This window comes from Hirundo rustica, chromosome 5 (genome assembly GCF_015227805.2).
Source record: "Hirundo rustica isolate bHirRus1 chromosome 5, bHirRus1.pri.v3, whole genome shotgun sequence".
NCBI classification, from domain to species: Eukaryota; Metazoa; Chordata; class Aves; order Passeriformes; family Hirundinidae; genus Hirundo; species Hirundo rustica.
The window spans coordinates 23,915,213-24,059,391 of record NC_053454.1 but is presented as its reverse complement, the minus strand read 5'-3'; the positions used below and the strand labels follow the sequence as shown (position 1 = coordinate 24,059,391).

The following is a 144,179-nucleotide window of genomic DNA, read 5'->3' as shown; positions in this document are numbered from 1 at the left end:
CAAGTGCTTAAAGATGATGGAAAATTGATAAACCTATAGTGAAGGAGTTGCCAAGTCAGGGGATACAGATGCTGGTCCAGCAGAGAAGGGAGCTGACTCAGCAGGCCTGGCACCAGTAACAGAGAGATTAATCTAGAGCCAGAAGTGAGAAATAGTTCTTTCTCAGCAGCCACCCTGCAACAGTAGTTTCTGGTTTATGAGCCCTCAGGGAGAGCTGGATCGACAGCAGCTGTGAGAGCTATTTGTCAGGAGTACCTGTTCTGATCCTGAGCCTCCCCTTACTTTTTGAAATTTACAATGTGTGCTGGCTTGAAGGCAAAACCAGTGAGAGACTCCAAGTCAGAAAAAACAATTTAATAGGAGAGAAAAAAAATAAAATAAAATAAAACACATGTGATAGTACAAAAGATCACTGACAGAGTCAGAATACAACCTGACACCGTGGTGGTAGCAGTCCAGATGAAGTGGTCTTGTTGAGGCAGTGTTCCTGCAGAAAGGTCTGGTAGCTCTTGTCCTCTGGAAATCCAGTGGGTAAGGCTGCCTGTGCTGTCCCAGATGCCAGATTATATCCAGGTGGGAATGCTTGTCTCCTCCCCCTGGGCAGAGCATCTCACAATGGGCTGATATCATTTTATCAGTCTTGCAATGGGTCCTTGATTGCCTGTTAAACAGAGATAGCTCCCAGAGGGAGTTATCTATGAGTCATGCAGGAAGGCATTGATGGGCCATTAACAGAAGATAGTCTGGAGAGAGGGGACAAGGGAAACAGTGCCCAACCTAGCTTCAACAGCTCATGTAGATGGTGATAGAATACATACTTTGGGTACATCTTACATTGCAACCTAGGGCACAGTGAAAGCTAAATGACATAAATTCTGGGCAAACCTAACTGTCTCAGGGGGAAGTCGGGCTGGAGTGACCTCTCTGGCAAATCCCCCATCTCTCAGGTTCCAAGAAAGAGCCTAAATTAGATTGGAAACTCCTCTAGGGCAGGTGTGTGAGCAGGATTCAGCTGAGCATCCAGCCAGTAGTTGGGATTTGGCATGCTAAGGTTCTCAAGGTATATTCCTACACATTCCTGGGAGGTGCTGGGGTTAATAGTGGTTGTGTGCTTCTTCTGATGAGTATAGTACACAGGAAAAGGAGGCACTTTTGTTCAGTTTGTACTTTTCTGTCCTGCAGAAAATAAGGCTTTTCTTAGTTTTCATCAAGGCACCTGGAGCTTGGATGGCAGGCTGAGCTCCTCCTCAGAAGCCTCTCTGCATCCCACCAACTATGAACACCTTTCTGTGAGCACCCAATACACTTGGGCTTGACCAGCTCAACGAATGGCACCAGACAGTTACAGCTGCCTCATATGGCAAGTATTCGTCAAAATTATATTCTTTGTAGGACTTCACACAATTCAGCACTTAAGGTATCCAAAAGACATGGATAAATTAATTTAAAGATTTTTCCAAAATATCTATTCATGCACTATGTGACAGGACAAAACGCCTACCTGATACTATAGGGCAAAAGGTTTTTTGCTTCCACAGACTGTCTGCATATGGATATTGAAAAGAGCAGAGGCAGAAAGTCTTAGGAAACAAACTAAGAATTCCCAGCACTGCATAAAAGTCTGCATAGTAGATCAGAGAAGTGAGGTTACTAGGATGTAATGGGATCTCCACAGGGATGCCTGCATCTAAGGGGACACTTATAGCACTGTCTTCAGTGAATATAGTGAGATGTCTTTCAGATCTCTGTCTTGTACCTCCAGTGGCTTCCTGGAGGTATAGTGACTTCCTTCCTTATAGCTTTTTTTCTCATGCCTTCAAATAACCCACACAAAGTTTCTCTCAGGCAGGTAGAGAAACCCTTGTTATCATGACCACAGAAACTGGTATACAAATTATCTCAAGTTAAAACTGTGCTGTAGAACATTACTTTATAGTCTAGACTTACCACTTCTTCAACAATTTAATCGAGGTTGTGTATGCTACATAAAGCTCTTCATTATAAGCCTTAACCAGAGTTTTGTAATAAAGCATAATAGCATGTACTGATGGGTGGGAAAAAAACTAAAAACATTTTGTTTCCATAGCAATAGGAAAATTGTGACTAGTTTCCAAGGTCTTTGCTTTCTTTCTTTTATTGTTATTGCTGGTTGTAAAATACCTGAAGGAAGAACAGTGAAAGTGCCTCTACTCTAGAAGGAGATACAAGAATCCATCATTCAAATTACATCATCCATCAAGGATTATTTTCCAAGGAGTCTGGCTTAGTGTTGCTTGAAAAATTACTTCAAGCAATCCACAGGTGGGAATGGACACACAGAAGAATACCAATCTTCCTCCAACCAGCAGCACTGGAGTGATAACATTAGATTGCCAGCTAAATATCATCTTCAAATTGAAATGTTCTCAGGACTCATTCTATTTTACGGATCAATTACACAGAACCTCCACCAGTCAAAAAAAAAAAAAAAAATCCACCTTGAAATTCATCTGAGACTCTTTCAGCTAAGCCTGTTCTGTGTTTGCTAAAAATGGTATGGGACCATTCATCCCCTGTGTACTGGTATGAAAGGAAGATTTATCATAGGCCAAGCAGCCCAGGAAAGGTAGAGATACAGCTGCAGAAGAGCATCTCCCACAGTCTCCACCAAGCAGGGAAGCCTCACTCTTATTCTCCCATTAGGACTCCAGCACCAGTCCAGTTGTTGTATGAAACTGGTAAGTTCCTGAGACTTCTGTTGCTACCTGGCCTCTCTGAGAGCTCTTTTTGGGACTGCCAGCCTTATGTCACTGGGAAAGGTTTATGGAGTCCCAGGTCATTTCTATGATGCTCGTATGAATACTCAACCTACCAGAAGAACAGAGGTAGTACAAGACAAGACAAGCTATATTTCTTCTCTTCGTTGCTGCTATTGTTACAGCTTTTAAGTGCATGTGGATTTTGTGATGGAACTGGCTTCCATCTCTCTTGACCACTATCAAAGAGTGAAGGGTAAAACGCATTCACTCTTAGAGCAATGCACTACTTAGTTGTCTATGCTTATGTACACTTAGTACACAATCTTAGTCTGACATGGCAAAGACTCAAATGGCTGGTAGAGGGCAAGATGGCTGTTCAGTCTCAAGTCAGGAAACAAGTATCATTTTCCTAACTGTGAGTATTTTGCAGGAGAGAAACAAGCGTTCTGGGATAAAACTCCCCTTTAAAAAGGGAGAAAGGCTGAGCTACTAAAATGGAGTAGATTACAAATTGTATTTTTTTGACTAAAAGGTGGGAGAGAATATTTGCCACTTGGTCTGTAAATAAGGCCACTTTTACTTAAGGCTTGGCCATGACAATTTATGTGATTAAACTCTGAAATACTTGTGTAAGATATTTGGAAGAATTTGTGTATCCATCAAATGTTAGAATTTTCTTTTTGGTTTAAACTACAAGGATAGTAATTTTTTAATATCACATACTGATGAATTTTACGTACATTATGCTTCATCAGTATTTTCTAAGTCTAAGCTTGTGCAGGTCATTGGTATGTTTTTTTCTTGTCTTCTTGGGAACTGTCTGTCTTTGTCTACTTTCTCCTATTTCATTTAAGCATTTTACCTTGTTTCTTTGGGTGTTTTAAAATGGCATGTAATTACTTACAGTCTAAGACCCAGCAGAACACTCAATCACTTACTAATGTATGAGGGTTACAGGTTTACTAGAGGGTAATATAAAATCCAAAAATGTCACCTGGCTAATTGTTTAATAATACTCTCGCATTCATTATGCTATATCCTGCCACAGATGCTGATAAATGGAACACAGATGAATAGCTGTAGGCAACTTGCAGAGAAAAACTTCAACCCCCTTGTTCAAATCTTCCTGTCCTCGGAGTTTGCCCTGTGAACACAGTGTGCACTGGAATGCTGGATATACACAGCAGTAGACAAAGCTGGTAATATCACTTACTGTCAGTCTCCTGACATTTCCATTGAAAGACCCTATTTTGGTTGCCTCTGTCTGACTATTTGGACTCAAATTTTCTATACCTGAGGTTCTCTGCCTGAGGCTGAGTTTTATTGGAAGCATTGCAGGGAAAAAATACTCTGCTGTGTCAGAAAGCAGAGTTGGAGGCGGGGAATGCATTGGTTTTTCCACATTACCAAAACAGTTTAATTAACTAAACTGGAATTTGCTTGCCGCTGTTTTTCTCAACCCTTACAAGGTACTGCAGCTGGTCAAGTGGCTGGATCTCTGTGACTATGCAAAAAAAAACACCTGGGTGATGAAAATTGCAGTGGAACAGATGTGTTTGACTAAAACAGGTTTCAGATCTCCATTTCTGTTTCAGTGAGACTATTCCCAGATAGAAAAAGAAGCTAGCTCTAACCTTTTAGAGAGAAATTGGTATCTTACAGTGGAGAAGGAGGACACAGGATTGGGTTGAGATAGAAAGAATATGCACTTGAGGGAGGAAAGGAGAAAGGGAGAAAGGATGGAGAAGGCAAAGGGGAAGTGAGTAACCGAGCCTTGGGCTTCCACCAGATGGCACACTATTTCAGACTCTCATGGAGACAGAGATCACCAGCTTTCCTACCCTTCCCCTGCTAGCAGAAGCTTATATTGTCCTCATCATATGGCTGCTCTGAGAACAGAATAAGTTATTTCACCCAGTGATGGAGATCTGTGTATTGGAACTGAAATACTCAATACTGTTGATTGACCCTGCCATGTTAATATAGTCAATATAATTCTTCTATAGCAGCATTAGTTTCCTCAGTTCTTGGAGTGGTTAGATCTAAAAAAATATGCAGGACAAATACATAAAGATAAATTGCAAAGTCAGATATATAAAACTAGATTAAAGACTGATCCTGTATTTCTCATCACATGCCACATGGGATTGAACCATTTAATTTCTCACAGCAGTTACCTGCCAAATTTTGCTTACATGCTTGATGCAGAGACAAACAGTGACCAAATGGTGTAGAATGGGCAGAAGGGTTGAGGGGAAGAGCCTGGGCATTTCTCAGTTTGCCTGGCTCTTCCTCTCTCTCAAAAGTATGGGGAGAACTGATTTTGCATCTATGATTTAAAATCAGTTTGTAACACTACTGTTAAATGCATGAGTATATATAATTTACCATTTGTCTTAATTTCAAACCCCCACTTTAAGCTCTTTCAATAAAGAACAAAATTCTTTGGACAGACTTTTTTATTTCTACTTCCATACTTGATCAGTGCAGCAGGCAGTGAATGCTAGAGTCCTCTCTCCTCCCTTCCTCACATGGTGGACATATTTACAAATCATGTTTTACAGGAGACTTCCAGACTCTAAACAACCATAAGCAATGCAATGAATCACAAGCACAGACATAATGCTGCATATACAGGAAGCAACTGAAATCACTCAAAGAAGTAACTGAAAAAATAAACGTGTTCTGTGGCGGTGTTGGAAGTGATGGAGACACAGGAAATGCTCATTTCTGAACCTGTTCACTCTGAGTTATTTGAGGCATCGCAGGGAAAACAGCTAGCAATTCTACCTTCCATGTGATGTTTTTCATCAAATGAAGGAAGCTAGCCAGAGACTAACCACTTCATCAGATGTCAGGCTCAATGTGCTCTTCCCCAGCTCTCAAAGAAATGTGCTCCGCACATTGGTTAGGGGGAGGGGGAAAAAAAGGCTTATTTTTAGTGATGCCCATTTGACTCACTCAGCTTTCCGGCAATTCAGAGGCCAGCGGCCAGCCCTCCGGCCGAGCGCGGCAGGTGGGGACTTGGTGCGCCTGGGAGGTGACACGGTGCGGGCAGGGGGAAGGAGCAGATGGCTGCCGCAGAGCCGGCACCAGGGGAGCTGCCTCGGGAGAAGGAGCGGCCGCGGCTCCCGCACCAAGGAGCGGGCGGGGGGAGGGGGAAGAGCGCTCTCGGAGCAGGGACCCGCCAGCCAGCTCCTGTTCCACTGCCTGCTGCCCCCTTTCATTAGAAAGATAACCAGACTGGAAGGCAAAAGCAGTTGTGCTGGATATCTTTATTTCATAACACACCTCGAATTGTAGATTTCGTGATAGCCTGAAGAGATGAAATTTAACAAATCAAACAGGAACGTCCATTTAGGCAGCATTAGTTTCAGCTGTGCACACACCTTTGCAACAGAGCATCTTTGAGACCCGCTCCATCCGTTCCTGCAGCTCCTTACGGGCAGCCGGATCTGCTCTGTTGAAATGCAATGTCATTTGCTCAGCGCAACCTGTGAGGTGACTCAGGTCTAGTGTGCTCATCAAAAAAAATATATGAATATATTAATAGGACACAGATTTCAGGCATATCAACAATTACGTGGAGCACAGTACAAGTCTTGACAGAAATTATGTTCCTACACATTAAAAGATTGAGAGCTAAAAATCAATTAATGGTAAAATGGAAAAATATAAAAGAATACCACAAATAAAACCCATCTCTGCTGTGAGCATATTTCTCTTTAGTGCAGAGATCATTTCCAGAAGCTGCAGGAGGAAATAATTGTGAGTCTGCCAGACAATCTGTGACACCAAAGCCTGGAGTGGAATGATAACCAGAGAAAAGCACTTTATTCCCTTTATGCGATATATTTGTTTTCCCATCAGAAACCACAGAGCCATGATGAGCTGATGTTAGAATTCTCAGCTCTTTTCGTATGATGGATAGTTAAGGAAGTGAATATAGCTATATTAAAAACTTCTGGTGGTGAAGTTTAGCCATCCCTGTCCAGGAAGGGCTCTTTTAACTACTCAGGGAGCATCTTGGGTGTGAGACAGTAAATGGCATACACAGGTCTTGCAGTAGACTAGTGCAGGAAGGTGAGCAATTCTGGTAACTAAGAAAGGGCTTCATGGAACTCATTGCTATTCTGGGACTGCAGTTGTTTGGTAGTTTTATAGGAACATTTCTTCCTCTAATGCAATTTCCAGCAGATGCCCTGCAAACAGCTCATTTCCTTGAACCACGGGTGAGAGAGACATTTCTGACCTAAAAACAATATCTGACCTAAAAACATCTCAGAAAAGAATGGGGAAGTGAATTGGAAAAAGTATTTTTTGTAGAAAATCATTAAATCAATCTTCCTTTCTTTCCATGATGTGTGTGAGTGTCTTGCAGACACTGAAAACCCACAGAAAAAGACAGTCCTCTCTGAAGCAGCAAACAGCAGAAGGTGCTGCTCTGAAGTGTTACTGCGTGCTTAACAGAAGCAGAGAAGTGGTTTATCATGTAAAGCAGCACAGAAAGCTCTCATTTGAATTAGCCATGTAAGTGACAAATATGGTTAGCAGCCCAAATGAACCCACTGAAATTCGAGCAGAATTTAATTAATGACTTATATCAACAATAAAACTACCTATGTTAATCTTTAAAAAACAGTCATTAATTCTTTTCCTAAGCTCAATAAATACAAGGATAAAGAGGCAAAGTCAAAACATTCTTTTCTCCATCAAGTTCCTTAGCACAGAGATTCTCAAGCTGCAGTGAGCTAGCTAATGAGATACTAATTCCGTTTTCTTTTAGCTAAGCATAAGGGGATAAAGCAGAGGAAAAGAGAGATGGAAAGTAATAAGTATGTATCAGTGTAAGTAAACTGAGAAATTTTAATTCCCCCCCAAAAAAAAATTTTTTAAGTAAACACATGCAATTTTTTCTTATGCTATTGCACCTAATTCTATGCCTTGTGCATCAAGGGAATGCACTCAATTACAAATAAAAGTCATTCACTTGAGGCTGGAAATAGAAGAGATTATGAAGTTTCTTTGAATGTAGCCCAGTCTCTGAAATTGCAAGACTTCTTTCTATGTGAATAATCTTTGTCAGTACTGAGTTAATTTTATCCATATTAATATGAGCTGACACCATGAATTCACTTTGAAAGTCAGTGACCAGATTTTTTCTTTGCAGCTACTGAAAATGCATATCATAATGAATTACAGCATTTTTTTTCTTTTCCCCATCCTTTCTTAGTGTGTGTATGTATATATATATATATAGATATATAGATATATAGATATATAAAAGAAAATTTTAGAGAGGAAATAAAAGCTCCTTCAACATTATCCCCATCTACAAAGTAGTGCACACCATATAATGGTTTTGTTTGACACTTTTGCGAACACTTAAGTAGCATTACAATGTAATATTTTCCTCTTTGCCACAGTTTGGTATAAAGCTTTTACCAATTGCCTCACAGTAGCTGATCACTTCACTATCACTTTCACTTTGTCCATCAAGGAGTTCACAACCCTCAGTGATCAAGGATGCTGGGTTTGAACAATTCCCAGTGTGTCTTTTGCTCTGATCTGTGCCAGGAGGCTTGTGCCCAATGCTGAAGCTCAGTTCCTGAGGATACATTCTGAGACGTTCTGTTTTCAAAGCATTTGGGGGAAAAAAAAAAAAAAAAAAGAAAGAAAGGAAAAAAAAAAAAAAAAGGCTAGATTCTCAGAAGACAGTGATAACTATAACTGAAGAGTTAAATCTTTCTCTAAGCTACCTCACCTGCATGTTTCTGAACACCAGCAGAGCAAATGGAGCCTGCCTTGGAAAACATCTACTTTAAACAAGCAGGGCTAGAAATTGCAGAAGCTGATTTGTTGAGAAGCAAACTCAGTTTACAGCAATGCAGTTGTTCAATCTGCTGCACACTAACAGAATACTTGACTGAGGTCAGGTTTCCAGAGTATACAGCAAATGCAGACCTGTAGACCTGACTTTTCAGAAGCCTTGGAATTGTTTACATCTCGTAGTATTTTCTGATTCCTTCTGTTGATCTAGTAAACATAGGAAAAAGAAAAAGCATGATGATTTAAAGTAGTCAGCTTTCTGTCATTGATTAATCTATTTAGACATCTAAAGGAGTTTACACTCTGAAGATGCAAAAGTTTTCAGACTCTGGTCTTTTTTTAGACCCCTGAAAACACTGGTTGCCTCAGTGTGATTAGAGGTATGGAAATAAACTCAGGCAAAAGTGGAAATGTAACTTATAAGTTAAACAGTACACTCATGATATAGCCATGTTTAAAGGTCTAAAATCATTGTTTGACAGTCTGGAAGAGCCTTTAGTCTAAAATCAGACAATTAACCTGGAAATAAAAATCTTATCAATCTAGAGTGGTTCATGTTATTGCACATTGCCTTAGCAAAGTTCCTTCACAGTGACACTCATTGACTGGGACAATTTCTTGCACTTGGCATGCAGGGTACCCAGTTTTCCTCTGGGAAAAACGAGCTGTAGCTCTGTGCTGCCAAACACAAATGAAGAATTGCTGTCCCAAACAGTCTAGTTGAAGGAAAGCATGCCACCTCTTCTGCTCAGGTGTTCCTGCCAAGTTGCATGAAGGGCCACACTTTAATCTGGGTCAGGTCATCCGTGGTACTTCCCCTTGTCCTTTGTCTGGATCAAACCTTCTCCTACATTCAAAGCAATAACAGTGATTTGTTAATCATAAATCATAAATTCTCCTCCCAGAAAATTAACAGGAGGAGAAACATAAGAGTACCCTAAATCTTTACTGTTACTTTTTTGATACCCAAAAGTAAGACAAAGTGAGGTTTTAACACCAGCCAGTATGAAAAAGTACTGTAAATATATGTTTACATGAAATGGTGCAGCAATTCTCCAAGAAGGAAAAAACTATATCTGAATAATGAAATTAAGGTTAGTATGATGTTGCTATAATACAAAAACATATAACACAACTTCTGCAGTAATACAAGGCCTGCTGGATTCTATCCTTCCTTTCCCCTGCTATGGGCAGCTTTGTTTCATATTTGACCTTTCCTCCGGAAATCAGGTCTACAGGTATGAAGTTCACAGTCTGTGAACAAAACAACTACATAAAACCAAACAATATTAGGTCTAAGACTGCATGCTGACTGTGAACGGGAAGAAAAGAGGTAGATGGAATACCACAGACAGTAACAGAAGACTGACCACAGACTCATTTTAGTCTGTCTTTCTGCAGTGTGGAGTACAGTCCCTATGTCATATTCGCTGGGGAGTTGACAGATGAGAAAAGCACTAAGGGGAATTATTGTCTCTCCCATCATCCTGTCTTTAATGATACATTCAAACCAGCAATCTGTGGTAGTGCATGATGTGAGATGGCTCAGAATTGCTTCAAGTAATGTGGGTAATGTCTGACATACAGGGAATAGCTTAGATCAGTGTTTAAAATTTAATTTCCTAGACATTTCAAATTATTCTTCACTTAACACTAATTTAATATTTAGATATAAGTCTCTTCAGGGAAAGGGAGATGGAGGGAAGTGTGACTGTGATACCAATGACTGGGTGGTTAGAATGAAACAGCTAATCTAGCAAGTCAAAGCAATACAGAAGACAGAATTTATAGCAACAGTTCTTACTGGCTCAAGTGGAAAAATTACACAGATGATTCTACTGTTATGAAATATAATTGTTGAATTGAATGTCATAAATCTTATTGCTGTCTCAGAGGATAGAATGGTATCACTCTGGACCCATTTTGTATAACCCAAAATCCTAAATTTCTTAGTCACTGAGATCCTGCTCCTAGGACATCATATCTCTGTTCTTATTAAAGCCTGTAGCAAAATCAGGAGGCAAACAGCAGAGAAAAGGCTCTTCCCAAAAAAAAAAAAAAAGGCCCAAACCCAAAACGTCTTCCAGTCTTTCTAGTTATTGCTTTAGCAGAGATTTATTATTCCCTCAAGAATAATAGGGTTGTAGATGTTCCAGATGTAAAGAACTACTTAAATGAACCAACAGTATTAAATTGTTCTGAAGATAAAAAAAAAATCTGTAATCATGTTGCTGGAGGTAGGATATTGAAGAGAAAAGACTGAAAGGAAGTGGAAGTACAACAGCTTGTACCAGTTTTTCCCCTGTTCCCTATGCAGGACCTATAAGAGAAACAGACTCAGTGAGAGGAGTGATGGGCTGGTCACTAGAGATTGTACATCTGTAGTAGTCCCTTCATCTGGAATGGATACAAAGGCTTAAATAGAATTTTCTTTGTGGATAGTTCCGCCTGTGATGGTTTAACCCAAGAGAACCAATTATCTCCACAGCAGAGATGTCCAGCATTGCATGCGATAGACTCTGGAGGAAGTTTGGACACCAAAGCCAAATTCCACCACTCTCCCTGAGAACAAAATAAGCCCAAAAGAATGAAGAAGGTTCAACACTTCTATAATCAAGCCATAGGAATCTGCTGCTGTGACATTCAATGAAATGTTTCTCTTTCATTCTCAGGGGAGCCTGTGAAATGTACAATGTCTGTTTCTGCTTTCTTCCTGTTCTGCTGGGCATCAACAATCCCACCAGAACACCTTCTGTATTGTACATGCTTACCATGTATCTGTGAAAGCTTTTTAGCAAGACCTTTCCTAATGCAAGAAAGTTAAAAAAAATTTTTTAAAGTCACCACAAAATCAACCCACATATTTTCAACGGTGATATTTAAATGTAACAGCAATTCTTTGTCATATTGTCAAGAGAGTTTTCTGTATTTTTTGAAACTAGGCAGCTAAAAATAGAAGAGTAAGTCTAATATTATTCTGTTTTCTTGACATATAAGCCATTACAAAACCAGTTTGTTCAGACTTTTTAAGCTTATCTAAAATATTTTTTCTTTTCTTATTTTGTAATACTGTTCACCAAATTTAACTATAAATTGAAATGTCTTGATAGAACAATGTACAATAGAATTCAGATTATATCCTACTCCCTTCTGAAATTCATGAATGTGAAATAATCATTTGCTAGACACTCTAAACAGCAGGAGCGCAAAAAAATATTTTAAAAAAAAGGGGGAGGACGCAATCTCAGATATAATTCTTACAATCTCTATTTGTAGTTATGTCAGATGCTCTATGGTTTTTGAATTGCTAAAATAATTTCAAGAGTGGGTAAATCAGGGGCAGGAGGGAAGAGAGAGGTAGGAAGAAGACGAAAATGTTTCAAACTGGAACTGTTGAGTGCAGTTAATTTGGTTAGTTAATTTGACACAGCCATATTCCCACTCCTCCCTGGATATTGCTTTTCTAAGGTCATTTAGCAGCTGGTTTAAAAGAAGAAGTTTAAATTATAATGGAATTTTGTTGCTATGGCTATTACCATTATGTCTGAGAGACAAACATGTACTGTTCTACCATCTTAGCTTCTTGGGTCATAACAGAGCAAGCAAAGCCAGGAGATAAGGCACAATCACTACTTGAATTCAGGTTGATCTTGAATTTCTAGAATGAGGCATACATTTTTCACTTACCACTGTCTCTTTTTTTTTTCTTTCCCTTTCAGTATAATGTGTAATTATGTTTCAAGAAAGCAGAAACCAGAACAATAAAATACTTTTTCAGAGCATAGAAATATTCCCACACAAAATACAGGAAATGAGAAAAAAAAAATATCCAACAGTATATAAATGTCAAATGTGCCCTCCAAAGGAAGTAGAATCAATAGCCCAAGCAAAACAACTGGCTCATTTGACCAGCTTTTGCCCTGTGTTGTAGAAGAAGGGGTTTAATAAAAAAAGTTTTCTTAAGAAAAGAAGATAGAAGTTCTCATTATGTTGGAACATGTGGCCTGGAGTGAAAACAGAAGAAATCATCGTCTTTTACCATTAAGTGAGAAGTAAATATCAGCTTTACTACCTTCTAATTTACAAAAGACAGCTTATCTGGATTAATCATTACCCCCACTAGCAGAAATAATTCAAGAAGTTTTCCAAAAGGTGTTAATTGAACTTTGGCACCACACAACAGCAGATAAAACCAGAAAACAGATAAATAAAAATTCGGCAAAGTTAGAAAATGCAGGATCAACGTCATGTTAAAAATGTTTAACACAAGGGAAGTATATAATATTGCTCAGGGATGGAAGGACAAGACAAAGAAAGGTAACTGAAGCAATGCATTTCTGTAAAAACCATACATTCAACAAGATGTTTTTCTGGTGGGGAAAAATTAATCAAGTAGGAAAAAGCCTAAGAATATTTCAGTCCTCTATAAAAAGTATAGTTTGACCTACATAGAACCTGTGCAGTCTTGCATCCTTCCATTCTTAAAGCAGCTTTGTTAATGTGCCACATAACTTGTAACTCAGATTTTTTTCCAGACAGATCCTACACCGTTCACCATCAGGCCTCACAGCAGAGAATTGCTAGACTAAATGAAATAAAGCATCAGGAAAGTATTAGGACTTCTATGGTTACTTTTTTGCTTTCCCTGTCTCATTTTGCTAAAACAACACAGACTAGATAAGTAATCAGGATGAAAGTAATTCCATTGCCAAATAAACTTATTGCTGTCATAAAATCAAAGTATGCAAGGAAGAGTCAGGTCAAGTAGAATTCTAATGATGTAAACCCCAGGAGTAGAATTCAAGGCCTACTCATGAACACAAAAGGGAAAACTATCACTGTATTAAAGCATCCATCACTCTCTTCCTCTACTCCACAGAAATGAGGATTTACAGAGAATAGCATATAAATATAGCATCACAGATGTAGCTACGCCAATTCCTACAAAATATATTTCTGATAACAGTACTTTACTTGAAGCTGTATTTCTTGTCTTTTACCTCTAGTAATTAACATATCTGAGACCTGGGAACACAAAACCATCTGAAATTATTTCCTTCTTTGTTATCATGAAAAATATGGGCTTGTTTTTCCCATGCGTCTTCCATATATATATGCACATATGCATACACACAGAAGCCATTTTATACCATGCTTTGAGGATTCGGGCTTTGCCCTTTCTCTCCTAGGAATACAGAAGCTCTCAAGAAGAGCAGGGTGAGTTTGGAAATGGGGCTGGGGAGGCCTGGCAGGGCGCTGAGGTGACTGCTGAGGTGTATGTGCAGTGCTTCCCTGGGTGGAGACTTGGCTGCCCTGCAGGAGCACCAAGCAAAGGACTGGGGAGAAACTGCGTTGGTCTGCTATCAATCTAACAGTCACCTCTGTGATTGCTAAAATTTATCTATGCACATATACTTTTTCCAATTCTGTTATTTTCAGGTGGATTTCCAGTTAGGTGCTGAATACTCCTATATAGTTAAATCTGTGGCAGAATTGTCAAGCACTTTCCTGATATGCATGCTCTCCCATACATTCTCAGAATAATCAGGGGCATTCACATTGCGATGCTATCAAAAAACTCTTTTTGACAGGGATTCTTTCAGCCAATTCGCCTTGCTGTTCCAGAGATGGGATTTCTGTCAGGTCAAACAGTCCTCACATTTCTTTTGACAAGAGGACGATGACAGATTAAGTACACACTGAGAATGAGCACTGAGAATGAGGGATGTTTTTTGGGGGGAGAAAAGGCCAGCTTTCTTCTTGGAAGGCAAGTGTTTAGGAAAACTACGGAGGTTTTTGTCAGCAGGCTGACTCTTGATCCCAGCACGCAGCTGGCAACTGTGTGCTTGGCTGGCTGCGGCTGCAGAGGCAGCGCAATCGCGGCGCCGCGCTGGAGCAGGGGAGCTCCCAGCATGGCAGCATGGCAGCATGTCTGCTCAGCTGTCTGCTGCAGAACACAGGACTGCAAAAGAAAAAAAAATCACATCAGGTGAAGGGCATCTCTCATTTCAATTGTATAATAAAAGTTCTTCACTGCAACACTTTTGTCCCCACTGTAATCAAGGCACTCAACAGAGCAGCAACAGCTTCACTTTAACATATAAATAGTGGCTTTGAAGTAATATAATATGCATTTCATGGTGAAATAAGAACTGAAGTGGGTATTCTGTAAAATACTTGGATTGTTTTAAAAGAATGCCCAATGCACTGAGTCTCAGGACTGCAGCCCCAAGACAAAGAACAAGGTAGCAGTAACCTGTGCCATAAGTCACTGCCTGGTAATCTAGCAAACACTTTAAAAACAGCCAAATTTTCTTTACGCAAACAAATAATGAGTATTTATTTTGCCAAACTGTTCAACAAATTGTATTGGTTTTTATCAGTTCATAAACATATCTCAGTTTGAATTTTACTTCACTCTTGACATAACACCTAGATTAAAAATGTTTGAAATCTAATGAAAATGTTCCAAGGCCCGGAAAAAGTCCAGATAAGATGTGTTTATCTGGTGACTGAAAAATACTCTTAATATCTGAGACAGAATGGCTACAGCAGCTTTTTAAAGTATCAAACCTTTTTTAATTGATTCATTTCAGAAGTCTTGTCAAGTAGAAACACATATGGGAGTTCTTGGAAACTCAGTGGTAAGAAGCAAAATACAGGAACTAAAGCAATAATATTTGGCATTCTGGAAAAGCAAAGACTGGCAAAGACTTACAGATGTAAAAATTAATTTAAAAATATCATAGCATATGCTTCTATAGCATGCAACATTTATCTTTTCAAATAGTATTAACTGAATAATTCATAAGTGCTGCAGATGGGGAATGAATGAGTTTCCTACACTAATCTTTGTGAAAGTCATTACCAGCATTGCATGGGGCTTCCAGTACTCCCTTTTACACTATGAATGGATGTTTTACTTCAGTTTCATAAATGACCACTCACGAGGGCTTTTTTCCTTCTGTGCCATCACTATGTTACTCTTGCCAGCTTTTCTTTTTTTTCTTTCTTTTTTTTTGGTCTTGCAGTTTGTATTATTTTCAAAAATAGTGCGTGGAAGCAGAAAATTTTCATGCATAGGACTGAAACTAGACTCTCATTTTACAGAAAAAAGAGCATGCTAAAGCTGTTGATAGGGTTAGAGATTGTGTTTAAGCTCAGAACTGCTTCTTTTACTCTCAACTGTGTGTACAAAGGCAGAGACTTCAACTGATAGCATCAATTTTATTACCTGTCAAATGTAGTTTATAGCAGGCGCTTTTTTCAGTGACAGCATCCCCATCCCCATAATGATTTAATCTCAAAGCCAAGTAAAGATAATGTTCTTGTTCAATCAACAAGAATCCAATTAGTGCATGTGTCTCCTTGGCTTTATCTCCACTCTTCAGGCATTACTATGGGGATCCAGTTCTCACAGCCTCTTTCAGCCTTGTGCAAGCAAACATTTCTTGTAGCAGAGGAGCTTTGTACTGGCCAACACACTTGTACCATGCAGTGCTTTTGCACATCTCTTCTGCTTCCCCTTCAGATGGGTCCTGCTTCTAACTTTGCCTTCCATGAGTGGCCTGCGATCATTGACACCCTCTGTGGCCATTATTAGTAGGGGCTCCAGTTTTCTTTCCAGGCGGCAACAGCTAGCTCCCATTGGGAAGAGGAACACACTAAGAGAGAAAGTTCTGGGAATGAAACTGCTGGCCGCTCACACAAGAACTGAGAACAGGGTAGAACACCTGCAGGAACCTGAACAGCTTTCTGTTCCTCTTCTTTCCCATGAGAGAAAGGAATCAATTTCTTTTCACTGTCACATTTCCTTTAGGAAACTAAGGCAAAGGTCATGTGCTGAGTGCTGAGTCACTGCTTTGATTTATGCACCCGTTGCAGTTTGTGTTTTATCCCTGCATGTTGAGTAATCATGTGACACTGCCAACCATTAGAGTCAACTTATCTCCACAATTAAAGTAATTCTCCATAAATATACAGGAAATGTTTAGCATGACTGTAAAATAACACATAATTTAATGGATTGTTATTTTTAAAACTCCTTTTATTTAGTTTTCTATATTTGATCCTTTACAAGAGAAGAACAAAAAGTAAGCAATACTGTTCATTTTTTTCTAAACTAAGAATTTCATAATTGTTTCCAAAAGCTTCTATCGGCTACAGTTTACTGGTAAAGGGACAATTGTGGAAATCACTGCAGGATACAAGAGGACCTATCTGGAACTAAATTAATGCTTGCCTTCTAGCTCACTGAGGAAACAATTAATAAAACAGAGATCCTGTCAACTGGACACATGCTGCTCTTCCACAAAGGAGGATGAAGCACCTTTATTTTTCTCTCTTTCTTGTCCCAGAGAAGCATCTGGTTTACCAAAACCACAGGTTTTTTCCCTGTTTTTCTTGTATTTTGCTTTGGCAAACTACACTTTCCCCTTAAATCAGCTTAAATCAGAGTTTCACTTGGGTTCAAGACCACTCCGTTCTGAGTCCAAAGTACACTGCAGCTGTGTGCGGTACTGCTGAGATATAAATAGATCACCATCTCAGCAGGTTTTAAAGCTACAAATAAGCTTATTAAAATTGAGACATTGCACAAACTGCATTCAGTTCTATTAATGATTTTCCTTCCATTCAGGAACACTGAATTCAGTTATTCCATAACATTGCATGGAAAGGTGACAGTCAAAGTGATGTCTCTGGTTCTAAGTTTACAGTACGGTACGTATTTCTCTGAGTAGGAACAGCTACTTTTCAGCAGGCTAATGTTTGAGAATTAAATGAATGTGTAAAGAATTTTTTTTGGCTTAGAGGAAGCTTATATTTATATCCTCACACACATTAAATTCAGCTTGGTAAGAGAGAGACAATGTACAACAGGTATTGCTGGTGCTGGTGGAGGTTTAGCAACCAGGTGAACCAGTTAAACTCCCACCATGGTAAATACTGTTCTGTGTTTCAAAACCTGTATAATCATCTGTTTTAATTTCCAAACATCTGATATAATAGTGATTTCACTTGATAGTCTAACTTTTATGATCCTTTTCTCTCAGATAAACATAAGATTAGTCTCCTGGTGTCTAAATAGATGCTAATATCTCTAAAAATCTAGAAGAGAAATTGAAATAAAAGACTTAGAGAAAACTTTCTTTTAATTTCTCCTTCAATTTCCCTTTTCTGGGATAACAGAGCTTTTCAACTTCATTGAAATCTTACCAACCTTCCACTACATTTGCATTCTATAACAGATTTATTTATATTTAGCATTTTTCTTTGGCTAGCAGAAGAGGTTATGATGCTGGATTAGTGCTTTATTCATAGTAGGATTTCAGATGAGTCACGGATATATCTCTGCAGCAGCTGTTGCAGACCTTGTAATGCCATTATGCCCTGACTCTGAGTGAGATGTAGCACCGATGGCTACCCTCACAGTGATTTCTACAACACAGAAGCCCTTCAATGCAGCTGATGGGAGGCTATCAAAGAAATTTTGATATAGAGCATATCCTGCAGGCATAATGCACACAACATGCACTTTACAAGTTTTGTAACCTTTTCAGATCTTTTATGGAAAAACACTGCAGGAAATTAAGAACATGTACTTGCAGGAGTTTGTAGCTGTGAGCTGTCAAAAAAGATTAACTTCCTACATCATGGTAAAAACAAAACAAAACATTTCCTAACTCAATAAAAGAAAAACCGAAACCCAAAACTCCCAGCTAGACAGTGAAACAAACAAGGAAAAACAAAACAACAAACCCAACAACAAAAAACAACCAAAAGAAATGCTTCCTCACTCATAGTTAAAAAAAAAAAAAAAAAATCCACAAAACAAAAAAGTAAAATAAATACCTCTTTGCTGATGATTTTTAAAACTCCTGTTTCCTTGCTCATGGTAAAATGCCTCTGCAGACTCACTAAAGACCATTCATAAATGTCTATAAGAACTTTTAGAGGTCCTGCTGAAAAAGTACACAATTATTACAGAAGGAAAGAGATCTCATTTAATACCAGAAATATAGTCAGGAATTCGGCTGAATGTCTGCAGAGGATTAGAAAGCATCTTATATATTCCCAATAACATCATAAAATTCTAAGTTCTGGGGAAGAGTTATCATAAGCATAGACACAGATAATGCTTGATATTTTAAGTTTCAATGCCAAGAACTCTGCCAAGCTTCCACCCTTGAGTGATGCCATCTGCACAGGAATATTAATCCCATATTTACCTCTAAGGCCTCTTATGTTAAAATTGTCTTTAACACTCAGCTAAAATCAGATTTAGAGCAGATAACCTGCTATACCTGGGGAGAGGTACATAAAGTACAGCCACTTGTCCCAAGGACTCAGTACATAACAGCTGTGATTACTTTTTTCTGTCAAGTCATCCAGTCAGGTAACAGGCATTGCATTGGACTAATGGAAGATATATACCTCCTTGAATACATTTCTAACATTACTCTTGCTAGCCAGTGCTCATTGATTTCATTCCACTGCCTTTATCTGAGTATACCCAGAGTTAATCTGATTTATGAAGATATAAATAAAGTAATAGAAGACATGCATATAGAGATTTAATAGTAATAAGTTCTATTTCTGAAAATCAGAATAGAACTGTGCAAAATTGCTACGGTGTGAAGATACACAAATAAAAAGAGATAGAAGAATGAGCTAAATTAGTTTTTACACTGCTGATTACCCAAAAAAGATATTTTTTGACATGTCAAACATCTCAAAGATAAAACATGAATTCTCACTGCCTAATAAAAAGGAAGGGGCATCTGTCATGTTACGCATTCACTCACTCTCTATCAGAACCTCCTGCAAAGCTTTTAAGAGACTCCTATCATGCTGCATGTTTTCATTTTACAATGAACTCAGCACAAGGACATTATTTTGTTTAAAGGTCATGCAAACGTTGGCTGAGTACACTCTTACACAAAACTATTTCATAAATACACATGGCTAGAATATTTCATAAGGGCCCAGTGTTGCAAGGTTTTGAGTACATGATCAATGACCTCATTCTCCAGATTTGTCTATATTTATCACCTACATAACAAACAGGAATTTACATTGTAAATGCTTACAAATACATCAACACAGATCAAAATAATCTTGTTCTATAATGGTAAATATTACCTCTGGGCAACTAGGTATAAGATAGATATAGTGTGTGTGACCAATTAGGTACTGTTCAGCTGAAAGTTGGATAGATTTGTTCCTTACATTGGCTGGTCTAAAGTTACTGAAACAAGACACAACGGAATCTTCTTTTTTGAATGTATTGCAGCTGCCTTTCTATCTAGGTAGTTTTATATCTCTCTTCATTGTGATATTGCAGAGCGAAATGAATGACAGACCTTATTAGAAAGTAAAACACCATGCCTTGAGCATCTAACATAGACTAGGCATAATTATATTCTTCATTTAAGAGTGCCATTCTCTTAAAGATTACATGAGAATGTCCTTCTGCTCTTCATCTTTTTTAAATTGTGCCACACTACCTTACTCTAGAGAAGATAGAAAGAAAATGGGTAGTGCAATAGATCACATCATTGAGGAATAATACTGATTTATAGCATAGTACTATTTGGCACTATGGGTTTTTTAGGCAGAAGGTCTTTAGTTTGTTCTACCAATTAGACAGTAACATGATGGGTTTAAAATTACTGAAAAAAAAAAAACAAAACCCCCCACATCCGGGCAGTGTCCTTGTGCCCTTGTGCATTTAAAGTTAAAAGCAAAAAGGACTGTCAAGTTTAGAATGTCCAGGATTTAATTCTGAGATTTTCTTTTTACTGAAGAACATGGAATATATCAAAAGAAACTTTTCACAAAAGCAAATGAAAACAAAACTTCTTTGGGAAGTTGAGAAAAGTGGTTTGTGACCAAAGTCTAAACTGAGCAGGGCTTCATGTGTGCATTGAAGCCTATGAGGTTGAAAAGGCAGCCAGGATACTGTGACTTTCCACTCAGGGCAAACTGACTCTGTAACCCTTACAGTAAAACTTCCTAGACTTTTAAAGGCATTCTAGAGCCAAAGATAAAAAAATCATCATGCAGGTTATTTTCAGTTTTCATTAAAATTATTAGATCTCAGTCTAAACCATCTGACATCATTAATGTCAAAGTTATTCTTTTACAGGCAGACTAACATTCTCCTGGAATTGCTTGATGAAGTGTACCATAAACATCATGAGTATACTGGCACTCGTGAGTTTCAAATCTTACCTGTCATAGGACTTGGACATTTGGTTATTACCCACAGCCCCAGAGCTAAAGCTCTTAACCAAGGACTAGAACAAGTAGCCAGCCCAATGTCAAAAACCAGATGTTTGCCCACGTGTGTAAAAAGCATGAGCTTCTTGACATCCTAAAAGAGGCGGACTTGGGTAGCTCAAGACACTTTATCCATTATTGTAACTCCTCTCTCTTCCTTTGCCTTGTACAATGTTCCATTACTCCTACCCTCCCTATCTACAACTATTTCCTGACTCCAGTCCTCAGTCTCCTTGGCATGCAATTGTCTCCAAAAGTGACACTGAAAAACACAGGAAGTTTAATTTTTTTAGTTGTTCAATGTTAATCTAGTACGTTCCCTCCTGATCTGGGAAAAGACACTGTGAAAAGATAGTACAGAGGGGAATCCTGCTCTGTCCTTCAAGTCCCAGCAAGCGGTGTAACCTCCAGAGTTTTGGCTGTAAAATACTGCCTGCACTGAGAATCTGCAAGCTCAGATGTTTGGAGTCATGACTTGCCCAATTTCAAGTTGACTTTATTCTCAGCCTCTTTTGAGCAATGTTATAAAACGTTCCTCTGACAATTAGGCAAACCAGCTGCATGTCTGCAAAGGTTCTGCAGTTTCTCAATTAAACGATCAGTTGATTTTTAACACAGGAGTCCCTCACAACACTATTTTCTCTCTCCCAAAAGGCTGGCTGCTCATATTTGGATGCAGTGAAATCAGGAAGAGACAAGAAGGCACAGATACCAGTTTCCAATCTGAAATCTGCTACACTACAGGAGGGCACTACAGGCAGTGCCCATTGTACTGCCCTACTACTACAGGGACTGACACCTGCTTATTCTCCTCAAAACATGAAGCTGACTCATGCACTATATTGCTTTGTTTAACAGATTTTTTTATGAGTGATTTTAGGTTAATAATGAATTTTTGGTTTATGATTTCCTTCTCTTTACTCATATTTGAATATGCCTGCTCTATCATAGCTCTTAGCTATCTCTAGCTAGATACTAGGATAGATACTTAAATCTCTTATTAGTGCTTTCTGTAACTGATTGCCTGTAAAATTGAAAGCATTTATTTTGATAGAGGTTCTCCGTATTGCCCCTTGTTGTTCTCCCGAAAACGTGTCCAATTGGATATGAGGATTTCAACAGTGTTTTTTGGAAAAGTATCCCAGGTGTTTTCAATTTAAACTTCAGCAGTCTTCCTCACTATCCAATAATTCCATATGCAGTGTCATAACATCTTTAAAATTGGAAGCGTTAAAACCAGCATAAAATGGAGGAAAACAGCAGTGAATTCTACTATTTTTATCAATGTAAAATTATATAACTTTAATTTGCACTGATTTCTTAAAGTGGAAGTAATCACTGAACAGCAAAATTAAATGGTCATGGTGTGTAATTAAGATCTGTGTGTGCCACCATTCATTATCCTTTTAACGTTCTCTTATACAATTTGCCCATAAAGAAGAAACCAATCTAGTATAAACATCTGCATTTTGTTTCTCTTCTGTGGTTTTAATCTAGCATTTGCATAAGCATGTGATCAGCCACAAAGAGGCCATCTGGCTGGCCACGCTCTCCCTGAACCATTTTCTTTATGTGCCAACACTGCTTGCTCCTGTGCCATCTTCCTTGTGGATAAATCTGCTCACCACAACACTATACCCAAACTATCAGCATGACTGTTTCAGTTTCTGTCTGCTGAGCAATGAGTATTTGTGTTTACCACAGCTTCACAAACGGCAAGGAATGCCTGCAGAATGCTACAATAGCCTTGAACCCACTGTTAAGGCCAAGTAGTCTGGCAAGAGTTTGAACGTTTGCATGGTTGGTTGGTTGGTTGGTTTTTTTCCAGGCATGATGAATTTCCTCTTATTTTCTACAACTCTGAGTGATTATCAAGAGTCACACACAGACCTCGACTTTCATATTCCCCTTTAACTGTCTGCTTTTGTATGACTATTCTTCCTGTTTATCCAGTAATAAACAGTTATAGAATGACAAAGTCCTGTGGGTCCGGCAGATAGGAACTTGTAGTCCTGTAAGAAACTGTCTCTACTGTGGACTTATGTTTTCAGCCCATGGAAACACAAGATTAAAATCGTTTCATCCCAGCCCTGCATGGTCTTCAACACCTGCAGAGAGACCTTGACAAATTCTGAAGTATTGACAGGGTTACCACCAGCCAAATGAAGTTCAACACGGAAAGTGTCAGACTCTGCCACTGGAATGGACCAATCCTGGACGTACAAACATGCACAGATGCTGGAAAGCAGTGCCACAGAAAGGGACCTGGGGGTCCTGGTCAACAGAAAGTCGAACATGAGTCAGCAGCGCCCTGGCAGCCAGGACGGACAACCCTGTCCTGGGGTGCATCAGGCACAGCATCACCAGCTGGGCAAGGGAGGGGATTGTCCTGATCTGCTCTGCAGTGGGGAAGCCTCACCTCAAGTCCTGCATGCAGTTTTGGTCAAAGCACAATAAGAAAGATATTAAAATATTAGGGAGCATCCGAAAGAGGACAACAAAGATGTTGAGGGGCCTTGACCAGAAGCCACGTGAGGAGCAGCTGAGGTCACTTGGTCTGTTCAGCCTGGAAAAGAGGAGACTGAGGGGAGACCTCATTGCAGTTATAACTTCCTTTTGAAGGGAAGAGGAAGGGCAGACACTGATGTCTTCCCTGTGGTGCCCAGCGGCAGGACCCAAGGGCATGGCCTGAAGCTGTGTCAGGGGATATTTAGGTTGGATATTAGGAAAACGGGTTTTTTGGTTGGGCACTGGAATGGGCTTCCCACAAAAGTGGTCACAGCACCAAGCCTGACAAAGTTCAAGAAGTGTTTCAACAATGCTCTCTGGCACATGGTGTGACTCTTGCGGGAGGAGGGTCAGAAACTGGACTCAATGACCCTTGTGGGTCTGTTCCTACTCAACTTACTCTCTGATTCTGTGATTCTATGACTTCTTTTGAATGTCTAACCTTCCTCCGAAAAGCTAAGCACTGTTCTTAGCCTTACTGAGGTCAGGACCTCACTGTAACAGGGCTGGCATTATTCAAGTTCATATCAAAAGAGAACAGTAAGGGACCTTAAGGATATTGCTGTTCCAAACCCCCTGCCATGGGCAGGGACCCTTCCACTAAACCAACTTGTTCAGAGCCTAATCCAGCTTGGTCTTGACCACCTCTAGAGATAATAAGTCCACAACCTCCCTGGGCAACTTATTCCAATGCCTTACCATCCTTACAGAAAATTATTTCTTCCTCATATCTAATCTAAACCTGCCCTCTTGATTAAGGCCATTTCCCCTTGTCCTATCACTACATGCCTTTGCGGGGGGGGAGGAAATATACACACACACACATACACATATGCACATATATATGCATACACATATATGTATAGACGTATACATACATACATTCATACATACATACATATATATATAAAGCTTGTGTGTGACAACTCCTAAAGAATACAGTACAATGAAGACAGCAGGTCTCAAATATCTCTCCCTACATAGCCTCCCTCTCTGTCTATATCCATCCCTCATTCTTGAGTTCTAGTAAAGCCTATTTTGTGAAAAGATAAAGAGTAACTTCCCTTCCCTCCACATGTGAAAAAGAAGATACAAAAGAAAAGGATAATGAGGTAGATTTAAAGAATTACTGGTACACTCACTTTATCGATGCAAAGGAATGCTCCTGATGGCACATTTAATAGTATCTGTACTGTCTTTTCAAGGCCAAGCTACAAAACAGACTAAGAACTGACCACAGCTCTATTGCACCATTGTGAACATCTGTAGGTTGACTGCTTCCAACTACCACAATTCCTTTTAGCATGTGAAATCTTAACTTTTCAGGAAATTGCATGTCTGATGTGGGCCAAATGATGCTGCCACACAGTGTTACAGGATGCACACCAGAGAAGATATTTTTGCAGATTTCCATTACAAGCAACCATAAGATTGGTTTTATGCTATGGAATTATATATTCATAAGTATTTTTCTCCTTCAGTGCCCTGAATGTGAATATAAAAGAGTATAAAGAAAATTTGAGTGAAGGATCTTTAGGCTCAGGTATGGAGTTTACTCTACAAAGAACAAGATATACAGATGTAGCATCTATTTTTATTTGTTACACTCTGGATCTGCTTTCTGTTTGTCTGGGGTTTTCTCAGTTTCCTGTGATTTGTTTATGTACTCAGGCACTGCTACAGCAGCTGAGAGAGAACCCAACAGGAAAGCCTTCACAGGTTTCTACAAATCAGCCGAGAAATTGAATTATTTAATATGTTTTGTGGAATGTTTTATATGTCTAAATATCCACCTCAGGGGGCTGAGGTTTCTTTTATTAACATGTCTTGCCTCAGGGAAGGAGAAGTTTTGTATTTCATAATCATAAAGGATACGCTCAATATAAATTTACACTGGCTTGTACAAAACAAGCACATTCTATAATAAAAATTTCACAGATGTAACACGTGGGCAAACAGAAGATTTGCTGTTTTCTGTTAAATCATCAAAATAAATGTCAGGAAATTCTCTAGAAATATTTGAAATATCAGCAAAGAAAAGTCAAGTATTTTTAAGAAACCTGCTTTGGAGATATATTTATCTGAGAAGATTAAAAACCTAACATGAGAATTTCCAAAGTTTAGAAAATAATGAGTTAACAAGTAATTTTGTAAATAAAACTTACTACCATTTTAATGGTTTCGGGAAGAATTTTAAAGCACTTAATCCAATCTGCTTAGAAAATAGTTAGCAGAAGTTTATGCTTAGACATATGCACAATGGATTTAAAAATCAGTACACAAAGTCTGAAAGTATTACCCATTCAAAGGACCAAAAAAACCAAACAAAGAAAAAATATGCTATTGCTGTATTGAGCACAGAATTAGTTGTCTTCAGCAATACTATACATAGCCTTCTAGTAAATTACAGACTCAGCTAAAATGGTTGCTTCCCCACACTTTTTTTGAATGTTAGATGATGTTATTTATAAAATTTCATTAGACATTTCCCATGCTATGGGAGTATCTTGTATAGTCAATTACAAAAGTAATGGTTCAAAATTAAGAGAGTTTGAAGTTAATTGCACAGCCACCAGTTGCTGCACTATCCTATTAAGCAGAAAAAGGCATATACCATAAATCCTTTCCACAAAGCTCTGGAAAAGAAGCAAAAGTTATAGTATTAATTTTCCCTTCTACTACTGTATGAAACTTGGCCACTTGTTTTCTGTCAGTATATCATAAAGGGAGATTGCACCCTGAAAATTCATTCATATGAATTAATAACATTACTGGGAAAACCTAGACTAAAATTTTCTATGTGTCAAGTTTGTGAAAACTTCAAGCCTGCAGACCTCATTTATCCTGCTTTATATATGCAGTCATTTTATATAGTAAGTAAAAGTATAGAGTAATATCCTGGTAGGCTACTACAGTGCATAGTTAGTATACCTGAAAGAATGGAAACTTCTGTATTTTCTAATAAAGGGTTTATACCATTTTCAAGAACAGTTCTGAGTTGAGTTAAGTAGTCTATACCCCTGGAAGCCACTAGAGATGAAATGGGGATATAAGACTGGATCATAATAGCTCAGTCAAATCATCAAACTGTGGAATAGTGGAGGTGATATTTTTGTCTTATGTGTATCCTTTCACAATTTTCCTGTACTAGCTCAACATTTCAGCTGTCATTGCAAGATATTTCATGTCTGAAATAACCTATTCTACTCAATTAAAATGCATTTTTTTCTGCATATATTTTTAAAATTAGGTTTCTGTTGTCTTTTGTTCCAAAAGGTAGCATGAGGTGATAAATTAATGCAAATAAATTGGTCTGTTCCACCAGAGCTTCTACATATTTCAAAATACACAGTGAAATTGAAGAGAAAAGTCAATTAAGAGTGTCACCTAATCTTTAAAGCAGAATATAGAAATACTGTTTAATTTATAGCCGTGTTGGAAAGCACACTGGGATGCTTCTGTTTTGCAGTCCTGTCATGTGCATTCCAAACAAGTGATGATCCAGAGCTAAATATTGGATTCCTTAAATATAGAGCACATTTTCAAGTGCATAAACTAAGCATACTCTCAGCTTAAAAAGCTGCAGAAGCCTTTTCTGACCTCTTTGTATCAAAATGAGAAGAGTGGGGTATGGAGGTGGAAACTTCTTGAGTAACATAGGTTCCAGTTATACAGAAGAGGTGAAAGGATGGAGCTCATACAGTTGTCTTCCAAAGGAAAGAAATAAATACAAAGGCCAGTTGGTTCTGCTGGGAGGTCTTCTGAGGGAAATATAGAAGAAATAGACACTACTGTGCTTCTACTGGAGTAATGTTGCAAGTGGATGGGGACTGTTAGGAAATATAGTGGCTGAGTTTCATTCATCTGGATGACAGCTGGATGAACTGTGTGTTGTCTAACTAAATGGTTAAACATGTTTATCTTACCATTGAGACTTTGTAGAATAAAAACTGGCAAAATGGAGAATTTCTTATCTCATGGCAAGTTTTAAAAACCTTACTCATTCTTTCAAATATTAGTCATGCTATAATTTCAAAAAGGCTTTTTCTTTAAAATAAAAAGAACTATTAAGCTTTCATAATAACTCAGAATACACAAAAGTATACCAAGAATAAAGCTAGTAATTTTGTTGCTGTGCTGTTTTGTGAGGTGGATAGTGGCCTTATTTGTAAAATACCTACTCACAATTTTAAATAACACTTGGCAGCATTGTTATACTGTCTTCTGTTCTCAAGAGGGTACACTTCCAGCTACCCAAAGGTATCAGTAATAAGCATCACTTGCCAGGGATATTACAGCCAAAAAACCACAGTTTAGACATAAACTAACATCCAAATGTGGATTTAAGTGTCAATCCTATTTGCCAGCACCACTGTAGTAATTTGGGGAGAAATGCATGTTGACTGGCATGTATATTGATTTACGGTGAATGTCACAATTTTGTTGCAGCCTTTTAACAATAGTGAAGCTGCTAGGAATTGCAAACCACCACTTCCACCCCCTCAAGATCCTCTTTCACAAAAGGGTCCTATTTATGCTGGGAGGTTTGTATATACATATATATATATATATATTGAGTTCCCTACATGATTGCTTCAGTCAGGCTTCAATGGAATCTCACAGAAAACTAGAAGCTGTTTCTTGCCTAAAGCAATTTGCACTAGCCAAGACTGCCCACAGCTGAGTGACCCACACTGAATACTACTTAAAACTGGATGAGCAATGCATGTTGTTTCCAGGCATTTTGTTTTACCAGAAATATGCACGAAGAGACATCTTTCTACAATCCTTTCTGTAGTTCAGAAAAGGAAAAATGAAACTCAAAACCCACAAAAACACAAACAACCCACACAGATTGCTGCATAGGATGATGCAGAAGAGCATTCTCTTTTGAAGGACACTCTTGAGCAGGTTTTCTGGCCTGTGACTTGAAAGAAATCCACAGTATTTATTTCCCAATGCAGTTTTCTCTGAAGCAAATTATTCCCCTTCCTTGATATCTGAGCTCACCATTTAAAAAAAACAAATTCTTGGTTCACTTTCCTCCATGAATGAAGCACTACTTCATAGAATCATAAAATTATTAATACTGAAAAAGACCTCTAAGACAATTGAGTCCAACCATTAACACTGCCAGGTCCATAACTAAACCCTAAGCCCCAACCATATTTACATGTTTTGCTTGATCCACTTACAGAGATTAAATGTATACAATTTTATCAAAGATTCATTCCGTTGCTGTCAAGACTATATCTCATTTTCTTATAGTGGGTGTGTATGCTCTATACTGAAAAGAGCAGCAATCCCACATCTGTAATCTGTGTTATGTACTTTCTGGAGGACACAATGGTAGCCTTTAATGGACACGTCAGCCTCAAATCCTCTCAAGATTTATGAGACAATAGCAGCTTTATTCCATTTCATAAGTTCCATCATCCTCTAGGCAGTCAGTATGCCTTATGCCTGAGTGAAACAGATGCAAGACATAATTATGCCAAGTAGACCTGCCTCCAAATCCCGTCATCTTTCCTATTTTCTTCTGCAGCCTGTTTTTACTGTGGCTGTTTTTCACCGCGGCATAGGGACAGCATGAGGCAGGCGCACTGCTCAGCCTGTTGCAGTCACCCCAGGGTTACGCTCACAGTCCTGAAGTGAAAGTGCCGCTGCTGCTTCCGCCCGAGGCATCTGCAGCGGGGACCTCCTTTCCACCAGCCCGCACAGGAGCAGCGCTCGCATTCACACTGACTCACGGCTGTCAAACTGCGGCATCCTGACTGAGATTAAAAATAAAAAGCCGGGCGAGAGTTTGAAGGCTGCCTGTCAAACAGAGCGTGGCACGAACACTCTACCCGCCTGAATGAGGGCTACGGAACACCGTTTCAAATTCCCTCTTCGGATGAACGCCTCCCAGCCCCCACCGCGCCCCTCGCTCCATTTACATCTCCCTCAGCAGCGTACGAGACCGAGGGAGGCAGGAAGGGAGGGAGTCAGCTCTGCATATAATCACGGCTGAGCAGCTCTACCGGCGCGCCGCCGGGCCCGCTGCCCTCCGCCCCCTGGCCCGCCTGGCAAGGCCACCGGGCCGCTCACGCCTTGCGGGGCCCCGCCTGGCCCCCGGCACTCCCCGCCTCGGCCAAGGGTCCCGCCCGCCGCGGCTGCCGGAGACGCGGGGCGACCTTGCCCGGGGCTTCCCCCGCCCGCCCCCAGTGCCGGGCAGCGGCCCAGGGCTCGGCGCGTTCCATTCCCCCGCGTCACGGGGTGGGGGGGCGCACGGGAAGCCCTTCGCTCGCTCCAGAGGCGGGACACAGACCGCCGTAGTGCCGGTGCCCGGTTAGGAGCAGTGACCCCACAAGCCCGAGCCCGGGGGGACGGGGAGATGGCGGCGGGACGCTTCGGGACAGGGAGGCGCGGAGGGCGGGGGCGGAGTTGGTAGGTTCCGGAGGGGGCCGGCGAGTGCGGAGCGCGGGCGCCGCGGCTGTCAGTGAGCAGCGGCGGCGCCAGCGGGAAGAGGCGCAGCCGGGGAGAGGCGCTGCCGGGGAGAGGCGCTGCCTCGGGCTGCCGGAGCCGCCGCCTCGGGCTGCCGGAGGAGCCGCCGCCGCCGTCGGGACCCGCCGCTCTCGCCCCGGGCCTCGCGGCGGCGCAGGGCGCGCTCCGCCGCGCGGCAGGTGCAGGGCGCGCCGTTGGAGGGAGGCGGCCGCGCCACCGCCCCGGCGATGCCGGCCGTGCAGAAAACGGTGTCCGAGATCCGCTCCCGCGCAGAGGGTAAGAGCCGCACGCCTCTCCGCGCCGGCAGGGAGGGACGGGGGAGCACGGCCGCCGTTCCGGCGCGGAGCCGCGGCGGGGTCTGCGCCGCCTAGGCGGGAGGGGGCTGTGGGAGCCGGTGTCGCGCCGCCGCCGCGCTCCTCACCCCCGTCTCCTGTCGTGCCGTCCGGCCCCGGTGGGGCTGCGGCGGCGCCGACCCTAGCCTGGGGCGTGAGCGGTGCCGGTGTTCTCGGGGAGGCCTCGTATTTATGGTTGTCGATGTCCGGCGAGCCCCAGGCAGCATTTTGCCCCTCAGCGATGGCAGCGCAGGTTTCAGGGCGAGCGGTGGTTTCGTTTTCCCCGCGGTGTTTGGTGCTCAGTCCGCCGGCCCCAAGCGGCAGCGGGGGCTCATGGCCTGGGGTCCTCGGCCCGGCAGGAAGCCGGAATCCCTCTTCAGTGTGTGTAACATGTACGTGTGTGCCGATGATCAGAAAGAAGCCTTTCTGACATAGGGCTTGTGCCGGGAAGACAGTGCTAAGGTCTCGTGCCTAAGTGGATTTGTTTAACCTCAGGTAAGGTGTCAGCAGCTGCCTTGTGAAAAGAATCACTGCAGTGCAATTGCATTACTCGTAAGATTTATTGCATGCAAAGGTAAAATTTGAAATCGTGAACCCCAAAGCAGCGGTATGTTGGGACAGCCTGTGATTTTTGGTTGCTGTAGGTAACAATAACAGTATCCTGGTAATGGCATAAGAAGTATTGAAGCAAGTATGCCAGATTTAGCTCCTTGTCTGAAAGTGTCCTTGCTTAAACCATATATCCAGTTGACTTTTTGATTTTTTTTTTTTTCGGGGGGGGGCGGGGAGGGGGGCTTTGTTTTGCTTTGCTTGGTATAGGGAGGCAGAAACTTCCTCCCTGTGTCTTTCTTCCTTTTTTCCAAACAAAGAATATTTTGATTTTTGGACAAAGAAACATAGATTAGAAGTGGGATGTTAGATTGATGTTATCTTCCAGTTTTACCATGTTATATGTCTTCCTCCACCAAAAGTAGGTTTGTAGGAGGTCTGGCTCTGCCTAAGAAATGTTAGTGGCAAAGAAATAGAAGAGTGAGTCTTTCTAAGAAAGGGAGAAAGTGCATCCTTTCAGAAATGTTTCTGACGTGTTTACAACCACAGCAGCAGTTCTATATACTCACAGTGATTAGTAGATGCATATAACAAGACTAGTTAAATGTCCAATTTTTCAGTGGTTAATTTCAGTTCTTTTCCACTTAGCCTTGTTCCAGGCAATGGGCTTTCACTGCAAGCTGAGCATTGAATAAAGAAATTGGGAAAATTGATGCTCTCTTTAAAATTATCTAGTTACAGAACTCTTAATGGTTATTAACTGAATAAATGTGGTGTTCCCTAAAGGTAACTGGCTATCTAAGATTTGCAATTGCAGTAAAAGGAAAAAAAAGAGTCTGGTTTATTTTTCAAGGTTGAATGACTGTGAAGCAGTTAATACTGGGTTTAAGAAGCTTAGCAAAACCACTTTCTTTAGGACTGACAGTAGGTATAAAACGTCTTTTAAGAAACTTAACTTTTGCAAAATTACATGATAGGTTTTTTGTGACATCAATCGAGTTGATTCTATATGACTCATATTGTACTTTGATATATATGTAGTACTACTCAAAAAAAATTTAAATCTGTTACTGTTTTTTTAGGCTTACATTAATGTGACACTAGCTAATTAATTTGATCTACATTTAATCTTTGTTTAGATTTAGTTCACAATGAAACCAACATCAGTTAGTCTCTTTTTCTTTTTGAGATGAGTGCTTCCAAGTTCTGTTAGTCCATACATTTAGACTACATAGTGGGCATTTCTAAACAGCTCTTTGTAAATGCTACTGTTTTCTAAAAGAGAGAACTCCAGCACCCTGCTGGGTGGGTCTCAGTATTTGACAGGGGCATAAAGGAACTGTCAAACCCTTGTTCTGACAATCACCCAAGTCTCTTTAGATAAGCACTATGCCAAGTGATGATAAGGCTTCTTTCAGGGAACTCCACCAAAGTCTTGCCCCCAATGCAGAGTTGTTACTGGCGGGGTCCTTCTGTGTTCTTGGAACACTAGTAATACTGTAATCACCAACAACGGCTTCCATGACTTCTGTCATGGTGTGGACCATTCCTTAGCCTTGTAGGGGTCTGACAGACAGTATTACTTTCCTTATTTTAGAATTTTTATATTGTATCTTTGGGCTTAAAAACTCACTTTTCTCTCCTGTCACTGCAGCAACTAATTTCTGCTTCAGAGACCTTTTCCATGGATCATGAACTTCCTTACCAGGCTGAAATGTCTTGGACACCATCTCAGAAAGAACTAAGCTCTCTCTCACAAGAAGCGATAATGATAATGTTATTAGAAAAAAAAAAAATCAACTGTTGTGCTCAGATAAAACAAACTGAATCAGAACTGTCAGAATGATGTGCACATGTATCATTCCCAAGAAGTGGTCAACAGCTGCGCAGAAGAATTGACACTACAGTCTGTAAATTATTGCAAAATAAAAATTGTAAACCAACATGTTACCTGCATAGAAAAAAGAATTTGAGCAAAAAGGAACTAATGATTTTGTGCCATTCTTCCAAACCTCTGCAAGTTCCTCATGGCTGATGAAGGATAACCAGGCAGGCTTATAACCATGTTTTAATAGATTTTTGTGTCCGTTATCCTGTTGAAAGGGACAGGTGCTGCTTACCATTCTGAAGTGGTATGAGTATCAATAAAGTCGCTCACAGCACAGAAGATCTGGCCCTCTTAAACAAATTTAGGAAATTGGCGTCATGTATTCTGCAATTGCAAGACACATGGGGAATCTGATCTCTGAGTAGTGTGGCCTACAGCTTTATTAAATACAGTAACTAACTGTGGTTATTTTAGCTATATATAGTTTCACAGTTAATATATGCATCTATTAAATAATATGAAATTGAATTATTCAAATAATTCTGTTTCTTTTGAGAGGTTCTGGGAGAGTGGAATTGTTCTTTGCAGGTCTTAATAGGGGTCTCTGAAGATTGAAGCATTAATCCTTTTCCTCTGTGTGTTGGTGGAGTTCAGTGAACTATAATACATCACTGAGAAAGGGTAAAGAGTTGAGATACCATGATGCTGCCTACCAAAACTAGTAGGTAATAACTAGTTCTTGTTGGTGAAGGTAAATACTTGTACAAAAATCTAGGTGAAGCTAAACTTGGGTAAGATGAGGTGGCTTTCACGTGAAGAAAGAAGGTATTTTGAAATTCTGTAGGGGTCATCCGATTGTCTTCAGCAGACTATTGATTTTTGTAGTGCCTAATATATCCTTAGGTATTTCTAATTACAGTCTTTAGGACTATATAACATTTTACCAGATTGTTAGAGTGACTTGTGTCGGTTGTTTATTTCTGGCCAGTGTGTTTCAATCCCAGTGCTTCACAACAGGGAAAAAACTTGGTTTAATTCTAGACAGGTTTGATCATCTCAGTGGTGCCAGCAGGTTCAAGCAGGTCGTTTAAATTCGCTCCTCAGAAGGACAGACTGATGAATCACGTTCCCAGTGCCTGTTCTGTCACGAAAGGTCTGTCATGGCTTTACAATAAATAATTCTGAAGACATTTTCTTTTTCATAGTGATTCTGTCTTTGAACTATGCCACGTGCTTCAGAAATATGAGCTAGCAAACAGACTGTTCTGACTTTGGCTGGGATAGAGTTAGTTTTCTTCTTAGCAGCTGATGAAGTGCTGTGTTTTGGGTCTAGGATGAGAATAATATTGATAGCACACTGATGTTGATAGCACACTCAGTTGTTTCTGAGCAGCACTTACACTAAATAAAGGACTTGTCAGCATACTCATACTTGGATGTTTGCAAGAATTAGGGAGGAGACACAGCCCAGGGTAGCTGCCTCACAGCTGACCAAGGGGATATCCCAGACCTTTTGGCATTATGCTGAACAACAGAACCACGGGAGAGTTGGCAGAGGGCTGGCGGCCTGTGTCTCAGGGACTGGATGGACATTGGTCAGTGGTTGGTGGGCAATTGTGCATTACTTGCTTTGTATATTATTTTATCATTACTTTCACTTCTTTTTGTGTCCTGTTAAGCTGTTTTTATCTCAGCCCATGAATTTTTCCTTTTTTCTGATTCTCTGCCCCAGCACTTGGGGTAGGCGAGTGAGTGATTGTGTGGTATTTAGCTGCCTGCCAGGTTAAACCATAGCACTTAGTTATATAAGAGCTTCTTGGCTGCAGCATCAGCTTTCAAAGGTTTTGAAAGCTCTACTTAGAGAATAAAAAATATTTTTTTAATGATTAAGAGGGGTTTATTAAAATCTTTTTGGCAATTTGGTTGAGGGTTTTCTTCCCTTTATTTCCATATTGCAGTATATGCATATGTAACACTGTCCCATTCCTGTAATGAAAATGAGACTGTTTCATGGAAAGAAAACTGAAAGTCTTAAACTACCCTTCCTAAAGGAAAAATTAGGGGTGTGGAATTTACTGTTGTTGTTTTACTAATGTAGAAACTTTTTAATCAAGAATGGTCTAGGGAGAGTCCCTGCAAATACTGTGTGTTTGAAGAGAGATACTTTTTGCAAATTTATTGTTGGAATCAAAATACGGTCTTCAGTGGGTGTCTTGTTGAAAGAAGCTCTAATTGGTTTGGGGGCTGTGTTTGTTTGTTTCATTGGTTTCTTATTTATTTGCAATTTGTTGTTATTGAAGTTTTATGGGAGCTGTTCGTTGTTTGGGGTTCTTTGTTGGTTTGGTTTGGTTTGGTTGTTTGTTTGTTTTGCTGGGTTAGACTCCCAAATGAGCCTGTGTGGTTCCTTGAGGAGTATTTTGCCAGCCCCTGTTAAGGTGGGCCAGCCAGTTAGGCTGGCTGCCCTTCCTCTGAAGAGACTTCTTGAGATAAATTCTGATGTTTGAATGCACATGTCTTTCATTGTGCAAGGAAAGAAATAGAGAAATTGCAGAGAGTGAATATAGTAGTGGGGATTTCCTGTATCATAATAGAGTCTGTGAATTACGAATGCAAATGGGATGAAATTAAAAGCTACTGCTGAGCCTTTACTCAATGTGTGGAGACTTGACCTTGCAAAGTTGTGTCCAAAATGTATTTTGAATAGGTAAGAGGCAATATATTGGGCCAGTAGACTGAAGAATGGCTTGGATTTTGCCTAACATGTTTGCAGACATTTAGAAAATGTACAAGCATTAAGTTTTCATGTACAGCCCTAATTATCCTTGACATGCTATACATTCTGATGTATTCAGTTGCATTATAACATAGGAGTTCTCAGTGTCTTATTCTCATACAGAATGAACAATGAATATTTAACAAGCAGCTATATACCCACAGATTATTGATATCATGTGAAAACTTTATGGTGATTGATTTGTGCTATACTTGTTGGTACTTTACAGGCTCCTGCCTGAAGATTGCTTAGGCCTGTTGTCAGCAATGTAGTTACTGACTGGTTGACAAAACATTAGTGAAAAGCCTTGGGAAAGAAGAATACTTCGGTCTCCCCTTTTACAGATGAAAGTTGGGATGCAGGCTGGCGCAAGATTCCTCAAAGTCCATTGAAGAGTGTACAGAAAGCTCAACTTTCATTGGCTAGTGGAGGCAGGTATTGGGAAATGTCAGTGAGTCTAATAAAACTATTTCAAAATAAGCACACACAGAATGAAGAATATACTTATACCACTTCTCTGGGAATAATCTGGCTAGTGTCACAAAGAAAATCCAGAGCAAGTGAAGGAATGGTATCTCATTGACCAACGAAACTAACCAGCGGAGATTAACCAGCTTAATGGCCTTGGCTTCCAATGATCATGCCCTTCCAGCTCAAGACTGGTCCATCATGATGAGCAAGAAATCAAGCCAAGGTGGCAGAAGGACTGGGTGAAGTAAGGCATTTGACAGTGTCCCACACAACATCCTTGTCTCTAGAGACACATGGATTTGGTGGATGGACCACACAGTGGATAAAAAAGTGTCTGAATGGATGCATTCCAAGAATTGCAGTCGCTAGCTCAGTGGAACATCCTCAGGGGTCAGTATGGGAACTGACACTTTTTTAACATCTTTGTCAGTGATTTGGACAGTGGGACTGAGTGACCCCTCAGCGAGTTCGCTAACAATGCCAAGCTGTGTGATGCGATTGACATGCTGGAGGGAAGTGATATCACCCAGAGACACCTTGACAGTCTTTTGAGGTGGGCTTGTGTGAACCTCATGAAGTTCAACAAGGCCGAGTGCAAGGTCCTGCACCTGGGTCAGGGCAATCCCAAGCACATATACAGATTGAATGGAGAGTGGACTGGCAGCAGCCCTGAGGACTTGGGGGTGTTGGTGTACAAGAAGCTCAGCAGGATTTGACATTGTACATTTGGAGCCCTGAAGGCCAACCACATGGGCTGCATCAAAAGAGGCATGACCAGCAGGTCAAGAGAGGTGCTTCTGTCCATCTTCTCTGCTCTTGTGATACCCCACCTGGAGTACTGAATCCAGCTCTGGGGTCCCCAGCATAAGAAAGACATGGACTTGTTGGAACAAGTCCAGAGGAGGGCTACTGAGTTAATAACAGGACTGGAACAGATGTATGGAGACAGGCTGAGAGAGTTCAGCCTGAAGACGAGAAGGCTTGGGGGGGGCCTTCTAGCAGCATTCCAGTGTCTAAGAGGCCTGCAAGGAGGTTACAGAGGAACTTTTCACAAGGGTCTGTAGTGATAGGACAAGGGGGAATGACCTTAAGCTGAAGGAGGTTAGGTTTAGATTGCGTATTAGGAAGGGAATCTTTAAGGATGATAAGGCATTGAACAGGTTGCCTGGAGAGATTGTGGACTCCCTATCCCTGGAAATGTTCAAGACCAGGCTTGATGATGTTCTGAATAATCTGATTGACTGGAAGGTTCACTGCCCATGACAGGGGGGTTGGAACTACATGAATTCTAAGGTTCCTTGTAACCCAAACAATTCTACGAATTATCAAGGAGTCACTGACAAAGCTTACATGTAAAAAAAGGAACCTACAAGAGCTCAAAGCAGCAATAGGTGGCTATAGAGGAGTGGAGAGAGATGGGTTTAGCTGGCAAAGTCACAGCCTACCTGGGTTTTAACCCGGTGAGTGGCTTGTAGACACAATTCTTGTTCTTCAGATGTAACAGCAGGAAGATGATGACTGTGGGAAAGGTGATGCCTCTAGACTGCATACCGCAGTGAACCTGGAAACAAAGGACAGAATAGGATGCAGTAAACACTGTCTTCTCCCCTTCAGTCTCGACAGATAAGATCAGCCTTCAGGAACCTGTGGTTCCTGATACCAGTTGGAAAGTCCAAAACAAAAAAGACTTACCTTGGTGGAGAAGGATCAGTTTAGGGAACAGTTAAACAAACTGGCAGTACAAGAGTCCATGGGATCTAATAAGATGCAATCAGGAGTGCAGAGGGAGCTGGCAGGTCTCACCATTAGGCCATTCTCAGTGATCTTTGCAAGGTAATGATGGTCTGTAGGGCGTGTAGATTTTTACTGAGCATCTTGATTATATAAAAAAGACAGTTTTGTTTTTTCAGGGGTCATTACTTGTGAGAAATGCAAATACATTGAGTTCATATTCACAAGAAATGTCTTTCTTGTCTCAAGAAGTGTCTCCAATCTTGTGTAAGTAAATGTATTTATATGGAAAATCATGCTGTGTTTTTACAGGCTATGAGAAGACGGAGGATGTTTCAGAGAAAACCTCCCTAGCTGATCAAGAGGAAGTGAGAACTATATTCATCAATCAGCCCCAGCTAACCAAATTCTGCAATAATCATGTCAGGTATTAACAAAAACAATATTGCATGCTGAATAGCAAAATTGAAATGGTTTCATTTATTCTTTTTCTGTCATTTCTACTGGCCACCAATGACAGTCTTAGATACTGGAGGGAAGAATGAAGTGAAATGAAGAGACAAGCTGTTTCAGTTACAAACCTTACCTGAATTTTTAAGAATGGAGTGGGGAAGGTATAGCTGCTTTACACCTGTATCCATCAATATGTTCCTAGAGGATGGATTTGTTCTTCAGGTTTCAGTTCAGCTCGTCTTTGAACCTATTCCTATTAGCTGAATAGTGATGCAGATGTACTGCACTTGAGCACAGCATTGTTTGTGCTTTGGAAACACATGGCTTTTTCAGTCAGCCAGTTACAAAGATGCTGTGGTTGCATAAGAGACTAGTTTTCTGGTTCAGGCTTAGAGACTTTGCTGATGGTTTATGCTGGGGTTTTTTGTTTGCTTTTGATTCATTTTAAGTCATACAGTAAATACTCCTAAGTAATGCGTGTTTACGTCTGATAGCATCCTCACTTCTGTTGTTAAAATTCAAAGGAAATGAACCTCAAAGATACCTCTGTCCCAGGTAGGTGTGTTTTCTGAAGGTACCTTTGATAATGTGCAGAAATTTTGTAGACATTGAGAATAATGTGAGATTTTCCGTGACATTGAAGAACTCAATATGCTATTTCTTGGTGTATTCAACTTTTCCTGTCTTTTGCTTGGTTACAGAGTAGAGGTCTTTTGCAGGATACATTCATTCCCCCTTCTATTGACTGTTTTGTGCAAGGTCAAAGTAAATATGACTTAAAAAGAAGTTAAAATATTCTTACAAGTCTTTTGCTTAAAAGTTTTTGGCATGATTGTTTTAGCATGTATTGTTTTAGAACCTTAGGTGGTGGTGGTCTGTTCTTAAACAGATGTAAAAGGCTGACAGAGAGCTGGGGGCTCAAACGTTTTGTGATAATGGCTTAGCAGAGGTTGTTTTGCTAGGATAAATTTTATTCTCTTCTTCCAGCCTAGCAAAAGCACACTTAATATCCAGTGTTTATCAGTTAAGAATCAAAAAGCGAACGGTTTAATTTGAAAGCTTGAATAACTGAGAGGGAAAGAATACATTTGAAGAATTTTTTGTAGTTATAATAGTATGTGTTTTTGTCTCTTCCTTTCAGCACTGCAAAGTACAACATAATCACATTCCTGCCAAGGTTCCTTTATTCCCAGTTCAGAAGAGCTGCTAATGCATTTTTTCTTTTTATTGCATTGCTTCAGGTAAGATCAACAATAAGATGTTTTAAACTTGCTAAGAAACCATTTGTATTATAGACAGAGATACTGAGCTACTTGAGGTTGCTGAACTGTTCTTTCCAAGCTAGCTGGCTTATCAGAACAGCTGTATGATGTGGACATATCTTTAATAAAATGCTTGGGTTTGTGGTTTTCTTGCTCCTAGGAGATAACAAAATGCACACAAAGATTTTCCTATAAAAAGCTAAGTATAGCTGAAATTCTGTTGGATCAAAAAGAGTTGTAAAAAGTAAATTCCATTTAAAAATATCTGGCATATACAGAAAACTGTCACCTGTAGTTGGCATTTCTTCTAGAGGGTACTGTCTTAAAACCTGAACTCTGTGAACTTTATTCCTGTAAGTTCTATCAAGGGACAGGAATTGCAGCTGAGGGGAAGTGATTTTATTCTTAGCGATAAAGATTGAAATTGAGCCTGGACAAACAAAAACAGTTATGGAGTTCAATACTACAGCAACTATTTCCTGTAAACCAGCTAATCATTGTATTGGTTAGGAAGGAAGCACTCAGTCTGTTTATATCACCACTGTAGCTTCATTAGATAGGTTTGTAAAGTGAAATCCCTGATCCAGCTTACTGAGACTTTTTTGAAGAAGTACATAATATTCTGCACATCTGTATTTTAGTTTTGTGATAGTTCAAGTTGAAAACAGTGTAGGATTTTTGTATACTATTCTTTCAATGCATTAGCTGATGATAAATGAAAAATTGAACTGTGTTCAGGTGCAGTTGTAATTACCATTGACTAGTTCTGCATTTCAGACATATTTGATAAAAACACATTTTCTGCATGATTTCATATGCATTGTATACGATGTGTTGATTTGTCTGTTGAGGTGGTCATTGTGTTAGGGATTGACATACCAAGCAAAAACTACTGAAAAATGGCATATAAACAATGTGTACTTTTTCCTTCCTCCCTTCAAATGTTTCTTCAAGTCAAAGTTTATTGCTGTGTCCTAACTGCAATGTCTTTGCTTCTACTCTAAGTGCTTCAGACAGTTTTTTATGATGCATCTGCATAAGTAGCTTACAGCTGTTTTCTAAGGGGGGCAAAAGTTCAAGGTTTCATTAGATTTTCTGACTACAAGCCTGTGACTTCTAAATAAACATCCTGCTAACCCCAACTAACATCTCAGGTTAATCCAGTGGTCCAGCAGTGTTCCCTGTGCTGCCACTGGGCACCTCAAGCTAGAGAGAATACGAGGTTTCAGAAGTGTTAGCAAGTGGAACATTAGGACTTTAAAGCCCAGTGTCAGGGTATCAGTGAAATGAAGACTATAAAGGTGTCTTAGAATAATTAACACCATGTCTAAAAAATTATTTCACTTGTCTTTATTTGCACAGAAAGTACTGTTTCTTGTATTAAAAATGTTTTCAACCAGCAAGGCAAAATATTTTTTCTCCTTTTCTTTTTAATAGCAAATACCAGATGTGTCACCAACAGGCCGCTACACAACATTGGTTCCTCTCTTATTTATTTTAGCTGTAGCTGCGGTGAAGGAGATAATAGAGGATATTGTAAGTATTTAATAGCAATATTTTGTAAATAGCTGTCATATTTTTCATTTATAATATTACAAAAGTGTTTCTCAGTTGTCAAATCCAGGTCCAAGCATTTGATGTACCTCTTTATTTTTAATGTCATATATATAAAATCCTTAGTTTCACTGTTGTGACTTTTCATGGGTTTTTAGAGGGCACGGGGAGTAGGCCTTTTCAGTTTTTTTCCTGTTGCTCCAATCCAGTGCAATTTACTGTTAGCATTTCCTAAAAGCATTTTCTTGGTGCTAAGTGTGATCTGCTGACTCCTGATGGCCAGGAACAGACATAGAATTGGTCCTTGTTAGGCAGTGCCTTCATGTTTGCCAGGCTTTCCTAGGCTCTTTCCAGTCACTGTCTGTGGTAGTGGTTGTTTGGCTTTCTTCTTTCATTGAAAGAAAACTTCAAAAGAGCTGTGACATTGTCAATACAGAAGTTTTCCTTCTGATTTATTTTATTTTATTTTGAGGGAGAGAAGGGCATTTCAGTCTGTTTCACTTCATACAAAAGATGTTGGAGTTTTCCAGGTTTCTTCTTGCCCTCTCTTCACTAAGTGTATGATAGAAACCTGTCTCTAACTTGCTTAAAATAATTGAGTCTTTTAAGTGATACCTATTGTATCTAAGGAATTAAATTAATCTTAATTATTTACCAAATAACTCTAGATGCTAAGAATTTCTTTATCTGCTTTTGTTTTATTTCAGTTCTGCAGGTATGTTATGAGAAGGACAAGACATTATATATGTCATAATAAAGCAGAATGTCTTGTCTACTAGAGTAGGATTCCTGTTTGTGAGCTCTTCTCATTGAGTTTTGGAAGGGGTTGCAGATAGTATAGTCTTTCCTTGCACACCAATAGTAAGGTACCTGGGAAAATCAGATTTATTGTGTTTGAGCAGAATTACAACATACATGCAGAAACATGACCAAGAGGAGGAGTGTTGAGCTGCAAAGGAGGTTTAGAATGGGGAGTGGTTGGTGACATGCTGCCTTTATTGATACAGTCAACTTGGTTTTCTGCTCAGTTACCTCTGTGAATGGATGGTAGGCAAAGATAGAGACTCCCCAGGTTGTATGAAGCTCCTGGGTCACAGAGTTAAGAGGTCCTGCAACACGCAATGAGGTTTCCATTAAATATTTTGCTTCTATTTGGCATTTCTAGTTTTTCCTGCCTTACAGTCAACTTCCCCTTAAATGCCTTTGTTGCTTTCTCTTTACATAAACAAAACCCCTTTTGAAAAAAAGCCATAAAATCAATTCATGTTCTTTTAGATATTTTTAACCATTCTGCTGTTAATGCTTACAGACTTACACCATCTGTCAGTGTCTAGGCAAATATAAAACTGAGGCTTCTGCTACTGTACAAAGTGTCCTTTTTAAAATTATCTCATTCAGTTGCTTTTGTTATTTATTTCTACCATTTGCTCTTTGTAACTTGAAGTGTACATGTTGGTGTGGTAGGGGAGAAAAACAGAGATCAGATGTAGTGGGTTTTGCATATAGCAGCTAAATAAAGTTCTCATTACAAAATGCTACAGAGATAACCTAAAACCAATAGAGCTGTATTTGTTTTTGCTGAGAAAGCTGACCACTTTCTGCATGGTAAAATATTCAAGTGTATTCTCTTAACCATTAATTTCCACTGTGTCGCGGTTTTTTCACGTAGTGAAATATCTAGGATCTCCAGGAATGGTAATCTTCATTTAATATTACAGCTTTTGGATGGGAACCTTGTATGTGGCTATCAAGAAATACACTTGTCAAAATACTACATCTCTTTCAAGAATCAAATGTTTCTTTTTTTGGAGTGAAAAACCAAGAAGAGAAAGATGTTAGCAGAAGATATTCATGAACAGCATGTGTTTTCCAAATACGCTTCAAAGGTGCTGGCAGGATTTGTGACATGCAGTGTTAGATTGTCAGCTGTTTTCCAGTGATTTTTCACCCATCATTCCTCAGATAGCACTGGACATTAACCTTTTCAAAATGGAGGAGATTCACGCTGTGGGCAAATGGCCATCTGCTTTGGTCAAGTTATGCTTTCCCTTTGATCAAAGGTTATTTTTCCGTACAGTCAGCCATTTTTTTGAGAGGAGAATCTCCTGGTAATCTCTGAAAATCTAGTAAAAAATAATATTTCAATTTTGGCAGAGTTATAAGGTAGCATTTTAAGAGCTGCTAGCTCAGAATCAAATCAGCATTTTATTGGCAATAAATCACTCAGGTATCTTGACCTAATTTTCTTTCATTGTACAAGATGGCTTCTGATTTTGTTTGCGTCACAAAGGCATGAGTTCTGAACATCTGTTTAAAAAGTGTACCTGAACTGGTTATTACTATTTAAATTAATTTTCTAAAACATGTTCCTGCTCAGTAAAAACTGAGTTCATGAGTGCTAAGTAGTGTGTTTAAACTAGTACTCTCCTAAGCTTTTTGTATCTCAGTTTGGTCATACCTTGAAAATGCTGGTTGTTAATAGCTGTATCAAAAGATGTCTCCCAGCTGTATTAAAACTGGGGGGCATCATCGCCTTTGTAGGGGGATGTGCTGTTGATTGTTTGCTTGTCTGTTACTGCTGTTGAAGTCTGGAGAAGCTTTGTAGAAGTAGTCATTACGTTTACACAGTCATTGCCTGACTTCAGATGTCTGTGTGAGACACTTAGATGAAGAATTGTTCCACGATCTTTGCTGTAGTAGAATCATCTCGCAGTTCCAGGAAAGGGCAAAGTTACAGTACTGAAGTGCACCAGTTCCTTCTGTAAGGAACGTGTCCAGATAGAGATTGCCCACAAGAAAGGATATTTTAGTACAATGCAATTAGCCTAGAACGGGATGTGACTTTCCTGGTGTTCGTAACTATGCGAGTAATTAATAATCCTGTTTAAATTTTTACCTGGTTTATTGACTAGATGAGTAGGAGGGGCTGATAGATGGGGTTTTTATTAGCAGTATGAAAGCTTTATCTTCTCAACAGATGTCTTTAACCACTCTGCATTTTTAATTTAGAAAAGGCATAAAGCGGATAATGCGGTGAACAAGAAACAAACTCAAGGTAGGAAATTTTGTTAATGGTTGGGGGGGGGCGGGGCGTTGAATTTTTGCACATGGTAGTATATACAACTTGAACTACTGACGTAATTGAGTGGGAAATTGCATGTGCAGATTACCTCAAAATTTGTAATGTAAACAGTTGAAATAATAATTTGCAGTGACGTTAGCCCCACAAAACAGAATATGTTCTAGATTAAAGTTGCGAGATTCCTAAGAAACTTGAGCATTTACTCATTTAGCATAGGTGATGCTGTCACTGTTAGAAGATCGTAATCACCTGTATATTTAATGGGCCTACTTTATAATTAAGTCTGCATTTCTGAGTCCACATAATTTTTTTGAGCCAGCAATAGGAGGGAAGCATCCAAAAAACTGTCTTTCTATGCTGCTTCAAAACTGTGGATAAAGACTAATGGGGTTCTTTTGGGTTTGATTTGTTCGGGGTTTTTTTATTAAATCAATGTAACACTTTGATTAGAAATTATGAGATACTTAGCCAGTGTACCATAACCAAAACATTGGCATGTGGGTTTTTTTAATAGATACTGATTAAAAAAAAGTGGTATAAAACTGGTGTTATTTTAGCTCAGAAAGTGAGGGAGATATATTAATATATCCTAAACGTGCTTGTCAGGTAGGATGTCAAAATTTAGGTTCCTGCTTTACTGTTCTTCAACTTTTCATGCTGTTTGTTCTGAGGTAGAGCTCTCTTGATGGAAATAGTCCTGTTTTTATAAACAGGAGAAGGAATGAGTGTCATATGAATTTGATTGCAGAAAATATGAAAAATACCACAGAGAAAAATACTACATGTAATCCTTTTAAATATATAATAAAAATAGCCATAATTTTTTTAGAGAGAAATGTAGTAATCAGTTAAACAATTGTGTAGCACTGCTAAATACTGGAAACATAAATTTTAAGGACTACCTAAATTGTATGTACATCTTGTAAAATTTATGGGTCTGGGAGGGCAAGGTAGCTTAGGAAACTACTGAGCATGTAGAAACTACTGAGCTTAGTAGCAGGTATGGAGAGATTATGGGAAGACAAAACTATTGACTGAAGTCACAGAAATAGAAGTCTCCAGAGGGCAGGTCTGGAGAAACAGATAACCTCTTAGCAATACATAAAAAGCAAAGAAAACTTAATATCGACATCCAAAATTCTTTAATTAACCACTCATAGCTTTTGAGATTGCAAGCAACAGTTTTGGTGGCAGTGAAATCTTAAAATGTCTTTTCAATTTTTCTTTTTGTCCAGAGTGTACAAAGTTTTAATAAAGACTTGTTTTACTCTCTTTTCTGCCTCGTCTTCTTGGTTACCTCTCATCAGAGTCTTTGATAACTGTTCGTAAGATTCCTGAAAGTTCCATGCATGCAGAAGAGTATCTTGGAAGTTAAATGTGTGATGAGGATAAATAAAATATTGCTAGCACTGAGAAACACGTTTCTTAAGCTAAGTCAGGATTAACATATGTGAAGCATTGATCATCATCCTGACAAAGCAATTTTTAAATGTATTGTCAAATACAATCTATTGTCAAAACAATAATTAAAAAGTTAATCAGTACAGTACTCTCTTACTTTGTTTTCATGTATTCAGCAGTTCTGTGACTCTGAAAAGCAGCAATGTGTGTAGTGTGTTGTATATGTGGCTCCACCTTTGGTTGCCTTTTAAACACACAAAATTGTTAGTGACATGTGCATGTGTAGATTCTGTATATGGGTCCCCATGCAACTTTCTGTTCCTTAATGATGGTCTGTATCTCAGTTAGCCTTAAGTAAATTAACTTTCCAAAGTTTACTATAAAAAACCCTTTCACAAAGGATTTGGATATATTCGGCGGCATTGTGGATGATTTTTGTTGCCTCAGGCTGCATGCATGTATGATACAGCAGGACACCATCAGACATTCTGACAGGATGAAATCTGCACTTCTGTACTGTGGTGAAGTAGCCTTCTGTAGTCCAGATGGAAAATGCTTTTGAAAATTAGCTGTTAGAGACAGCTGAAAAGTGGGAGATACAAATGCGAAAGGCTGCAGAGGGCTTGATGGTACAAGTTCTCTAACCATTATATAAAAGGTGCATAGCAATACCACTTCTTTCTTTGTTCTCATAAGAAAGTGGATTTAACTGAATGTTAGTGTGTGTCAATTGTCCTTAAAAACTTACCAGATCAAGCTAAGGTTAGAATACTCTTGAGATTTCAGGTGGCTCAGCATGTTTTCATGAGTCTGACTCGTCCATTTGTGAGCTGATTTTAACCAGTTAAACCAGCCAGAAACAAATCCAGAACGAAAAAATGATAGTGTCCTTCCATGGAGTAGATTAAACTGGCTTATCAAAGGGTCCAGCAAACCTTGGAATAGTGAATATATTCCTCTTGCTGTGCCCTCCCCCCCCCCCAATAATTTCAAAACTTTTTAACTTTGGAACTTTTTATTCCAGTTACTGATTTATTTTCGAAGACACATTATCATAAAAATCTATATCAGATTTATTTGATTCTCAAGGCCTGTAAATGTTCTAATTGACTTTGTAATAAGATTCAATGGTACAAAAACTGTTATAAAGAACACATGCTATATATTGAAATGATTGATCCAAATTCATAGAAACAAGGCATGCTCTAAAATATTATGTAAATGAGATTTGTCTGTATGGCTTTTCATAAAGGATCTAGCACATACCTGTATACTGCAGTTAGATTGTACGACTGGAAAATTCTTTATTTTTTTCTTTTTTTTTTTTTTTTAGTACTAAGAAATGGTGCATGGGAGATTGTCCACTGGGAGAAGGTGTGTGTCTTTATTGGTCACTTTTAGAACATAATGCATATTCAATATTTGTTTTATTTCTCCATGTTATTGTTAATGATAAAAAAATAACCGGTATTATGGGAAATGTATAATCTCTTTTATTTTATTTTTTCTTTGTCTCTCAAAACATACTTTGAAGTCAAGTCTGTTTTGATGGCATGCATCCAAACTGGTTCAGTGGAAATAAGCTGAATAATATGATGGCTGTGACAAAATTAGTCACTTCCTTACTATCAGGTGGTTTGCCAAAGCAGAAACTTCTTTATGGAAACTACTTACTTTGTGTATTTTTTGAACTTCATTGGCTTAAATCATGAGAACTTTAAAGACTTCGATGCAGCGATTAGGAAGGGACTCTTAAAGGTATTTTTCAAGAACTAAATGTTATGCTACCATCTAGTCACTTAGTTTTGATGTTGTTTCCATACCTGAAAACTTGAAGAAAACTTGATTCACTGTAATTTGGAGGCAAGGTTCCGATTAAATTGGCTTATAACTTTGGAAAAGCAAGGATGTAGTATGATGCAAAAAAACTGCAGTCTTAGGTGAGATTAATTTCTTCTTTAACTCGTCTTTCAGTAAAGTATTTTACAAAACCAGCAAATTAAAGAACTGCATAGAGAAGGCTATTAAAAATTAGGCTTATTTGGCTAATTAGGCTTAAAAGATTAGATTTCCAAAGAATTCCAGTAACTCCAATTGTACAGTCTAGCTTCTCTAAGTGTGAGTTTCTAACCATCTTGCTAGCAAATTCAGCAGGTAAATATTTACTGTGTTTAAAACAAGGGTATAATACATTTTGTTTGAGACCATTAACCAATTCCCAGTTTTCTTTCAGGTAGATGTTGGAGATATAGTTATAATAAAAGGCAAAGAGTATATACCTGCTGACACTGTACTGCTCTCATCAAGGTAGAGATGCCCACTGATGCTTATAGTGTAGAGGCTGGTTTCTCTACCCTGCATTTATTTATTTATTTGTGATTGCTCCAAGGAAATAAACAATAAACAAAAGTGCTGCTGTTCTGAAGTGTAGTCTTGTGTTCATTTGGTCATTTTTCATTTAAGGCAATGCTTTTTTTTTTTTTAAACTGTGACAGTTGCAGTTTTGCCATTACACTGGCATTCAATTTACCCATAAGAAAAATGTATTATGTTAATTTTGTTGTTGGATATAATACAAAAAAGTCTGGTTCTCTGTCTAAAAATTGGACCTCAACTGCCATATTTAACAAACTGGCTTTTTGATATGTATGCGAAAAATTTCATCCATAAGTAAATCAAAATGGATATATTACAGGGAACAGAAATGGTGTTTAAATTACATAGTCTCCATTTTGATAATTGAATCAGGGGAAAAAAGTGAACATGAGATGTGAATCATCAAATTAGCACTGTTAGAACACTCACTTTATTATCTAATATATGTATTATGGATAATTTCATCAGTTGAAAGCAAGACAATTTTTAGCATGTCATGCTGTGACCCTTTTTACATGGACAATCGAAGTTGTTTATCATCATTTCCTTGGACAGTTTTATTTAAGAAATCCACATTTTAAGTGGGAGATGCACATTTTTCAACATCTATTTGATCAGGTCAACAGACAACATATTCTAAGAATCCTTTTTAATGATTATCTAAATGTGAATGTATTGTAACTTTTTTTTTCCTGGCACAAGCAGAAGTGTTACATGTATGACTATGATTTAGGTGTGAACCCTCGATGACCCCACTGAGGTTAATTAATCTTCTCATGCTTTGAATTAATAAAGTTAGGACCCTGTGCATTTCTGTTGACAGACTGTGTATATTCTCTGTATTCCATTATATCTCAAAATTAAGTGTAGCTGTTTCTAAAGCAGTTCTAATAAATTATTATCAAGTGTAAAGTTGTTCCCAGAATATACTGTAAATTTCCTCCACAGTCTGGGGGGAATTAGTGCCCTTCAGTGCTACTGTTAGTCATAACTTAGCTTGTGTTGAGTGTCCTCTGTAAACCTTTTACTTCTGTACTTTGAGAAGCATTTATAAATTCCCCACCAAGATCTTTGCAGGCAATACGCCATGCAGCAAGGACGCTTTTTCTGTTGGCCTGATGATAGCTTCTGTCATGCTAACTGTAGTGTCTTGCAGGTTGAAGAGATTACGTCCTCTCAGAGAAGCTTCTTCATAATCTTTCTGAGTAATTCCCTAAATTTCAGTCTATTCCTAGCTGTCTTCACAGTTTTGCCCTTTCAAATTTGGAGGACACTTGCATCACACTTGTGGTTTACACACAGGAAAATACCAACTGCCTGAAAAGCCTACTTTGCAATCCTTGTAACCCTGAAGGAATCTTGTATCGTGAGCTGACAGTGAAAATAATACCTGCTGCAGGACTTGGTCAGAATTGTTTGCGCTTTGTTTAACCCCTCTTTAGTGCCCTTACTAGAGCACACTGTGTGTGTCCAACTGTGACCATTGCTCACACTGAATTTTCCTGTTAGCTTTTCTTCTAGGATCCAGTTTGTAATGGGGACTCTTTGATTAACAATTGCTTTTCTAGGCCCAGTTCAGGCATTTCTTGCAGCGAAAACTTCTTCCCTAGTGATATGACTAGGATCCTGTTTCAGCCTTTCTTCCAGGAGAGAAGTCTGTACTACTACATGACCTCTAATTTTGCCTGCATACTGGCAGGTGCTCTCCTCCATCTCTCATCTCCATATGGCCATGTTTTTTTCAGGAGGACTGTCATCAATTTTGCTTTCAGGACTTTATTGATGCCCAGTTACATTTTAGGTTCCCAAAGTAATGTGAGTCTTTGGGCCTGGTTTTAATTCAAACTAATAATATATTCTTTTTACCAGCAATAGCATTTTCTGGAGAACAAGAGGATCTTAAATATTTTAGGAAACTATAATCTCTTACAGTGAGGGACATAAACCTTTGAAATTTAATTCTGTATGGTAGATAGTTCAGTGTAAACTGAAATTTACAAAACTGGAAAAAATACAAAATAATTTTTGGCATGTCTACATAGAAAAGGTACTTGTTACCTGGATCTTCAGAAAAGTTGGTGGAAAATCTATGGTTGTGGCTGTTATTTTTTAATTGATGTATGGAGTGGCTAGAAACTTGGTCAATTGAGAAATAAACGTAACACGGTTTTTTATTTACATATATTGTCAGTGTGTTCTGCAGCTTAAAATTTGTGCCTAACAGTAATATAAACCACTTGAGTAAAAATGAAGGTGTTCTAGCTCCTTTCTTTCTGACCTGATTAAAATAGATTTTGAAAAAAATGTCATCAGCATTTTAATTAACATGTATTGTTTGAATAATAATTTCAAACTCTGTCTTTTTGTCTTTGTTCATTTGTTTTGTTTTGTTTGTTGGGTTTGGTTTTTTTTCCCTGTCACTTATTTTTCTGTTCTAATCATTTCAAACTGGGATGTGTAGGTGGCAGTAGGGGAAGTAGTGAAAGTGACCAATGGGGAACATCTCCCAGCTGATCTCATCAGTCTGTCATCAAGGTTAGAATAAAGTAGTTGCACAGGATACGTGTATGTGGGTCCTCATATACCAAATACGAATAACACTGCCATGTTGATTATCTTTGCTATTCACCTTTCTCCAACAAAACCTACATACTTATAAAATTAGAAAGGGTTCTTTTATCAAGTACAGATCATTAAAGCAAAAATACACAATAACACTTCAAGAAGTTAAAATTGTTTCACTCCTCTTGGTTTTTACACTACCCCCATAAAATTTCATCAAACAAGTTGTTGAATAAACCCAGTTAAACACCAGGTTAAATATATGTTTTAAAAGGAATATATGTTTCTACCAGCTCGCTGTTTTCAGCAAAGAATATAGTTTAACATTGGTAGGACTGGTAGAGGACCCTCTGCACAAACTTGGATGTTGCACAATCTCTGCTGCATGTGGTGGCAAAAGCAGCATTGTTCTTGTGTATTGTGACAAACTGCATGTTTCTTAGACATGTCAGCTTAATGCTATTGTCTGCACTCTTTCCACACTTTGTTTTTTCCCTAACCAATCAATGGGCCTGCCTTGATCTAACTGTAACTTACTTTGGAGGTCACTGTAATCTGCTGCAGTTATTGCAATTAAGCATGTGTCTCACTTGAAATGTCTTTGCTGCCTTAGTTTGTTTTAAAAGTGCTTTACAAAAATATTGGTTGGTTTTTACTGTTAACTACTAAAAATGTTAGAATTGTGAAAGTGGCTTACACAGGTGGTTCCATACAAACAGGCTAAATAAAGGTTATTTATATTTTTAGAGAAGTTTGCCAAGAACAAACTCATTCAGTAGCTTGAATGTACCTTATGAAAAATTTTCACATTTTAATGCTTGTACTTTACAAAATTGTGTTAAAAATAGCCTACTTAAAATTATCCTGTAAATAATCTAAAATTTAGTCACTTAACTGTAGCCACTGTTGCATTAATAAAGGAAATTTTAAAAATAATTGATGCTTGAATTTCATACTGGAAGTAATGAAAACACCAGAAGCATTAAAGTGGTGTAGAGAGTAAACCTTTATTCTTTTATTTGATCCTTTCCAGAATCAAAACTTCTTTCTGTCTTAGATTTAAACAGTAGGTGTTCTGTTCTCACACCCAAAAAATGGGAGCTGACTGGGGTAATTTAGAAATTTCTTGGTGTCTGTCAAATAAATAATGAATTCAAGTAGCAATATTCTGCATGAATTTAAAGCTTCTAATTTCTAAAAAAACTTTTGTAATGGCAAAAGAAGGATATATTTCCAGAACTGTATTATGTTGTCCATAATTTAGACTTCTTTTGTAAGAAAACCTTTTGCAAGGAAACTTTTGTATCTTAAACTCCTGCTGCCTGCACTAGTAAGCACTACAAATGCATTACGTTGTGTCCGTATCGTGATGTCATGTGTAAAGATAGAACACTTTTGCTTGGGTACAGGGCTTTTATCAACGTTTCATTTAAGAAAGTAGGCTTCGGCAAACTTCTCTGAAAATGTAAAGTACTGTTAGTTTTTATAGATTTGGCTGTAAATTATTCTGGTTTTGAAGACTTGATAAGACAAACCTGTTTCCATAAATAAGTGTTACAACATTAGAGGAAGCTTATGGATTGTGCCATTATAATTTTGAATTCAGGACTTTTTTTCTCTTAATAGTGAACCACAGGCCATGTGCTACATTGAAACATCTAACTTAGATGGTGAGACAAACCTAAAAATTCGACAGGTAAGAACTTAATTTTTGAGAATATTGCTAATATTATTATTGTCTATTAATGCTTATAAAAACATTTTATTACACTAATGGATGTTTTAGATGAACCTGAAATTTTCATTATTTGAATAAAAAGCTGTAAATTACTGGCATCATAAAAGTGGGGGAATGAGTGGTTACTCCTAAGTCATTCTTTGTTTTAGGGTTTCTCTTTGAGCGTATAGGTAGAAATGTAAGTAGTTTGGTTACTGGCTTTATTTCTAGAGAAATGATGGAGGCAGAGGCACTGCAGTAAGCAGTTGATGGGGGCCAGTAATGTCCTTCAGGGACGGGTAGGGAATTGCACATTTTGACTGAGTGTGCTGTCACTATCCAGGGACACTCTTGCTGAGCTCTGTGATGTATTACAACCCTGTCTTGGTCATGGTATTTTCAGATGCCAAGGTGACTTTTTCACTGTAGCACCCAGTTGCGACAGTAAAGTGTAGCTGGTCCATTTTGCTCCCATAGGGATGATTGTTTTCTGGTCTTGCTATTAGATTTATAATACGTATATTTGTTATTGGATAGTGGTTTTTAATGTCATGACAAATTAATTTTGTTTACAGGGTTTGCCACTAACATCAGACATCAAGGACACAGAAAGCTTGATGCAACTCTCTGGCAGAATTGAGTGTGAGAGCCCAAACCGACATCTTTATGACTTTGTTGGAAACATCAGACTGGAAGGGCATGGGTACGTAAGTACAAGGAAGAAGATCTTGGGAGATTCAGTCTTAGAGTAGACGGCCATGTGTTCTTAAACTACTGAAGTAAAAATATGAATAGTAAATCTTTTTTTATGTATTCTCTGCTAGACTTTACTCTTTTGAAAAGAAACCTAGAAGCATAAAACCTTACTTCTACTGTCTACAACTTGAGTTGTTTTACTAGATATGCTTCAGAAAGCATTAGATATTAATAATAGAAGAGACTGCTAATCATCTTCTGACAGTTCAGGAATATATACCTAGTGACTCACATTTTAAGCATATCATCTGTTATAGAAGCGGAATAGAAATAATTTCTTGTCTTCTTTTTTTCTTTCTTTTTTTTTTTTTTTTTTTTTTTTTTAATCTTCTGTTTGTCTAAGTGTGGAGAGAGTCCATTGCTATATACCCCAAATTCTTGAATTTGGTAGCTGAGAAACATTTAATACCTTAGTTTACTTAAAGTATGTTCCTTAAAAATAGAAAATATGCACTTAAAATACACATGCTTGTATAACTGTTTAAAAATTCTTAAAATACTGAAATGCTTATCAGATAGTGATATCAGAATCCTCTGTGGATTCACAGAAGATTAATTGCTAGTTCCAGAATTGCTGTATCCTTCATTCTCAAAGATTTACAGTATTTCTTTCTTATTTTGTAGGTATTTATTTCTCTATATCCAATATTGTACATGCTAGTGGTTTTAGACTGATACATATATTGCTAACTAATTACTAAATGCCTCTCTTTTTTCGCCCTTAATATTCCATTTTTTATCTAATGATTTCTTACAGATGCATTCCAGGATTTTTCAGTTGCAAGAGTGTGGATCTATTATAATTCCACTGTATTTGTCATTAAGAAGAGAAAAACATTTACCTGTAATTCTTCTCTGAAGGTAATAGTTATAGCAGATCCACACATTCATTCTTCCTCCCTGGCTAGAAGGAAAAAATATTTTCATTTTTAATCTAATAATTAATTTTAAAATTTAGATTAAAAAATAAACATTGAATATGCTGATGGCTATTATGCCTTAAGAATGTGTAGGAGGACGCCATCTGCTGGTCAAGGAATTTTTCATTTGAGAAATTCTATTTTGGAATATTTTGCCTATAGTTCCTATGCAGTAGGATAGTTCCAGAAGTGTGGCTCTGATATAATATTTGCCTTCAGTGAGAAAGAATTGCAGGTAAGTGAGTCTTTTTGGATCTTAGCCTTACTTCAGCCTGAAAAATCCGGGATAGGTTCTTTTTCTGCCCATAATAGAGGGAGTGCAGATTCATCGACTTGATATTTATTTGTACAGATCTTTAGACCTTCCTACCACATTATGTAGGTCCAGCAGTTGTTATTTACACTTTATGCATTACCATCTTAACATACTTGCAAAAGTGATAGAGGATACTGAAAATGTGTCTCTCTCTTCTTTCAATTAATGTAAGTCATTGGAGTGCTATAAATGTTGTATCTTGTTGACCTTTTCAGTTTCTCTTTCCCTTCATGGGAGAGCAACTCAAAAAAAAAAAAAAAAAGTTTTATTTCTTTTGGATACACAGTATTCAAGGAGACAGAACATCGTTACAGGTATTTTGCCTTTTGGCTAAATCTGTGAACTAAGAGGCAAAAGTTTTCCTGCTATCTTTAGCCTTTGAGTGAGCTAACCCTTATCACCAAAGTATGCAGCTTATTATGCTTATGGCTATACAGAAACATGTCAGCTTGGTTTTAGTCCATTAAATTAAATTAGCTAGAGAAAGGAGAAAAATTCTTTAGCCTGTTTTTTTTGAACCTATGACTAGACAGTGGCTTGGTGAGTGGTGAGGGGATTGTGCAAAACAAGGTCATATTCTGGTTATCCAGGCCTAAAATACATGTTTTCATGAGAACATTATTAAAATTTTGGATCAGAGTGAAGTATACTTGTAAATAACAACATTTTTTTGTGTAAGTTTCACACGTGTCTCAGGAATTACTAGCTCCTAATTTACCCTCTGCTAGGAAAGTATTCTAAAAGCATCTTTCCTCATTGAGAACATCCCTTACTGAATACAACCCTAGCATGTTGCTGACATGTCAAAAGTTATGTAAAATGCAAGAGAAATGAGATGTGCTGGATCAGTTTTAAGAAGGCTGAGGCTGGAAAATAAGACACTTGAGATCTCTGTCAAGTCGTTGCACCGTCACTTTAATACAGTGGAGTGTGATCACATTGTTGAGTATCTGTCACATGCCACCTGGTAGATCTGAGCTTTCCATACCCTGACTCTTTGAGCTGCCCAAAATGTTACTAAATATCATGCCTTTTTCAGATGCCTTGTATTTTACATATCAGAGATACAGCTGCTGTCCTTAATCAGTTAATTTTTGATCTTAATAATGTGTTGCTTTCAAACAAGGAGAGATAGTAGTTTTGGGTAAGAATTCCAAACACTAGAGCACTTTTGACAAATGTGAACTGCCAGTTGGTGTTTATAGAAAGAAAAATACCAAAATAGGGCATGTTTGTCTGTGGCAAAGAGTAATCTAAAATTTTTGTATTTTGAGAAAGACAGCTGTCAGAATTTAAGACAATTAAGTGTTTCCCATGTCTTTTGAGGAAATGTTGCTCCTTTATTACACAGTTTTAAAAGAATAGCAGAACAAAATATACCTGGTTTTGCAGTTTAAAGAAGGCACATGAAATATTACTGTGAATGTTAAATAAATGTGTTCATAAAGGATGATAATTTTATTAGAAGAGTGGACTAAGTTGAGAGTTCACAAAATTATTTCATTTGAAAATTGATTTAAAAATCAAATTTTTAAGAGATCATTTAGGAGAAAAATTATAATCATAAATCACAGGAGAATTAGACATTTTTACTTTCAGTATGCTTGGTTAGTAGTACCATTTCAAAATAAATGATAACAATTAAGTGGTAAGTAAAATTTTGAAAATATAATTTCGGCCTGGCTTTTATCTGTCAAGTTTTCTCTTTCAAAACTCCTAAAAAGTTAACTCTGAAAATTTGGTTCTTTTGGTTCTATTAACAACAACCGTGTAATTTTTAAGATATTAGTTTTAACAACTGCTGATTATTCATTGACATTGACTGGTTTAGTATTAAAATGTAAAACTTTTACTTCTAGTACTGTTCCATTGGGATCTGATCAGATTCTTCTGCGAGGAGCTCAGTTGAGAAATACTCAGTGGGTTCACGGGATAGTTGTCTATACTGGACATGACACAAAACTCATGCAGGTTTGTCACTTGGATTTTGTCTGACCTGTCTGTTTTTTACCTTAATTTACCATTCTGTAGTACAGGTACATGTCTTAATTCAATATAGTACTAAAATGTCAGTAATAGAGCATCTTTCCTGTGAATTAAAAGTAATAAAAATAAAGCAATTTCTTGTTATTTTAGTCACTTAGTCTCAAAGTAGTTTTTCCACTAGTAAGCATAGCCATTGAATCTGTGTTGTGCTTTGAAAACTCTTTATTAGCAAGTTCTGTTATCATAGTTTGTCTTTTTTAGTTTTTGACTGTTCCTAAAACTATCCTCTTCTGGGCCTTTCTTTCAAGTACAAAGGTAATCATTCTTGTCAGAAAACAAAATGAGGAGGGAAGAGACTGAAATTACTTTGCCTAATATGTTTTGAAATATCAGAATTGAAATGCGCCTGTTGAGAAGAAAGAATTTCAGATTGGTCATTCATGCCTTACTTATTGCTTTTCTAATTTGTAAAATAGTTACTTGAAAAAGTGTCTCTGTATTAGCATCTATCTTCTATTGCACTGACAAGGTAGATGTACATTAATTTTTAATGTTTACTGTTAACTATTGGTGTTAACTTCTTGTGACACAATTCTAAAGCTCCAATTTATGCATTTATAAGCTGCTTGTTCTGGGCTTTTTTAAGTAAAAGAGCTAGGGCATTTATGATGATGATGTATCTTAGGGAATATTTAGAAAAGGATACGGTAACAAGTAACTTGAAAAGCAAGAACTGTGTTAACTCATCTAATATTTAATAGCCGCTGTTGGTTTTTGTCTTCTACAGAATTCAACCAGTCCACCTCTTAAAATGTCTAATGTGGAACGAATTACGAATATTCAAATTTTGATTTTGTTCTGCATCCTTATTGCCATGTCTTTGATCTGCTCTATTGGTTCAGCTATATGGAACCGAAGACATACTGGAAGAGACTGGTATCTTGATCTAAAATGTAAGATTTAAAATATTACATTAATATTTTAGTATTCCGTTGCCTTTTGTATGTGGAAAGTAGGATGATTAACTTCCTTGCACAGTGTGGTTTTGTTTTTTTTATCAATCTCTCTTCTTTGTTTGTTGACTAAAGTCATTAGGCTAGATATATTGCAGCAAGTATAAAATTTGCCTTACTGTGCTATTTGAGCTCTTGCTGAGTACAGGAAGGGTGAGATGATTTGTTTGTCTCTACTAGTTTCAGGCATTCCATCTCTGCAGCTCAGCAAGGTCTGCATCAGCATTCCACTGGCATAAACAGCTTCCTAGACATCAGACTGAAGCCTCTTTGAGCTATACCATTAGATTACATTTAAAGCTGCAGTGACTTTTCTGAAATTTTAAACTTGCTTGTCTTAGGAAGTGATGCTGTAGCTTTATAATTTTTACTGCATAGGGCTTTAACTAGTTAATATCAGAACTTAATCAACTCCTCCTAAAAAAGATAAAAGAAGCACAAGAGGTCTCATCCGCCATACTCAACTGGGCAGCTGTACGTAAGGGGGATGCAGGGCAGTGTGATGTAACATACTGACAGAGTCTGACCCTCTGTGCAGAAACGAGACCTAAGAGAGGTTTTCATGAATATACTTTGTGGTCAATTATTCATGTTTTCAGAATTTCTTAGGGCCTTTTTCACTTAGGAAGAACCAAAATTGAAACAAAGCTCCTGAGTATAAAGCTTCTGAATGTAGTCAGTAAAGAGGGGTTTTTTGGGGTTTTGATAAGTTCTAAAAGGAAAATCTTGAAGTTCGGATTTGAAGGCACTCCTAAAGTTTCTGTGTCTGCATTTATGACGAACTTTGCTTCCCTTCTTTTTGATGCTGAGAAGGAAACTTTTTTTTTAATTAAGACAATTAACTTTCATGTTTTCCAAGTGAGGTAAGAAAAAGTGAACTAGTTCATAGAATATTGACAATTTTCAGTAATGTCGAAGGAGGGCATTAGATGTGCTTCATCTGTGCATTTTTTTTTCTTTTCTGAGAAATAGAAAAGTTTTAAGAATATCATGGCTATTCTATGGTTAGCACAGTAGTGAAGCAGTTCATAAATTGTTATTATTCCTGAAAAAAGAGAATGAAATAGTGGCCATTGATATTTTGGTTTGTGTGTTCTCAACTGATTATCCAAGTCAGTTTATTGTCTGATATATGTCCCATGACTAAATTAAATTGGTTTGGGTTTTGTAAAATATGTCCTTCAAAGCTGTATTCAGCATATAGTTGTTCTGATGCCAGATGCTTTTAATATGTAAGAAGCGTTTTATTGCCCTTTCCCCTTAGTTAGTTATTTTTTTAGCTCCCTGGTCTTTTAGACAAGTACTTCATTTGATGCTGGAATTGATATTAATGAAAGTCTCCAAAACCTTCTTTCCTGGATCTTAGAGTAATAACCAAATCCACATTGGACAGACAGTGAAGACCTATCTGAGACTGTTTTTCTTTGAGATACCTTGAATACAGCTAGGCAGGCTCCATCTTTTACCCTTTTGCTGTACTGCACAGCAGACTTTTCCATTCTCATCTTCTCTGAGGTGCAACTATTTGTTATCTTTAAAGGAACTTAAAACTTCAAAGCAAAAAGTAGTATAAAAATACTTGTTTTATATGTTAATATTCACATTTCCATTTTTTTAGGACTTTCATTAAACTCTGTAATTTCATATCTTCCTTCCATGGGGTGTGAATTTACCTCTTTCATAGCATTTTGCTCTGTTGAGGGAGAGTATATGATTGTGTGAAGGTGGATGGAGAAAAAATTCATTCCACTATATTTTTCCCCTTTCAAAATATAAGACTGTAATATTTTGAGTTTAGAACTGGGTTGTTTATATAGATATTCCCAGATTTTGATCTTAAAATGTAGCAAAAGAGGGAATGGCTGGTAAGTTTGCTCTTCAGAAATTGGAGATGATTGCAAAGGTCACCGAATTTGAACTCTGCGGTTACAATAGAGATCCTTAACTCTGAGGAAGTTCTTGTATGTAGGCAAGTGATACTGTAACTCCAGAGATTCTTCTTAGAAGACTTCAGAAATCAGCTATTAATGCAATATTTTGAATATGCTGCATATATATACTTCTAACTACAGTCTCAAATATTTATTTGATTACTTTGGTTTTTTGGCAGATGGTGGAGCAAGCAACTTTGGATTGAATTTCTTGACTTTTATCATTCTCTTCAATAATCTTATTCCAATCAGCTTGTTGGTTACACTTGAAGTTGTTAAATTTATCCAGGCGTATTTCATAAATTGGGTAAATATTATTTTTCTAATATGCATTGATTTCTAAAATCAAGTGGTTCACAAGTCAGTGAAATGATGGATTGCTTGTCTACGTATATGTACATTTTTTTGTCAGACTTTTTCTAATGTGTTCATTTATTATTAGTGGAATATGAGGAGGTAATAATAAATTATTTCATTTAGTTATGAATAAGTAACTCCTATAGCTGCACCAGATAGATTTTTATAGCATATTTGTTGTGATCCACTAGTTGTGGAGGAGGAAAGTGAACTGTCTGTGGATTGCAGATAGAAACTTCAGGTTCGAATATTCCCCAAAACATGATTAAAAGGAAACAAGTTTGAATGTTGATGCCAAAAAATTGATACATTTTATTTAACAGTAAATGAAAGAGAAAGAAGGAAATAGTAAAAGGGAGTGGGGGCGACAGGAAGAGTGAGAGAGACAGATTAAGTGGAAATATATCACCCCTCTGTGGGTCCCAATGGCGTGTTGTTGGTCCTCTCCATCTGGTCTTCTTGGTGGTGAGGTTCCCCCTCCAAAAAGCATAGAATTCAAAGGATTAATATTTAATTAACCAGGCTATTTTGGTCCACGTGGAAATGTCCAGGGCAAGTTGGACACTGTTTCTGGCAAGACTGTGGATCGGTTGCTTCGTTTTGCATCACATGTAGTGCTCTGAGGCAAGGCCGTAAGAGTGATATGGGGAGCACTTTGGGGGTCTTTGGTGAGTGTGACACCCCCTCGGCTGCACCTCTCATGAACATCCTGTGGATTTGGCTTTCCTGGGGTGGTGGGAGGTTGTTTCACAGTTGAGCCAGTTTGTGTGACAGAAGATGGGTGTTCCCTACCTCTGACCAGAGGTTGCACGACACACCCAGGGCCCTCCTACTTCCCTTGGTTGGGGGGCGATTCTGTGAAAACGTGGCAGAAGGAGATAAGATTGAGAGCTAAGGCCTCCCCCAGCCCAAAGCTGATGATTTTTGGGACAGCTGCTGGGCTTGGCCCTCCTGTGGATGCTTTCCCAGCCTTATCTGTTTCTTCCCAGACCTGAGATGATTGAACAAAAGTGTCACTTTATCTTACCTCGAGTTCTCTTAGGCAGCTTAACTCACAGACCAAGGTTTCACTCAGAGGGCCCACTCAAGGTGGGCTTTGGTGGTGCAGCTTTTCACAACAATGTTTAAGCCATGAACTATACCATTTCAGTCTCTGACAGTGTTTTTGTGCTTTTTACTTTCTCATTATTGATATTCAGGTATCATTTTCATTCAGAATGATCAGAAGAACGTGTTTTGCAGTGTTGGGGAGTTTTGTCCAGTTTCATATTTTCTTTCCAGACTTTGGCATTTTGCTTTGGTATTTTGCTTATTATTTTTTTTTCAAGCATAACCCTAGTTTAATGGAGTGGGATTATTGTAAAAAGGCAGTGTCTGCTAGTATTACCACTTATGAAATATATAAATATCAAATATATAAAGAACATTTTGGCATTCTTTAATTATTTTCTCCATAATTTATAAATGGAGAATTCAGAGGGGTTTAATCTGATGAAACGGAGATAGGAGTGAGCTGTTTTCCTTAAAGCCGTGTAAGCATGCCTTCCATTTTTCCATTTTTTCCGAAAGTAAATTTATCATAGCATTCTGAACACTTTAATCCGATTCCTTGACCAAATGTGTGAAATAGATTTGTGACATATTTCATGGAGATATAGATAAGAATGCATGTGAAGTAGCAGGTGAAGCATATGGGTTTTTTTAAAAGTTAAATACTTTTGTGAGCAGTCAGCTGGTTTCAATTTCTTAATTTTTTTTCGTGCTGTAAAACAAACTGTTAACAAATTGGAGAATGCAATGAAATTCTTCCTTAATTGTCTGTATTTTAAAATAAATATTCAACAAAGACCCGTCTTGAATGTGTAGATTGCCATTGTTAATACAAGAAATCAGAAAGGCAGTTTTACCTTAACTTCCTGCCCCAGTTTCTCATTATGAGGGATTATTTGCCTTTAATTTATCCTAGTCTGGGACTCTGGACATTTATCTTAAGTAATATTTCTCTTTATGTGTAGATTATATTTGTATGGAGAAGTTGGTCATCTGCAATCTGTTGCGCTATATTACAATGTTTGACAATGTTTTAAACTTCTACAGTGTTTAAAAACAAACTCTGATGTTTATTTAACAAGTAAGAGGAAAAGAACTCACAGCATGTGAATTGTATCTTACATTTATTGTGTATTCTCAAATTTGTCTTCATGTTTTTATCTCAAGATATGTTTATCTTGCTATTTAGAAATGACTGGTTGTGCATACGAGTAGGTTAAGACTGACTTCTCCCTAAGAGTTACAGTGTAGTGTTTCTGCTTGTTGCTAAAGTCATTTTTAATACATGGGTCAGCAGTTTTTCAGTAATACTGATCACTAGAAGTAATCATAGCAGAGTCGCCCATGAGAAAATCTTTTTTTCCTCTGGGGACTCTTGGAAGTGATCTGATAGTATCTGTGACCTTACCATGTTGAAACAATCTTAGGTAGATCTATTCATGTTTGGTCTTTCCTTCTACACTTAACTTTTCTATTTATGTGGGAGATCTTCTGTAAGAAGCTTTCAAGACTGATTTTTAGATATATGTACTTTTTTTTATCTCTAGGACATAGACATGCACTATGAACCTACAGATACTGCTGCGATGGCTCGTACTTCCAATCTTAATGAAGAGCTTGGCCAGGTAGATAAGAGTTACTGATTCTAACTCTGTACTGAAATTATTCATGTGAGGATTTATTTCTAAAAAAATATATTCTTGCTTTATTATTTGCTTATTTCTATTCTTTGTTTTGTCAGATGTTTTTAATAATACTGTGCATTGTGAGCGATTTAAAACCACTATTACATTAACAATCTCTATCAGTGTGTATGTGGTAATCACAGAAGGTTGAACTGTATCAATTAAGTTACAAAATCCAAGGAATTTTGAGCATTAAGGCTGTCTGTCACACAAAATTTAGTCTCAGTGTATACACTTACTATAATACGTGTCTTCAGCATGTCATTTTTTTTTACATGCTCTGTATTGCTCAGAAGAGACAGTGAGTATCTTAGCCAGTTGAATCACAGTTCTATACATGTCCTCTTTTCTTGCCACTAAGGACTTGAAGACGTGAGTGGGGTCTCATAGCTCAATTAAACTCTGGAAATTTGGGCTTAATTCTTCTATGTGCTCTGAAGTTCTCTTTTAATACTGTAAAATAAGTTTGATTTGTCGCAAGACATCACTTGCTATATGTTGTTCATAATTAGGAAGTATGACTTAGTACAAATGTGCCAGGGCAGAGGGTGTGCTTCGGGAAGAACTACACATGGTATTTGCTCTTTCAGTCAATTGTATTTGCAGTCTGGCTTTAAAAACATGCTCAGCTTTCTGGTACACTTGTGGTGAGCAACTCTTGCTGTGGAAAATAAATTACATGTTCATTTAATGGAGTTGTATTATGAACACAAGTATATATAGTCTTGCATTTCCCAACCTAGAAGTTTTCATAACTAATTCTTTGTTTTGCATGGGAATGTAAAAGTTGTCTCTAGCTTCCCAAAACAAATAAATAATAACTTGGGTTTAGCCATATAGCAAAGCAGTCTTAGGGACTAATACTTAAGAGATGTCCCTTTTGGAAACACTGGTTGAAAGATAACATGTTCTATGACTGTTCTACACAGCCTTTGCCTGCTGGGTTTAACATGTATGTGCAGAAGAATTTCTTTTCCTGACTTTGAAGGGGAGTACAAGCTCCTATAGTGGAGAAGAGTCTTTGTTGAATCTTAGCTTTCCTTCTGTTTCATTTCACACTATCTGTTTTTTCTATCTGTGCAGCCTAGTTTGTTATTCACATTCTCAGACACATTCTTTCCTTTAGACTTCAGTAGTTTTTGTCTTCATTTCTTAGGATTCTCATCAAATTCTCCTTCACCATCAAGAGCTAGTCAGGTTTGGGATCTCCACTTTCTTTTTTTTTTGACAGATTCTTAATTTGTGCAGATTTTTGTAGGGGGACCAAAGGACTCTACTAAAAAGAGCAGGTTTCTTCTTTGAAGTACATGAGGGTTTCACATAATAAAGAGATTTCCCCCAAGAGATCTTCAGGTTTTAAGAAAGGCAAAACTTTGGTGTTGGGAAGAAAAGGTTGAATTTTCCTAGCTGCAATTCCCACTTTGCCACTGTGCCCACACACAAAAAAAAAAAAAAAATACACAGTTTGCAGCATAAACCTGACACAGAAAGATTTCTTCTAACTGCTGGTTTGGCTGAGACATAATTCCTCAGAAATATTTTTACTAATACATAGCTTTATTAGTCCCAGGTATAATGCAGTTAATTCCTAATTAAGGATCCTTGGATTTTTTTTTTTTTTTTAATTAAAAGCAAGTTTGAATTTTAATTGAAGTTTAACTGTGACTCACATAATTTGTGCTTCATCACAGACGACCTCATTTCTTCATATATTAACTTTTTTCGTAAGGTTAGGTTTAAACAAAATGTAAAAATATCATAGGTACTTCAGCTTTGAATTTTAAAATGCTTTACCTTGTAGTTTCTGGAACAGAAGGGTTTATAATGCTAGGGAAATAGGAGATCTAGAGTAAGCAGAAAGGAATGTATTTCTCCTTTTCCTGTAATTTGGCATTTCTGAACCGTTGTGCTTTTACTAACATTTTGGCTTTAAGAAGATATTTCTATGTCAAAAAGATTGGTTTAGAAATGCATATAAATACTTTTCTTACCATATTGCTTTCTGTCCAAAGTTTAATGTTTTACCGGCAGTCATTGATCTTCACCAGTTTCTTGGGCTTCAACAAAATACAGAGTTAGGGATGGCTAAGTACACCACCGAGCACTGAAGAAAGCTTAAGTGTCCTGACATCTCAGTTGATTGATTTCTTTGGAAATGGGTACAAAGGCTGTGCATCTGCCAGGCTTATGTATTGGTTTTGTTGTTGGCTTTTTTTCTATAAACTGTGAAAATTACAGGTAAAAATATTTCATGTATTGGTAGTCATGAAATGTACTAGATATGTCACTAACTGCTGAATGTTAATGTATCATGGATTTTATCATTTGTTTAGGTCAAATACATATTTTCTGACAAAACGGGTACCCTGACATGCAATGTCATGCAATTTAAGAAGTGTACGGTCGCAGGAATTGCATATGGGTAGGTATTTTTATATCCTTCTTCATCTATGTGCCTCTGCCTATCATATGTACCTGTGCATTAATACTGTTGTTAAAAATAAACTTACACCTGAAAATATCTACAACTCAGTCAGTTTTTTGTGACTAAAAAAGGTCACTTGTAAGAGACAGGATCACTTCTGTCACGACATCTCTTTTTGCAAAGATGAACAGAAACAAAGTTGAGATACCACAGGCTTTCTGCTGTAAAGGAACTTCAATATGCATGTTTTTGCCATCATTTACCCTGTTTAATGTTGTTACAAACAAAAGCCTGAGGGAGACTTCCAAAAACTTGGTTTGTTATGGTTTATGAAGTCTCAGTAGAAAGACCGTATTTTTTCAATTTTCACTGCAATCTAGGCACTAGCAAAACAGTTGCAAAACGGGGTCTTTTTGGTAATTTTGTTTTATTAACTAACTACTTTTTTTAACACGGGATCCATTTTTTTAGCATTTGTGATTCTTTCTACTCTTCCTGTTCTATTTTTCCCTTGCTTCTTGTGCAGCCATTGCCCTGAGCCTGAGGATTGTAGTGTTGCTTCAGATGATTGGTAAGCTCTCAAAAATCATTTAGCTTCTGTTGTTTCTTGAAGATTCAGGTTTAAAAATACTGAGCAATATATTTAGAGATGGAGCTAAATGTGAGATATTTTACTGCTTGGAAGTTATTTCAGCATTGAATTCACGCAGACTGATCATCTTACACAGTTATGCTGTCCAAATTCTATGGCATTAGGTTGCATACTCTGGAATAGAATCTCTAATAAGAGCCCTGAAATAATACTGCAGTCATTCTACTGACAGTCTGGTGCAATTCAAAATTACTTATTGGAGAGAAAGTTTTTGTCATTTATTGCAGGAGAGAAAGTTTTGTCTTTTATTACATATCTGGTACTATGGTAACTTTAATCACACTTCTCTACTGTTAGTCAGTAATATGGTAGTAATAATCAAAAATAAGTTTAGAAAAAAAATCCATATTTGAGACTGAAAAATATGTAATGTTATTGCTTCTATTTTACTTCCTACAGATAGTTTTAGAATATTAGCACTAAGTAGTTCTTAACTGCAACGGAGATAAGAGCACCCAAATACACTTGGGCCTAACATTAATGTCTTAATGGGAACTTCAGGAAAGAAAAGTTCTGGCTTACTTTCTGCTGTCATCTACATGAAGTCTTGTGCTTCTTCATCATACTTTTCTTAAACTAAATATTTGCAATACCAAATAAATACCAAATTGTAAGCTGGGATACATTACAGAAAAAGATGTCATTTACAGTCTTTAAATTATCACTATTTTATTTGTTGAAAGTGACAGTAAGACAATGGCACACAAAATTGGAATGTTGTCATGTTTTGTAAACATATGAAGAAAAAAAAATCTTTGCTAAATTAGCATTAATAATTCTTCATTTAGATTGGAAAAAAAAGAAAAAACAAACCTTGCAAAATTCCTCCTGCAGCACAGAAAATGTAGTACACATGCATTCCCCAAAATCTTACCTTATCTGAATATCATCATTTGATGTAGAAGGAAAATGTTTCCTAAAGATGCATAAATGTGCTTAGCTGCATACAAGTAATTAAAACAATTACATGAAATTAAGCGTGCTTGCCTATAAGCCATTAACGAAAAAAGACTGGGTTTGGCTAACTCACATAAATATCTTTACAAGCACATCTGAAATGGATAAACTGATATCTGAACAGTAGTTAAAAAAAAAAAAAAAACAACCTCTTATAGGCAAAGAATATATTAGAAACACTTATAAAATATGATACTTGAAATTTCTTGGTATATAAATCTATTGCAATTAATAAAATCTGTTTGTGCCAGTAACATTTCTAGCCCTAACATGACTAATATACTAAATCCCAAATCTTTTTATATCTTTTATATCTTTTATTTTGTATTACAAAAAAATGTTTTCCACTTTGTTACAACTTACACCTGCAAATGTTTTTCCGTATTTTAGCACTGAGAATCTGGAAAACTTACATCAGAAAGCTTTAAGCAAATAAAGCTTAAAGCTTAGGCTCTAAACAAATAATGTGTCTGAAGGTCTTAATATGTGGCACTTCAAGATCTATTTGCTTTGCATTAAAAAAAAGTCTTGGTGAAAAGGAATGCTTCAAATTTTTCACTTTAATTATACTTAGAAAAAGTAGCTAGCCCTTCTTGCATGGCTGTGCAGAGGTGGTTCTGCATTTTATATTCCTCTATGGTAGTTACTGCAGGACTAAAAGAGCTCACTTTTGGTTTTCATAGAGAATCTTTAGACTGCCTTTTATGTATATGGCTTATTCTTCAACTTAAATCACCAAATGTATTTATTCTTTTGTAAGATTATGTAATCCAAAGCAAGACCCAAAGTAAATTTAAAAAAAAAAAAAAAATCCTTCAATTGGATTCACTTTTCAACACTGTTTTGTTTCACTGAGATTCAAAATCATCTAGACTGTCTTAACACTTAGTTGTAGTGTCAAGACTGTAGCTGTAGTCAGCTGCAGTAACAAATCTTCCTAGAAGTATCTACGTTTTTAAGCTCTCAGATTCAGCCAGAATATTTGTGCAATTTGGGAGATGCTAGTGTATTACTTTATTTCTCCAGAACCATTGCATTTCTTAAGTCTGTACTTCACCATTATCATTGTGTCTTATCTTTCAATTTCATATGTTCCTTTTGAACACCATTATTATTGTGTCTTATCTTTCAATTTCATATGTTCCTTTTTGATCATGAGTAATAGAAAGCAAACCTTCTGCATGCAGACCTCTCTGATGTCTGAACTCATTTATTTACCTTTTTCTAGACTGGCTTTTCTGCAAAGATTTAGAAACTCATCCCAAAACTGCTAATTTCTTGATGAAATGTGATCTCTTCGGACATACATATTTTTTGTGTCCCTTCTATAATCTCATTCTAGAGGTCAGAAGACAAGACGCCTTAGTCTTACATTGTGGTTATATTTTTACTTCTTCCTTCATTGGTTGAATTCAACAGGGAGGCTTTGCTGGATTTAAGTGTATATAAACAAAGGTTTCTTTAAATAAAATAAACTTGGGAAATGTGAAACAAGTACCATTTCAATTCTTTTTCTCACAATACATGATTGCACCTTTTATTTTAGCAGCTATAGCCCAAAACTTCTGTTTCGATGATTTGTATATAAACTGTTAAAATCATGCTAACAGTCATCTCCTTTTTACTCAATTATTTCCAGGCAAGGCCCACAAAATGGAGATGAAAAAACATTTAGTGATGTATCATTATTGGAGAATCTTCAAAACAACCATGTAAGTTATGCAGAAACAATTATCATTGTTTTGTGAGATGAAACCTTTGCTCTCAGTAATTCAAAAGATTATGTCCTTTGAGGGAAAATAAGTAAATTGTGTATTTATACAAAATCAGCGTGACCTCATGAATATTTTTGTAATTGTTGCTGATATATGTTCATCCAACCCCTTTTTTCTCCTCTCCTTTTTTGTTTTGATGCTATAGTTCAGATGTTATGAGTTTGAAGTAGTCTTGTGTTGTTCTTCTTTCTCTGGGTGTTTTATGGGTACTCCTGCTGTTCAGGTGATGTCATGACATGCATTAAAGCTTTCAGGATAAGCCAAGTTAATTTACATCCTGATATAACTTACCTGGCCTTGGACAGGGGTCAGGAATTAACCGTATGCATTGGGTTTATGTTCATGCTTCCATGAGGTTAGATCTTCAAATTATGAGATGCAAGAGGCATTTTGAAGGCTGATATTTGCCCCAAAGAGACAATACATATCTCAGGAAATTACAAGTTACTTATGATCTGATTAAGAAACAGTATACCTCATTACCACTTTCTGCTTTTTGTTTGTACAAGATATTTTTTTACCTAGTCATAACCAACACCTACTTTAAACAGTGTAACTGTTGTTCTATTTTTGAAGGGTGTAATTAAATTGCTGTTTTCTTTTCTTTTGTTTTGTCCTACTAGTGGCTAGTTCCAGTTTAACTGACAGACATTGGGGCATCTTGTTCTTACAAGTGGGGCAGTCTTTAGTGTTAGACATCTGAGAGCAGTTCTCAAGTGTATCTAAAGCAAAGGGGACTCTTATACTTACCTGCACAGGCCATTTATATTTACAATGCTAATAACAGGGAGTGTGGCATAGTTGGAAGGAGGGATAAACCGCTACTGCTGTTGTTGAAGTGTCCTTGGTATGCAATTGTTGAATCTTCAAAGTTTTCTGGTAGATGTGTAGTATTAAATACATATAATATGAGCATGGAAGCTATAAAAATGCATTTGTATGCATCTTAAAAATTCAGGTACACATTCAAAGAAAGGTTTCACCACTGTATTTTAAATGTATTCAGAAGTGCTTTGGAAAAGAATTTGTAATTCAGCTTTCTGAATACATCGTAGAGGATCTGGTGGCCCTCAGTGGAAAAGAATAAGAACTTGCTCCCATTAGTGATTCTGCACTACTGAATTAAATTAGGTTTTGAGAAATTATTGTATTTTATAGAGTAATTGTAATGTTATTCTTAGTCTACTACAAATCTGAAATACCATAAATATGCTACAAGAAACCCTCAGTTGAGGTGGCAGCTGCTTTGAGCTCAGGTTATGCTGGGGTTTCTTTTAAACAGCCGTTCAAGAGTGAGTTCATTCTGCAAAAGCCTGCTGTAATAATAAGGGTCTTAGCTGTATTTGTCAAGTCCAGTCAACTATTCTACTTAGATGTTTCTTTTCCCCTCTTTTGGCTAAATAATTTCAATTTTTTTCCACTTTATACACTTTGAAGTACTTGATTTATTGATTTAAATGTCTTCTTTGAAAGCAGTCTGCTCTTCAACATTTTACATGTGATTTTTATTTGCTACATCTTTCTAAACGTTCTCAAAAAATGTTGTCAAAACTAGACAAAAATAAAAGAGTTACTTTTTTAGTAAAAAAGACAACATCCATAAACACTTCTGTTAATAAAATATTATTCTTTCAATATATCATTCATACTTACCTTCCCTAAAAATAATTACTTGAAATGTTCTACATTTCTGGGTATCTAATTTTGATTGTTGTGATAGCAAATGCCAGTAAATTACATTTATATAACCAATATGTAAGTACCAGAAAGAAGTTATCCTACATGCTGAAATTAGTGTACAGATAATTTTTAAAGAAAAGAGGTACCTTTCATTAAATTTTTGTGGGCTATTATTTGTCTGTATCTGTTATTACATTTTGGTTGTTTATTGCTGAAATGAGTAATCACATTCCAACCTCTTTCTTTTCTCAGCCAACTGCACCTATAATATGTGAGTTCTTGACAATGATGGCAGTGTGTCATACAGCAGTTCCAGAAAGAGAAGGTGATAAAATTATATATCAAGCAGCATCTCCAGGTGAGACTCAAATAACTCAGTGAACATATTCTATCAACTCAACAAGCAAATTTTATTCAGTTTATTGTTTCTGAAGAATCTTCCAAAATAAAAAAAAAAAAAAAAAAAATCCCTCAAAAACTAATTGGTATCAGCTAGAATCAGTTCTGTAAAAAGGATTAAGACTTTTAAAATTTTTGTTAGAAAATACCTTTGAATGTCCCGTGGATTATGTAAGGGCAAAGAATCAGTAACCATGCAGCACTACTGAGGTGTCAGATTGCTGTGGAATTCTAAAGGAGGTGCTCAGAAGTAGCTAAAAATCAAATCAGGAAACAAATTGATGTCCTTGCTTATTCTATAAGCCTATTCTGTACTTGGTAACCATTTTACTGTTTTAAAACAGAGACTGTGTAAGCAAAACAGAAATGTTTTTAATAGAAGTCGTGATAAATTCTGTTAAAGATTGAGAAAGTATCATCATGCAAAAGGTCTGTTTCAAGCCTTTTGTGGTTCATAGACAGTTTTTGAATTTAGAAAATTATTAAGGCAGAATGAAGAAAATATGCTCAGCTCTGCTGAGCTAATATGTTACAATTTATGATGGGAAAAATTACCTAAAGTGAAGAGGTTCTTCCTTGGCTCCCCAGATTCTAGGTGGCTACCTTGCTGAATCCTGTCCTAAAACAGCTGAAAGACAAGGGCAGAGGTAGTGCCATAAATAAAATTGACTAAGTCATGGCAGTGTTTTACTGGGCACTGCAAGCAAACTTTGTTTTGACATTCTGGGGCATTTGGAGAGAACTGATGGCTTTTGGAAATGTGATTGCTGGTTTCCTGAATGTAGATGTTGAAGTTACTGTTATTTACAGGAATGACTTACCACTCTTCTATTCCAAATGAGAACTTAAAGAAAGAATATTGTACATTGTCCAGTGACCTACTGAAGAAGGTGCTAACCTAGGTGCTTTGAGTAGGGTGCTCTCGTTACTGAGCTGAGAGGTGTGCTCCTTTCAGGGCTTGTATTCTCAGAACTGTAAATTCATTTCATCAGTTTTCACAGGAGAAACAAAGAGCTTGTTCTAGCACAACATTTAGTCTTGAAATCCATAGAGGAAAAAGGAAGCGAAAAGTAGAAAAGCCTGGACTATATTTATTAAATCATGGTTAACAGTTTTCTGGTGCATTTGTTAAATAACTATTTGACTTGCTGCAGATGAAGGAGCATTGGTCAGAGCAGCCAGGAATCTTCGTTTTGTGTTCACTGGAAGGACGCCGGACTCAGTAATCATTGAGTCTGTAAGTACATTGGAGTAACATTTTAATTTACTGTACTTGCTTCTACTTTACTTTAAATAATCTGAATAACTGCATTATGATACATTTGTTTTGACATATTGTTTGGTTGGTTTTGGTTCTTTTGCTTGGGATTTTTTTTAATTCTTACCCTTCTGGTTTTGTTTTTTTTTTTATTATTCTTCAGTTGGGACAGGAAGAGAGATATGAACTGCTAAATGTCCTGGAATTTACAAGGTAAATTTGTACTTGGTGTCTTTTTTTTTGAAAATACTTAGACACTTCTCTCATGGATAAAAATGCTTGCATTTTTTATATTTTTACAGTCAAAGTATGCAGGTTGTGTAGCGTGTATCTGTGTAATATGTAAACACACTATAGACAAAGCAGAGTACATAATTAAGATTACACTTGCTGGTTTATTGTAAAACATTTTCTGAGGCCTTTTTTTTTCTTGTTGTCTACATTGTGACTAATATTTTTCACTTTTGCCTTTGCTTAAAGATTAAAAAATTCTTTGATCTCAAAAATTAAAAAAAAAAAAAAAAGAAAAATAATATAGGAAAGTATTCAAACTTCTAAATGTATTTCTGAAAGCTTTGGCACCATATGATTTATTTAAAAGTAAATGTATTTATCATGATTGATAAAACAAATTTTGCACTTGACCTTAGATACACTTGTATAATTATGGCTTGTTTAAACACTTTAGACTGAGACTCATTATCTTCTGAGCCACATCACTACAGTGTTGACCCTTTGGTTTACTTGGGATATCAGTATGATATATTTTGCTTTCAGGAAAAATTTTGAGTTAAAGTTCTTGGAGTTATAAATGTACCCATAAGAAATATTGATGCAGTTTCAATTCTTATGTAGAGCTGTTTATATTGTATCTGTGTGTGCTGCCTGTGTTCTAATTGTTTGTGTAGGTCTGTTGCTTACTTTGGCACAGGATAAGGAAGAGAATTGCATGTAGAGGAAGTTCCTTTTTTTCTTAAAATTATTACTCATAATTGTGCCTGTGGAAAGTGATTGTTGTTTTCCTTCCTGTCATATATTTCCCTTGAGCTTAGCTAAAAATGAAACCAAAGAAAAGCAACAAAAAAAGAAAAAACAATAAATAAAACAATCCAGTGCATGAGAGACAGACTGAAGATCTATAAGTCGTGTGAAATCAGAGTAGTTGCCTATAGTTATAGTAATAGCAATAATAATATGAAGCAATGAAAGATGCAACAGAATGTAATTTTAATAGTTTTGAATGTCTTATAATGTCTGCTTGCAATTAATGTTCATTTTATATATTGTGGAGGACATGCATGTATTTTTTAGATATATGTCATGGTTGGTTTTTTTTTGCAGGCATTGCTTGCATTTTGTTTTCTTGTAAGTTAGCAAGTATGCAGTGCAAAGTGCATTGCTGTTAATTCTACTTCTGTGAAAGTTCATACTGTGTTTCTGGAGTAGCAGTGAATGATTGCTACTTTGTTTCTGGTTTTGATCTTTGTCTTGATTCCATAGATTTTTTTTAAAAACTTCTGCTTAGGTCTAAAATTGTAATTTAAGCAGAGATAATTTATGGAGATGGGAGAATTGCTTTTAAATCTCAGCCTTTGGAGATACAAGTTTTTTGGTGGATACTGATCCCAGAATTTTATTAAGTATTCAGTTTTTATAGGTGTTTTAGTTCTTATTCTCCAATATTTAACCGTGCTTGGACTTGACTTGTTGGAAGCACTAGAGGTCACCCGTGTTCCACAGCAAGAGAAAGTTTGGCTCCAAGACAACACTATTTGTATGAGTAGGAGCATGTACCTTCAGAGAAGTAGTCTGTTTTGAATAAACTGTTGAGTTAAGAGTTTCCAGGTGTTCCAAGTTTTTCCCAGAAGAAATGCAAATGAATTCCTTGCCACTTTCCAGTGAGGCTAGGTTAGGACTCTTCTGCAAGTAGAGCACAACATTTGCTAGGACAGTCTTCTGGAGAAGCGTGTTACAGAAGTAAAACTTGTAGGAATACTTGCTAGACTTGTCACTTCTGGTATTCTCTTTTTTCAGTGATTACACTTGTGCCTGTGAAAGGAGAGGTAGACTTTATACAACATAGTAATTATACTTTGTTCATGGCAAGGAGGTAGTTGTCAGTCTAACTGGCAGGTGAGCATACTGAAAGCAGCTGGAAGTACTATACTGATAATTCTTAAAATTAGCAAATAGTGTCTTAATAATTTGTGCTCAGTTTACATAGCCTCCAGTAGATAGTCTGCTCAATTGCCACAACTGCTGTGGTGCCTTTGCTTCTAGGAAGTGAAGGGTTGTTCAGATTCCCTGCTGTTCAGGCCTTCCTGTACTGTTAATTGTGCAGTGTGTTTGCCTGTACTTGTATTCTGTCACCTGGTGCTGTAACAAACAGAAAAACTGCAGCTGTCTCTTGGCAGTCCAAACCAACTCGTAGGATATGTGTCTGCAGGGCAGGGGAAAGCAAGGCTCAGTGTCAGAGATCCACAGGCATAGAAAGTCTTATCTTTGGTTTCATCTCTGTGCCAACTACGTGCACTGTGTTTTCACCTGGGCCAGTTGCGAAATTGAGTAAGATTTTGAGTGTGTGATTCCTGGCGTCATTAACCATAAGCACTGTCCACTATCAGTGCACAATTTGCACATCAGTCCTTGCATCAACGTGTCACTTCTAGCAGTGCTACTGAATGAGGTTTTGTTTTGTATCTGCTTGTTTTCCTAGAGGAAAGATTTGCATTTTTAGCACCAGAATTAATTTCACTGGCAAGTATTTAGTGCATATATTGTAATAATATCTCAATATCTGGAGTATGTACTGTCTATTGATTTAATGACTGATTTTCATCTATATCCCGAGGGCATACCTCCATAGTCTATCAGAAATCATCTGTGATAGTTACAGTTTAAACCTTCTTGCCTGAATTGCTATATTTTTGATTTATGATGCCAGTGTATTTACCCATAATTCATACCTTGATTAGTCGTCTCTCCTGTGTGTTTGGTTTCATGAGTAATTTACATTTGTCTTAGCTGTTGTAATGGGCAGACAGAAGACATCCTAGAGCATTTGAGGCCTTACCTCCTCTCAATCATTCAGAATGCTCCAGAATACACTGATTTTGTGACTGAGCACCTGATACTTGTAAAAGTAAAAGAAAGAATGAGTGGCTGACAGAGGAGGTACCGAAACCTCTGTAGCAGTGTTTGTTTTCTGTGGTTATTTATTCTTAAATCAAGTCAGATTGCAGAGTACCTGGACCTATCAAGAGCTGCTTCTGAAAGTGGCGAATCTTGTGACTGAGGGAAGTATTTCTGTCCCTTTAATATGCTTCTGTCTCTTTATAATCCCTTTGCAACTCCGTGGGAATTACCAGCTATTCTTCCTCTTTGTAACAGCCTGAGGGGTTACCCAGCCTGCAGGTACATAGAGATCACAGCAGAGGGTCTGCAGGGCTCCATAGCACATAAGGACATGGGGGCTTTTTTCTTACTCTTTTTTTTTAAATTACAGATTATTAAAAATGACTATTATCAAAGGAATGTATGCAAACACACCTTGAGGATGATTTGCTTGGGGCTGACTCATAGAGAGGCTCCATGTTGGGTAGAAGTAAGTCATTTTGTGTGGGGCACAGACATAAGGGAATGCAGGACACCACCACATTCAGCAGTCAGTAGATGCTGCTAATTTCTGTATTTCACTTAGGACAGTAGATGATGGTGTCTTCTTTTCTCCCAGACGAATTTTTATTTTTCCAGATTTTTGTCAATTCCTAATTTCTTGTGATATTTTCTCCCTTTTCTAGACAAAAAGTTCTTGTTTTGTGCATATTGATGGTATCTCAGATGTCTCAAATTTGTAGGCTTGCCGTCATTTTCTCTGTCACTATTTCAGCAAATATTTTCTGTTCAGTATTGTAACCAGGTCATCTTTATGGCTGTTCACATCGCTTCTATGGAGAACAAGCAGAACAAAACAGTGGTCTCACACTGACAGCTATTTGTGGTAGTGCAATTTAGTGGCTTACTGTAGTTCACCAGGAAAAGGAGCTAAAACTGTCACTGCCATAAAAAAGCTCATAAAAAGTTAGAAGTCCTTGACAGTAACTATTTGTCATTAACTTTATTGTAGTTTTACTAAGAAAGTGCATGTCAGTCAAGATTCAATATCTGTCTTTATAGATAAAGTTTCAGAATTCTATAGGAAAATTATTGGTTATTCTTTGAGACATCTTCAGTACAATAATATGCAGCATAATCAAAGGACTTCAAAGTTGCAATCTTCTGGTATTGCAAGACAAGTACAAAACTGCTGAGTTTTTACCTGTCAAGGGCAAATATATCGAATTATTGTTTATGCGCCCCCTAACCTACTGTAATTCCTCCACTATTTCTGATCTGAACATTCAAGCAAGTGTAATGAATTGAAGTAGCAGTAGGCTAGATAGCCTTGGCCAGAATCAGTGTGGATCTGAGCCTTGATTTATTTTATGCAGCTTAACTGTAGTTTGGATGATCCTAATTTCTCCAGTGTTGTCTAAGTAGATTCCCAACTGGACACTGTCTAAAGCTTTTTGGAATTCTACTTACCTGAGGTTTAGAGGTGAAATGGAAAAGAAGTTGCAGTAGTTAATGGCTTTGTACTGGCTTTTGTGCAATATCCACGGTAACAATGTAATTCAATATTGCTGTTTAGAAATTTTTACTTGAAGCAAAGAGCACACCCAGGTGGAATTAGAAAATGTTTTCCTGAACATGCTCTTCAAGCTGTTATTTCACCTATAATTATAAATTTATTTCCTTCATCTATGTCCACATTCCATTTTCAGGTTGTTTTCCATGGCAGTCTGAACTTAGGAACCATTCATGTAATAATGCTCTTTGATGATGTATGAATGGGATCCAATTCCAACAGGAACCAAAATTGTTAAAAGACCATTTATTTCCATCTCTGTTTTACTCTGAACTGTTTTATGAGAAATGTTTTGTTCCCTGAATAGTTTCTGTAGATTTATTTATAAAGTTTAAATTTGAAAGACTTGTGATATAAATACACATCTTGACAGGACGTGATCTTGCACTTAAAGAATGCTTGTTGGCGAACCTCAAAGGGAGGAAGACAGTAAGCAGATCAAGTGTCTTCTCTATGCTTTCCTCCAATTTCTACCTCAGTTACAAGGGCAAAAAGAAAAAATAACTTGGATTTTATTAAGAACTGAAAGCCAGAGAGTAGTTAAATTTTTTGAAGTTAAAGTCCCTTTCCAGTTCTTAGCATACTGAAAACTTTGCATGATAAATGAAACTCTGGGATATCAGTAATAGGATTGCATCACAGTACAGTGTATGTGCAACTCTGGCTGGCTGGGAAGGAAGGAAGGAAGGAAGGACTGAAACAGTCCATGGTACACTACCTCTTTATGGTATTGATGATGATTGTGCTTTAAGGTGCTTTTTTGTCATCAGTACACAGTATTTAGATGAAGATATAAAAATACAGTTTTGATGCGAAAAGGGCTACAGAAGTATGCACAGAAAAATAGCATTCGTTTTAATTGTTGGATACTAAAACTGTTTCCCCTCCCAGCCAGCTGATAACATAATTCAGAGTAGATAGGACTGACTTTTTATCCTGTGTGTAATACAAGATATATATTGATATTATTAGGTAAAATATTGGTAAATGCTTGTATTTATGAACCACCTTATATAGAGAATTTTTCTCTTTCAGCACTAGGAAGAGAATGTCAGTGATTGTTCGCACACCATCAGGGAAGTTAAGACTCTACTGCAAAGGAGCTGTGAGTTTTGTTCTCTTTTCACTGTAACAAAGAATACATGCTACCAATACAAATACGAAAGCGAAAGATTGTAATAACTGCAGTCAAAACACTGAAAATGTGGGGGAAGGAATGTCAATGTACCTCTTTCCATTTACATTGTTTAGCTATGTAGCTGTTCAGTGTGATGAACTGGTTAATGTCTTTTTCTACTGACTGCCTATGAAAGTATGACAGGCCTGTTCATCCTATTCTTTGTACTGTATTAATACCTTTATGCTTCCTATTAATTGCTTCCTTCTGTACTCCAAGAAAATGGATGAACATGTATTAATTATACTTGCTGGAATAGCTGAGCATGGATCACTAGATAGAGATAATAATCTAGCATAACTGACTAGATGGAAATTTTAACCAACCACTGATATTACACAGAAGTAAATTTTCCCTAAAGCAGGACCCGTGGAAAGGTATCCTTATCATAATGCATATGGGAATGGCAGAATTGCTCATTAGCTCTCGGTCTGTATGTCAAGTCAGGTTTAATGGGGAAGGAGATGAAATCCAGTTAGAGAATGTTTTAATGTTGAATATAAATGTCCATTTTTTATCACCTCAAGTGAAGAAAAAAACCTGTTGTTAATATTCTGTGTGTTAAGCTGGCTACAGAAAGCAGTTTTGAAGCACTAATTTTACTTTGTGGGCTTAATATTAAGAAAAAGACAACATTTTGGCACTTTTCAAAGTAAGGGGAAATAACATCAAATATGTAGAAGAAATAAACTGCATTATAGCAGAATTCATAAATTTAGAAAATCTAAGGATTTGAATGTCCTTTTTTAACTTCTGAAATAAGATTATGTCTATTTTTGATGCTTAAATAATACAGTTCTATTTTTCTGCCATTTTCCTACATGATTTATATTGTCTACCCAATAAACAAATAATTTTTCTATTAAAGTGTTCCGAGATGTATTTATTTGTTTTGTAGGATACTGTAATTTATGACCGTCTTGCTGAAAGTTCAAAATACAAAGAAATCACCTTAAAACATCTAGAGCAGTTTGCTACAGAAGGTGGGTGATATTATTCAGTATAAATATGGAATTCAGTTGCTGCTCAACTTTCCAGGTTTTCAGTTTTGTCTTGCTGTAGTGTTTTGCTCATGTTATGTTTGAAAATTACATTTTAGCAATGTCTCCTTAAGAAAAGTCTTCCTCTTCCTAAGAAATTTCACTAATAACTTCATGCTTAAAAAAACCCTGAAAAACAACCCACACACCCACAGAGTACACAGTAGAATCTTCTAGCCAAAACATATTTTTCCAGAGAGCAAACACATAGCACATTGTTTCTGTGAAGATCTCATTTCCCATGGTCACTTTCATGTCCCATACCCGGTGAATGCTGTAGGGATGGCACAGAGGAAGCAGCAGCCAAAGTAGAGATGGTTGGAAATCATTAGTGTAGTGCTTTTAAGGTAACTTTTAGCTGTATTGTTTCTGTCACCAATCCCAGTAAGGGAGATTGCCAGCACTGATATGGTTTGTTTTGGTGTCTGCAGTTTTAATAATCACTTTTACAAAACAGTTGCCAAAGGTGGGTAACCTCTCTGTGAGGGTTTGTGAAGTAGGAATGGTAAGTAAAATTTATAAGACTGCAAAATTAAGATGATTGATAGAAGCAGCCAGTTAGTTAGTTAGTTAATTATAGTGGATTTCACAGTACAGATGTGATGAGAAAAGCAGACTGTAGAAAGGTTTCTGCACAGTTCTAGATGTTCTGTGCCATACCCCCATAGTATCGCAGGAAAGGATTATAGTGTTGTACTGTGCAGTATCATAGTGTTAAAATTTATCAATGAGTTGGTAGAGAGAAGTTGGAAGCACAATTGTAAGAGTTATGGGAATCTGAACTGCAGAGTTTTTACCTCTTTATTTTTCTAATACACTACTACTAGAACATTAAAATTATCTTTAATGTGTCTTCAGAAATAAACTTACACTAGAAAGCAAACTAAAAGACAATGCTTACATTTTGTTAACTGATCTCAGGCCAGATATTCTTGTTATCATGAAAGGTCATTTTTTTGTCATGCGTATGACTTCTCTAGATTTTGTCCTTTGGTTTGTCATGGAATTTAGAGTTTTGACTAGTGGATTAAGCAGCTTCAGTCTCTTGGTTCCATCACTGACAGCAGAAGCAAGTCACAGATCTGTTTCTTTTGTTATTTTTTCATATCAAGATCGGTGCAGGAAATATTTGGTTAGTCTTAAAGAATCTTAAAGTAATAAAGTTAGAATAAATTATACAATGAAGTTAAAAGCTGAACTATACCCAAACAAATTGGACTGATGGTATAGTCCAAAGCCTCCAATACACACTGGGGTTCTAGAAAGGCTTAACTAAATTTGTCAAGAAAAAGTTACTTAGGTGTGAAGTTTGTTTGAATCATAAGGTATATATTTGGTTACAGAAAAGACAAAATTATATCACTATTGTCCTGTGTGAATTTATGTGAAAATTTCAATCCAGTTCTTAATTACCATTCTCATTAAATCAGTAGTGCAATTCCTTAGCAGTCAGGTTGCACTAAATAAATCAACATAAAACATGAAAAATTCCACCTGTCTTTAGAACCACTATACATATGATAGGATTGAGAAGTTTGTTCAGATATTTCTTGTATCCTTCTTTTAAACAGATTAAAAGATCTACTGTTCAGAAGAGTGAATTTCTAACCTTTTAAAAAGCATAAAATCCAATCTTTAAAAAAGCACATATCTCTGGAATTGATTAAAAATTTGATATTTATTTTTACTTCAGATTTAAATTGCAGCCAGCTATGTTGCAAAGTTTCTCATGTGTATCCTTTCATGTGGCAGGACAGTATGTCCTTGGCATTTGCCGCCTGCTCTTGGTGTGTTGTTCAAAAATGAAGTGGTTAGCATGGCTGGCATTTATGTGTAAGCATTTATTAAGCTTGAGTGTTAATGCCTGCTTGGATAAATAGAAAAATCCTCTGTAATTTTCCTGTCTTGTTCCAGTCTGTTAAGAACCAGGCTTGATGATATTTTGTTTTCCACATTTTATTTGGAAGATTCTTTTAAATCACAATGAAAAGAAGCATATTAAAAAGTTTTAAAAAACAATTAGGCAGTAATTTAAAAAGAGAAAGCAAATACCTTGAAAAAACTATTTGCTGTCATTCCATACACTTTGATTTCTTTTCTTCATTTTATTGTCTGCAGAAAATATTTTGCAAGCATTCTGGAAATACTATCACTGTTAGTCAGACATGGATTCCTTTCTTCCCCTTCACCTATATTCATTGCTTTGGACCTTGTTAGCATATCCTTATTATGCAGAGAAAAAAAATCAATTGAGTTGTCAGCCTTGAGTTTATTCTTCTAAGTCTAGATGGTGAGATACCGTGTTCCTAATGCTGTTTAGTTCTTAGAATACCCACATTACACATGGTTTTTATCCTGAAGATACTAAATTACTCTTACATCTAAGATGCATGTATTATTTCATGCCCAACCTTCTGTAATTTCAAAATTGCCACCGGTGCTGAGCTGTGTGCTCCAGGAACCTGTGAGCAAATAAAGGTTACATTTAACAATTCCTGTTTGTAGTGATGTCAAGCGACCAAAGGGTAACTACATTAATCCTGCCTGCCCCACTTGGAAATCTCCTGGCCTGCCAACTGTGGCTAGTATATAAAGAGTTATGTCAACTTCATTCCCTAGAAATCTGGTAATGTGTGAAAATGAGCTGTTAGAGAATTCACACCAAGCTACTTAAATGGAGTGTAAAATGTAGAAAGGTTTCTGCACAGTTCCTAGATGTTCTGTGCCATACCCCCGTAGTATCACAGGGAAAGATTACAGTGTTTTCAAGAAACAGATTTCTTAAAATCATGCAGTCTCAAATTCTTGCTGTAATGGCTTAAATCAGATTTCTGCTGAAGGAAAATATCTGTTAATAATATCAACCAGCTCAAAGGTTGGTGTTGGTAAGTAAAATTGCCAAATGGTACATAATGATTTTATTTTAAGAATTTGGAAAGCTGAAACAATCTGTGAGATGGGAAAGTTAAATGAGGGGATTCAAAGTTGGCTTCTAGATTATAAACTTGAAACTAGAATTTTCTGAGAATATTGAGGAGGGGTGAAGAGGGCAGTTGTAATATTATGCTGATATATTTTAACTTTACTTTTTTCCAGCATAGCAACATTTAAGTTCATAAATCTTTTTCTCAGAAATGCAATTCAGTTTTAGTTTTAGTGTTTCAATGTACTTGCTCAGCAAGTGTTGGGATTTCTTCATGTCTTTTTTCCAGTTTAAGTCAAATATTACATTAAAATTTATTAATTTTTTCTGGTGAAATATATTACATGTATTACATTCAGCTACTTTGAAACTGTTACTCTTGAATAAATTTCTGTTTATAGAAATTTATTTTCATTTTTATGTATATTTAAAAAGTTCCTCAAGATGTGCAGCAGTAGTTTGAAAATCAGGCATAAGCATACATAAAGTACAGAATAATTTCGGTTTTCAAAAACTGAATTTGAAGGCATATCAGAGAGGTGACTGACAAATACTGAATCATTATCTGCTTTCTCTCTAGGCTTAAGAACTCTATGTTTTGCCGTGGCTGAGATTTCAGAAAGTGATTATCAAGAATGGTTAGATGTCTATCACCGTGCTTCTACAGCTATACAAAACAGAGTACTCAAACTTGAGGAGAGCTATGAACTAATTGAAAAAGTATGTGGAGCTTCATGTAGCTCCTGGGGTTTGGGTTGCTTGTGGGGAGGATGGGGTGCTCAGAGGGATGGGCAGAAGAGTGGGCTCTTAATTGTTGTCCTTATTTTCTATACCGTGAAAAGTGAATCACTACTGAGGAATAGCTCTTAGTTATTAAAAAAAAAATCTAGCAATATACTGACGGTTGTGTCATGTAGTCCTTGCAGTTTAAATAATCAAAATGAAAGAACAATTAATCTGACAGAGTTTTTGCTCCAAGTAGCTACCGTGCTGGAAAGTGTCAATTATGGGTTGAACTACTGGAAAGCTTTTTTTCAGAGTTTTTCTAGTGTGTAAAAAAACATAATCACAGATAAACAACATCTGCTTCATTATATAATGATCTTGGAGCAATGGAGTAGTCAAGATTGGAAGGGACTTCAGGAGGTCATCTAGATACAAACCCCTGCTCAAAGCAGGGCTAGTTTTGCTTGCCCAACACTTTGACGAAGTTTTAAGTATCCACAAGGAGGGAGTTTTCCCAGCTGCAGCAGTTAATTATTTTTGATGCTCAACTTAGTCTTTTTTCCTTCTTCTGAATTAAATTTTTATTGCTGCAGAATGTGACTGATGCCTCTTTTTCTTTAACTATGCAGCATGCATTTTGGAGAAGGATGGCTGCTCCGCAAGCTTCAGTTAGCAGAAGGAATGCCTCCCTTAGTCTTACATTTTTCCCACATTAAACTCATCCTACTTCTTCAGATACTCTTTGTATAGTGTGCTCTGGGCCCTAAGCTATTTTTGTGTCCCTCTGTTGGTGTTGCTCCACTTTGTCAGCCTCTGTTTTACTGAAGGCCCATAAAGTGAGCCCAGATACAGCATCACAAGAGCAGAGCCTTAAGTTTCTGGCAACACTGCTTCTGGAGCAGCCAAGCGTGAGGTTAAGACTTCACTGCCTCAACAAAAAAATTACTATTTTGACTGTTAAATTTATGAGAAAAAGGAGTGCATGAGACCAAGAGTGTTTGAAGTTTTGATACTTAAATTTTGGGGGGTTATTTATGGGGTTTTTTTCCAAGGAAAGTATAAGAGAGATTAGATTGATGAAACTGCTTAGAATTCAGAGCCTCATGAATCTGTGGTGTTTAATACATGGAAAAGGGTCAGGGTATATTACTTCAGTCACTAATGAGCATTACTGAGTAGTTTATCTGGATGTGACAGAACAGTCTTGAAACTTTACTTTTTAATGCCATAACAACCCTGCTGCCTTTACAAATTCGTGTATGAGCTGAACAAGTTACTTCCTCAGGATGGATTATGCAGGCCATGCTGCTACCAGGATTGCACACTATTACATGTATAATGGTGTCTTTAATATTTAGCTAGTTTTAAAGCTATAGAAATAGGAAATACAAAAATGGCTGTATTCACAAAAACTATGTATATTTGCTCCATAGGAAGCTAAAACCCAACACAAAATACTAAGAGAAAATGACAGGTGTTTTGGATTTTTTTTACAATGTGATATCATTAAAAAAGAGAAGGTGTGGTATTAGTACTCCTGAAGTCTTCAAATCAGAGAGGTACTCCTCAGGAAATGGTAGCTGTGGCTGAGCAAGCTACTGAGCTATTGAGTGAATAATTGAACTTTGAGTGGCCACGCTGTGCAGTTTTGTCATGCCACACAGGTGTCTAAGTTAAAGCTCATGGAATAAAGTGGAAGTCCTTTATTTGTTGGTACCAAATCTGATTAATGAGTTTAGAGAGCATTAATCTTGTCATAAATACAGAGAATTAAATAAATAAATGGAACATTGAAATTGTTATAATAACAATTGTTATTATATTATTGTTAAAATAACAATATAGTAAATAAACAGAAAAGAAAAACTTATATGTGTGTAATATTTTATGTTCACAGAATCTTCAGCTGCTTGGAGCAACAGCAATTGAAGATAAACTACAAGACAAAGTGCCTGAAACCATAGAGACACTCATGAAAGCAGACATAAAAATTTGGATACTTACTGGGGACAAACAAGAGACTGCCATTAATATTGGTATTATATTTGCATTTATTTGATGTCTTTGTTACAGGCTTGAAAATAATAGCAGTTGATGAAGTAAAATTTCTTTCAGAATGGAAAGTTGTCTTGTAAAAATAATAGTATTATATGTCACTCCAGAACCTGAATGTGAATTTATTTTTTAGTCAGTGATAGGGGGAAGGTAGGGAATGGTGAATTCTGTCTCTTTTAAAATACTAAGAGCAAGAAAACGTTACGTTAGAGAGGAGGTAAAAAAATAGGAAGTTGTACTTTTTTATAGCATATGAAATTAATTAAAAATAATATATTGGTTTTTGACAGTGAGAAGGAATAATATTAGGAGAATGTAAGTATTCTTAGTTTCCCTTCTCTATTTTTCTTTCTTCCCAAGAAAAGTGAATTAAAGTACTATAATCTCTTAACAAAGGTTTATTTTTATTTTTTCCTTTTATTTTGAAGGATGGTAAAAAAAGAGTAATTTCAACAATGATAAATCTGTATCATTAAATAGTTATACATGAAAGCTGCTTTTAACATATAGTATTCTTTGTGTGACCATATCAGCACTTACTGCCGTAGTGTAGATACATGTCCAAAATAAAGCCTTACTTTAGCCATATGGATCCTTTTTATTGGATGTTATTATTTCTAATCTTAAAGAACTCTACATATGCACGTGATACAGTTGATCTAAGGTTATTTTCCTTAGTACTTTCACGTTTGAGGCAATACACGTATGTAGTGGTTTCACGTTCACTAAATTTTGGTCTTGGTACTTACTCTTTTTGTGGGAGAGAGACTAGGAGAAAAACAAAGCAGGCTCAACTTTAAAATTAACAAATCGTTTATTAACATACACTAAAAGAATAGAAAAAAAAGAAAGTTGGAAGAAAACCTAAAATGGAATCAAACTTCAAAACCACTTTTCCCTCCCTTTACAAACTGTTTACTTTCTTAAAAACCAACATAAAGAGACAAAACTTGTAATTTTCAGTCAGTTTCACTATCTGACAATAGTCTTTCATCAATTCATTAGGGGAAGAGTATCTTCTAGAGTCATGGATCCCACTGACGACTTAGAACAGTTCGCTTGTGGGTTTTAAACTGTCACAAAAACAACCACCCAGAGAAACCTGCCTTTGTGACCCTCCCAGGAGCAGTTTCCCAAGCTGCTTATGGGTCATGGGTCTTAGACTTTTGCATACTGGGGTGTCACCTTTTAAAGATGAATAACTCCAAAGCAAAGGATTCTTCGCCTCAAGGTACAGAGATATCTTCTCACTTCTTCACTGGCGCAGAGGGCTTCTCATCTTTATCTCTGTTCAAGCATCTTATAGGATATTACTTAGTTCATCACAAACACCTTTGCTTAAATCTACACACAAATTAAAACAATCATCTCCTTAAATGCACATCTTTCCTGTGATTTAAAGGAATTACCTAAATATAGGGTTCATTTCTATGGCTTAAGTAAGAATAGAACAAGTAACTCTTCAACTTTCTGTCTTAATAGTGTTTTTTACGTTTACTCTGTCTTTCTTTACTTTCTCAGAGAAGGGCTAAGCTCTGGAAGCTTCATGTTGCTAAGAAAGAGTTAAGTCTGCTCTGAGTCTTTGTCTCTCTCTCTGTAGCTCGTGGTGTTAGATGTTCAGGGCCGAGTTGATGAGTGAGGAAGAACTCAATGAAATATCAGAGACTGGAGCACTCAGGCAGTCCAGAATCACAAAAAAACACAGGCAGGATCATAAATGCCTTCTCAGCCCACCCCTCGGTGCAAATCGGGGCAGCTTCGGCCGAAATGGTGCCCATAGCTCTTATCAGGGGTGTGGCAGAGATCTCTCTGCTCCAGAGAAGTCTGAAGAAAGTAGCTGTTACAAAACAGCAACCTCTCCTTCCCACCCTTTTACTTGGGAGCCGATGGAATCTGGCCAGGCCCAAGGCTAGCTCCCCCCCCAAAAAGGGGGAGCAGCAGGCCTAACTCGATGCCATCTGTCTCTTCTCCAGCCAAAAGAAGAAAAAAGACCCACCTACAAAAAATCAAGGAGTTTTATATGGTACTTCCCAAAGTCGCAGCTAACAACTTCAGTAGTCAGAATAGAGGCCAATATTCTAACTAACTCTCTGATAGGACCCTGTCTCTTCCAAAGCAATTCCCAGGTCCTGACCTGGAGAATTATTTTACATTCTTTTATAACTAAAAAACTAAACTGTACTAACCCATGACAGCATAATACCAATATTTCCACTTTTTAAAGAATGGTGATAGATACATACTTTTGACTAGGCAGCCTACAGCATTAGCACAGAAAATGCATCCTGTTTAGTTCATCAAAGAATAAAATAAAAGAATGAAAAGGTGTATATATGCAAGTTTTGAAGGAAATGCAAGTTGTAGTCTAAAAATTTACAAGGCTCTGGGGGATCTGTTGTTTTCTATAACTCTGTTTAGAGCACCTCTGAACAAGGCAGAACACTTGCAAGTTGCAGCAAGGGAAATTCTAGCTGTTCTTTGTACCTGTATGTACTTTTATGAAATGCAATATAATTTTTATCATTTATTTCAGCTAGGGAAATCTTATTTTTAATTCTGTCTATAGTTCTCTTACAGGAAAAAGAATGCTGTATTATATTAAAATGGATTTTGCGAAACCGATTTTTAAAAACAAAGTCTTTCCTAACAGGTCACTCTTGTAAACTTTTGAGGAAGAACATGGGACTAATTGTTATAAATGAAGGCTCTCTTGATGTAAGTAAAATCTTCAAAGTCCTCAGTTAATGAAACATAATTTTATTGCTTAAAATGTCCAGATATCGTGGTGAAGGTGATGTAAAAAATAAGTTGGAGTGTCTATTTATCTGGACAAACATAGAAAATGTTTGTCCCCCCATTGTTTGGGGGGATGTTGTTAATGTTTGTTCTGGGGGACTGCTTTCTTAATTTTAGTAATCCATGCTTGGAAGACTGTATGGTCTTTGTGACAAAATGTTACTGAATAACTGGAAAACAATCTACGCCTTCTGAAATTACGGTGTAGCTACTACACAAAAGAACTTCACAATTATGAGCAAAGAAATTCCCTGTAGTAGATTTCATCCATGCAGGCTCAAAGCCAGAAGCTTCACTTAATACAAGCGTTACAAATTAACCACTTCTAGTGTAATGATTCAAAAGTTCAATAAATATCTATCAGGCAATATCTTTCTATAGTAAATTTATATCAATATATTTTAAGAATAAGAGGTAGTAGCTGCAATGACTGTATTGTAGCTACACTGTACTCCCTATTTCAAACTGGAGTGTCTAGATTGAGATCTGTTTCATGACCTTCCCTGGCTGACAGCCCTGTAGTTCTCCCAAATCCTCCTTCTGACCCTCTTGTAGATGGACATCACATTGGCAAACCTCTGGCTGTGTGGGACTTCCAAGGTTAACCAGGACTAATGAAAAATGTTGGATGTGGCAGAGCCTGGTGAGCTCTTCCACCAGCTCCCCCAGAACCCTCAGGTGGATCTCACTGGGGTCTGTACACTTGCATATCTAAATGGAAGAGACCATTTACTCCTGGATTATAGGGATTTCATTACATAGAGGAAACAGTAGATGGGAGGAATATGACTTTTCATGTGTTTTCATGTGTTGTTTAAATTTTATTAGAAATTAAACAGTCCACAGAGATGAGAAAAATTGATACTTCCTTTATGTTGCAATATTTCTTAATTAGAGAAGATACTCTGGAAAATAGTTACAGAAATTGTTGTCATTTTAAAGACTTTTTAATGTGTAATTTTAAACAGTGGAACTTCATTTCTGTCAGTTTCTAGTGAGAGAGAGCCTGGAAATGAGTGCAGAATTCTCCAACAGCCTGATCTCATTTTAGATGAAACAATGAATCTTTAGAAGGCCAATAGAAGCAAAATAGTTAAAAACCATTGACAACAATCTGTGGAACTGGGAGGAGTAATTTGAGTTGAAAAGGCAAAGCAGCATCTTTAATTTCATTTCAGAGGGTTTTGAGATTTTTAGTAAGTTCAGTGTTTCATTTTTATGTGGTTACACCAAATTTTGTTTATGTATGCCTGACATCATTGAAGTAGCACAATTATTTCTTCGGTAAACTTGTAAAAAACTATGGGAACATGTTGTCATAGGATGTCATTAGCTTCCAAAGTCAATATTTTACAAGCAGAAGAGGTTTTTTTCATTTTCCTTTCACCTCTAAAATACTTTCTACTTCTGGGCTGTGAAGCAGGAAACAGAAGAAAATTGTATTGTAGCTCTCCAAAGGTCTTTCAAAAAGAACAAAGCAATCAAGCAGTATTTTTTGTTCTTCATGGCACTCTATGGTAGAGCTGCACTGTAGCTAATAGATGTCAGGGACCTTCCCAAAGCAGGCTGCTGCATAAATAAATACATATGGGTGTATTGTCTCCTGAATGAAATCTGAAGTTCTCAGTACTAGATCACAAAATAGTGACTTCTGTAGGTGTGATTCAAACTGTCATTGTTAGCAACTGAAAAATACAAAGTATATTCCTTTGTATAACATGTACTTGATGTTATAATTGTTAAATTATGTTAAAATACTAATTTAATGTGATAGAATTATCAGTTATAATGCCTGTACTTATATAATGAATTACCTGTGTTTCGTTTTTTCTAAACTTTCAGGAACATTTTGTATAATAGCAGATTCTAGTATCTCTACGTACGTGAATCATCTTTTGTATTATTATATTAGTTTTCTGTATACCTGTGTCTTTTGGCAACTATTTATGCAACTATTGTTGCCGTTCAAAAGCATTAAAACTTCCACTGTAACTTAGACCCTTTGTTTTTTGGCAGAGTGCAAGAGCAATCCTACACAATATTTCTGCTGTGTTTCTAATAGTGCAGCTATTGCAAATATTCTTTTCACTTTATAATATTTGATAGCAGGATCAAAAGGCAACTTCCTCAAAAACCAAAATGCCAGTGTTTCTGATCACACTGAAAATTTTGGATTTAAGAATATTAAGAATTGAAAATAATGGGACACTTTTTTTTTGTGCAACAGGGAACAAGAGAGACACTTAGCCATCATTGCAGTACTCTTGGTGATGCTTTAAGGAAGGAAAATGATTTTGCTCTCATCATTGATGGTAAATCTCTGAAGTATGCTTTGACATTTGGAGTAAGACAGTATTTCCTGGATTTGGCTTTGTCATGTAAAGCTGTTATTTGTTGCAGGTAAGGTTTACATTATTCTCCATGCTATTTTTATTGACATATAAAAATTAAGAATCTGAAGTTATGAAATACAGTCATTCAAGTGAAATATCACTGTAGAGCCATCTGCAACAGAGCGTACCTGTCAAAGTCGCTCAGATTGCATATTTCCAGAAACATATTTTGTAATCCATTGAGAGTAGTCTCAATGGGTTGGGACTCTAATCTTGTCCTTGAATTGATCTTACAGTTAACGGCAGGTTTGAGCATATCTAGAGTCATCTGTAGGTCTTTCTCCACAGGCTACTTTTCTGTAAGACGTAGATGACACTGTATAAGAAGTGCACAAAAATGTTAAAGGTACAACTCAGGGTGTTTTTTTTTACCGTAAGCTGGTGGAAATGCCGCATTTAGTCATTATTATGCCTGATTATTATACGGTTCTTTTATACCATGAACCCTTCCATCCTTTTCTGTAAATATCAACTATTTCAGCTATAAACTTCCATTGTTCCATTAAAATAAATCAGATTCATCTGAAAAATCTGTTCAAAATAGAACTATTTTTCTGCTTTGCAAAAGGACACAGAACAGGAAGTAATATTATAGTAGCCAAATAATCACCAGGTTTCTAGTCTTTATATCCCTTTTGGAAAGCAATGTCATGCCACCAAGGGATATTTCAATTCATGTTTTTGTGATTAAGCTTTGTAGCCATGCTTCAGCCTGAAACAATTTGAATTCCAAACTAAGGTTTTACTGTCTTTTAAACTGAGAAATTACTCTGATGAACAGTTTATACTGTGAATAAACACTTTCTTAATTGCAGTACTCTTTCAGTAGGAGTATTGTGCTTGTTCTATTAGGTTGAGTTTGCTTAGTACAGTAACAAGCAGGAGATGCACATAGAATGATCTTTTAAAGCTATATTTCTTTTTTTTCTCTTTCCTTGATTACAAAATATGTTTTATGCCGTTTGAAGAGATAAATTTTCTGTTGAACTGTGGGACCATTGAGGGGTTTTCTGTACATAAAGCTTGCATTCTTGTAAAGAAAGAACAAAGTGCAAAATGAAAGTTTCTGTTCTAGTAGTATTCTCTCTGTCATTTCTTCATTTTACACTTCCATAATTACTTAGGTCAGTTGGTTTCGATGCAGATCTAGATATATGTCAGACATATTTTTTGGTTTAGAAACTGAAATACTTGCTCGTAACACTCACTGTTTTAATGTGAACTTTTTTAATAGCCCATGTTTCCCAAAAGTCAGAATTCTGCCAAAATGTTTGTTTGTGTTAAATGCTTTGTCTTTAGTAACAAAAATTTCATCTCCTTGTTTATGAGCTTGAAAACAAAAAGTTTAAAATGGTAGTTTTTAATTAAGGTAGATCACTTTAAAAAAAATTTTATATATATATAAAATATATATTTTATATATTTTATATATTATATATATTATCCAGACTAAACAAAAATGTAAACTGTTTCTTCATCCATATAAAGGCTCTTAAGCTCTCCTTCTCTCTAAAAGTGCGAATTATATCACTTTCTTTTAAGTTTGCAGGCTGCATTGACTTGGGCAGAAGCATTTATTGCCAATGGATCCTTCGTAAGACTAGCTGTAGCGCAGATGATGCTGACAAATATTCAGAAGACATTTCTCTTAAAAAATAAAAACTGTATATGTTATTAATTCCAAGCAGATGTTTGGCTTAAAGACTTTAGGAAACTGAATTCCAACTCGATATTGGTTTCAGAGTAATGTATGCAAGAAGAATGTTAAATGGGTTATTCTGGAGTAAAAAGTATAGCTAAGAGTGAGCAAAATGAATGCAAAATATATTTTACTGGTTTCACCATGAACTTGAGGCAGTGACAGTGCCGTCTTCCAGCTGCCCCTATCACATTGTCTAATAGGGAATGAAGGCACTGTTCCTGAAAAGTTAAAAACATGAAAAATAAGTACTCAGGTCAGTAATCTTCTGTAGAAGCTGGCTGCAGCAAGTCTTGGTACAATTCTCAACAGCAGAGTTCAAATAAAACGTGTACCAAAAGATCATAGAAACATTTTTCTTGTATAGGTGGACCACAGAATTTTTCAGAAGCGCTGTTGCCCAGAAACTTTGATCCCAGGTTCTCCACAAGACTGTACTCATCCCACACAACTTTTTTAGAAGCCCAGTAGTTGTGCTGGCCAATGAATAATGTGATTACGTAGCCACCTTCAATTTGAAGGCTGTACTATTTTTCAATCCTTTATTTTTTTTAAATATATTTTAAAACAGTTCTCTCTAACACACTTGGTAAGCTGACTTCCTCAACATAGAATACACTTTCAGGTTTTAAGTAGTCCAAAGTTCAGAAATGTTGTTTTTTATGAATTTTGCTGTGAATGTGCTTTTAGCATATACCCTTGAAGGGCAATAACAAGACCACATCGCTGACTAGGATGTTAATTGGCCTGGGTTTATTATCTTTTCACAGAATATAAAGTATGTTTTAAAAGTATATTCATTTGAAAGTCTTATATTAAATCTGTCTCTTTTTTTTTAATCCCTTAGGGTATCACCACTTCAAAAATCTGAAGTTGTAGAAATGGTTAAAAAACAAGTTAAAGTTGTAACTCTAGCAATTGGTGATGGAGCAAATGATGTTAGTATGATACAAACAGCACATGTTGGTGTTGGTATCAGTGGGAATGAAGGTCTGCAAGCTGCTAATTCTTCAGACTACTCAATTGCTCAGGCAAGTCATTACACTGCAAAACACCACAATAAAATATTCTAAAGTGTTATTAATATAAATAGTATGCTTTAATTGTATGTTTGTTCATTTTTCATGCTTTTTGCAGTTCAAGTATTTGAAGAACTTGCTGTTGGTTCATGGAGCCTGGAATTATAACAGAGTAGCTAAATGCATCCTGTACTGTTTCTACAAGAATATAGTCCTTTATATTATTGAGGTAATTTACAGTACATGAAATGCTACTTCTTGAAAGTAAAATTTTGATTTTGAGCTTTTGGTTATTATATATGATTTTACAGAAATATTTTAACTGTAAGTACATTCCTACTAGTGCTGAATCTTGAAAACTTTAATAAACTGATTTTTTTTTTTTTTTTTTTACTTTAAACAAACCTGTTGTTTTAAAAATGCATAGTAAATCTTAGTACTGAATGTGCTTATAATATTGCTAGCTTATGAAAATGCTTTGCATTTGACATCATTGCAGTAATCAAGGAATCCAGGTAGAAGTTTGTCTTAAATTTACCCGGAGATGCGTGTGCTTCCTTTCTCTGCGCTGGTGTCGGGGACTGTCAGGCTCACAATCTGAAGCCCTTTTGAAGGTCTCTCATGCACTGCAGGGTGGTTGCTGTTCAGAGCAGTGCCCAGGATTTTTACAGACAGATTTAGTTCCACTCTTGGGTAACTTTCACTTGCTGAATGGGGTGACCGTGCATCCTCAGGCTCCTGTTCAAGAGCAGGCATACTTTCCTGAGAGCAGCTGACCTAGTTTTTTCACCTGGGATTTTAAGGAGTGAAATCTTATGAAAAATACAGTGGTATAAGAGGATTGTGTTGTAATAAATGTACATTTATTGGTAGGTATGGTTAGAACAGAATATAAAATTACAGTTTTCACTACCTTCATGACCACACAGCAACCATAAAATTTTGAACATATTTTTAAATAAAGCTTATTAAAGCTTCTCTCTCCCCTCCCTTCCTTTTCTTCCTTTTCTTCCAATTGCTGCATCTTTAGTAATCATATATATGTGTGTATATATACATATGATTACTAAAGATAGATATATATATATATAGATATATAGAGATATAGATATAGATATATATATAGTAATTATATTAATAATGGATTCAAACTTTTTATTCACAATTAAACTTTGGGTTAAAATGTGGAAAAATACTTAATTTTTGAAAATCTTGACAATGAAATAAATTTTATAGATAGTCTTAGGTATTTTTACATTAATGGGGTTAACAGATGCTCTTTAAATTTTCATAGGTCTTTTTTTATTTATTTTCAAATAAGTATCTTAAACTTGCAAAGTATTCCATTTTACTGGAAGAAAATGCCTTATTTCTGTTAAACCTGTTGTAAACAATAGATTGATATTTCCAATTTTTATACTTATTTATTTGACCTTACTCATTGCAATATTTGAAAATGCTTTAATTGTTTTTTTATGTACAAAAGTTGTAGCCAAAAGAGCGTGTTTTTCTTACCGTATTTTTACATTTTCTAAATTTCCTTTTTTCTCTCCTTACTGTGTTATTACTGCAAATAGATTTCTATCTCAGTAGCAGCAAGGTTCTAGCCTGTTTAGAAAAACATAAAGTAGGAAGCTATAGAAAAAGCAAGTTCACTAAAGATCCTTTCTCGCTTAGAAGTGGCAGACTTTAGATCCTGTATTTCAAAGGCTGGATATCTACTTACATGATTAGACTTCCAGAAGTACTGATTAGCAGTAGCTCTAGAAGTATTTAAAAAAAACCCAGTATTAATGTATACTTTGCTTATAGAAAGCATACAAAGGTTGGCTTTAGGACACATTAAGATTTTTCTTAGATTCTGTCACTGTCACCTATAAACATATTGTATAAATTTCTAACTTAAATCAGATATAAGTATCCCACTCCTTGTATTTTTTGAGAAAGAAAGTTAAATGCAGGGTAGAGAGATCATAGTCAAAAGATCAAAAGGCTTTGATTTTATGAACAGGTAGTCTTTTCCTCCTGAACAGATGGAAAGGCAAAGAGATCACTTTGATATGGATTATTATGACCCTTTATATATAATGCATGCTAGCATTTTGCCATATACACCTTCTCTGGAAAACAAAATGAATTCTACTTGAATTCCTGTATACCGATGTTCGTCAGCTCGAAAAACTTTTCAGTGATGTTAATAGCTCATGTCAATACTATGAGTGAATGGGCAGAAATTCATCATTGAATGTCTCCAGAAAGGACAACTGCCAGTCTTGAATCTCTCTTTTCAGTTTTTTTGTACGGATCAGGCGTGGGAGCAGAGAGCTCAATGAGTATTTGTAAGCTGCTGCTTAATATGCAGAAATGCTACATCAGGAAGACTTCTGTGAGGCTTTTGTGGCCACACCTCCTCAGTCTTGGAGTTTAGAAAATAGTACTGTGAAAGGCACGTCTAGAAGTTACTTCAAATAAGTTTTCCTTTTATTCTGACAATGACTAAAAGTACCTACCTTTACTTAATAGATGTGTTTCCTATTTTTAATGTCTGCTCAGTACTAATCAAGAAAGTAATGGAAAATATTCCATTTAATTTAAAATACAGCCTTTATTCTGGGTATTCATGGGCTGATATGAAGTTGATGTCAATTGGTTTCTTAGTTCAGAAAATGGTAAAGGTCTACAGTAATATTCAGGCACAGTGATCAGTTCTTACTGACATTTAGACTCCTATTCATAAGAAACTAGAAGTCATCTGTAATAACGTTTTTCTACTGTGTGTCTTGATGCATTAGCTATTTAACTATGGGCTCATCTTTTGTATAGGACTAGTCACAAAGAGTGCATATATTCTGATATATTAGTCTAAATTGAGAGTGAAAACTGAATCTTTAATAGACCACTAATGGGCTTCATTAAGGCTGTACAGGGCATCACACTCATGTAGGATAAGCCTATGCGAAGTCTCATACTTACTTTGGAGGGGCTGTCACTACTTTATAATGATGGTTGAGACTGAGATTGATCTTATGATTGAGAACTCCTTTCTGGATTGATTTTAGTTTTATAATTATCATTACTGTATACACTCTGTTGTTGAACTACTCATTTTATGAAGTTATGTAAATCACCCTTTGACATCAGAGGAACAAAATTTTCCTGTTACTACTTCTCATTTTGCTACCTAGTAATAGCTAGTAATAATGTAAAATAATTGGTTCATATTAAATAAAAAGGATTTACAATTTTAAAAAATAGGATTTGATTTTTACCCAACCTGAAACATCAAATGAACGAGTAAAAGACCAAGACAAGCCGAAGAAACAGATGTGTGGAGTTGAGATTTAAATTTCAGTCACAGATGTTTAAACATGGCTGTTTGTAGCAATTTAGGTGATACTATGAAAAGAATTAATTTATTAAGTAATTAGAGCCGTAATGACATTTTAGTTCCATAAATTCTGGATGATGGGGAGGTTATTTTCCCCCTCCCCCAAGGTCTTCCTGCTAATGAATTACCCACTTTCTACTGTTCATGTCCATAACTGGAATTAACCATTTTCTTCCTGATTTCCTTTGCCTGATATATCAGATGAATAGCCATGATCTTAGTGAGACTCATATAATGCATAATCCCAAACATGAGCAGGCTTCGTGCATATACTCACACTGGGTCTGAGCTGCACCGTTCTGCTGTGGTTCTCTGTGCCATGGCTTCCTTCACGTGTGCAAACAGCAAGTTCAGTTTGAAACACACACAGCAGAAAGTGACTGGGCTCATGCCCACATTTCTGCATTGTGTGGTTGGAAAACTTAGAAATACAAGGATCTGTGTTGAGGTCCATCTCCTTTTAGACAGTCTGGGGATGTAAATCTTCCCTTTTCTATGGAAAATTTTGAAGCCTTGTACTACAGAATGGTCTGAATTTTCACTGCCTGTTCACATATATAGTCTAAAATACTTTTTAAGAAAACCAGTCAACTGTCCTTCTGTAAAGGGGAGCTGGATAAGTAATTTGAGTTGTTAGAGTAGGACTTATACCCTAAGAGAGAAGTGTTTGAGTCTGCTCCTAAATTAGTGTCATGTACAGCATCCTAAAAACTTATTTTGCAGGTACAGCTGCCTTCATTGTCCATCATAACTACAATAAAACACACTCATGTCTAAATAAATTGCCCTCTGCAGAGCAAGTATCTTTTCATTCTCACTATTAATAATATACTGAGCTCCATATTACTTTTTTCAAATAGGGTTAAAGGTGTAAATTTCTAGGGCCCAAGACTCAGAAGTTAAGGCAAATAGGTGGGTTATTTTCTTCCACTCTTACAGTTTGAGATGGGGCTGTATTTGTCCTTTGTCTTTTCCACCTTTTAGATATTTTAATTTTGAGCCGCTGTTGTTTGAGCCAATTGTTCTTAATGTAAACATTCAAATACTATCTTGTAAATAGTATAAAATTAATGTTTCTGCTTAGGTACTAAAGATGTTTTGTCTCTTAAAGTTATATATCTGGTATTCCACTAAACAGTAGTGTTTCTACTAGAGGTCACTGCTTTTAGCCACATTGAAAGATTTCTTCTTCATGGACTTTTTTTGATAGATTACATAAGAACTTCAAAACTTAGGGATGCTACCAAATTTCATCTCTCTTTAGTTTGCATTTAGACCTCTGACCAAGATATATTCCAGTCCCTTCTTACACTAAAATGAGCTAAAATGCCTATAAACTTGCATGCTTTCTTTAGAAGAAAGTAAACACTAGTATTTCAGAAAGTCAATATTAAAGGATTTCTTTATAATTTTAGAGTAAAACTTTTTTCAATTTAGATGCCTTGAAAATTCTAACTTAAATTCTGTACAAATTAAGCTGAAAGTGACATTCCATTGTAAGTTAAAATTTTATCCTAAATACTTGCATTGCTTTTTAAAAGTCACTCCAGAACATTTCCAAGCATTGATTAGCATCATTTCCCTTTAAGAACAGTCAACATGTGGAATAGATTATGGAATAGTATATGTATTGAGGCCTTTCAGTTAAAATTTGCATTTTATAACGCTTTGCCTACTAGTTATATCACAGTGGAAAGTTAATGTCTTTTGCATATACTCCTTGGTTGTGAAGGGTCAAGTCTATGTGTACTTGTGATCTTTTATTTTCTTCCTAGAGAATGATATTTTTCTTAACTATCTGAAATTACCAGCAATGAGATGTACACATATTTATGACCAGCTACTGAGTCACATATTTTCCACCACCCTAACCCTTCCAAATCAATATTTCTAAATTTACTCCAATATTTGATAAAAACAAGGGGAAAAAAAGCATTATATTCAGTGCATAATTACTCTATAATGCACAATTGATTATGTAGTCATCTTGCACCCTTACACTCAGCTACTGAGAAACTGCTGCCAACAAATGTCTGCTAAATACATCACAATTAAATCATAATTTGTATTTTGAAAGTCAAAAATCAAAATACAAAAGAGCTGATAAAAATCTGATTCAGCTGAAATAAAGTAATTCCATTGTCTTTTCAGTGTATAGTCTGAAAGGTTAGAAAACTGTGCTTGTTGCGCTTAAATCTACCAAACTAAGCAAATTTAGCATTATAAGATTTTGGAAAATTCAGAGTATTCTCTCTTTCTCTATTGCAGCCTTGAACAGTCATGACTTTGTATCCAATCTTGTTTTAATAAGTGGCCACCAAAAAATTTACTCTTATGTGTTGAACAGATAGCAATTTTGGCTGGATTTTACCTCCCACTTTTAGTGTTAATAGCTGCCAAAGTCAGGTGGTTTTCCATCTCAAAGTAGTCACAAACATGTTCAGGCATTGGACCACATAATTTAAAAAAAATATATCTGAGTTTGGTCATAGAATCCAGTCACCTGGAGGCCAGCCTGGGTACATGCTGATAAACATATTGATTGTAACAATTCATGCTTCCTTAATGAAGTTCAATGAATTTGAACTGTAAGAAAGCAGCATCTAAAAATTCACTTGAAAAACATGACTCTTAAATGGAATAGGATGTTAAGAGGATTTTGACTTGTCTGACCTAGGAGCTTACATTTGTCCTAGACTATATAGTTCCAGTGTAACTTGTTAGTAAAGATTCATCAGATGTTCTGCTTCTCCACTTCATCATTGAACAAATACAAGGATGAGGAAATAGGAGAAAGTAGATGCGCTGCATGCTATGCTGAGAAACATTAGAAAATATCACACCTTTCAAATTAAATATGTTTTCTTTTAACCTTTTAGAAAAAAAAAAAAAATATGCAATTAAAGAGATGTCCACTTCCCTCTCTAAGGTATCGTGTAGTTGAGTTAGTGCTTCTTAACTAAGTAGTTCTATTTCAGTGCTCTAGTAAAGCCTAATCCTTTCATGAGTAGGGATTATTCGTAGTTTTAAGTTCCAAACAGCAGCTTAATCTATCAATTCTGTTAGTCAAATTAGCTAACAATGGGAAGATGATGACTACTAATCTGTAGGTTACCCCTCCACCAGCCCATATTTCTCAGAATTTTTATTTCATTAAGAATTAAGTGGGCTTAAATCACTCTGAAAACCTTAGAGAACCTGACATTTCTTCTGAAAATAGCTACCTCATTTGAATGTTTTCCTATTTACATAGAATTGCTCATATATCTGACTAGATTGCCCACTATCTGTTCTTGGTTGAAAGTTGGGTTTATCAGTAATTTTTTCATGTGGGTTTAAACCAAAACATTTTCAACTGTGTTGTAAATTTGTTGTAGGGGTATCCTTGTTTGTGAAGCTGAGGAAAAATCTGTTTATTGTACCTTGCAAGACATTTGAGTAATAAACGGTTCTAATCTTTTGCAGGTCTGGTTTGCATTTGTCAATGGCTTTTCTGGACAAATTCTTTTTGAAAGATGGTGTATAGGTCTTTACAATGTGGTAAGATAATTTATGTGAGTTTAGTTATGTTTAACCAAGAGTGTTTCTTGAGTATGCAATCTTTAAGGAAATCCTCACCTCTAAAGTTTTGCATTTTTTTCTTTTTAAACCATCTACTAGATGTTTACAGCAATGCCTCCTCTAACTCTTGGAATATTTGAGCGATCCTGCCGAAAAGAAAACATGCTGAAATACCCTGAGTTATACAAGACTTCCCAAAATGCACTGGACTTTAACACTAAGGTAGATCTTTGTAAAAATCAAACATCATAAAGCAAAACTTTGTAGGAATTCAGTATAGTTATCCTTCTTGCTCTATGCTGCTCATAATTAAAAATGGAGGGGATTTTTATTACTGCTGTTTCCAGGTGTACACTTGTCAGTGAATGGTACAAATCATATCTATATATATGTGTGTGTGTATATATATATATATATTCACTTTTACCAGGTATGGAAATGGACAACAAGGATTTCATTTTTTCAATCCCCCCCCCAACACTTTTTTTTTTTTTTCCCTGCTGGTAATAAAGCTGTCTTCTGTAGGCAGAAGTGATTAGACCTCACTGTCGCTGGGCTGTATGGATTTGTACTGTTATATGGAAATGGATTACTGAAGCCTGTGGAGAAGTATTGCAGAGGACAATAAGAACTGTCACTAGATTTGTAGAGGGAGGGACGTGGTACTATTCTTTGTCAATTTGGAGTTGTGATTTTATGGTTTAATTTTGAGTTTTGGGAAAAAATAGTTTGAGTCTGGAATGTGTCAGTGTGGATCAAAAGGAATCTGAGGCTTCATTTGGTGGGAAATGGGTGATATTCATCTCAGAGAGACAGAAATGTAGGACTCTAATACATAAAATGTAAAACATTTCTACAGCATTGCCCATAAATAATCTCTTTAAAAAAACTAAATTAAACTTGTACCTGAATCTGTGATTTCATGAGTATTTGATTTTTGTAAGAGTTCCTTCTGATTTTATTTTTTGTAAACATAATTGTGACATTTCAAGTAATGTCATTTTATGTTGAACTTGGGGACATTTTCAATATATCATTGAAATAATAATGCCTACGTTTGATGGTCTGTAGTAGATGTGCAGAGCTGATACATCTGTGCCACTTGTGCTGTATAACTGGAGTTACCCCAATATATATATAATTATTTGTCTAAATTGCCTTTGTTCACTGAAGCAGACGAGATTTTTCTCCTTCGTTCTCATTTCATCCCTTCACCTACAAAAGCCAACCTGAGTTGTAAAGACGCTAGGTAACAGTCTCTTGTGTCCCTGTCAATGCTTTACAAATATGAGGCTTTTCATGATCCCAGAAATACAGACACTTCAGTGCTGTGATAGTTTTAATAAACAGTGTAACTATAAGTTGTAACACTTGTTTTTTCTGTTTTAAAATAAGCTTTTAATATTTTTTTTATTGCACAGATGTATTGTTGTCTTGTGGCTGTTCCCATACACTTGCTATGAGTAAACATCTACAAACTCAGCAGCTACAAAATTCCCACCTATATAAGCTGAATAGTTGGTGTTGAAGATTTGGAAACATTACTGCCTTGAATGTTGATGCAAATATTTGTTATGGTAAAAGGGATCAAAGGTTATGAGGTCATGACAGAGGTTAAAGGATTAGCATGGGACAAAAAGAATTGGTCAGGAAAATGGAAAAGTAGAACTAATTTTTCTTGCACCCACCTGTACTTTCTGTCAAATAAAAACTTCTGGTACTGACATAGCAAGAAGGAGAGACAAAGGTTAATGAGTAGCACAAGTTTAAATGTGCAAAGTACTGGAGTGTAAATTGGACCATGCAACATAGGGTAGCTGTAGACATTGTGGAAAAAGTGAGACAGGCAACTTAAATTCAGTTGTTTGAACCCCTTAACCCTCAAGATACACATCAGTCATTTACAATAAAAGCCATAACGGTCAAAAGCATTGTTAGTGAAAAAAACCATAATTCCCAAACTGATGGAAATGGGCTACATTTTTTTTATTAAGTTTTTTTATGTAATTATGCAATGTATTGTGAAAAGCATTAATAGAGTGTTTATTCTGAAACTAATTCTAACACAATTCTTTGCACAATGCATCTTTTACAAATGAAAATAAGTTTGAAAGTAAAACTTCAATTATTTAGCAAATACATTAAAGGAATTATGATCAATAATCATAATATATATTACCAAATTGTGCTTCTCAAGAATGGAGTATGGAGGGAGAAATTTAAAGAAGAAACTGATTTTTTTTTTTTAATCCTTTTTAAATTCCTTTCTGTGTGGGAATATATAGGTTAGGTATATGCATAGCTCAGGTTTTAATTTTTCTACTATCTAAATTTATTCTAATTCTGAATGCAAATTATAGAAGCTAGAGTCCTTTTTAATTCTCCACTTAGAATGTAGCAATCGTTCAAGCTGTCTGGTTTAGTTTAATTTTTCTGATGATATTCCCATATGTTTATATTTTAATTTCCCTTCTGAACTGAAATTAAAAGGAGGAGATAATACACACTTTTTTTTTCAAAGCATAAAAATAAACAAATGACCCATGAAGAGCTAAGAGGCAGAAAGTGCCTGTCAGTTGTATTACTTCACAGTGGTGGCCTAACAAAAACACATTTTGTGAATCTAACACACACATGAAAAGAAAGGTCAGGGTTCACAGAGCTAGTTTATTGCAAATGGTTCTCATGGATTTTCTGTTTTCTCTTTCTTAGGTTTTCTGGGTTCATTGTTTAAATGGCCTATTCCACTCATTCATTCTCTTTTGGTTTCCACTAAAAGCCCTCCAGCATGGTAAGTATTACGAAAAATAAAAATATAAATGTTGAGTAGTACAAAATTTCTAAATATTATCTTTTTTTCTGATGGAAGCTTTATAAATACTAACAGTTCAGGGTGATTAAATTTCAATATACCATTTCTAGAACTAAACCCGATGCCATATACATGAAATGTTTTATTTAAGATCTCTGTAAAAGTAGGAATAATATTATGTACATATACATTTAACTATCTCAGTAGTGTTTATGTAAACGGAAACAAAATGAAGAAAAAGAGATTGCTATTTAATTATTCTAATGTTTATAAAATACGCTACCATGGTAAATGCCTACAAGATCCTAAAATGCTACTATCCCTTGTATTGTCTCTTATATTTTGTCAGCATTTATTTTTATTTTGTATACATTCCATCCTGTTACTTCAAGGCCATACTAACCTGCTAGTTTTTATTTCTATGAGTACGATTGGGGCAGAGGAAAAGTAACATCTTGGACTGCTCAGTCTTGTCCATCTTCTAGTTCAGCTGTTGTATATGCACTTGAGCTGCAGAAGGAAGTGGGGTGGAAAGTGTTGTTACGTAAAGGAAACTTGAAAGCACTGCTTCCATTTTATGGGAATGTTTGGGGCTGGAAGAGCTCTCTTAAAGGTGGCGTTTTGTTTTATTTTGTTTCCAGTTTGTGGGGAGGGAAAAAACAAGTGTGTACCTTGCAGCTTTCCTGAAAATTAGTCTCTTCTCAGTTTTGGTGATGTAGCCAAGCAGTCTGCCCTGCATAGAGAACAGAAATGTTCTCATGGACATTTTGAAACTACTGAGACTAGACAGGGAGACAGTCATAGATGCTTGTGCCCGAAAGGTTAGGGGAAAAACACTCAGCGACTCCTAGTGGGTAAAGGGTGGTATGTGGTAGCCTGTTTTCTCTGAAAGGCCACTCATATCACACTGAATGTGAGTTCAGTGGCAACAGTTTGCATCGGAGAGGTTTAGACAGCCCAGGATAATGAGATTCCCAAAATGGCAGTACATATTCTAAAACCATCATCTCAAATTCAAACTGAAATTCCTGTTCAAAGCTGTAGCCAATCCATGTGTGAGATTTATGCATTGCACAAAGGATAAGTGTTTAATGAGTGTGTTGATGCAGAGTAGACTTCATGTGTGTGAATGGCAGAGCTTGTGAATGGCAGAGATACCTGTACAAGCACTTGTGAGAGCTCAGCCTTCTTGGCCTGCAAACTCTGGGCTAGAGCTGTCTTGCTGGCAAGTGGCCTCTATGAGTCTGAACAAATTGCTGGCTGTCTTTCCCTTTCATTGCTAGAGAAAGAATGGATAAGGGAGCAGAATTGGGACCTGGGGGAATTGTGTACATTGTGTACATATAATCAGTACCTGGCATGGGTCTGATGGTGCTCAGAGTTTTGCATGAAGGAGATATGAGTCCAAAATAAGATATGCTATTAATGAAATTACTCGTGTCTGTGTATATAAAGAGGAAAGGGAAATAATGCTCTTAGTTTCCTGTGGTGGTGTGAGAATTGTTTTTATTAAGTTATTAAGTTATTTTTGTAAGATTTTTAAGTTAGTTTTTATAATGGTTGAGTTCACTGTATACCCCTGTGTTCTGCATTGGTTGTTTTGTCTACTGTAAAACCAGACGTTTTCTGTCATTCATCCCTTCCCTGCACCTGTCGCTGTCAATCCCCCCCTCTCTCCTCGTGGTCGCCCTGTCTGTCACTCAGAGACCCTTCCCTGGCTTCTAGAAAACTCCTGGAGGGGTGTCGAGTGATAGGCTGGGGCCCTGGAGACCCCCTCCCATCATTTTGTGGTTGGTCCCCAGTTCTATGGTTCACACCCCCGGTTAACCCCCCGATTCCTGTGACTGGCTGACCGGTTGTCGCCACCCCCGTTTCCACCCCCCCTTAAAAACTGCCGCGCGCCTGCCATCAGGGTCTCTCCTGGGCAGCAGGTGCAGCGTGCAGAGCCCCGCGCTCCCCCTGCCTCAATAAACCTACGTTACATCCTGCTCGGGAGAGTCCGCCTTTCACTTAGCTGCCGAGGTTGCTTACGTCATCTGTGTGCCCGTCGCTGGCGGTGGGATCCGAGTTCCCACAGGAAGGAAGCGGCACGCTCTGCCTGCCGCTCCGATCTTACCACGCTGCCGCAGTGAGACACTGAGCTAGCCTGTGGCTGCACTGGTCAGCGCGAATTGGACACTGTGACAGTTTCCTAAGGAGTACAAGACGCAGGAACTTCTGAGAACAGATACCTGCTTCCACCTTCTCTTAGCAGAGAACAGGTGCAGGTAGATTCTGAAATACGAAAGGTACAGCTCAGCTTTGTGCATTAGAGTGCAGCACTCTGTCTGGTGGAAATACACTTAGCTGCCTGCCTATTTCTCTGTCTTATTCTCATTATGCTCTTTACTGCTAGGTATATATTTGAATGTTGGAAACCAACTCTTGAAGATTATTAAAATCTCTTGGATTTTAATCTTCCCTTGGTCAGATTCTCCTGTTCAGTCTTTGTCTTGCTTGTCTACCTGTTCATTATCTGTAAACAGAAAATTTCAAACTGCATATGTCATAGTAGAGTCTATCAAGAAAGATGTGATCAGAGAATAAGTATAGATTTGTAAGAATTATTTGTCTGAATTGGCTCCATGGGACTTTACCATTGTACAGTACACAAAATTTACACTCCATGTACTATCATGTGGATACAAAAAGTGACACATAAATCTTGCCAGAAGCTTCTTCGGATGCAACTTTGTCAACATAAATGGCAGAAGCCAAACTTATATGTACTAGTAAATTCACCAGATGCTTCCTCTTTTGTATAATCTTTAAAATAAGCTATGGTCTCAGCTTTTTTTTTTTCAGGCTTCAGCTCCTGCAGTCCTTGGTGTGCTAGTCTGTCCAGGGAGAAAGTTAAATAGGGAAAATGTCAGAAATGCAACCAGTATCACTAGAGCTAAGGATGCAGCCATTGTGAGCTCCTCATCATGGAATGGGAGACAGCTAGGTTAAGGAGGACTTCTATCCTAAGATTTCTGTGTAAAGTTGTCCCCTGCTGTCTATTCCAGAATATCAGTTAATAGATAATTTTTTTCTCTGTTAAACTGTCTTCACAAGTCCTGAAAAGCTTTTAGAGAGGAGCATTCTTCATCCACAACCAAAATGGATTTAATTTCAAGCATATATAAAGATGTTATGAAGGGTGGAAAAACATTCAACACAAATCTGAAAACATACTTAATTAGCAGTGTTTAATATACCACATGCCAGCTGAGGTACTGAAAAATAAGTGTTTTTCCAACTACAGGCCATTTTTATCAGCATTTATCACCATTTCTGTCACGTTCCTCTTTCCAGCCTAATCAGAACAGTTATAAATTCATCCCTCAATGCCCCCCACAGAAAAATACCTTTATCCTTCTCTTTCCCCAATACAGTTTTTTTAAAAATCCTTCTTTATTATTATTTTCTTTTTTTATTGTTCTTTACTTTTATCCTTACTTGCTACATACACAGCATTTTAATTACTCTTGTATAATGCAGTAAAAAAGGGATATCCCAGTGTTTAGAATCTCTGCAGCAGAGTGCTATAGTTGAATTACAGTATATGAACAACCTTGAATGCTAAAAGCATTTCCAAACTGAACATGTGAAAATGTACCCACCTCAGTACTTTTAATTGAGAATGAGGAATTTCCTCACAATAATTCAGTTGTCGGTTATCCCATGTCTAAAAAGAAATTTGACAGAATTTGGTATCAGAAATGAGATCAGAATAGCCTGTGCTGTAAAAACAAGTCATGAGCTTCTGATAAATAATGGAAAATTCACTACTTTTAGAACCCTAAACTTAGGAAACACGAGTGGTTTTCATGAAAATATGATATTTAATGAAAATGCGTCTCTTGAGAGCTCTGACTCTGCATAACTGATGTGTGTGTATGTTTCCATATGTGCCAAATGGATATGTACTTATATGAATCCACATATTTGAGTTGGGTAAATTTTAAAAATTTTATGAATGATAAACATCTCAAGAATTTAAACTGAGTGTATTTTGTATTTTTACTGAAGTTGAATTCAAAAATATGGATAAGAGCAAAGATAAGTTTCCATACCATAAATAACAGAATTCATGAAAATCTGACTCTAAGCTTTCTGCTTACTTATACGTTATAATCAATATATACTATAACCATTGTATCTCACATCTTTCTGATGACAAGATTCTCTATCTCTGTTATTGAAAGAAACTCTTAATTGCACTGCAACTGAATACAAAGCTGGTCTTATTGGTGTGTGGTGTCACAAAAAGTTCCTGTTTCCTGCATAATCTCTGACGTCACTGAGAGTGTTAGAGCACTAAACATGATAGAAGTCATAGTTCTCTAGTGTTTAGTGCAGTTCAAGATGGAATCTATTTGTACCCTGTAGAAATTGCTACCATCTCTTTTGTATCAAAATTAAGATTATATATGGTCTTTGTGATGTTTAAATGTTTTTATTTTAATCCCTGTTTCCTTTTCCAGGTACTGTATTTGGCAATGGCAAAACTTCTGATTACTTGCTCCTGGGTAACACTGTATACACTGTAAGTCTATATTGGCTCTAACTGTTTTAAAGATATCATGCTGTTATAACTAATAATTCTCTTCATAGACTGAATTCAGTGCAGTGCCTTAAGAAGTGCCTTAAGATTAAGAAATGGCTCTTGAATGACTCCTTGAGAAGTTTTGAAGTACAATTTGTGTTCTAATTCTCATTTTTAAAACAAAGCAGTTCACTAAAGATGCAGAAGATACATTTGTGGTTTACTGTAAATTGTCTGGTTTTTAAATAATGGGAATTATAATTTCCTAATTATCATGTTTATTAATTTAGTTTAAGTTCTTGCATTGGAGAAGTCTCAGATTAATGATTATAGAAGTGGTTTGTGGACTTCTGAAGATAGAATCCTGTTCTCTCTCTCTCTTAATTTATCATGAGGCCTTAAAAGAGTCATTAAGCCATATTGAGCAAAAGTTGTGAGAAGCCTTTTCAGAGGCAGTCAAACTACCAGAAGTACACCTGATCCATACCTAACAGTAAACTTCCATTGCTCTCATAGATACTAGTCATTATTGGGTTTTTTTTCCTTTGAATCTTTTATCTCCTAGAATAAATTAGTAAAGGTAAATATGTGCTTTTTACTTACTCGATATGGATGTTACTCAGTAGTGGCCTTTCCAAGATCTCTTAGAAGCAAAATTAGGTTTATGCTTACTGTTCTCTGTTCTTCAATGTTAAAAGTTAATTAATTTTTCACGTTCCTCACTGTTGGCAGGTAGAAAAAAGAGATTAATTATTTCATTATAGTAAGGGGGATGTAATATGAATTCACATCAAAGTCACTTCTTTGGGGAATAAGGAAACATCACAACTGAAATAAAAGGAAAATATTCTAGACACATGCTAAAACAGAGGTCACAATGCTGCTCATATATGTCACATTCTGCAACTGGTTTTCAACTACGAGAGCTGAAAGTTGACCATCTTAAGAGGTTAATTTCTTGCTAGTAGTCTGCAGAGTAGTCAAGAATTCCCCAAAAAGCTATTTTCCTTGACTTCAGGTTAAAGGTCTGGGGAAATAGAGAATTTGCAATTGAAGTTTTCATGCTCTTGCACAGGAATTCAAGGAAATCTGGAACATACATGAATTTTGAGAGATTTTCAAAATGAGGGTGGAGAGTTTTATTCTCTTTTAAATCTGTTCATGTGAAGTATATGAGCAGTAGCAGTGTTACTCTGGTTTTCTGAGTTTCTTTATTAGCTTTTTGATTTTCATAAATGGAGTGAGATCTTTTAGTTACTGTACAATATTAGAGCAGTTTTCTACCTTTCCCACAGATGTAATATAAACAAATCCTTTGTTTTTCATTCTCTGTCCTTTGTTTGCATATTGTAACTGACAATTAGTCTGGCCACTGAGGCTGAGGGGTGGAAACCCCAAAAAGCCAATCTTCTGCTAGACCCAGAAATGTATAAAAAGTAAAAACATAAAAATAAACAAAGAGGTCTCTTCTTCTCTCGGCTCTCTCAGCTGTGAGCTGGGATCGGAAGGACCTCTGCGAAAATCTCTTGCCTGTGTGTGACTGCTTTGTGTGTCTCGGTGACATAGCAGTTGTCATTCATGTTAAAATTATGCGGCTTAGGTAATTCTCATTTCTCATACTGTTTTCAGTTTGGTTTTCAGAAGTCTGCAGTCATCAATTCTGCAAAAGTCAATAAGAAAGGAATTCAGAAGTTTATATAGTTTTGTTTCTTTGGATCCACAGATAAAGTCAGAAATATGCAATGATTCATAATATGCCCTGGATTTATTTCTTTAAATGTAAATTTCAAATAGGAATAGACTGCTGTGAAAATATCTGTATGACCATTTTAGAGAGGGGTTTTTTTAAAAAAAAAGCTCAGGCTTTATATAGAATACCAGTTTGAGTTCTTGCTTCCTGGGTAGGATTTAGTACACTATTGTAAGTTTGGATGAAGCAGAGGAGGGAGCAATAAACCCCATATTCCTGAGGGAGTGGCTATGCGTAGCTGGTGATTTTTGTTGGAGGTATCAGACGTGTTCCCATCACAGGTCAGTAAAGGCTCTATACTCACACTGTGTGTCTCCTTTTGTAGAGATCTGCAGTATTTGTTTTGTGTACACATTTTGTCTGTGCAGCAGGAATGTTTGATCTCAATCTGAAGGATGTTTACTTCTCTTACCAGTGACCTAAGCAGCGAACAAGTGTATCAAATGAGTTTGTTTAGGTTATTTTTACATAATTCTTCTTTTTTGTGCTTCCAAATACAGAACTCAAACTGGATAGACCAAATTACAATATTCATAGTTGTCCTCAATTTTCTTTTGTATCCTTCTGTGCACCAGACATAGTGAAAGATTTGCCCTATGTATTTAACTAGTTGTTTCCGTACTGACTGAAGTACATTTCTTCTGAATTTCTGAGGCTGCCTAAAGTTCAGTACAAACTCACTGACAATCTGTTCTGCCAACTTGTCCAACAAACTAGAATTTAAACTATAGGTGTTGGAGTTGGAGCTTGGTCTTTGTGACTCCTTTTTTCAGCCTCATATTATTCAGATTGCACGTAAAGCAGAACTTGTGATACACATTCACGAGTGAGTTACAAAGTGTAATAAACTATTTCCTTGGTAAACAGAAAACTTGCTTGAGTGAACTTCAAAGGAAGGAGATAAATAATTTTCTTGGATCAACTAGTCCTGGCTGTGGGATTATAAACTTTCTCCTACTGCTCATCTGTAAGCTAAAATGGAGCATGTCCTACAAACGTGACGTTTCCAGAGAGCGCTCTGTGAAAAGTGTAAAGATAAGAAAAGACTAAAGATCAGAGGAAATAATGGAAATGACATAATAGACCTACTCAACATGTTATTTGTATACAGAACATAAGCCTTACATTACCAACATTGAACTCTTGGGCTTTCCAGGATTTGGTACAGATGACTTATTTACTAATGAAGTGAACAGAACTTTTGGTTGTTTTTTAAGTTTAGACTAATGTAAGCTTGAGCAATTGCAGGCTTTCAATCCATCATCTATGTCTTCTAAGTCTGGCTTGGTGTTGAAATTTGTAGTCATCCTGTCTGTAACTAGAGGGTCTTTAGTCTCTACTGAAGAGGACTACTACGCTTTTCACAAGCCTTTCCTAGTAACCAAAATACCCTCAATAAAGATGCTAACACCTTAGTAAGAGCCAGACTTACAGAGTTCTAAGAAGCAAGGATAAAATTTCTAATGCAAAAGAAGGGTTTTCCAAATCAAGTTGAGTGGTCATTATCAATCAAAGCTAGTACTTCTTAATGTTCTATTATAAGGTCATTACTGAGCTGTATCCTTAAATCTTCTAGTGGCAATTTACTTTTTCTTGTCTTCTCCTGAAAGTTTAGCCAAACTATTAATTTCTGTATGTTAAGATTCCCATATTAAGACTTCTCTCTTGGTCTTTCTCTCCTTAAGTTTGTGGTTCTGACTGTGTGTTTGAAGGCTGGATTAGAGACCTCATATTGGACTTTGGTAAGCAAGTGTCTTTACCATATTCTCAAATGTTCTGTGAAGTATGAATGAATAATTGTATTGTTTTCTTCTTATTTGTTATATTGCACCCTTTAACAGTTTGTCTGTAGCAACCTCTGGTGACTGTGTGGAAGGGTAGAATATCCACATAAAAAAATAATGCTCAATATTGAAAATTATGACAAATGTAATACTTAAACTAGAAAAATAGAATTACTCTGGACTTACTGTAACTGAATTTAAATTGTCTTAAAGTGCAGTAATATTGCTGCTGATAGTACAATTTTCCTTTAAGAAATAGCTAACTGAAATAGTAGAGTTATTTAGTTAGTTAGAATTAGAGCATGGAAATTTGATCCAATATATCAAAATAGCACTGTAAATACTAAGTAGCAAAGATGTTATTTTATGTATAATGCATCTGTGATAATAGTTCTTTTTTTTTGTTTCAACAGTTCAGCCATATAGCAATCTGGGGAAGCATTGCACTTTGGGTAGTGTTTTTTGGCATCTATTCTTCTTTGTGGCCAGTCATTCCTATGGCACCTGATATGTCAGGAGAGGTAAAAATACGTTTTAACTAACATCCAAATGTGTGAAAAAAAATATTATTTCAGTCTGTAGTACAGACCTTATCTTTATTGGATCCTTCTGCTAACTAGAGGTGCATATGTCATTCTGTCTTTTATACCTTCAATATGATAACCATGTTTATTTAAAATATACTTAAATTTTTTACTTTTGTGAAAATGGAGCTCAGCTAACAGGGTGTGAGTATGTGGTCTAATGAGAAAGAATAGACAGGTAAGCTGCTTTGCAGTTCTTAGGTAAGCTTTAATTTTCTAAAGAAAAGAAATACCAAATGCAGTACCCAGACTTAAACTGCTTATTTTTCTGGAGCATTTTTTATAATGAAGTAATCAGTAGCAGCCTGATGAAGGTTGGTTTTAATCTTGAATTTTACAAATTTGCCAAGTACTTGAAACTGTAAAATGCCTCAAAAAAATCTGAGGTTCCATAACATTGCGTGAACTGCTTGTCATGCACACTTCCTTTTCTATTAATGTGCTGTTTGGAGTGCATTATTGTAACGTATCTTTAACCTTGTGCAGTAATTAGTGTCAGAAAGATATTTTCTAATGGTTCTCAAAGCATATCAACTAAATCAAGCCTTACACGAGTAAAAGATTGACTCCCTTTAACGCCCTTTGACCACCACTCTGTTATAATTCAGCAATTGAAAAATTTATGCAGGATGTGGAAAATGTAGGTGCATATCTCTCCCTCACTTGAAAGTAATTAAAACTCATAAATCCAACCTCCTATTTAAATGGTTACAGGAAAAAATAGTATATAGGCATTACTGTAAGTACTACATTTTAGTGGAAAGCACAAGGTGTTACCTTAAATACTTGTACACCTAAGGAAAAGAATTTGAAATTACACAATTTCTAGCAGATTTTTTCTCTCTATCATAGTGTCTTACCTATATTTATATGCAGATTTTGTACATTACCACATTGCCTCCACTACTCAAAACTAATTCTGTTCACTATTGTAAATTAAAGTAATTGAAGCTATCATACTTTAGCATTTTTTCTTCATATATACTATATTTTATAGAAGAAACAGAATGTTTTTGGAATTTGGGGGTTTTAGAGATTTTGTAAAAACTTTTTTGTTTTTAAGACAGCAGAACTTTCATGGTGAGAAGCACGGTGGAAATGGTGTGTTATACCTGGTATGACATAAGGGTGGCTGCTTCACTATTGAAACAACAATGTTTTAGTTAGAACATTTTTGGACTCTGAAGTTACTGTGACAACACTTGTTTCTGAGGGAATGGAGTTCCTGTGATCTTCTAGAAATGTTTCTTCATTAAAGAGATCTAGATGTCAACAAAAATAATACTGTTGGGGTTTGAATTCAATATTGTGCCAAAGTAGTCTGACTTATGAACCTAAAATAATTTATTTGTTGCGATAAAACTTTACCTGTACTTGAAATGGGTAGTCTTATTTTGTTAGTGGGTTTGCTGATGCATATATGGGTATGTAGTAGTTTTGAAGTGTGTATGTGCATGAAGTGGTTTGAAGGGGGGTGTTGTTGACTGAGATTAGTTTTGTTTTCTTTCTAAGAGTATATTTCAATCTGTGATGTCAGAATAAAGTCTTCTAAAAGCATCATAGGCCATTAAAGTTTATGTTCAAAACTCTGGTCTAGCTTTTTGCACTCCGTGTGGCTAAAAGTCCTGTTGATGCATACTGCAGCTCAGACTGGAAGCCGGTTTTTTGTATGCTTTCCTGGAAGCCTCTCTACTTACTGAGTGGTCTCTGGCAGGGCAGAATTCACTGAGTTTCTCTGTAGCAAGTCAGGCCTTACATAAGTATTGAAACTAAAAGGTTCACAAGATTTATCTGTGCAAAAGACTGTGATGTGATAGAAACAAATCCATATAAGCAACTCTGCACGCATGTGCAAATACTTGCTTCATTTTTTCAAATATGTGGGTCAGACTTGAAAATTCATCCAGCTGTACCTGGCAAAAGTTGGTGTGTCAAAAACTGATGTCTGCTTTTTAGGTTTTTGTCTATTTTGGCTGGTATGCTCTGAAAAATTATGCTGAAGGGGACTTTCATGCCTTTTTTTTTTTTTCCCAAATGTGTTCATTAAAAATGCCCCCCTTTTAATAAACTTCAGATTTATAAGGATATATAGTTGTAGGTTATGTAACTATAGTATTTAGAAAGTTTAAAACTATTCTCTTTCTTCCTCTTGGAGCTGGAAACAATTCTGTCTTAGTAGCTTTATAGTCTTTCCAGTCTGTATTCTTGACACTATATTCATCCCACAATTAAGTCCCAGTTAGATTATATCTTTTACAAAGGTATTTTTCATATCTTCTTCAAGATAGAAAAGAACTTAATGAAACATTCTCATAAGGATTCAGTCTTTCTTCATATTAATGTCATGAAAATAGTAAGATTCTTCCTGCTTATTCCTGGTTTTGTTCCAAGAAAATAAAATTCTTATGGTCTTGAAGGGGAGAGAAAAAGCACATGGAGATGATGGAAAATTCATTCATTGGGTGCAGAAAAAGGTTTTAATCTAAATATTTTGAAACTCATTTTTGTATCCATTCCTATAAAATATTCAACTCTGATAAATATATTTCAATGGAGAATACTGCAAGGAAGTGACTTGAGAAAAAAATGAGTTGTAACAGAAGAAAAGTCAGTTCATGCTGCTAATACTCATGTTTGAGCACTAAAGCCAGTGGCCCAAAGTTAAAGCGTGATTGTTCGTTTGTGTTCATCCTTTACTATCCAAGCATCATCCAATCACTTACTGAAGAAGGAAGCAAATATGTCACATATTTTTGCAAGTTGTTCTGAGTTTTAACACTAATTGTTTCCGTCATTATGTTTATTGTTTCAGTTATTCAGAAGATAATAAAGCTTTGACATACAGATCGCTGTATGTTGGTATCACAGAAGGAAAGATAGTAGAATTCTGTGCTCTAAAAGAAAATAGAGCGGAACAAAAAATTATGACAGTTACAGTATTTTTTCTCTGTTGTCTAGGCCACTAGACCCCCTTTACATGTTCCTAATAGTATAATCAAGTGTATTTTTCTGTCTCTCTCGTTTGCCGAGTTTTCTCAGAACAAAAATACACAGGACCCCCCTTGATCCAAAATGTCCAGTTGATATAGAATGCTGAGACAATTCCGGCATCAAGACCTTTGTTTTCTGGTTTTTCAAGACTTTTCAATCTGCACTAGGCCAACTCATCCACCTGTACAGTACTATTTCTCACAGTGTGGGAACTACATGGCTCTCCATGGTACAGTAATCCTAAGTCCTGTAAGGAGTGGTATCTTGTTGCCAAATAGCGCACCAGAATAGTTGAAATTTGACTTTTGGCTCATATTAGTAAGGTATCCTGGCACAAGTGTTCTGATATGAGTAACTGGTAGTTCTGTTCTGGTTGTCTGTTAAAGGTTGATAGTAGGCATCAAGGTTATAGTAGCTGAAACGTTTCCATATTAAAATTCTGAAGCCATTTACATCTTATCAACCTTAAAACAATTTCTGTTCCAGTTGTGGGGTATTTTTCTTAAAGAAATAAAGTTCCAAGTGAAGAAAACTTCATTCATTTTCCCTGATTGATGATGTTCAGATGAAAACTGTCAGTTCACCATTGTCTTTTGACAGACACAGGCTAGAAGGAAAAATGGATGAAAACTACAAAAGAAGCAATGGGCTTTATGAAGCTGCAGAAAATGGAAAAATAGGCCATTAAACTGAAGACAGATATCTGATAAAAAGGGTTGATAACCCAAGTAATTAACTGTGTAGTAGAGTATCTGTTGCTAGCTCAGGTGCTGTAGCAAATCAGCTTCATGAGTCTTTTAGTAGAAAAAAGACATAAATATTTTATAGTTAATTAAGTGAAACTTAGTGTTCACTTCCATATTATTTTGCTGGTACTTTAAAATCTCTCATTTATTAATTACTTTCCTTGAGTTTATTCTACAAATTAGGGATTATAGTCTTCTATTCTTAGACACAGATCCTAAAAGACTAGGAATTCAACTTCTATCTACTTATAATAAAATATTAAAATACCATTTCTGCAGGGAGGATTTTGGTAGTAGTAGCAAAACATTATTTCTAGGAGAAGGAATGGGGATGCACAGCTTATAAGAAATACTAAAAATATTTCAAAAGCTTTCAGTGATTTTATAACAATTTTGCAGCCTCTATAACTTAGTCTTTATTATATTACAATTTGCATTACATCTGCGGAAATGTTTATTCATGCATTTGTTTTCTGTCAAGTATGGAAGCCTGTGAACAAGGAACTTTCTGGGTTATTTTCTTTATATTTTACTAGTAAAGACTGTGCTTTTAAATACAGATGCACAGGAAAGAAAGGGGAGGAAAAAAAAAAAACACATAAAATGCTTTGTAGACATTTTTTTGTTAGGTTTAACATTGTATGTTTTGACCCATTACATTAAGCAAGTTGTATTTTAATTTTGAGAAAAGGGGTCATTGCAGACTAGAAGAAAATTTTTATTCTGGACTTGAAAAATCAGCTACCTGGGTCTATCTTTCTACTGCATTGATATAAACCAGGTTGATACTTCTGTGTATAATATTAACAAATACATAATTGAAATATACTTTCAGAATATTTTTTAAAACTTACAGTATTTTCTGTTTGAGCCAGATGAAGTTTGCATAAGTTTTGAAAAGTAAATGCCAAGTCTGTTCATATTTGATAAGGTATTTGCTTTGTAGGTGTATTTTCTTTTTTCATTGAAACTCTTCAATACACAGAAAACTGTTCTGTGATTCTGAACAAAATGCATTTTTAATCTGTGATTCAGGGAATTGCCAGTCCAGTTGTCCATGTTTTGTCATATTGTGTATAATGACTGCACAAATGAAGCTGTGGTTAAATTGTTCTATGTTTTTATATCTGTGTAGTCCTTTTGCAGTAATTGCATTAACTAATGAAATTTCTGTAACTTAAATCACCTAGTAAGAGCAGCCTCCATTCATGTGTCAGTAGGCTGTAAAGCTGCTAGAACCTTCCATAAGTGCATCAATCCTTGCAATTAATGGGTCTACTTTTCCTTTAAGTCCTCCTAAAAAAAAAGACCGATTTTTAAATTACAAAAATAGATACATTTCAAACTGGTGTGGTTCTCTTTCTTGAAAAATTTTGGAGGGGTGAAAAACAAATCAATCTGTTGTATATTTCATACTAATAAAGCTCCTTGTTACTGTTAGGTGCTCTGAATGGTTAGGCCTCTTTTTTTACACCTATATGATTAATAAGATAGTTTAGAATAATAATACTTTACTTGAATAAAAAGTATGACATTGGTACTAAAGCAAAAGTTCAGTATCCACAAAACCTTTTAATTTATTGAGGTACTGTAGACAATGCACTGTAAAGTTCTCCAGAGCACCATCTGTTTCTGCTCTGTCTGACCCAGGGGATTTATAAAACTACTGACGGAAATTGGAGTTAAGATACAAGCATGTATTTCACAGAATTTTAGATCATTTGATTGATGTTTGCAGAGGTCTTGTGAAAAACAGTAATATTTCTTGTGTGAAGATTTAGCTGCACTGTGTAGAAACTGTATTAGAATATACTATATTGACAGCATTGGTTTTTTAACAATTACTTCACTCTGTATTATGCCAAGTATCCTGCTTATATGGAATCGTGCTTATTAAAATATTAGGTATTCATCCTTTAATGCCTTTGAGGCATTGGGGGCTTTTTACACAAAAACACCAGATAATTTTTTTTTAAAATGTAGTCTTCCAGATACCTCAGTCTCCAATGAACAGGTCTTCTCTAGTAAGATGCTTTCTAAAGTTTGATCCAAAAGTGGGAATCAGTTTTATTCTAATGTAGAACAAAGCATACAAAGCAAAGTATTTAGGATAGAATACAATCACAGAACAGGTTGAACGAGTCTCTGGAGGTCATGTGGTCTAATGCTTCTTGCACTACACCAAGTTGCCCTGTACCGCATCCAGACGGCTTTTGAATATTACCAATATTACAACATTTCTGAGCAGCCTGTATCCCTGCTCAGTCATGCTCACAGTAAGAAAGATTTTCTTGATGTTCAGATTCAAGTTTTAGTTTGCTCTCCTTGCCTCCTGTGCTGTGACAGGGCTCCACTGGAAATAGCCTAGCCCTATCTTTGCACCCTCCACTCAGGAGTCAATCTTCATCAATAAGATCTCCCTAAGCCTTCTCCTTGGCTCTAGTCCCAGCTGTCTCAGGTTTCTCTCTTGTATGAGAGATGCTTCAGGAAATTGGACTAATTTCAAGGTGTCTGTGTTTCTTGTACTGGGGAGCCCAGAACTGGAGACTTCCCTAGGTGTGACCCCATCAGGGCTGAGTAGAGGGGACCTGCCTTCCCATCTGCTGGCAATACTTTGTCTAATAAAGCCAGAAGATGCCATTCACTTTCTTTGCTGCAAGGAGGGCCCATTGCTGGCTCATTTCCAACTTGGTGTCCATTGGGACCGAGTCCTTTTCTGCCAAGCTGCTTTCCAGCTGGGTGGCCCCCAGGAAATACTGCTGCCTGGGGTTGTTCCTTCCCATGTGCAGGATTTTGCATTCCACCTTGTTGAACTGCACGAGGTTCCTCTCAGCCCATTTCTTCAGCCTTTTGAGGTTTTGCCGGATGGCAGCACAATCCTATACTGCATCTGCCACTCCTCCTCCCATTTTGTGTCGTTAGCAGATTTCCTGGGGGTACACTTTGCCTCTTATCCGGATCTTTAATGAAGATGTTAAATGAAACTGGACCCAGTATTGACCCCTGGGGTATGTTTGCAGTTCCTGGCCTGCAGCCAGCCTGACACTGATCACCAGCTGCCATTCAGCCAGTTTTCAATGTATCTCACAGGCGTTCATCCAGCCCATACATCAACAGCTTCTCTAGGAGGATCTTCCAGCTTTTGCACCCTGCTGTCTTGTCCCTCCAGCTGTAAAAAGTGCTATTAATGGGTACTTGTTTCTTGCATTTTTAAAGAAGAGCTGAATATTATTTTAACAACTTTTGCAGAATACAGCATAATAAATAAATTTAAATGGTTGTATATTTAAGAAAAATTGCTACAGTACTTTTCCTCAGTGTTAGCAGGGAGAGTTATAAATAATGCCCCTAAAATTTGGGAAGTAATGTCTAAATTCTTCCAAAAAAGAGAATTACTGTGCCATGCTTTAAGGGAACCTGGTAGATAACTGAGTTGGCAATCTCTATTTCTATAAATTGTTTTGAGCTCAGTATGGTAAGCAGACGCCAAAGTCTGTAATTCTCACTTCATTATCACAGAAACTTGTGGAATATAGTCAGTCTTCAATGGCTAATATCTAGAGTAGTTGTGCTATGGTTTCTTTCTTTTTTTTCTTTTTTTTTTTTTTTTTTTTTTTTTGGGGGGGGGGGGGGCGAGGGTGGCCGGGGGGGAGTGTCTGTTTGTTTGTTTGGGGTTTTTTGCTGTTGCACTGCTTTTTTACCAGTCTGGTTTAAAATATTATCCAAATTCTGTGTCTTCATTTCAGGAGGAATAACTGGTGTACTAAATTTTCAAGGACATTGAAATAATTCAACAATAAAAGCTACACTTTTCCTTCATAGTCGAAATTATTTCTCAGGCCCACTCTCAGCAGAAAGTCCTTATAGGCATTATCCTACAGTTTTTGCACATTTTCATCCCACTTCCAGGTTTTTCCATCTTGTCTTTTAAGAGCCGTGAGTCTTTACAAAACAATAATCAGTAATCTGTATGTCTTCCTTCCTATACCCATGTGAACCTCTTGTTTAGAGAAAAAAAAATGTTTCGGTGTACATTTGTGGAGAATATTATTACTTCAAAAAAAACCTCAGTGATTTATTGATGATTTTTTAAGTTGATCAGGATTCATCTCATAAAATATCCATTTTATAAACTAAACTAAAACCGTTTAGTCATCTGTTGTTACCTGAGACCCTAAAATTATATTACCATTCTGATACGAACATGTTTTAGCTATTTAATAAGTTATATTTAAAGTTTGCTTTTCGTCTCTCACTTCAGGAATCAAAAGTGTTTGTCTAAGGGTTTGTGGGTTTTTTCCATTTAATTCCCAATAGGTTGTTTCCATTTTGACTCCTCAAACCTTCACAGTTTAATTGTCCTTGGTCTAGTAGCAGACATTTGTGAGCCAGAATCTGCTGTTCCCAGATATACTTCAAAGATCCTTCTCCATATTCAGTAGTTATATTCTCATTCTCTCCAACAGAAACAGCAGAGCTGATGTTTGAACTGCTCAATTTATCTTTTTTGCTTCCAGTGGTCTGTCTTGGTTAATATACCTAATAACCAGAAATCCTAATAGAGAGGAACTTAATTTATTGCAATTCTGAGGAATACAGTTCTTAATTAAAAGGAGCTAAAAGATGTTTTTTAGACTCTACATAGCAAAGAAAGACTAGAGGCAATACAGGAACTTAGTTGTAGTAACTTCATTGCTCTGGAGGTTGATGCAGATCTGTTTTAGCACCACAGCAGTAAGTACCTTGGCATATATGTAGCCAAACACATACACGTAACTACTACTAATGAAGTTTTCTCTTCAAGTAGGTTGAGAAGAGAAATTTTCGCTGGTTTAATGGTGTTGAGGTGTTTTACTTTGTAGTTTATAGGAAGGAGATGTTTACCTACATGATAATTGAAATAGATAAACTGAAAAGGGTAAGCTTTTCTGCGGCAAGAATTTTGCCACTATTTTCATCTTTCTCTTCTTAGTTTTTAAAGTCTTTTTAAAATCTGAGCTAGATGTTTTGGCAGATCATTTCATAATGGGGAAAAAGTGAATATTCTCTGCTCATTCTGACATGTAATTTCCTAACACTACATCTTCAGCAGTGCATTAAAAATGTTTTGCAGCCAGGATTTCTTATCTGCCACTAAGTCAGAAAAGGAGTATTTCTCAGCATTTTTTTTTCTTTTTTGGAAAATGAGTACCTATATAAGAATCTAAGCTTTAAAAGATAGTTAATTTATTTTAGAAGGTCTTAATATTGAGCATGAGCTACGCATAGAACAAATTATTCATCTTCCCTGCAGGATTTGTAAATCCTACAATAAACTAGGCTTCCCAGCTCTCACTTTGGATTACTTCTGAATTCCCCTGGGAGCCACTTTTGTGGCAGATTCCATTTGGTTTCACAAGGCCTAAAGGGGGAAGACTTGGCATAGACCACAAATCTCTCACATTAGGAACAATTTGTAAACCACAAACAGAGGCAGCCAGAGTCCGTCCCCAGAACAGGCTGCTCCTGTTAGTGCCATTGTCTGAAAAGGATTGGTTTGCCATTTCCCAGATGACCTGCCTATGTGTAGAGAGATGTGAAAAGTTAGAGACAAAAATGTTTTCTACAGAGTGAGGGGGGAGCTTTCTTGTACAGAAAGGAAGGAAATACCTCTGTGGGATTTTATTTTTTCCCCTCTTCATCCAAAAAATACAAAGAGGGCCTCTGTCTTTAATGCGAATGTCGGCTTTAAATCTTTTAGGTTTGGATTAACTCTGTAAAAGAAAAAAAAATCTGACAGGCTTTCAAATATGACGCAGAAAAACTTTTTTTTTTTACCTCAATTCATGTTGTTCATTTGCAAAGCCAAAGGCTGGATGGAGTGAATAGTAGGCGCCAGTTGTTCCTTCATTCATAGTTAGCATTACAATGGTCAGAATTAACATCCTAAGACCTACATTATCACTTTTGCTGTTTCACCAGCAAACATTTAATACCGGGTGGCTAACACAAGGACAGCTCTTTGCTATGTTCTTCTAAGTAAAAAAATGTTGTTAATAATAGGAAGTAATAATCATCATTAGTTCAGGTTGTATTTTTAAGCTTTTTTTCTTGTTTTTAAGGGAATTGTCTATATAATTGCTACTTAATTATAAAATGTCTTGCAAAATGCATTTGTGGTAGACATTTCCTATTCACTCCTGTTGTAGAAAATTAGTATTTCATCAAATATGTCAAAAGTCGGGTTTTGCTTATAAAGTGACTGCTAATACGTTTTCTTCGCTCATACATTTCCTCCACTTCCTGATACCAAATTTTCTTCTTTTTTTCCTCCTTTAAAAATATTAATTGTTTTATTTTGAACTTGCTACTGCTCAGTGTTTACACCTTTGCTGACAGTTGTTGACAGAAGTAGTGTGTAGAATCTCAGGGCAATATATATGTCCTTTTAACATAGCTGTGGGAAGGTTGCCACATTTTTAACGTACATTCTAATACTTTCCAAACAATCAGTGTCATTTGGAATTTGGATACAAAAACAAGGTAAAATGAACTTTTTGCTTATATGAGAATTAGGGTTTTTTCTGAAGATAATTCACTTTTGTTTTCATGTATCAACACATTGAGTATAATTTGAAAATGCTCATGTATGCATGTTGAGAAATTAGACTTCAGCTACTGCAGGCTACCTACTGTTCGTCTGCTAATTAAAAGTAGTAAAATGTCAGCTTATTTCTTTTACGTACTGAGGCTTAACCTGTGAAAGAAATCAGTCTCCAAGTAATGAAACAAAGGATTTGAAAGGCTGTTGTGTAGTAATGTTACTTTCAACCTCTCTACAATCTAATTACATTATAAAATTACTTCTAATGCTGACTGCAAATCAAACCTCTAGTAATGTGCTTCATACTCTTTGCATCCTTAATATTATTGATGCAGACATTTGAGCATGACTTTCAAGGTGAAGACTTTCTTCCTTTGATGTCTGTATATTGTGATGTTTGTTTTGGCCATTCAATATGTTTTATTTTTACTATTTCTACAGAGCAAGTCATGAACAGAAGAAATTCCTATGTATTACTTATAGTGGTGTATACAAAAAATAAATACACAGATAAAAACATTACGTGGTTTTCAAATATTTCACCATGTCTTAATGTGTTTGGTCTTAATTTAACAATATGTTGCATTCTTTCATAACTACATGAATAGTTGTTTCCTTACTCTCATTTTTAAGCAATGTTTAACAGGAGTCTGTGGCAGTGCAGGAACTGTGGTACGAGTTCTGTGGGAGATAACTTTGATCCAAGTTATATTGCAGGATAATTCTAACAGTGTCCAGCCTCTATATGAAGGGTCAGAAACTTACATCCTGTTAGAGTAGACCGCGAATTGGAAAACTGTGCTCATAATGTATTAAGAAAATTGGAAAAGGGTGGATTTTTGATAAATCTGATTTTAATGAAAATGCCTGTAATCAACACAGTGGTATAGAGCAGCATTGTGGTGAGGCATGCAAAAGAGCTAAGCAGTGGATCTTTCTACCAGCTTCTCGTCGTGAAATTGTGCTTACTGTTTGCTGGATTTATGCTGCAACTCAGGGGATTTTAGAAAGCAGTTCAAGTTCTATTTCACATTAGTCTGACTAGAATGATTCATTTAAATTTGCTTTTGATAACCTCAACAAACTACTGGATATTTCTAAGACTTTTTGCTAGTTCTTGTCGTGACATCACATTTTGTGCGTTTTCTCTTCAGGCAGCTATGATGTTCAGCTCTGGAGTGTTTTGGATGGGACTTCTGTGTATTCCTATGACAGCTTTACTTCTTGATATAGTATACAAAGTGTGAGTATGGAAATGCCGGGGTTTGCAGAAGAAAGTGCTGACTTTTAAATGTGTGTTCCAATTATTAATATAATAAACAAATTAAGATTGATTCTGGTGATTATATAAGATCAATTCTGGTGATTATGTAAAATTCTTTTTTACCATCTTTGTTTTTGAAAATCTTTTTTACAACAGTCATTACTATTTTAAATGTTTCAATATTGTAGTGTTTTATTTATAAATATTTTTGTTTCTAATTTGCAAGAACAGATGATAAAATACATTCTTTAGATTTGTTTTTTGATATTTCTCCTTGTAAGGCTTAGTTTTAAGTCTGGGGAAATGGATTTATAAATTGAATCTTTATATAAGCATTAAAACTATCTGTTCTACTTTGAAGAAGAGTAAGTCTGGCAGTATTTTGTATGTACTTACAGAGTAAAGAGAGCTACTTACAAGACACTGGTAGATGAAGTTCAGGAGTTGGAAGCAAAGTCTGAGGATCCTGGGGCAGTTGTGCATGGCAAGAGGTATGGTAATCTGTAGAAAGTTATCTTAAAAAAAAAAAGCTAAATATTTTTAGCTTTATAACATGTGTCAAAGACAGAACGTTATTTTTCAAAAGCCATACAAATGAAAGGCATCTGTGAAGGTCTACCAAGCTTATGTGTTTTTTCATAGGCTTACATAGAGGTTTTTACCAAAAGCTTTAACTGATGTGTTTCTTTGTAGCTGACTGGTTTCTGGTTCTTACCTGTAGAACAAGTCTGAGGTGCAATTTTAATTCTGTCACTTTTGCCTGTGTTAACAATTAATTCACAATTAATTTCACAAAAATAAGAGAATGGGTTAGAAGAGAATGAGTTTAAACCTGCATCATTTTTTAGTATAGCTGTAAACAGGACCTAAGCACAAAAAAACCAAAAATGCTTTAAAAGCTGCTCAGTAGCATAGGGACAAACAAAAAATTATTCTAGGATTTTCTGAAATTGAATATAACAAGCTGGCTTTATATTTAATTCCAATCCAGAGCAAATTTATTTGATTACCGTATATATGAGGTAAGTAGAATTTTTAACCTAAGACTCCACAAGAATTCCCGTGTTACGTCCTCCTTCATGGACCAGGCAGATAATTTGAAAAGGGAGAAGGTAAAACTGAACAATTGGACGTTTTCTACGTGTAACCTCAGCATAAAGGTGTGCACTCAGAAAAATGTTGCAGACTTTTTAACCCCACAAGCTGAACTTGTAGCAAGCACTTGCAGAATGTATGAGATGACAAAATCCCCCTCTCCCCCGCCCTTTCCAATTCATTAGTGCCATTTGGCTGAACTAGAGCTTTCTTTTCTTGTCTTCATTTTCATGAGTTTTGTGAAGTCTAAAAGAAAGCCAAAACTGCTGATACTTGATTTTCCTGTTCTTTCTATTCTTTGGACTGCTGTTCTTTTAGTATCTTCATGGCAAAAAGCATAGCCAAGAAAGCTTTTTTCCTACCAAGCTATGCACAGAAAGAGACCAGAAGAAACACTTCTTTTACTATAGGTTCAATTTTCAGAAAGTACCTTTTGCTCATAAAGATACTTCAGCATAAAGTATCCCTCCTGCAGTTCAGTGGGAATCAGTTAACTAGGATTTACCAGGCTGAGATCAAATTACATCAGATACCAAGGTGATAACCAGCATTTTTAATGGGGGAGGATCCAGCTTGTGTGAGAGGTTTCAAAAGAATGTTTTGTCTCTAGTTTGGTTCATCTTTCAAGGTAGCAAGGAACAGAGGTGCCAAGCAAGCTTATCCTGAAAGCTTATCCTGCCACCCATGGAACGCCTAGTCTAGTGTGATAGGCTACAGAAGAGGACATGCCTGCATGCAGTCTCCTCTCAGGCTCTATATGCTGTCTTTGTAGCAGCAGCTTCACACTGGAAGTACTGCAGAATCCCCTAGTTGGTGACAATTCCTACTTGGAGCTTACTTTTTCTTCATCACTGCTAGACCTAACCAGTGCTTGCAAGAGTAAGTTCTCTTGCTTTAAAAGGTGATGTAAATTGATTGTTACAGATGCTTTTCTCCAGTGGCAGTGGTCATTCAAGTAGATTGAAGGCAATATCTTCCTCCAAATTAACAAACTCATCTATCAGTGTGCTGAGCTTTGAAGCAATGTATGCTCTGTGCTCTTTTGCAAAGAGTGAAAGCTGTAGAAGAATGAGTTGCAGAGTAGCAAGCAAATACTAGTACTGGATGGTGCTAAAAGTGGAATATTTTGTGGGTATAGAGAAAAATAAAATAACCTACCTTTTTAGTATTTCATATTTGTATTCCCAAGATATCTCCTGTATTCCCAATTCAGTTACTTTAACTTGTCTAGGCAGGATGCTTTTCCCTCATTCTACACAGTTTTGTAATTATGTTTTTATCCCACAGTTAAATAGTTACGTGGGCTCCATGACAGCTGTTTACCTGCCAGAATATCTTTCTTACATCTAATTTTTCTCCACAAAGTTACTTTTAGACCAATATTTCTGAAGGATACAAGCATCTGCCTCATACACAAATCACTGGATGCTACACAGCTCAATATCTCTTAATATTTTATGTCCTCCGTTGTTTTTTAAAGTAGGTGATAATTTTTAATGTTTTTTAAATTCAGGTGATAGAGCCAAAACTTTACTTGTTAAAGAGATGGTCTGATGAACTGACTTACTTGAATTTACAAAATAATTGATTCAACTTCTGTAAACATTTTTAAGTCTGCTAAATTGCAGTAGCCTGGTTTAACTAGTTGCCAGAGTAGAGCTAGTAGTTAAATGGATAAAGAATGTCCTCTACATCCATTTAAGATACGTACATGAGACTTTCTTATTCTAGTTGCCTACTTCTGGGAGTACCGTTTTCTGTTGTAGCAGAAGGGATTTGTTCTTATAAAATGCCAAAACAGCCTAAGAAGATATCACTGCTTGATTAAAAGATAACTGGGAACAAGTGAGAAAGATAACTCAGAAACTTTTCCACTCTGTCCACTCCCATCTTACAAATACTACAACACAAAGTAAAAGTCTCAGCTTCCACCGATAAAAGGATTCCTCTATTGGATGGCCGTTGCAATCAGTCAGTGTCTGAATGTTTACTGAGAAGGGGGCCTACAAGAAAGCCAGGAGATTTTATAAGGTCATGCAGTAATAGGACTGAAAGAGGGTGGGTTTAGTTTAGATGTTAGGAAGAAATTCTTTACTGTGGAGGTGAGGAGGCACTGGAATAGGTTGCTCACAGAAGTTGTGGATGCACCATTCCTGGAAGTGTTCAAAATGGATGGGACTCTGAGCAATGTGATTTAGTGGAAGTGGGGCTGGAACTAGGATGATATTTGAAGTCCCTTTCAACCCCAACCATTCTATGATTCTGTGAGGTATAATATTGATAATTTTTATTGCTCTTTTTTCAACTAGAATGTTTTAGTTGCACATTTTTTAGAACTGTGTTGACATCATGTTGAGTGCATTTAATTAGAACTAATATTGAAAGGCTTTGCCCTTTTGGTGTTTTCCTGTCACAGATTCTTAGGATAGGAATTTTCTATTCAAATTACAAATTTGCACTTTTGGCTGTTTTCTGAAAATCAGGATAAAAATTGGTATTGATATTGAAATAACTTAAAACATTGTTCTTAAGATGTTTTTATTGTACTTTAGAATGCAGTTTGAAAGAAGAACATGATAATACAGTCTTAAAATATGCCATCCATGTAAAGTATTTCTTTTATTATTTATCGCTGTATTTTTACAGTGATGACGTGAAATATTTTTTAAACAACTTTCATTGAAGGCTCAGGAAGAGCACTGCTATTGTGTCTTGCTGTTTCAGTATGTGTAAGGATGTTTAATGAGCTTTTCACCAAAACTGTCCAAAAATACTTTATTTGGTTCTTCTGTAAGCAACACATTAAATTTTTTTTAATCCCATATATTTTTCAGTTAAGTAAGACTATATCTTGAGTAAGAACATGCAAATTTTGCAAAGCATTTTTTCCAACAGAAAGTAAATTTAATGTTGGAATACTGCTGACTTGAGGGTACCTTGATAGCATAAGTAATAGAGCAGTTTCAGTGTATTAACAAATTTGTGCCACAAAAAGTATGATTTTATCATTAGAGACATTGTAATTGAAATGCCACTAAGCCATTTCTATTTAAAATTGAAGTGACTAAGGTAAAAGGATAATATTTTTTTATATAAACTATCGTTCAGAAAGGGGTTTTTTGGAAAACCTATATATAATGCTTAAGCAGCAGTAACAGTATTAATACTTACTGCAAAAATACTGTACTGTGTTGAATCTTGGACTAACAGTAACACGAATAACAGCCCAAACTTGTGGAAATGTCTTTAGAGATATATACTTAACATGCTGCTTCGTGACATCATTGTTTTTAATTCAGTTCACTGAGAAATTAATTCTTTTTAGACCTCATAAGTGGTTGGTCAGGAATACATAAAGTAGCAAATTTTTTTATAGCTGTGTTTAATTACCTCTAAAGGTATACATTTCATGTTCAAAAATAGTTAATATTCTACTTGTTCATATAGGTACACATAATGAGTACAGGCATTTAATTAATGTGATCTAACATTGGTTAATTATGAAACCATGTTTTCTTGGCTTCACATGTAGATACTCAGATATATAGATAGATATGTAGATATATAGATAATACGTAGATATTTAAATATGTTTTTGAATGGCAACAGGGTGATTTATAATGGAGAGCCCACAGTATTTCAAGTATAGAAAAAGACCAGAATTTAATACTTGAACAGCTGAAAGCACTTTTCTCAAGTGTATTTCCTATATATTTTGTATTTTCTTTACCAGCAATCAGATCTGTGCAGTGGAAACTTCATTATACATCAAGTAACACATGTGCATACTTCATGTACTTGTAAAACTTAAAGGTAGTAATTTCACTGCTTAGCATTTAAGCAATCTGAACATTCCACTTGGGAACACAAGCAAAGAATAATGGTACTAAAAATGCTATAATAGGCATGCTAATGGTTTTAATAAAATATTTTATTAGAAAATAATACCTGTCAAATGTTTCATAGAAATTTGCTGATTTCAACTCACATTAATAAGGATTTCAGGGATGTATTGCAAAGGAGGTACAGCTGATAACTGTGTCCAGGTGTACCCATGGTCTTCCATCTCCTTGGCGTCCAATCTTATATGAAGATACTGATCAATTTATTCATTCTCTGTATTCTGGCTGTTTAGATCTCAGTCCCTAATTTTTATTTTTTTTTTAATTAATGATGTCACTTAAACAGTTTACAGCTCTGAACTAAAGAAGAAAGCTCCTTCACAACATAGAGGAGCAAGCAGGATGGAAAAAAAAATCCCCAGAGAGTTAGCTTAGGAAGGTACTGAGGGTAACGTGTCAGTACTTCAGCCTCTCCATTCTTGATTCAGTCAGCAGATGCCAACCAACTACCTTCCTGGAACTGAAACCTAATTTTTTTCTTACAAGGAAGTCTCATTCCATCTTTTAATTCAAAACTTGGCCACAGAAGCAGTTTCCCCTGCCTATCGCCTTACCCTGTAGATTTTTCAGTTAGCGTTCCTCTCTGGGTGTGGAAATAGTAGGTTTATTTTCCTTTTCCAACTTAGAAAAGCCAAGCTTTTGCCATATGCTTTAACCACCAGACTAGAGGGGAACAGAAAGGTGAGATAAATCATCAGTCTTTCCAGCTTAAACAGTGGTTCAGCTTCATATTTTAGAAGTACATAGGCATTGAAGGAAGAGTGCATATTTCTAATTTACTGGCTTGAATGGTAGTCTAATAAGGAAAGCAGTCTATTTCTTTCTTTGCACTGCTTAGTCTGGTTGATAGCGTGGGAAGGTAATTCTGTTGAACTAATTGACAATAATATTAAAAAGTAATTTGAGTAATCAAAACTTGGTAACATAAGGTGTGTGAAATCTGTTTTTCTTACTACATCATTGCACAAGAGACATCTTCGCTAATCTAGCAAAACTGTAGCAATATCAAATCACTATACACTCAGATTAAACCTAAGATACATGTCTTTTTTAACTGAACTAATTTTTAAGTGATAGGTTGGTATTTCTTGAAACTATTTCTTGAAACTAGAGAATATCAAATCAAGAGGACACTGAAGAGGTTTTTTAATATAGTCCCTTGCACATATTTAATATGTTGTTAAAATTGTCAGATTTTTAAATTTTTCAGATGGCTCATCTACCTGGTATTTATTTAGTAATGTATGTTCCTATTACAGAGAACTTCAGTGTAAGAAGGACAGAAAGGAAACTCAGTACATTTGCTACTCCTTTCACTACAGTTTGGAGCATTTTGTTGATGCTTGAATCTCAATTTGAAAAATGTTTAATGCTCCTGTTTTCCACTTGGACTGGAATAGGGGGTACCTTGGGTCACACTAAGGCACAATAAGCATACAACACAATATACTCAGTAGTGCTGGGAAGGAAGGAGATGGGCTGAAGTGGCCAACCTTAGAAGGAATAGTGCTCTGTTATTTGGATATGATCTCCAGAAAAACACCTTCTAGAGTTTCCTGGGGAATACTCCTTTCTAGAATACTTTTCACAGAAATATTATGTTTCTGTACATACAGCTGATGACCATGAACATGGCTTTCCCTTCACTCATTTCCCATCCCTTTGGAGTACTGTGTCACCAGAGTCTGGGAACACATTCTGTGTAAGATAGAACGGAATAATTCAGCCTGGCACTATTCAAGCTGTGCTACATCAAGGAAGACAGTGCCTTCCCTTTACATTGTGTGTTTCTAAAAGGAGTCACACTCAAAGGTTCACAGTATTACTCATTTACTTGTGTTGTCAGCACCCATCAGAGTTTCAAACGGATATTTTGCCTGTACTGTGACAAGCAAAATTATTACCAGGGGTCAAAACTTAATAATCTGTCCTCACACAAGGTTTTAATCATCATCTTAATAATTGATCAGGCACAATTTAAAAAGAAAAAGGAGGGTGGACACTTCTTATTTAATAATTAATTCCCATTGAGCAGACTCAAAAGATAAAGGGATAGGGTAATTAGTAAGTAGTTATTTTTCATGTGTCTGCTTTCTCTCTAGCTTAACTGAAAGAGCCCAACTACTGAAGAATGTATTTAAGAAGAACCACGTGAACTTGTATCGCTCCGATTCTTTGCAACAAAACTTGCTTCGTAAGTGTTCACTGACAAAAAAATTAATATCCATTATTAACATAGCAGTAAAATTTTGCCTTTCACAAAATGTATTTATAGTAAAAGTGTGGTATCCTAAACCCATTAGACCATGTTCTTTGCCTGTGGCTAAGTTGCCCTTCATACCAAAGATACTGCGTGGAGTTCTTTCTGCTATTTTATAACTGCAAAATTCTGTAAGAAATGGCACAGGATTTTACTAAGTGTGAAAAAGAGGTTTATTGCCTTCTATTCACCTTTGTTAAGTTGCTTTTATTAAAGCTTTAAAAAATAAATCGGGTAAAAGCTTAATTTGTTTTTATTTTGCTTTATATCTGCAGATGGCTACGCCTTCTCTCAAGATGAAAATGGAATTGTTTCCCAGTCTGAAGTAATAAGAGCTTACGATACCACAAAGCAAAGGCCTGAGGAATGGTGAAGGAACACAGCTGGAGATTTAGGCCTTAGTTGTTCCTTTTGCAAGACAGTCTACTAGATCTTTGCTGAGAGCTGCAACCATGGTCCAGTTACCAGGCATTGAAAGATCTGTGATGGTCTTGTTCCATAAAGTTTGGATTTGTGTATTCAGTAGACATAAGCACTGTGCAACTATACTGTAACACACCATCTCTAAATTTTTAACAAGTATTTGCTTAGCCTTTGTAAACAGATCGGAATTTACCTTGTATCTTGCCAGCTTGCTTATTTTACAATGAAATTGAATTGATACTGGTCATATAGTAGAAGGGCAGTGGTCAGATTGCTAAACATACTTTACATTGACAGATCAACTAGCATCTGTGAAGGTTTTTAAGTGTTAATATATTTAAATACAGTTGATAACAAGCCTTTGATTTCAACAAGTGCTGAAAAAAACCCGGTATCTTAATGGTGTTATTTCACCTTCTTTAAGAAAGATTTTGAGTCAAGATGCTCATAGATGTTTGTGTCAAGCTAACTTAAAAACATTTGCCAAAGAAGTTCCATAAATGTTTTCTGTTAGAAACAATTTGAAAGGAATCTATGTCCAGTCCTGATCTCAGAAATGCATGCTTGAGTCTCCACATTTGAGGAGAAAGTACAGTGAGTCTAATTTGAGTGGCCTTTTTGGCATTTGCTTTCAAAACTGCAAGTCTTTGCACCTTTGGCCTTATACAAGCTTTCCCCTTATTTTCATTTAGTATTGCATATGTTGAATATGGCTGCCAACTTGTATAATGGAGTACACATAATACTTTATTCAGTTTTTAAGAATTGCTCTGCCTTACTTCCCTTTAGCAAACTTATTTTTGTGATGCTTAGTTGTATCTGCTTATACTGTAGGTTCAAAAGAAAGTTTGTTTAAACTTATTTTTTAAAATTAATCAAATTTTAAACATTTTTATACTAAGATTATTTGAAATGCATACATTGAAATACAGAGCAAAGCATGCCCTTCGCTAGTCTGTGGTATGTACTGGTTTATTTGCACTAAAGTCACTTCCAGTAAAGGTGTGAAATACATTGCAGCAGTCTCTTTACAACTTACTGGTCATTCAGAATACTTATATACTCTCACCTTTAATTAAAATGGAGAGGAAGTGACTGCAGAAAAAGATACACACCTGGTTTGAGGGGAAAAAAAAAAAGGAGGTATTAAATGAGAACATTGTGGTACATTCTTTAAGTAGTTATGCCTTGTGTTTCTCGGCTTACTGTCCAACAACCATCAGGTTTCGAACTAAGAAAAGCTACTTGAACTTTAAAACTTAGTTAATTCTTGCAGCTCTTAAGTCCATGTTTAATTCTGGGTTTAAAAGCCACCATAATTACATTTAAAATACAATTTTGTATAGTAGCAGTTGGTTATATTGTTAAGTAAATTTTTGTGCATTACATAGGAATGATCTCTTTTTTTTCTTTCAATGGAGATCAACCAGATGGAAAAGCAGAACAGTGATATCCCCTGTGATCTGTTAAATTAAGTATTTCATTTTTGCCCTCCAAATCATAACGAGTCATCCAGTTCCATCTTTTCTCTGCCCTCCTTCATTTTTCATATACCTACTAAAGGTAACTTTACCTCCTTGCCTTTCATCTAGCTAAACGCTTAACATGTAATTAATCTCACTATCCAAGTTTCTTATTCTCCACTCTAAGAGAAACTTAAAAATACACAGAGAAAGCCCAACAAAAGGCACTATATGAAAGTACATATTTAGAAAGGTATATCAGTGGGAAGGCAGTCTGCATTTCATATGAGTGTTACACAGTGTCTTCCTCTCACTTGCCCAGAGTGATCTTTAAACAGAAGGGACAAGGACAAAGGGAACGTATCCCACTAGAAACAGTACTGCCAGTCAGTCAGTCATGCAGACAAGAACTGCCTTCAGAAAAGCCATTGCAGGCATAGATAAATAGATGGATCAATATGGGAGGGCCAAATCACTTGACCTAAGGCAAGAAAAAATTTGGGGGCATGCCCCTTTCCTAAAACAGAGATCCCTATTTTCTGTCATCCAAGGGACAATGACCAACTTCCAAACATTTCTGAAATTAACCATGACACTGTTACTCCTTTATAATCTTTCAGTGTACTTAACTTGTGTAAGATTACTCTTATACGTACTCTCTTCATGGGCATTTTTTTTCTGTTCTAATTGGTTGAATTGCTAATAATACAGATACAGATTAGAATACATTGTGGAATATATACAGTGAGATATTTACATGATCTCTTTTATGAAATAAAATTCTGTCTTTACCATTGTAATACAGTTTGAAGAAAACAACACACAGTACATCCCAAATTAACTACCTTAAAAAGGAAGAAAGTCAGTGAAGCACCTCTAAGATCCTAACTTTAGACTAATTTAAAGGTTTGTGAGATAATCTTATCACAGCATTTCATGCTGACATCTTTTTGGAATTTGAAGTAGTATTTCACAAAGTGCATTTTTTTACTGCTTTTGAAGATTTTTTTTTCTCCTGTCTCTGTACTTTTTCTGGTAATTAGTCGATGAAAGATACCACTTCTTTAAAATAGCAAAAAAGACAAATGTGGCAAAACCGGTGGGTTTTTACTGCCCATACACCTCCATTTTAAAATACAAGATTTTCTTAGCTATGTGTGCCCATTTTTAAATCAGGCCAAGTATACAATATGGACTTTATTTTCATGTTAAGTACACAGTAATATAGTCTGTTTCCATCCTGTTATATGTCATATCTTTGTCAAAATAAGGGGATTCTGCTGATGTTTGTTTAAAGGTAAAAAAACAGTTGAGGCAGAAATGCTCATAACAATGCCTCTGTTCTTACTGTTTGAAAATTCAAGAGTGTATTAGATAGAGAGTTCACATGGACTTTTCCATGTGTTATGCACTGCAAGTTAGTATTAAAAATTTCCATCTAAAAGATGAACCTGTGCCACTAAAAAATCGGGTATCTTATATAAATACTTTTGCTTGATTATTTTTAAATATATACATACATATATATTATATATAAATAATTCAAAAGAGTAACTGGAAACAAATTTTAACAAACCTATTGACAATTTGTATCTGGAATTTTTTCTTGCCATTTCCTAATTTTACACATATTTTTGCAAAGCAGTTTCAACAGATTTATACTTAGTCATCATTCTATTTGTATAAAATGATAAATAAAATATTTTGAAACACTAAGAGATAGCTGAAGATTCCTATATGTCCACATGCATCCATAAAATTCACCTTGTTACAAAGATGATCATTAAGTGTCTTAAGATACATATTATGACGTTTGAACCCATCTTGAACGATGAGTAATTTGGAATATGTGTTAAATTTAAGGAGAAAAGTTATTTCCCTTTTTTTCTTGTGTATTGTGTAAAAGCAGTTGTAGTTCTGATGAATTTATCATTCTGTCTGCATGAGGCACTATTTCTAACTGTTCTGAGGCAATGCATGGTGGTTGTTGATCCCTGGTTTTTAATGCCTTCGTTAAAAGTCTGCTCATAATATATCGAGAAGCTAGTGCTGTGTAAGCAAATGAGTTTGTCAGTTCAGCTTCCTTGGTACTGGATGTTTTCACTGGTAACAAAACTCAACAAATGAGTTTCTCCTTCCCCCTCTCTGCCCTCACTCCCCCAGTTTCCTTGCTGTTAACCAATAGATCTTTATTAAACAAAGGAATATTTTAGCATTCCAAAGCTGGTTCCTGCTTATGCAAACCACTACTCGTATAGGGTTCAACTGGATTGCTTTTGAGTATAAGGACTGCTCATCTGAGCAATGATGTGCAAAGTTGGGCACTTTTGAGGGTTGATACTGAAATAAAAGTTTTTCCGTGCAGAGTGTGATTTGTAATTGCAAAGCTGTGACCAGAGCAAGTTGGTTTTTTTTCTTTAATATGTCATAGAAGCCATAAATGCATTAATATTGTTTTTCTACTTCAACATAATTTTTCATTACGATTTTCAGTGTTTGATATGTATGAACTGCTGCAGAAAGCAGTCTGTCTGAAACAGCAAAATTTGCATTCAAGATAAAGTGAGGTTTTACAGCTCCACTAAGCCATTACTACTGAAACTGTTGTGGAAATTATGAAGCTGCATGAATGAAGATTTTTTGACTCTGTTTATGGTAGTCTCTCAGGTTTAGTTTTAACTGGATGTTAAATGCACTGTGTTTTTTTAAATAGTTCTTTTAGTAACACATTCAGTTCTATGCAGTGTTAAATGTCATTTGGCATTTGGTGAATGTGCATGTTTTGAACTGCAAATTTTAAATGTTTTGTCTTCTAATTGTTAAAAAATTAATAAACTTTGCCATTAAATTAAGAAGCTTTGTTGACTTGATTGGTTGGAAATACTAGAGCTTACTTTCAGAAGAAAACATAGCTCATCCTTCTTGGGTTTGAACTCTTTAAAGTGAGACATACCAAAATAGTATTTCATAAATATCATAGGGTTCTTATGTTTTTAAGGTGAATTGAAAAACTGGAAAATTTGTTTAAGGTTTGTTGGGTTGGGGTTTTTGGGGGGTTTTTTTTTGTCTTTTTTTTTTTTTAACACCTATTTTGAGATGTCTTTTTCAGTTCCCATGTGAAGTATAGAAAAGTTTAAAAAAAAAATTAAAAAATAAATAAATAAACAAGGAGCACAGGAATCTGCAATTTAGTGACTTCCAGCCAAGCCCTACTCTAGTGTACATGTAGGGTACATTGATACCCTGTTTTGCACGAGAAGTATGCAGTACAAGAATAGTAAGAATGAGGAAATGTCACCTCCCTTTTCAGACAACAGTGGTAAATACTGTATCCTTTGGCTTTGATAATAGCTGGTATTTCTACCTTAACTGAGTTTTGGTAATAGATAGGTGAGTGATTTTTATATATACACTAGACAGTGAATTTATTTTGTATTCTGCCCAAGCCAGTTCCATAATACATTCATCTTAGATGGCGCTAGTTTCACAAGTTCCAGTCTGTAGTAGCAGAGCTGGTTTAAGAATATTCCACCTATAGTATTTTGCCACCTCTATTATACTGGCAGTCATGAGGCTATTGAAATTATTGTTTATAATCCAGTTTATAATGATCTGGGTCCCTCTCAAATCCTTTCTCTTCTTTCTTACAGCAAACATTATTTTTAAACTAAAATTATGTCTCTAACCTGATTTACACTACAGCCCCCTGAATTTGCACAAGTCATGGGTGGAAAAAAATAAAAATAACAGAAAGGCATTTCCTTGTCTGCCTTTGCTGATGAAAACAGGATAACATGGAATTACAGCCTCAGTGTAACTGTGAGTCCAAAACTTTATGTGATACTGTGGAGCAGTGGTTCCTTCAAAAGCAGATGCATTGTTCAGAGGAGTTCAAGTCCAGACAGCACATTGCAATAGGCAGCAAAACAGCACTGAAAACCAACTTCATCTCCTTAATGTTCCTTAATGTCCTTATGTCAAGCTGTAGCTGAGCAATTAAGACAAAATACTTTTGAAACTCTTTTTTTTTTTTTTTTTAAATTCCAGTGGTATTAGTATTACAAATAATCCATGAGTTTACACAGCCACCTACTGTACTGCTTACCTAGATTCAAACAGAATCCTTCAGAAATTCTTGCAAGTACTTATAATGTTTTTCCTAGCACTGGAAAGTCTTGATGTGTTTTGGAGATACATACTTCAGAATCCCAAATTGTGGAAGCACAAAACAAATAATATGCCACTATTGCTCATTATCCACAGAAGGCTTGGGTTTCATCTAAAACTAAATGTGGCAATCAAAGCATTTGTTGTGTTGTGTGTAAATGACAGTAATCAATTTAATGAATGTGAATATTCTTTTTTATTTTAGATTAGTGTAGTAGTAGTACTAGTAAAAGGAATATTAACTGAGTTCAGAATTCCAAAAGAAATAATTAAATCTACTTTTTTAACATGGCAGTAAAGCAAGCACTGCCTGTAAATGTTGCTTCTGATAGCAAGCAATTGCTTTCAGTTCAAGCATACATCCAGCCCTTCAAACCATTTCATTAGTCATTAAAATATTATCACAGTGTCATTTCTGTTCTGTCTGCAAGTTTTAGGAAAATTTCCTGTTCCTATAAATCACAGGAGTATGTAGTGCCAAAAGGCTCTTTCCATTAGGAAGGAAATTGAGCATTCTCATCTGCACACCAAATCCATCTGGATCGGAAACTACTGGCACAGGCAAAAGCTTTTCTATCCATGGGTTGTATTCTGGCCACCTCCTTTCCTCTCTCTTCAGCTATATAGGTCACTGCTACTGTAGCTACATGAACAATAATACATTTTTTTGTTAAATTTAGAGTTTCTTCTTTGTCAGTCTATTTGCAGATGGTGCATAATCCCCACCTCAATTGTTTTACAGGTAGCCCAGTACAGCTATTCTAACTACACCTGATCTTTCCCATCCTAAGAACCACATCTGCAGGATTTGTTGCAGTCTGGCTACTGATCTGTGAAGTACTTAGTACTCTATAGATTTACAGACTTATGTAAGTCTGATTCAATGAAATTATTCCTGTGTGTCAAGTTCTTCAACCATCCTAGGAAGACAAACCCATGATGAAGCATGAGGGGAAGAAAGGAAATGGCTCAGAGGAGTCCTCCCTGCTAGGCTGAGTTTCTTGCTACATGGCAAACTTCACAGCTCTCCTTAGGCTGAATAATCATTAAAATCTAAGGCTGTGTGCAAGTGTAGCAAAAATCTGTCCCTATGTTAAAACATTAACACCTGACTGCACAGTCCTCTGAGACCATCACAGCGTACCCTGTACAGCACCAAATGGTACCGGGTAGTGACTGAGCCAAACTCATGACTTTGCTGTGTACAGTCTTTCTTTGAGGAAAATGCTGAATTTCAGCCACTCACCACCCATGTCAGTGGCTCTGATGACTAATTGCTCTTTAAAGGTACACAAATTGCCCCTTCTTAGTCAAAAGTGATCAAGTTTCTGCTTCCAGAATGGGTCTGTGTTGCCTTGGTTTACTAAATAAAGATTTCTTCTAACTGGAGACTTACTGTAATTTGTAAAAAAGTACAGTTGAATTGGTTTGCTGTTTCTGCTGTATAAAGGAGTGATCAACAAGTATGCTTCTGAACAAGTCAGCTGATACCTCTTGAAATATTCAATGATTTTCCAAAAAAGTTACTTGACAAAGTCCCATTCATAGCCATTCAAGATATGCAGTGAAGAGTCCTATGAAACCTCATCAAAGGCAAGCAAAAATTTTCTTGCCCCCTTCCTTGAAGATTGTTTCTACAATAAAATTACAAGCCAGAACACTTACTTTCAACTAATTTCCTGAATACTCAAAATCTAACTTCTAGTATCTTGCAAAACATATACACAGCTATGTATCACGACTGGGGTTGTAATTAATGACTACAGCATTCAAGCTAGAACTTAAAACATCATAGTATAGAAATTCTCTTAGAAACTGCATTTCTAGCAGTAATGTCAGCTGTATTATAATGCTAACTGTGCAATAAAAAGACTTACTAAAAGGTTATTTTGAAATGCTTTTTGTCATAACTACTGATCACTAGATTTTTGCTATAAAAAATTATTCAACTCAAGAAAGAACCAATGAAGCTTTTCTAAACTGCTTGTTAAATAGGTCAGCTATAGTGAACTTCAACAGATCCTATGCACAGGGAGTTTGAGGCTGATAAAATAGGAAAGCTCAGCCTGATATTGTAGATTCTGACCCATAGAATGACTTTGGTTTTTCACAAAAATAAGTATACAGAGAAGCCCTTTAATGACTGCATATTTTTTTCTTGTGTATTTTCCATTTGCTTACTGCATGTATTAGGTTTAGATGCTTTTTTTCCTTCTTCCATTTGGTTTGTTGGTTTACTTAGGTGAAGGAATGTAGAAGGGCAAACAGAATTTTTTCCTAGCGCAGGATGTTTAATCTAAAATACCCAACTAATCAGTGTTGTTTTCACCACTTTTTCATCGCAGCTGCATATAAAAGACATAAATGAATCTATATGCTGTATAGTCAGAATTTTGTATGATATTAAATCTGCACAGCAGGTGCAGTTAAAGTTGAAAATCATTTTTAATAGCAGAATAAACTATTTTAACAGGAAAAAATAGAAAAGAGTTAAACCAACCAAATTCAACAAACGCTAACTGCACAGAGTCATACTGATGACACATTTCAACCACACAGTTTATTGGTTTGGGGTTTTTTTGCATGTTACTACTAAATAATTAGTGATGTCAAGGTGTGAATACATTTTAAATTACAAACTTCTCTTTACATTTTATACATGGCTAATTTTACAAACAGAGCTTCACGATCAGTTTGTCCAACTTACACTTGCTGAGCAAAAAGCTGACAATAAATACTTGTGAAGAATGCTTTAGCTGAATGCTATTTTTAGAATTTTATGTGGCAAAGTAATTGGTGATAATGGTTATGTGGGGCTGTCTGATCTTCAACTAGCCTAATTAGTACTAGTTTTATCTACCATCGTTAAAGTTTACTAATACAAAAATGCAGTGTAAGTTCAGGTAGATTATGTGTATTTTTAAAAAACTTCTGCATTTTGATATCAAATGAAATTCTTCCTCTTACTTTCATTGCTCATGGAAGTGGTAAGCAGTCAGATGTTTTCAAGGATCCTCTTTAGTAAGTATCGCTCCTCTTCTACCTCTCAGGCTTATTGCTGCTTTATAGAACTAGTCTGATTATTATCAGTGCCACTGTTTGTTAACTTAGTTAACTGCATTAGGGTAAAATGTCATTTATAACACCGAGTACTTTTGTCCCAACATGGTTCTTTTATTTGTCTCTGAACATACTCCGCACAAATTCGGCAGAGCAGTCCAGTTTTAGAGCAACTGTTTGGAGTGTTTTACAATTCCTTTTTAAGTGCGATCCAAGTTTGGGAAATGCAATCTCAAGTGAGACCCCTCACTTTTCAAGGGCAACTCACCCACAGGAACAGTTCTGACTTCTGCAGCCACAGAGCACATCAGTGTGACACCCAACAGCAGCAGTCCCTGTGGTTGCAAAGGCTGCATTACTTCTTGCCAACTTCTTTCAGCTCTGAGTAAAATCAGAGCAGCTCTTCCCAGCCACGGCAGGCTCTGGCTGGAGAGGATACCCAAAGTACGGCGGAGACACCAGAAATCCTGATGGCTGGGTCAGGTGGACTGTATGGGCAGTCTGGAAGCAGCCAGACGTGTACGGTGGAGGTGAGGACGCCGCAAGGCCCCCCGGCTCTGCCCGGGGGAAGGAGAACCTGCGAACGGAGCTGCCGGTCGAACTGGAACTTGTCGCCGTACTGGACTGCCTGGATGGTGTCCTGAAGCTTGTGGAGGCCAAGATCATGGGGAGAGTCTCGGTCTGATAGCTCCGCAGAGAAAAGCGCATTGGCTGTGACGGTTGTTTAGGTCTTAAACATGTGCAACAATAAACTGCTACCAGAGAGCCCACGATAATGAAGGCAATAAATATTGATCCAACGATGAGGAATGGAACGTAGATCGGTTCTGAGAGAGAAAGAAGAAAAGCCATGCAAATTAGCCCACTTAAGTAACAGGTCTTCTGTGTAGGAATGAACTCCACCGTGTTTATGAAGCCCCACATCATTTCAGTCCCAATAACATACCAATCTGCTCAGAAGACAGAGCACCATTATCATTGAAACAAAATCGGAGTTCAAACCCTGTAGGTTCCAGTAAAAAATTATTTCTGTTTACAGTTTTAATAGTTACCAAAGGTAAAAGCTGTCTACATCGTGTCCCATTCGCGGGATCTTGTTAGGTATAGCTCAAGAATCTCGCTCCTCTCCCCCTCCCTCATCCCCCCAAATCGCCGGGACTGTCCAGTGTAACAGCCTGAATCTGCAGGCGAAGCTCAAACGCTGCAGATGCTGTTAAATCGCCTTCTTTCCTAAGGCGGAAGATAAGCGCAGAACGTGTGACTTGGGAAACCAGTCTCGGTATGCGCTGCCGGATTTCTTTTGTTCGGGAAACTGACGGCCACTCGCCGTGCAAAGCACCGGGGCACACTCACACCTGCGGGAGCAGTAACGTTAGGCAGACACAGCGGAATTTGCCCACGCGAACTGAAAATCCAAGTGCTCCTTCCAGCCAGGAGGGATCCCGCTGCCGGCGCCCTCGGGAGCGCGGAGCTGCGGGCCCCGCGCACCGCCGGCTCCCGCTCTGTCCCGGCGCCACCGCCCGAGCGCACCTGGAGCCGCGCCCGCCTCCACCCACCCGCCGGGACGGGACAGGGACCCCGCAGCCGCCGCGGGCCGGCACCGGGCTCGGCCCGGGGGAATGCTCCGCGGGGACCGTCCCCCGCCCGCCTCGGGACCCGCGGCCGGGCACTCACGGGCGGTGACTCCCGGCTCCGAGGGTTCCCGGTCGTTGGTGCAGCCGCCCTGCTCCAGGCGAGCCTCGGCGGCGGCGCAGCAGTAGCGCAGCGCGCAGGAGCCGCAGCAGATGGTGGCGGCCGCCGTGTCGAAGCCCTCGGGGCACTGGAAGCCCTCGTGGTAGCCCCCCTGCCCGTCCACCCAGCCGTGGCAGTACTCGCCGCCGCCGGGCTGGCCCCCGCCGCCGCCGCCCAGCAGCCCCAGCAGGAGGCAGCGCAGCAGCAGCCGCGGCAGCGCCCGCCGCCGCCCCGCCATCTCCCCGCCGCCGCCGCCGCCCGCCCCGACGGGGCGCGCAGGGGGCGGCCCCGGGTGCGGTGCGGGGCCTCCTGCGCAGCGTCCGGGGGCCGGGGGCAGCTCCCACAACACACGCGCCCTCACACACCCTCGCACAACCCTCAGACCCGCACACACCCTCTCAGACACCCTCACAAGACCCGCGCTTCCGCAGCCTCGCGTACCCTGGCACTCAGACGCGCACGCCCTCGGGCACACGCGGCCCCCCAGCCGCGCCCCGCGGGGCCGCCCCCGCCGCTCACCTGCCGCCGCCGGCCCCCGCCGCTCCCTGCGGCCCCGCAGCATCGCCCCGCGGCTCGCTGGCCCCGGCCCCTGCGGCTCGGCGGCTCCCGCTCCGTAGCTGTCGGTCGGACGGAGCGAGGCTGCGGCCAGAGCAGCGCTTGCTTTCCGGCAATCCTTCCTCTCGGCAGGCTGTGCCCGGCCTCGGCGAGAAAACGGCCGAGCGGGAGTGCGGGCATCTCCCGTCCCACACTCCCGATCGTGCCCCTGACTCCCGGCCGCCACAAACACTAGGGTCTCCGCACACGCAGTTTATTAAAGCGGCCCTGCGCTTCTAAGGGTTAAAAAACCAACTACAGCGTATGATTTATTACCAAGACTTTTTGCTTTTTAACCTGTTTCCCTTCCTCAATACTTCTTATGTGCAAAGATATAACTGCATATCCCCAAAAGATTTATAGCCTCTTTCAGCCAAACACCAGGCCTGTCACCTCTGTTTTCCAAAGGGAGAGAATGAGTGTGGGGCTAGGGAGGAGGAACACATCTGTTCATGAAAGAATCCAACCCTTTTTCTGCTGGAAGAATAATAGCAAGTCACTAAGCAAAAACCACAAAAGGAACTTCTTACTCGTTTATTTTAGAGAAAAAAAAATTAAATGAACTGAGCAGATTTGGACTTCTGGTTCAAGCAAAGAAACATTTCTTTAAATGATGTCTCCCCTGTGTGCTATCTAAGAGGCACTCTTGCTCGAATGGTGGAAGTGCTTATGAAACTTATATTAAACCTGTGCTGGACGAAGGAGTGCATTTTTCCTGCATCTGAAACTTCTGACGTCATTTACCGCTGGGGTATGAATATGTATATCAGAGTCTGACCACTTGTCCAACATTTTGAATGCCCGTGTCACTAATTTCCAAAATTGACAAGTTTAGTCAAACAAAAGGAACAAAGTGTGCTGTGTATCAGCAATAAAACTGTGCACTCAGAACCATCTATCAAGACATTAGACTTCTGGCCAACTCCTAAATACAGTCCACAAGCACTGTATTTGTGGGGTTTTTTCTTTTAACTAATCTGTTCTATTTTTTTTTCCCTATGACCCTTTTTTTTTTTTTTTTTTTTTCCTGTTTTGATTTCTGTATGTATAACCAGTACCACCAAATTGGAAAAGCAAATCTAAAAAGTGCATAAATAAAAAATATTTTTCATGGCTATTTAACAGATCTGGCTATAGAAATAACAAAACTGGATATAAAAGAAAAACAAATAGATTTTGAAAGTGAAAATGTGGTATTTTGTCCTCCTATGCATATTCATTTTGAAACGATGATGCGAATTAAACTTTTACCAGCTGTCCTGACTACAAGTTCCTAGTTTTTATAAGCCAATGTTAAATATTAATACAGTTTTGCATTTACTTCACCGTGGTTTTAAAGCAAACATAACCTTCACGGAATGTTTCAAAATGTATGACTTTTAAAAACCTAATCCAACTTCCAGAAAGGTCAAAAGGAATCTCTGTGTTGACCAGGATGAGGCTTGGAGCAGGAACTCAGTAAGTTCTTCATGGTGCAGTTAGCTGTCTCAGGTGCAGAGGAAAGAGAGGCAACAGAGATGTCCTCTCAAGTTTGCAGGAAAGCCCCATTTGGTAGGAGTCAGTGAGTAAATATCTCACAGCTCATATGTTGATTGTTTTTTAATTAATCCATCAGTTCCTTAAAAAAAAAAAAAAAAAAAAAAAAAGTCTGGAAAAGTAAAGCCTTTTGAGATACAGAGATATTTCAGATCCTAAGCAACCATAAGAACTGCAGTGGTAGGGTTATGGCTGGGGGACACTGAGTAGGCTTCCAGCTCACAGATATTAGGGTTTGTTCCTCCTTGTTTGTTCCATCTCTAGTGTTTGGATTGTTAATAAAAATGTGTCTTTTTATTCCTTTAGGCAGAGGCTGTTCTCTGCTCCCCTCTGGTGATAGCAGCTGTACAGGGCCTCCTGCAAATAGGCAGAATTAACCTTCCCTTTATTTGAATCCCAAATTTCTCCATCCTGCAAGAAAATTCTTTTAAGAGTTTCTCAAGTATGGGTTTGCAAGTGTGCAAGGTTGGTTTACTTTTGTGTGGCTAAATGGCATTTCAACCACACAAGTGGATTTATCTCCCTTGCACCAAATAAGTCAGCAACAGATTTCAGGACTGATCCCACAACCACTGCCAACCTGGAAAGATCTGAGGATACATGAGTTTTCCTACAAACTGCTAAGGTCTTAAGTGACTTCTTTGGTCTTTTTCCTTTCTCTGAAATATTGACACAGCTTGCAGAATGTGATGTGACTGTAGTGAAGGTGAACTGGATTGTTCTGACCTAGACAGAAAAAACCCTTTGTTCTGCTCCATTTTTTGTAAAGGTACAGTTTGACATATTGGCAGATTCATTTGCACTGATTTTTGCCATTTGCTTTGAACTAAATCCACAAATAATTAAGAAGACAGGAAAAAAGCTGTCATGTAAACTGTTGCTGAGCATCCTACATCTGCAGTTTGTGGACATTGGATGGCTCAGAGTAGCTCACTTTTACACTGGCTTTTGTTGGGTGATGTTCCTGCAAAGTATCGGAGCTGACTTTGCTTATTATTTATTCCCAGGCAAAACCTTCCTGCTTCCATGTGATGTGTCATCAACTTAATTACATCACATTAATTTTGAATGAGAAACATTGTTTTTAAAAGCTCGTATGTTGTTTATAAAGCTCAGTATTAAAATTAATGAAAGTGAGATCAGTCATATAATAGGGAGAGAAGATACTTAATTGTATTTTAAGGTGTTATTATTTACCAGGCTTTTTACTGTCTCCACAACAAACCTACAGGGAGAACACATTATAGTACTCCTCTTCTGCTTCTGTGCCAGATCAAACAATTTTTCTTAAATGACTTCCGAAATCATTATCTCCCTGCACACAGTAATTACCTCACTACTGCCAAATAGATCAGTTGTAAAAACAGATATTAAAATCTTCTTAAACATATTCATATTTCCTAATAATAATTTTGCTACATTCCATTTTCTGGATTTGGGCTTTTTTTCTTAGTTGGTTTTTTTTTTTTTCCCCCTGATTTCACTATTATACTTTAGGCATTCTTTCAGGCTATGAAGGAATCCAGTGACCCATGAAGCTCTAGCATGAGAGTAAATCCTAATATCGTTTCAGGCAGGCAGGCACTACCAATGTAAGTAAAATCCCAGAACTTTGGCTTAGTTACTGGAGTCCAAGCAGAGACAAAATCTCCCAGACATTCCTAAATAATGTCAGGGTACTGTCTTGACTAGAGCAATGACAAATAGGTTCAGCTCATATCTTTCTTCGTGGTCATATCTTGCAGGACCAGTCATTTCATCCCTGCTTTTCCTTAAATTTTGTCTTTAATTTTGAGGAGTAAAGAAGGCCAAATTGAGATACCAGCTTCTAAAAACAGCCTCATGCAAGCAGATTTCCCTTTAAAAATAAAATCAGAAGATTTTGCCACCTAAATTGCAAGCCCTTGTGCTACGTGATTTGCTTCTTTATGCATATAAATATGGTGTTGAATAAAATCCTGTATGCTGCTCTCTAAAATGATATCCTTATTCTTGGCTGGTTGTGAGAATGCTCTTCCTGCAGCTGCCTTGCTGGGAGAGCCACCTGCCAGGCCACGAGCGTCTGTGTCACCTGCCAGGCCACACACGTGTCCCAGACTGGGAGGGCTGGCAGAGGGCTGGGAGATGCCCCAGAATCAGCCCCACGTCCCAAGGAGGCTCCGGCTGCATCTCAGCTCCTCCTCTGGCTGCAGAGCCTCATCCTATTGCCTACATCAGCAAATTAAAACAGACCCATGAAGCCCATAAAGTGCATTTTGGTTGACCAAATCAAGGGGAAATGTGGTGGTTTTCTTCCTTCTTTTTCC

General features: G+C 36.9%; 2 protein-coding genes across 5 annotated transcripts; one reads left to right on the top strand and one right to left on the bottom strand.

Annotated features, from left to right (window-relative positions):
• Positions 1-30,005: 30,005 nt before the first annotated feature.
• Positions 30,006-133,621, top strand: ATP8A1 (ATPase phospholipid transporting 8A1). 4 transcript variants are annotated; one of them, XM_040064348.2, is made up of 37 exons: positions 30,006-30,119; positions 37,840-37,954; positions 39,122-39,221; positions 40,680-40,778; positions 43,806-43,851; positions 46,613-46,653; positions 50,117-50,190; positions 51,844-51,913; positions 52,510-52,637; positions 55,786-55,897; positions 56,700-56,865; positions 59,036-59,163; positions 61,811-61,888; positions 64,282-64,370; positions 64,900-64,944; positions 67,622-67,694; positions 69,690-69,795; positions 70,991-71,073; positions 71,258-71,307; positions 76,817-76,886; positions 77,857-77,941; positions 81,502-81,641; positions 83,545-83,683; positions 86,353-86,417; positions 88,726-88,898; positions 91,438-91,621; positions 91,728-91,838; positions 98,463-98,537; positions 98,658-98,780; positions 101,271-101,349; positions 105,879-105,940; positions 109,376-109,432; positions 109,888-109,995; positions 121,533-121,621; positions 122,041-122,133; positions 128,742-128,833; positions 129,175-133,621. In XM_040064348.2, exons 1-37 carry the CDS (start codon positions 30,071-30,073, stop codon positions 129,270-129,272), a joined length of 3,495 nt encoding a protein of 1,164 aa, XP_039920282.1. In that variant the 5' UTR covers positions 30,006-30,070; the 3' UTR covers positions 129,273-133,621. The 4 variants fall into 4 exon arrangements, with proteins under 4 accessions (XP_039920282.1, XP_039920283.1, XP_039920285.1 ...); XM_040064349.2 differs by lacking the exon at positions 50,117-50,190 and adding an exon at positions 47,513-47,586; XM_040064351.2 differs by lacking the exons at positions 50,117-50,190; positions 64,900-64,944 and adding an exon at positions 47,513-47,586.
• A 3,907-nt stretch (positions 133,622-137,528) lies between these two features.
• On the bottom strand, positions 137,529-139,981 carry SHISA3 (shisa family member 3). The gene is made up of 2 exons (XM_040064246.2): positions 139,687-139,981; positions 137,529-138,839 (listed from the first exon to the last, which is right to left on the bottom strand). The coding sequence occupies exons 1-2, from the start codon at positions 139,979-139,981 to the stop codon at positions 138,388-138,390; spliced, it is 747 nt and encodes a 248-aa protein (XP_039920180.2). The 3' UTR covers positions 137,529-138,387.
• Positions 139,982-144,179: the final 4,198 nt, after the last annotated feature.

What these genes read in the sequence shown, in the direction of transcription:
- SHISA3 (XM_040064246.2), bottom strand. Translation starts at nt 139,981, where the DNA reads ATGGCGGGGCGGCGGCGGGCGCTGCCGCGGCTGCTGCTGCGCTGCCTC. An exon ending in GGAGCCGGGAGTCACCGCCC is followed by an intron (nt 138,840 to 139,686) that starts GTGAGTGCCCGG and finishes TTTCTCTCTCAG; the next exon opens with AACCGATCTACGTTCCATTC.
- ATP8A1 (XM_040064348.2), top strand. Translation starts at nt 30,071, where the DNA reads ATGCCGGCCGTGCAGAAAACGGTGTCCGAGATCCGCTCCCGCGCAGAG. An exon ending in CAGACTACTCAATTGCTCAG is followed by an intron (nt 91,622 to 91,727) that starts GCAAGTCATTAC and finishes TGCTTTTTGCAG; the next exon opens with TTCAAGTATTTGAAGAACTT. An exon ending in GCAGTTGTGCATGGCAAGAG is followed by an intron (nt 122,134 to 128,741) that starts GTATGGTAATCT and finishes CTTTCTCTCTAG; the next exon opens with CTTAACTGAAAGAGCCCAAC.